At 39.9% G+C, this 144,179-nt stretch overlaps 2 protein-coding genes, 1 long non-coding RNA gene and 1 pseudogene across 3 annotated transcripts in view; all 4 read left to right on the top strand.

Moving 5' to 3' along the window:
* The first annotated feature begins 36,221 nt into the window (after nucleotides 1-36,221).
* Nucleotides 36,222-137,723, top strand: LOC145446660 (uncharacterized). The gene is made up of 5 exons (XM_080325012.1): nucleotides 36,222-36,239; nucleotides 48,371-48,500; nucleotides 48,629-48,835; nucleotides 59,995-60,164; nucleotides 137,436-137,723. The coding sequence occupies exons 1-5, from the start codon at nucleotides 36,222-36,224 to the stop codon at nucleotides 137,562-137,564; spliced, it is 654 nt and encodes a 217-aa protein (XP_080181138.1). The 3' UTR covers nucleotides 137,565-137,723.
* LOC145446607 (uncharacterized) lies at nucleotides 66,195-67,310 on the top strand (annotated as a pseudogene).
* LOC145447146 (uncharacterized) lies at nucleotides 124,436-125,778 on the top strand. The gene is made up of 2 exons (XR_013917469.1): nucleotides 124,436-125,048; nucleotides 125,525-125,778. It is a non-coding gene; the product is annotated as an uncharacterized LOC145447146 (long non-coding RNA).
* A 1,399-nt stretch (nucleotides 137,724-139,122) lies between the features above and the next one.
* Nucleotides 139,123-144,179, top strand: part of LOC145446659 (uncharacterized) — a 9,858-nt gene continuing 4,801 nt past the window's right edge. The window contains exon 1 of the mRNA XM_080325011.1: nucleotides 139,123-144,179. This exon is cut by the window's right edge and continues 4,801 nt beyond it. Coding sequence (XP_080181137.1) covers nucleotides 139,123-144,179 — 5,057 coding nt within the window.

Genomic DNA, 144,179 nt, shown 5'->3' with positions numbered 1-144,179 from the left:
TAATGCAAATCATTGGGTACGATAAATCGTCCTTTATTAAATGGGCAATATGTGCATTGTGACGTAACAAGCAAATGTCGCATCTGTTTTGAAGAAATATGTTATCTCATTAGGCCTTTTCAGCGCAATCCATGTATTGTCTTCCAATATAACTACTAAGATGCAAAATAAATGTAATCGTGAGTAATCGTGATTACTTTTCCAATGTAATCGTAATCGTAATCGACTACTTCCTGATTTTGCTGTAATCGTAATCGTAATCGTAATCGCGTGATTCCGAAGTAATCGTAATCGCAATCGATTACATTCATGAAGTAATCACCCCATGTCTGCTCCACAGCCCTTCTTTTTAAGTCATGCACCACCCGTCCAGGGTATCGCGTAAATGCTGGGTGCCAGGCTGGAAAGACCTGGGTCCCAATTTTCTGACGGGGTCGGGGATTGAATCCAATACCTACCGACCAAGAAGCCGGTCGCGCCACATTTTCCTCAACTTATTGGATGTTGGTACATGATATATGTATTTCTGCGTGTATGCATTACGATGTATATTCCAGAGTATGTGGCACCAGCGGTATAAAAACACGTTGCACCGCGCACAACACAGCGATCCGGGGGATATGGCTCATTTCAATTTTATTTTCTTTCGGTAAGGCTCGCATTACCAACACCACAGCTTCGTGTAGTCACAGTCCTACAGGTGCAGTGAGCAAACGACTCGGTCGAACGCTAAAAGTTAACAGATAACGTATGATCGTGATGCATAAATAAGGAGTATAGGTGGATGTTCGAATGCCATAAAATAGGCCTAATGCTACAGCAACACCACATACTGTTTATCAGGGTGGGCCACAATATATCTTAAATTATAAATATATATCAACAACCGACATCAAAATTCCTTGTATGTTTACTTTATATCATTCTCTTTATAATAGCAAGACAGGAAAATGAATACAAGACTATAGGAGAAACCCAGCATAGTTGAAAATTTAATGCACTATTCCTGTAGCAAATAATATAATGATATGCCGCCTCCTTCGCCGACTCGTGTACGGTCCGCAAACCAATTATTCTAAGCGTATATATTACCGTGCAGTGTCATTCTCTTAGTTATTCTTGATTAAACCCAGATAGGATTTTTTGTCTCACTGTTCCTGATTGTCCCCGTGCCCAGAAGCATCTCTAACCAAACTAACAATAATGGGTGGGAATGAGTAGTTTTGTGGTCCGAGAAGTAGCGGAAGATCTATTACAATTTACCAACAAGTTGTTATAACACAATCACAAGACATTCCGCTCAAGACATATTGTCTTCAGTGACATATTTCGAATCAAACGAAGCGTACTCTGAACACTACACCCGCAATATTTATGCGGACGTCAGTGCGCATAGGATGGCAAAAACGAATGTTACTTGATTCACCATTGTGACGTCACATGCTCGTGTTCACGTTCGTATGTTGACTCAGCGAGCTTTGTATAAAAGTTTGTATTCATACGAACCAGAAGATTTTTGTGGCTCGACATTGATGGCCTTTCTTTCTGCTTCGTCGTCTCTTGCCTTTATCTCTGCGTAGACTCATACTACTTGGGTCATCCTAATATATAGTGTCGATATTCTCTACAGCAGTGCTTCCCAACCTTTTTCAGGTCGCGACCTACTTTCCATCCAAATTTTATCGTGCGACCCACCATTAGATATGACAACTAATGAAAACGTAATTCAACTCACAATGCGTCGCCGTTGTTGTTGTTTTGTGGTATTTTTCGACTCCGATGGTCATTTACACCAGACCGATATATTTTGAATTGCTTCTGCCCAATTCTAGACTTTTTTAAAGATATCATTTACATGGATCAGATGGCGAGGAGTAGCCTAGATAAACCTCCTATACTTTAGCCGACCTCGGTCGAACTCGAACCCACAACCTATTGCTGTTGCATTTGTGGAACACCACGCTTTCTCGCCACTCATAACGCAGAAAAAATCACTACACGTAGCACATGATTACAAACAAGAAAGCGCGTATATTTGACGTTGAACAAAATGAGGTTCTGAGTTGCTTGCGTCGCGGCAATAGTCTGCTCAACGTAACACCAAATCGGACTGAATTGCTGCAGTCCCGAATCCCAATCAATGGTCGCAATGCCTTTGAAGTAAGGAATGAAATCCAATTCTCAAGCAACACTGTTTAATTTTGCGCTCGAATCAAACAGACTGTCCCGAAACCCCGTTTCATAATAATTATTGCGAGCACGGCAACTTGGCCTGCGGCGATTATCGGCTCAAAAACAATTCAATTTCGAGAATGAGAATGTCTATTTCAGTGGTTCTTAACCTTGTTTCGAGCACCCCCTCCCCCCAGGACGCGATTTTGGATTTTGAAGAGGGCCGAAACGCTCGCATTTGACAAAATCTGTAAAATCTCGAAATTTTTCGTCGCGCTACGCGTGAAATATGCACCAACGATGTTGCCACGAATGCAGCGGTGTATTTTAATTAATGTAAAATGAATTATACTTTTGGCTCGCCAATTGGCCCGCCATGCTAGCTCGGGTTATTTTCCACAAAATGTTTCGAACTAGGTATTGTATCATGCAGTGCACAGCTTGTCGAAATCGAAAAAGCACTGTACCACTTCTGAGAGTGATGCCCTATGTACAACAAAGATGCTTTGAAGCTTTTTAATCAAAATTATTAACCTAATATACCTATTCTTTAAAGCTATAAAATTAAATCGTCAGAATATTTCTTCATCGTATCATAGAGGATGGTACTGTTTTGTGTCGTGACCAATGTTCCCGCAAATATTTTACGAGTGTGCGCGCAATCACCAACTCACTGCGCGGTCCCTTGAACAACAGTGCGTAACGACTAAAAAAAGGTCATCAATTCGGATTTCTTGTGCGCCGCGTGGATTTTCTGTGCGCAGAGACCATGTCAGCACTGCGCAATTGCGCACGTGCGCAGGTTAGACGAAATATTGGTTGTGATCCACTCAACACACAGAAACTTTATAACCGTGGTTCCTAAACGTTTTTGACCGCGACTCAAATATGAGTTTTAGTGGCATCACGCGTCCCAAACCTCACATTTCTACGTCACATTTCTAATATTACTATGCTACACATTTACGGGCATAGAGAACGCGCGGACAGCAGCTCTATGAAATATGTTTGGGTTGCGACCATAATTTAAGAATCAATATGGTATATAATATGGATTGCTGTATTCGGAAAACATTCATGGTAAAGTTAAGAGCAAAGATCTCTACATTCTCAGTTGATTTGCTGTTTGCATGTGGTATTCATGGTATTTGTCGACCACAATGATCATTTACACCAGGCCGATTTTCCTTATTTTGATTCCGTAACTGCCGACCTGTAGCACGCCCCACTTCTAGGCTTTTTAGTAGTTACACAAAGCAATAAAGCAAAACCCAATACAATTAACTTCCCGGTATTGCCAATCGCAGAGGCGAAATCGGCGTACATCGAGCTCGAACCAAGAGCCCGAAGATATTTAGCACATGCATTTATAATATCGTTAATTAGTCGAGTGGTACTCGGGCGCAATTCAAGCGCGGAATATTTCTAATAGTGAAGCCCCAACCCGAAACCTGACTTCGATGACTTAGGCTACCTACTGTTTTTTACCATTCTTTGAAATAGGGGCGCCAAACCCAGGTAATTTTTGAAAGGGGGCGTTGGAGGTAAAATGGTTAAGAACCACCGGTCTATTTGCTCGTGTATTCACGAGATAAGGTGCTTAGCATATGTAATAGAAAACTGTAACATTTAGGAAATCCTCGCGACCAGCGACCAACCGGTTGGCAAACACTGCTCTACAGGGTTTTAATGATTTGACTTCTGATACCTTTATTAGTGGTCGATACCTTTATTAGTGGTCTTGCGACAACTTATACAGATTATTCACTCAGTTTATGTCATTTACTCAATTCGCGATGTCTCACGGTAAATCCATATCTTGTAGGGATGGTGTGAACCCCCGAAAGGTTCAGGTTCGTGTGAACGCGAACCTTTTTGAAAGGTTCTGTGTGAATGCGAACGTGAACCTTATGACGTCACGTGACGTCATATTGGTAATTCCAACCCTACATTTTAGTTAAGTGAAATATTAATGTACACGATACCTAGCGACGACTCAGGCCACCTTATGCCACGATGCTGAAGCACATGCTGATTTTTTAAACGTCACCATGAATGTATCAACTGAAGCAACCAAATGCTATAATAATACCATAAAATCAATGTCTCCCGTCGCTTTGCCAACAATTTCGACGAGGACGGTGGAGGCCAGTTAGGAAAATGTATTCGCCATCTGACTATTTCTACATTGATATAGAGCAGAGTGTAAAACGGGTTTCTATACTTGCTACCGATATTACCCCATAAACAAGTTATACAGTAGCCAGCATCCCAATCGCACAGATCTGAATTGTATGTTACAATCAAGATGGATTCCGTACGCCGGCTGGATTTTTTACATTAGACGACGACGTATTCTTTATATCAATTTCAATGATTGTTGAATCAAAAAGCATCATTCGCTGACTACCTAGTACCTACGTCTTACATGTTCTGTACTTCGTTCTTGATGTTGTGTGATTGCGGGTGAAGCTCACAGCAGAGACTCACTAAATATTCACAATCGGAAAGCTGACTATTTCGAGCAACCCTTTGCAAAAAAGCAAGTCAAATTTTTGAGACTGGCAAGGTGCATGCTCGTTGAGTGTTGATTAATTTAAGCTGCCAGCGCCTTCCATGGAGTGGTCCGAAGTTGAAATGCAAAGAACTGAAACCAAAGATGTTATAATTACGTGAAAAATTCTTAATACATCAAAAAGGTTCACAGTGCAGAACCTACCAAGGTTCGTTTGTGAACTTGAACCTCTAAATTTCCAAGGTTCACACACAGAACGCGAACGTGAACCTCACGTTCACACCATCCCTAATATCCTGTCCCGCAGCGGGAAACAGTTAACCTACGTAACATTTTATACGGAAGACCCATCAACAACATACCCCCAACTCAGGCATAGCTTTGTGACAGCGCAAGAATTCATTCAAATCCCAGACTCAGAGTGACACTATAACAAAATTATTTTGTTTCAGATTACCTGCCAGTAACCGGTCGGGTTCAAGTGGTCGAAGATAACATTCCGGTGGATTCAACGGATATCGAGAAAGCCTTAAATGATTCTGGGAAGGTCACGGTATTCGAAACTACTGCCGATGGGGTTGTGCATTTCAGGATCGACGTCAGAGAAATGCCTTTAAACGATAGCATTTCATCTGTCATTTTCAGTAACTGGACCTTCCGGAACGGTATGATCATTATTATCCTAAACAGCATGCCAATAATACGAATCCAGGCCTCGAAGTGATGGTGCAAAAATAGCACTCGTATAATGATCAGATGTGCTCAGTCCCCATCAAGTGCCGAAATGCATTCTGTCTATTTGCATCCCTGGTTTGACTGGCTTAACTAACTTACAAGAGTCATGCGCTCTAAACATGTGGTCTCAAATCAATGTTGAAAGTGCGAAAAAGAATTTTAGCAGAAGGTATTTACCTAAGAAAGACACCGTATCCGAACTGCAGGTTATTCATTTTCACAAACGTGCCATATTCTAATACAGATCTGTGCTATCAAGGTCACGACACACTGCTTTCTACCCTTTCACGAAAATTCCTAATTGGTCGCCTCTGGAACATGGAACAGCGACGTAATGCATGCCACCAATTTTGCAGATTACCGACAGGAATGATACGAAAACGGTTCTTGCGTTCCCCCACTATCATATGAAAGCTACAGAATTAGTATCACAGTATTGCCATGTTTAGGAAGACAATACCATTCGCCCGTCAGGCAGTAGGAATTAAGGGTCGGCTCATCGAAAAACAGTAAATATTTCAGGATTCAGAAACTTCAAGATTGCTGATGCTAATCTATCATCATCAGACCGCAGACTGCAATAACTGATTGTCATGTATATGTAACAATTCACCCGCGTCCAGGTCTACTGGCAATCTTCAGAAATATGAAAGCTTGCGACTATTACATAGCGAGTTTTGAATTCATTACTAATTTGAGAACGGGACAAGATTTCTTAAACTTTTTTCGGCGCGGGACATTAATTGTCGTTGGACTGTTGCATGAACCCCTAACCAACAAAATATGAAGCTGATGACTAAAGACAAAAGTCATAACTTACACCCAGACCTCGTCACGGCCTTATTCATTAGCACTAGGAATACAATTATCATTAGTTAGAGTTGTTCAGAATTGACCGACTTTCAAAAAGTCATGGTTTTCAGTCCGTTTCTCATGCCTTATCCCTTGAAACATATTCTAGCTACATTTTTCTGTAACTGATCCCTTGGATCTGCGTGCATGTTGAGCTGGACGAATATCGGCTGAAAATGGGGGATTCGCCTAAAACAGGGGCGGGCAACATACGGCCCGCGGACCGTCTTGCATGATAATGTGGCCCGCGGCCCCAGTCTGCCGAGATTCCCCACTACTTGCTTACTAGGTCCAATTTTGGTGACTGTATGCCAATATATAGGTGTATGCGCAGCGCAGCGTGCGAAAGTGGAGCTTATACGCGTAAGTTCGTCGGAGCGAGAAGACTTGCATTATCGGCATTTACGATGTACTCAACCCTAATGTCGTTTGTGGAAATCATGGTGTTTGTCGACTACAATGGTCATTATCACCAAGCTGATATTTCTTATTTTTGATTCCGTAACTGCCGACATGTAGCTCGGCACACTTCTAGGCTTCTGTAAGACACCGCTTATGCCAGTGGTTGCCAACTCAAAACGGGTCGCAGGCCACTATTCAAATTTCGTAGAGGCCGCAGACCGCATGAATTCAATATCGAGATTAATTAGGCCACACAGTTGAACAACGACGCTATCTCGTCACCTACTCAACCCTAATGAATTGATATCTTTGCAAATTTGGGGTACTGGACTTATCGAACGCCTTGATATCTTAATTGAGGATTGCACCCGGTGTTGATTGATCAGAGAGAACCAGACATGGTGGTGCCTGTATGACAACGCTATTCTCAAATCCTCATTGTCTTCGTCATTATGGGCGAGATATGGCTGTGAAGTGACGTTGCTGTCGTTAAATACATTCATTAAATAACATTTATTCCTTGTACATGTGGGTAAATGGGCGAATAATGTATCGATTCAGCAATCCGGCCCGCCAAGTACTTAATTTTCCTATATCCGGCCCGCCGACTGGAGAAGTTGCCCGCCCCTGCCCTAAAACTTAAGTGCCGGTATTTTACCTCACATATTAAAATGCCATATGCAGGGCTGCCATTGTCATGGATCCAAAAATAAGGAAAGTCGAAAAAATAGATTAATAATAAAGAGCGTTTTGGTACATACTTCGTATTTATACGAGCCATGGCATATGACATTCCATACTTTTCGCAAGAAACAACCTGCTCCATCAACTCCTTGTTATTAGAAGGTGCTTCATGGATCTCACGACAGCTCAGGTCTATAGGTTACCTTTACTCAGGGCCCTTCGTCAGCCCCCTCCCCCCAAAAAAAACGTTGGTGTGGGCCCCCCATAGGGTGATAAACCAAATTTCTTCTCCTCGTTCTGATTGGAGACGTCAACCAAGATGGAAAATAGACTGTACATCAAGTTTAGACAAATCATTTTCTGAGCGTATGAAGCAAGAACTCCAGTAACAATACTTGTAGTCTTAGTCCTGGCCGAAGAAAATTTCTTTGCCATGTTGGAATCGCGGAATATAGCTTTGAATGATTGAGATGTGCAATCGTTGTAGAGGAACTAATGCTGGTGTTTGACAGTATGGAATGCCCAGCAGCTGCCTTGCAGTCTGTGGTCGTTGGTGCTGATCGACTTGTGAAAAAATTATTCATCGACTCGATCGAATTAATCATTATGGCATACTTCTTGTATTTTAGTTCATTTTGTAGAGGTATGAAATGAGGTGGAATGATCTAGGGGGGCGGTCTGTATGGCCTATGGCCTTCGTGGTAATGTCACAATGGCCTAGATAATGTGCAACAATCGCAGATATTGCAATGTGCGAACACTCGCCCTTCAGCTTCCTTTGATAGCTTCCTTTGATACCTTTGAATTCTTTCTCATAATCGTCACCAAAAAAACGTTTTACCGCCTGCTTATTTTAACCAATCAGATTTAGCCTTATTAGTAGCTAAAACTATATGTGCAATATAATTTAGAATAATTTATCAATGATTTATAGCTTTGCTACCCAAGTGCACTGCGCCCTTTTCCAGTACGAAATGAATGCTGCGGGCCCCCACGGCTTATTCTGCTGTACGCTAGACAGCAGAAATCTTGTGCTGCTGTTTACTGCTAAAATGATGTCCGCTGCGATAGCTTGGTACAGTCGAAACTGCTATACCACTCACTGCCCTAGCTATGTCACCACTTATAAGTCAGATCCTGTGGTGTGTTGTACGCCACGGGAGTTCCTATCATTTATGATGTCATAAAATCTCGACGCAAAAGCATAATTTTAAAATATTATGCAACACAGATACCAGAGGAAAACGATCGAAGTTCTGTAGTTGTTGAAAATAAGACAAAATAAGGACGCAAGTCGAAAAGAAGGACATTTCTTAGAAATAAGGACAGTTGAGTTTTCTAAGACGTGCACGGCCATGGCCGTTGAAAGTAAGGACAATTCTTAGAAATAAGGACGGTATGGCAACCCTGGATATATGTCAGGGTTTAAGCGGCTGTTGTGGTTTGGGGTGAAGCGAAACCTCACTGTAGATATTTTCTGATTTCAGGACACCATTATCATATTGTACACTGCCTGGAAATCCTGAGACTTACCTAAAACTTAGCATACTTATGCATGATTCACCATGTAAAAGAATTTAACTGCAAATGCACCGTCCAATTGCACAGCGATATTATAATTATCGTATTATTCAATGAAACGTAAGAACTTAACGGGAAAATGGATAACGAAACGAAACAACAAAACAAAGATATGGATTAATTTTACAAAAATCCAACTCTAATCAGTTGGATGAATGAGTTTATTTTTCGAAATTTTGAAATCTTTGCCGGAGATCTTCCACGGCTTGTCGGTGACAGGCTTGTGTTCTCTGTCGTCTGGTATGTACATTAGGGTTGTCCATAATTTGGAAAATCTCAAAATTTATGCGTATCCATGTCTCGTTCTATAGATTATAGTTAAAAAACGTCAATGCACCTGCAATAAGCTCACGGGAAAGTCGTTTGAAAGTAGCTGTCGTAGAGTGGGCGTGTCAGCGACCATAGAACAGCAAGCAGACTAGTAATCACGAAATCACGGCGTTTCTGCTACGCTTCAATGATCACGACATTGGCGGCTTGTTGATCAGCTGGTCAAAGAGTCGGCTAACGGCGGTGATTCTGTAAGCGCATTGTAGGTTGGTCCGCCAATAATAATTTAGGATTAATTCAGAACATGTTGAGTAACGAAACACATGATGAACAAAGAACAGCTGCTTCACAATATCTTTAAATACATGACTGGATGGCTTATTGTGAAGGTAACCGTTGTAGCCTGTATGCCTTGATTTCATTTATGGAAAGCAAAAAAACAAGCGGAATAATATTGCAACGGCGCCTATGCAAGTGGCAAACGAATTTCTAGTTTCAGAGGGGATGTAGCATCATTGAATACAAATATAAAGCTTGACATTGACACTACTTTGTCTGTTCTTATTAGGCTGTTGTCGTGGTATATAATTGAAGTCTTGAATGCTGTAAGGGCTGGATGAATCTGTCATTTATGCTTGGCACTTGTCAGATTATTGCAGCATAATGAATCATACCCGCAAGTGCTGTCAAAGTCCTCAATGATGCCGCGAAAAGAGGTCTAAAGATAAGCACAGACTATGCTGATAGGACCAGCAAAAAGACAGTTTGCTTGCATTGCTTAGCATGTCTTAAATGAATCTTAGATCATTACCGGCTGCATCACAACTTATGCTTGAATCAAACCAGACATGGACATAAAAAGGATGTATTGGAGCGGTGTGGTAGTTACACTCTTCTTCAGGAATCCAATGTAAGCTACCTGGTCGGCCCACATATCTTCTGAGCATACAGGATTGTGTCCAGAATCCATATGACATGGTATGCTGCACCAGTTTGGCGATGTCTAATATGCCTCACCAGTACCCAGAAAACAGGACCACTTGGTGTAATCTCAAGCATATCAGATATGTAGGCTATTTCTGGTATCTATATTTACTTCTATAAGTTCACAATTATTCGCTGTTTCACCTCTGTCATGCCTGCAATAGGCTATTGTTGCACTAAAGCTATCGGTACCTAGTTTTAACACCAAGACATTCAATGACAAGATGTCTCATTTTATTATTAAATCACCAACGTACAATGCGCTTACAGAATCATCGCCGTTAGCGAACTTCTCGAACTAGTATAAGCCAGTGTTGGGATGACTCGAGTCACGACTTGACTCGAGTCAGACTCGAGTCACCTTTTTCGTATGACTTGACTTGACTCGAGTCACTTTGCAAAAATGACTTGACTAGACTTGACTCGGCGCATCAAAAATGTGGATTGACTCGTGACTCGGAGCAAAATTCACGAGTCAATTTCAAGTCATCAAGTAATCGGTGTCGATAAAAATCACTGTATCTTCCATAAGTTCGGATTTTTCGCCAAACGCTGGTGTAACCCGTGAAAGCGACAAATCACTCAATGATCGTGTGTTTCACTGAGCCACCATTGTCTCACATAAATAAAATGACCACACACGTAGTAATTGAAGCGTACAGCTTAAGTTGTCGTAAACTAGTAGTGAGGTATTTTAATAGCATAATATTCATTTCTGTTTTCTGTTCTTATACCTTTATAACCAAACCTCTTGTTTTATTGAAATTGAATTCGAATATAGTTTATATACTCCTCAACCATTGGTGTAGGCTCGAATGGTATCATATCAACATGTAAATGAGTAATGTATTTCTTCTTATCAATTTGTTTTTCAAGTTTGGCTGGTAACTATAAACTGAGGCTATGCATTTACTTACGTAGTTGAACAGTTCTACGTATATGCCTATGTGAGCGATACAGTGCTTTCTTACGTGTATATTTAACTTTATATTCGTTCATCGGTTCAGAATCAATGACCACATCAATCTGTTAATCAGACAGCTAGCAAAATGCAATGACGTAATCATGCCCCATACTTCGAAAAGGCAATTTGACTTGAATTGGGACTTGACTCGTGACTTGACTTGACTTGACTCGACTTGACTCGAGTCACCTCCAAAAATCGAGTGACTTGACTTGACTCGAGTCACCTTCGAAAATCGATTGACTTGACTTGACTCGAGTCAAAATGTGCAATGACTCGAAATGACTCGTGACTCGAAGGTAGTGACTTGATCCCAACACTGGTATAAGCACATAATCGGCAAGCCGCTGTGGTCGTGACCATTCAAGCATAGCTGATTAACCAATCAAGAGACATGATTTCGTTATCACTAGTCTTCTCGCCGTTCTATGGTCGCTAACACGCCCACTCAACGGCAGCTACTTTCAAACGTATTTAGACAAATGGTAACGACTTTCCCGTGAGCTTATTGCAGGTTCATTGATGTTTTTTATCAATAATCTTCAGAATGAGACATGGATACGCATCTTATTTGAGATTTTCCAAATTATGGACAACCCTAATGTACATAGAGCGTGGTCGGTATTTAATTTCATCATATGCGCTGCAGTATCGTTAAGTTCTTGACCACTATTCAGAATTCCCGAGAACTCATGAAACGCGGATCACTATGGCATTCTAACACTGAAAGACTCGACCTGACGGTGTTCCACAGCTATTGCATCAATGTAAACCACTATTCTGTCCCAATCAAATACAACAATGGTTCTTAACCTCGCCTCCAGCGCCCCCCAAGGACCGCTGGCCATTTTGAAAGGGGCGGGAACGCTCAGGGGGCGATATGGGGGGTGCTGAAGAAGATTAGCTTCGCAGTAGATGATGTAGTACTAGTAGCACATATCCTTAATGAGTATTAAGAGAAAATTAACATTCCACAAATCATGTCAAATCCCGAACTTTTTGGTCGCGCTACTCGACGATGTTTACTACATATGTTTTCATAAATGTAGTGGATTATTAAAATCCATGCAAAATGATTTGCGCGTACTTTTAGATCGCCAATTTCCCGTTAAAACACTGTCGTCACGTATTGTATCTTACAGCGCACAGCGTGTGGAAATCGAAGGAGACACTATATATCACTTTCGAGAGTGAGAGCCCTTTGTACATAAAATATGTTTTGAAGCGTTGTGCCCGAAATGAATAACTAAATATACATGTATTTGAGAGCTGCAAAATTAAGTCGTCAGAGTATTTCTTCATCGTATCATAACGGATGACAGTATATAGGGCTGTGGTCGACAACCTCACATGAACGTGGTATAATATGACTTGCTTTATTTGAAATACATTCATGTTAAAATTAATAACTGGGTACAGTATTAAATTAAATGTGAGCAGACATATGCATCCCATTCTCAGTTGATTTATTTAGTCACACAAAGCACTAAAACAAAATCCAATACCATTAATTTTCCCGTATTGCCGATCGCAGATGCGAATTCGGGATGGTTCGAACCACAGGGTATGAGACCGTACCCGATAGTTGTTATAACAACCTTCATTTGACCCTGAATATATCAAATACCACGATTATATGGCTTATTGTGGTCGAGTGGTGCTGGAGCGCGATTAGAGCGCGAAATATTTCCAATACTGGAGTCCCGAAAAGACCGACCGACTGGACTTTGATCTCTTACCAGGACCAAAACCGCTGCACCCCCGGTAAGGGCGCCCGTTGTTATTTCGGTGGACGAACATAAATTAAACATCATATTCTGTCGACTTCCCCGCCAGAAAATACGCATAATTATCGAAAATAGAAATAGCCATTTCGGCGTCGGCCATTACCACTCGACGATGCACAAAGACATATGAAATTCCGGCCAATACGGGACTCCGAGAAGTTTGCCAAAACGATCGTCAGCGAGGAAACCTTTGCCGAAAAGCATTGCCGTTTTTTTGACCGCAAACGTTGATGTATATAAGCAGGGATATATAGAGCTCTATATATATCCCTGCATAGAAGTCTAATTGTCCATATGTGCTAAAATCGCTCGGGTCGAATTATCATGTCGTCGCGATCTGCACCCCACAAGACAAATAACACCCATCAGTTAAAATTATTTGTCAGTGAAGAAATACCAATTTTAAATCGTGTGCTTACAATAGTTTAATACGTTTATGCGCAATGTTCCCTCTAAGCTTCGCACGTGCGCAAATGCGCAGTGCTGAAACGGTCTCTGCGCACAGAAAATCTAGGCCGCGCACAAAAAATCCGAAGCGAGGTTTTTTTAGTCGCTGCGCACTGTTATCCAATAGACCACGCAGGCGCGCAGACTCGTGAAAAATTAGAGGGGACATTGACAGGGGCAAATAGTGTTATCACTGAAGTCTGAAACCAAGGTACAAGTGCGGACAGCAAAGGTAAATATTGCGCTCCGTAAAGAAATGAGAATTTGTAATCACGTGCGCCTCACGAAAGAGATTTATTTAGTATGGTCTCGTACACGTGAGCGATATTGATGTCGTTTCAATAGCGGATTATTTTCTAGGAATGGCGAAATAACATGGTTTAACAAAGTTATAAATAACAATGGGCTAGCTCGAAGTTAATCTGCTAGAAACTAACGAATAGTCTTCTCAGCTTGGCATGAACATTGGGTATGATTTACTCAGGACCGTAACTGCCGCACCCAAACCCCCCAATTGGAGGGGTCGAGCTCGAAGGGGACCCAAAAATATTTCGTGAATTATCATAAATCATGGTGTATTTTTCCATGGGTGTTAATGACCTCTGACCTTTCCTCTGACACGTGAACCATGACCAAAAATATGTTAAAAACCACTGTCGGAACTTCTATGTTCGGACCATCTCTTACGGTTCTGTCAAATGCTTATTGTTAATTCTAATAAAATTATCCAACAAGGAAAGTACAAATATTCATCAACATTTCGCGGGATTTGTGTGATCAGAATCCAAAATGGGAAAGGACAATCAAAGTATTTCTGATTTTGACATAGCTCTATATTATGTAGCCTACATTTCACAGATGTTAATATGGCTATAACTACACCATTTTAGTTCTGTTCTTATAATTGTCTTTACAGATAGGCTATTTGCTTCAACACTAAGCGCTGGTGATTTTGAAGGGGGCAGAAACGCTCAGGGGGCGCTGGGCTCCGGGGGCGATAAGGGTGGATGAAGAAAAATAGCTTCGCCGTAGATGATGTGGTAGTAGGACATATCCTTAATGAGTATTCAGAACAAATTAACATTCCACAAAACATGACAAATCCCGAAATTTGTTGTCGCACTACCCGACGATGTTTCTTACATATGTTTTCGTTCATGTAGTGGATTATTACAATTCATATAAAACGAATTACGCGTACTTTTGGATCGCCAATTTCCCGTTATGTAAAACACTGCCGTCACGTTTGCTAGGGTTATTTTCAACAAAATGTTTCGCATTCGGTATTAAATCCCGCCGCGCACAGGGTGTGAAAATCGAAAAAGTAGGCACTATATATCACTTTTGATAGTGAGAGCCCCTTGTACATAAATAAGTTTTGAAGCTTTGTGCACGAAATTAATAACTAAATATACTTGTATTTGAGAGCTATAAAATTATATCGTCATAATATTTCTTCATCGTATCATAAAGAATGATACTATCTCATGTTGTGGTTCACAACCTCACATGAACTTTATATAATATGAGTTGCTTTGTTTGGAATACATTCATGGTAAAATTAATAAGTGGGTACAGTACTAAACTCAATGTGAGTAGATATATGCATCCCATTTTCAGTTGACTTAGCTGTAGTTACACAAAGCACTAAGACAAAATCCAATACCCTTAATGTCCCCATATTGCTAATTGCCGATGTGAATTCGGGAGGGTTCGAACCACAGGGTATGAGACCGTACCCGATTGTGTTATAACAACCTTGATTAGACCTTGAATATAGGCCTACCACACACAATTAATATATGGTTTATTATAGACGAATGGTCCTCGAGCGCGATTAAAGCGCGAAATATTTCCAATACCGAAGTCCCAAAAAGACCTACTGAACTTTGACCTCTTACCAAGACCGAAACTGCTGCAACCCAAACCCTAAATCGGTTAGCTCAAAGGGTGCCCAAAATTATTTCGGTGAATGAACATAAATTAAACATCATGTTTTGACGACTCCCCCACGGAAGAATACGCATAATTACAGAAAATAGAAATAGGCATTTCGGCGTCGGGCATGACCACGCTACGATCCACGAAGACTTATGAAGTTCCGGTGAATATGAGACTCAGAGAAGTGTGTCAAAAAGATCGCCAGCGAGAAAACCTTCGCCGGAGAGGATTGCCCTTATGTTGATCGTAAACTTCGATGTACATAAGTCTAATTTTCCATAGGTGCTTAAATCGCTCATGCCGAATTATTAAGTCGTCGCAAGCAGCGGACAAATACCATCCATCAAAGAAAATTATTTGCCAGTGACAAAATACCAATTTTGAATCGTGTGCTTACTTTAGTTTAATACCTTTACGCGTTTCAATATCTTTTGACTATATAGCGGACCAGAGATAACAAAATAATATGTAACGATTTAATTGTACCAACGGGCACGCCCGAATATGTTCAATACTTGATTACGTGGCCTTCATTTTCCAATACAACAGCTCACTCAGCGCTACTCATAAATCTCATTACGTGGGCTGAGAGGATAAAAAGTTTATAGCGACATATATATGCATTTACAACCTATTTCATTCATGCATTATAGCAAATTTCGGTTCCTGGAGCGACCAGGCCACATAAACTTTGCTGGCCATCGAAATCACGCGACGGGGTTCTTGGGGAGCGAATCCCACATGAGTTTGGTTTATCACGCTATGGCTGTACAAGACAATCGTTTTTTATGAGGGCTGACGAAGTGCTGTTACGGCCCGCCCTCTCACTCATTGTCTTTATTACAGTCCTTACAATATGAGGTGGGAGGGGGCGCTGGATCACGATAATTTCTGAAAGGGGGCGCTGGAGGAAAAAAGGTTAAGAACCACTGTTCTAAAGTGAAAACAATACGTTTGATGATTTCTATGCAGGTATCATGTACCCATGACCCGTAAGCAATTTGGCTTGGGCTGGTACGCTATTGCACAAACAATCGCGGCCTATTACGCCACCGTACAGCAGGGTTGTTCAGAAATAACATTTTATCAAATGTCACTGGTTATGTGACCTGGAGAATGTCACTGGTAATACCTGGAGAAATAGGACTATAAGATGGAAGCCACATCGAGACACTGCAACAGTGATAAAATAACTGCCAGGAATTTCGTAATGGGTTAAGAATCAATGACCACAGCCTCGGCACCGTATAAATTTTATTTCTTCAGCTAGAAAGAAATTGGGATAATTTTAATAATCGTTTAACTGCAGTTCCACTGCGGTGACTTTCTAGAGAAAATGGCTGCGGCCAGGAACGCATTGCCCATTTTTGCTAATTCGCAGAAGTGGCGATTCCCTATTTATTTTTTTTCAATTTGGATTCCGACCGACAGGCACTGACATGATAGGTATACCAAAATAGCTAAGGTAAAGTTGGAACGTTTTCATTGTGTACTTGACCGCGACAACAAGAGGTTGATGAAATTTGGTGAATCGAGAACCACACTACGCACAACGCACCTACACATGCATAAAGATGAACCAAATATTGTGGTTTTATATATTATTTTTGATGATACATAGGTGGTATTGGCTAAAGAAGAACAACAATGATAATAAGAAATATGTTTTGAACAAGCGCCCTGTTTTAAGCATCCCTGTTCCAAATGCATTTTAATTTCAAACAAAATCGTAGGCATAGACTTGCCACCACGTAATACCATGTTTCGCAGGTGACCACGACCTATGTTGATCTGTCCGATCCTGTATGATAGTTTGCACGCAGCCTATATACTGAAATCGCTGCGCCACAAATTCTCAATCGCTGCAAAGCTTTAAGGTGTTTAGATCCCCGCTAGTGTCCTAAATCTGCACTTACTATCGGGGCGTTGTATGGTATGGAATGAAATGAGAAATTCCCATACTCCATAAAAGCCCCAATCGTTCCATGTCATAGTAACATTCTTCCATATCATTCCATCCTCTGCAAAATTACATAAAACAAAGATATTGTCCTGTTAAAATACATCTTAGTTAGAGTATAATATTACATCACATACATTTCATTGACTGAATGATTGACACAACCAATCTCGCTGATAATTCGCGGCAAAAAGTACCAACATGATGAGGGGTCTGGGGGCACAACCTCCAAGACGTTCGGTTTATCATCCTATGGCGGACCAATACCAACGTTTTGGGGGTCTGACGAAGTGCTGTTTCGATCCGGCTGACTACTGTTTGGAATCGGTATTGTGTGATGATCCTCCGATCAAAGCGCGGGAAATTATTTCCAAGTTCAACAAATCGATAAAAATAATTATGTAACTGCTACAATACTAAGATTACACTATTTTAAAAGTCCTCTTGGTAGTTTGCGGAGTGGAAGTTACGATATACGAAATCAAAGTTGTAATGCGACATCGGTTGGATATAATTCGATTTTATTATATTCAGATTAGTAAACACAATTTTTTTTTACTTTGATGGGACTATTGATTTCGATTAACTTTTAGGCGCTGAATTCAAAAAGGACTACCGTTTTTCTCTATCAGTTTTTGGGGTAGTCCCTCACCCTATTGTCTCATGACAGTCATAACCCATATCAAAGTAGTACTTTTAATATTTTGTGTTTATTGCATAAAACGTTTCGAAAACCACAAGCAAGTAAATCAATAGACTCCAAATAGACATTTTCACTGTTTTATTTGGTTCATTTAAACCAGGGGTCACCAACACGGGGCCCGCGAGATCATATTTTGCGGCCCACGGCCCGATTTGGAGAAATTTTGGTAGAACGCTCAGCGAACCACTTCGAAATGCCGAAATTGATTTAAGTTTAAACATATTGTTGTTGTTGTTCAAAGTGCCCAATATCACTGTTCCTTCGGTTCGCCATTGTAATATCATTCTATGCTGGAGGAATAATTTGCTGATATGAATGCGCATAATACCTTGGCGTGTAATCGCCAACCACCGCCAAGACCGGGAGGCTTGATAAACGACTTCTGGCTCTACAAAAGACCATGCTTTACGAGTAGATAGTTTTCCAGCAAATAGGCTACCTTTCCTATAACTAACCCCAATATCGATTCTTTAATCCTGGGCGGCCAATGTGCGGCAGTAGAAGAAAAATTATGCGGTCGTCGACACTCAATTCAATTAGGATGTGTTGGCGGCTGTCAATATTATGCGAATTTAATTTACGAATTGACTTCCTAATTAATGAGAGATTTGAAATATTCTTGAAATTTTATTCGCGCTGGGCGCGCGTCAATGCGTGTTCATTTTTGATATTAATATAGCAGTGTCCTTTGTAATCTGAGCCCCACCGTAAAGATGCGAACAGCAGAGAAAAATTATGCGCCCCATAAAGAAATACAAATTTTTGATCGTGTTATCCTCATCCCGAATTATCATTTTTTCTGGTAGGCCCGCGTTTGGGCGAATCCAATATATTTCCACTATAACGACAATTCTAATGGGAGGTCAAGAAATACCTGCATACATCATAGGAGACTAATGAGAATTGGCCCACTCAAAGATGCACCACAGCAATAATAACTTCTCTAAGTTTTTGAAGACACCCCCTGCATAAACTCTATCGGTAAATCTGATCACATGGGCCGAGAAAGGATGAATTTTTGATAGTAATATGTGAAACAATACTAATAATATATTGACGTAATCCATTCATGAACATGAAAAAATTTTCGCGCTTCGCGCGACTACAGTATACGAATCCCTGTTGCTCATCTTCACAACATGACTGTATTCACGATCTCGGTGCCCATAGTAAGCCGATATGAGTAAATAGATTTGTCCGGAGTGTACCAGCAATGGACATGGTGAGTTTATTGTAGATATTTGGCCCCAGCTTGTTTATCACCACTATGCACCGGAATGCGGCCGCGGGCTACATGAGTAATCTAAATGCGACCGTGAATAGCAAAAAGGTTGGCCACCCCTGTTTTGGTTGCTACAAACAGAGTGTTGTCAGGTATCGTGCGCAGCTCATAGCTCAAAATATAATGAAACTGATGGGCATGATATTTTTTTTGTATTTGTGTTTGTTCAATAAAATATTATTCATTTTATAGTGACTATGCCCATCGCCCATGTAAGAGAGCACAGCATTGTACTTACGTAGAGTTATCACACGTGATTGATAAGCTGCGTTGGCTATGTTAATCTCGATATTGAAGTCATGCGGCCCGCGGCCTCTAGGAATTTTGAAAAGTGGCCTGCGACCCATTTTGAGTTGGCAACCCCTGATTTAAACTGATATTGCTTTTGCAGGACAAACAAATTGCGAGTTACAGGGTCCCAATTTACGCTCATTACTCATATTTTGGTGGGTTGTCTCGTCTGATACTCAAGCAATAGTCAGTTAACATATGTAAGCTCCATTATACGCTGGTATCTCACCTCCATCATCTTCGGATATTGAAGGTTGTTTTCTCCTTGCCCATCAACGACTATGCCAGTGTTTTCCGGATAATTATTTAGATATTTTAGTTTTTTCGAATGTCAGCTGTTCGACATAAACATATGGTAGTCGCACATGTGTTTCAGGGTTACATGTGCATTCTTATTGTCTGACCACTATGAAAACACAATATTTCAAAGCTGACACATATGATCCAATCCAAATCGTGCTTATGATATTGCAACAATTCAATGTTTCTGTCTTATTCTCGAACAAGAACTGAGTATGCAATTGTTACTGCAGCAAAGATGTTACCATTTAGGAGAATGTCACACTTTAGGATCTTTTTTGAGCCACCAATAGACATTTGCTATTCACTTGAGTTTTAAATCGGGATTCCTATCTCCGCCAGATACCCATAATAACAGTTTCATGCCAATGCCAGTATCACGGCAATACACAAATCTACCGAAAGTAGCCCCATGATGAAAACTCCGATTCCCATGATCAAAAGTGAGATATCTTCGCTCTCATGCCAAGTAATCAATTCATAAGGATGCTGAAAGTTCCGAGTATTTCTCTTCCAAGTCGTAAAGCCTATGGCAGATCATTTAACTTGAGTTGTTGGACTAGGCCTACTCCACGTTCTGAATCATCTTCGATTTCAAAATCTTCATCATTAGTCCTAATATCCCTAAGATCCTGATCTTGATCCAAATTATCGAGCTTATATGAGATTCAAATTGCACGCGATAAGCTAAATGGGGCATTGGAACTAGAGCTGATAGTGACCGTGTCTGAAATATAATCGGATGAATACATCCTCTAAGCAAAAATGGGTGAAAGCATCGACCAGATCCATACCGGTACCTTTTCCCTAATAATTCAATTGGCCCCCTGACTATATAACTTATTATGTGATAGAAGTGTGGATTTCTATATGTATGGAAAAGTAACATGCATAAATTCATTTGCATATTTTGGACATATGTAGTAAAGCAAAACCTTGATGTGATAGAAAAAACGCGGCCTTTTTGGAATCAGCATACAAAAGTTTGCCAAATTCAAGTGCAAAATCAAAATCAACAAATTTTTCGTTTCAAATTGTTGCCCAGTGTTATCATTAATATGTTTTTCCTTCATTTGCGCGATGCACAACTTTATTGTCTTCAAATAGATGTCGACCAGGGTGAGTCAGTCACGAATCGCAATTTGAGATGTGACCACAAGCAATGGACGATTTTATGTGGTGTGCAATCAATTTGATAAATCGGAAGTAGGATCATTGTCATGGTTCTGGCAAAACTGCAAAAGTATGGAAGAGCATGAAAAACTTTTTATACCATACTTGAAGATTTCTATACCATATCAAAGTTGCACTTTTCCATATTCCATACCGAAATTTCGTTCCACACCATACCATGCCCTGTTTATTATATCTAATAGAATTCAGAATTGGCTCCAGTCATTCGCAATCCCTTATTCATTTCCTTCCCACTAGTAAGTATAATGTTTGCAATAAATATAGTAACAGATAAAGTCACAGCCCAAGTTAAATTCCAGCTCTTTCAGTGCAGACACAACATTTCTGATGCATTCAAATGATAACAAGAAGAAGACACACATGAAGCAAGCACATAAAACAAGACATATAAATGAAGTCTACAGCGATACATAATTTTAATTAATTATATTTCAGAGGCTAATCGAACGGTATATCATTCAACGCATTTTTATTTTCCAGGAGGGGATCCAGCGACAACCTACATGGGAAGACTAAATTTTGTGGAAGCAAATGTTCATTTCCGGTATTACCTGAGTTATAATCGGGGACCTAAAGCATCATGTGAAGTGAGCAGGAGTGAAATTTTGAAATTGCAATTTAAAAACGAATCCTAGATTGAGGTTTCCTACAATAGTCATAATTCATCAGTACGATTATCACTTCGTATATAAATAACGAAACAGAAGATACTTGGTTTATTCAGAAAGTCATAGAGACCCGTTTCAATTGCAATTTGCCGTCTGAATGTAGTGAATTTGCCAAACTTATAGATTTTACAGGGATGACTTCAGGTGCCAGTTTAGACATGTAATTCGAATACAAATCCTTCGTGATGAATCATGCTAGTTTGTAGGTCTAACTTCAGTTTTGTCATAACATGTGATGAAAAATATAAATGAGTCACTCGCAAGAACAATGTGCTGTCTAACAAATGAAGATGAGCAGCCCGTTTCCAAGGCAAATATGTGTATGTAAAATGTCCGCTGAAACTTGCTACGGAAAATGTGACATTGTTGTGAAGGTGGAATGCGGTAATATTGGGATCAAGTCACTACCTTCGGGTCACAACTCATCTCGAGTCATTGCACATTAGGACTGCTCGAAAAAAACTTTATTTCCAAATGTTGCTTGCTAGGTTATTAAATCGTCAGGTTGCCCAAAAAATGATGCACACCAAATTTGACTCAATTCCAACCAGTAGATGCCGAGTTCTGCCAAATTGAAATTTAGGCCAATTTTGAAATAATAGTATTCACGGTGGCGAATTTCGTCACTCTGACATGACCATAAATCGTGTAACAGCCCTATTGCACATTTTGACTCAAGTCAAATCAAATCAATCGATTTTCGAAAGTGGCTGGACTCAAGTCTCTACTCGAGTTGAATTTTCAAAGTATCAGTACATTTTGCTAGCTTTTTCAAATAGAGCTTTAGTCCCTATTTATTCTTAATCGTGGAACGAATATAGTTGAGCGCTGTATCGCTAACGCATGCGTGGAACTGCTAAACTACGCAAGTAACGGTAAATTCCCAGTCTTTAATTGGCTTTTTGTAGGACTTGGATCACGTGACCCGCAACCACAAATTGGTTAGCAAGCTACGTTCTCGCGCACCTGCTTCAGTGCTAAATATCGCTTAGTGATTTCTGGTTACAAACGTTTCGGTAATTTGTCGTCAAAGTTATCAGAGATTTACCTGTGATAGATGTCACTCCTCCAGAGAGGATTAAGAATGATTTCGTCCATATAACGCAGAAACTCCTGGGTAACGTAGCCGCATTTTGGATATTGTATAGTATCGTTTTAGGGTTGTATACGTTTCGTAATAGTGACATGGAAATGCGCAAGGCTTCAAATGTGTTGGATGTCTTAGCTTCAAGAACTATGTAAACTCCTTGTGTCAAAATGATCGATTTTGTAGCCGTTATTTGGTAGTCAACTATGATTTTATGACACAAAATTCGACATTGCAGGAGATCGACTGCTTGAAATTTATTGCAGAATTAAGTTAGGTGTGGATTAGCAGTTGGTAACCATTGCAGTATTTTGAGAATTGATGTCGATTGCAATATATAGAGGTACCGCTATCTTTAAGCCTGAAAAGACAATGACTGCCAGCAGTGGCGGCTCGTGACAATATCGGGTGGTGGGGCAAGGGGTGCAAGCGATGTTAATATTCTAAATGACGTCACAATAGTGTATTCCGATGTGAAAATGTGACTTCGTGGTCGTCACACAAAGTTTGTATGGTGTATAGATATTAGGCATGGTTAACTAGGCTTACGCATTTCAAATTTTAATAATATATTCATGACAGAAATATATGAAAACCCGAAGCTTTTCGAGCTGACACTCTTTAAATTATTCGGAAGAAAATATGAAGTAGTTCATACCTACATATTTTAACGTTTGTATCAGTAGGCGTATTGCGCCCGGCGTGATTTCATAGTTGCAAGATGTTCAATGACGAATACATAGAAATCTGGAATACCCATGATGACAGCTCTGAGAATCCTGAGCACATCTACTATAACTCATCGAGCCTATATCTTTACACGTCCCGATGCTACGAGAAGTCTTGATGCGTTTTAATGTGCTGAAACCACGCTTGATGGACTCTGCGGATGAAATCAGGGTGGTCAATATAATATTAAAAAGCCAGTTTCTGCAGTAAAGTTGATAGAAAGCGATTTTTCAACTATAGGAATTTTGAAAGTTCACCACTGGTTACCACTTCGAAAAAAGATGCATTGGAATATAAGCCAGTCAACTGTAACCGAGTAATGTCGACGATCAGGTAATATCGAGACACCGCTTGCAGTAGAGACCACATGCTTCACATCACGATACCCAATTTTGTTCCAACTAGATAGACTGCCTCTGGCACCAGCAGTGTAAAAGTGTATAACAAGGCGTAGGCCTACTTATCCTCGCTTATACCTCATCTATTCATTTTTATCGAAATATGTTGGGAAAAGGGTAAGAGTGCGTTTTCCTCCCGCACACGATTAGATCAATGGACAATTTCTAGGCTGATAAGGACCGAGTCTTTTAACCTCAAATTATTGCTCTAAAGGAAACTGCATAAAAGGCGTACGGAGCAGAAATTCAACATGATTCATGTTCGCAATTGACCGCTGGCTAACAATCTGCAGACATAAGACTGTAACTCGAGATATTGTGTATATAGCCTAACCGGATAGGTCAACGAGCTCAGACACAAACGCCATTGTTATCTCATAGATTGGGCCTGTCATATTGAATCCAACACATCGTTTTAAATTAGAAGAAGTAAGACGAAAGCAGCGTCGGGATTTCGGTCTCGAAACAACAGAGGAGAGTTTGGCCTTGAAACTGGAGACTGTGACATAACACAAATGGCTCACTGTCTAGAAGTCTGCAGCTAAATCGGCATTGGTATATATATTACCGAATAAATACGTTAACGAAAGCTGTAAACTTAGTACACTGTTACATGACATCTCGAGAAGTAGCCTCGTGACCCTTTTCTGTGGTACTGTCAAAATTAATACGAACAGCCTGTTCGGAACAGACCAACACCGAATTTTGCGTAAAATTTTCTGAGGAAAAGGCTGTGATCAAGTGATCAGCTGTTAGCCGTCATCGAAAACGAAATAGCTTTCGCGCTTGACAGGGGGTTGTAAGCAAATGGCTTGAAGACCACAATTTCACGGTGAAATTGACATTGGATAATATATGCAATAAAAGTGATTATTTGAATGCAGAACGAGAATGATAGTAAACTGTTTCATGATATCATCGTCTCCTCACCTATCTCAGTATGGAACACAGTTAACGTTAGCACAGACACACCGGCTTTTGCGTGAAATCCGCAATGCGTTAGGTAGGCTATAAGTGTCAGATCGGCGCACATCTCTACCATACTCGACCTCGATAACGAAATTACTGCCCTAATCATTGAGTGTCAACCTTGAGACTTGACACAGCGTTCGATACTAAAATCAAGACGTACAGTGCTAAAGCTCATGACAGATCCAGGTAAGGAGCATCGTTAAGATCAGTAGAGACCAATACCGGCTTTGCGTAAAATCTGTTAGCGATAAATGACGAGTCAGCTCACATTCGACTTAGGAAACGAAATTACCACTAACATAGTTCAGTGACAAACATAAAACTTGGTACAGCGTTCGATACTAACATTAAGACTTACCGTGCCAAATGTCATGACCGATCTCGGTATGGAAAATCGTCAAAATCAATGGTCACCAATACCGGGTTTTGAGTAAAATCTGGGAACTAGTGATCTATACACCAACATTACCCGTTCATGGTGATCACTTTATTGACCAAGTATTTTTACACGTCGACTTTTTTTCTTTTATAATTCTCTCGAATAAATATTTCATAACTCAGCAGATTTCTAGTTACGAGGTTTCAGTTTTTTCCGTTTACGCCCATTACGTAAAATACTTCACTTGATACCTATTATAAACGTTGCACTGCCTTTCTTATTTTTCTACGTTACGTAACTAGCTTACCATGACTCAGCATAAATCTAGTTACGAGGTTTCAGTTTTTTCCGTTTACGACCATTACGTAAAATACTTCACTTGAAACCTATTACAAACAATGCGTCGCCGGGATTATTTTTCTACGTTACATAACAATCTTATCATGACACAGCATAAATCTACTTACAAGGTTTCAGTTTTTTCCATTTACGCCCATTACCTAAATTAATTCACTTGATACCTATAACAAACAATGCGTCGCCGGGATTATTTTGGTACGCCCTATACCTATCACAAATTTATTTAACTATTTACCAAATATATAACATCACACTTCACCACTTCCCTATAACAAACTACGAAAATCCCGTATTTACAACTGAATTTTAAACATCCATTCTCTTACCTTCAGACTCTGTCATTCTCCGTTGTGTTCCGTATTACACTTATCGCCATCCATTGACTTGTTCCGTTTCGTCTCCTCGTGTTCCTCATACGACTTAAGGTTCTACGTCGACGACCCCTTATACAACCTAACCCATAATACAATCACCAGAGCTATCAACCCGGTTACCACCATTATCACAGCCACTGGTTCCAGTGTAGGTGTCAGTTTCGCACCTTCCATAATCATCCTATCGATCAAGGTTAATCCACTTAAATTATATCCACCTTCCATCATCACCAGTTCGTGCAGCCATCGAGTATAGTTGTAGTCAACGAAATCTGTGGCCGTCTTCCCCACGGTGGTTCTTGATACTCGGGAATATTCAGATATGGATGTTCCCAACATTTGGTTTTTCTGCCCAGCCAGCGGCGATGCGTCAGCCATCGTTGACGTCAAGGCAATAGTCATTAGCTCGACACTCTTCGTGGATTAGTCGTCGTTGTTGTCTCCAGATAAATACAAAATTAGTGTTTCGGTACTTGCCTTACGGTTGTGATCCGGATCTTGGTAGTCCGTTCCGATGCCGATTCCGCCATCATCCTTGGAGTCCTGCAGAGCGTCCGCAGTTGTAACTGGAAGTACACGCGTTGCCCTAGGTGCTTCGCCGCTGGTTTGCATCGTTTCCTCGGGTTGGTTACGTGCGCGAGTTTGCAACTGCTGCCTCCCATGAGCAGTCACAGTTTGTCTGACAGTTTTATATCGCCCTTTTTTTACATGCATCGGTTGCGATTGTGTAACTTGCACCAGCGTCGTTTTCATCCGCCACGCCAGAGCTATGGGTAGTAGGTGTTTCAGCGTTGTAGTGCATGGATCATAGGCTTTCGCGGCTGGAGTTACCCACGTCTAACTGTAGTAAGCGATCATGTACACTTCTTGGGAAGGAGGTTTACCTCTCACACCCGTCTTGTTACTATCGAGTGCGACTCGCCTTGTCTTGTAGTCTTTCATTCATTTTCTCAGGAACAACAAAAATAGCCAATTTTCATTCGGCAAAACCTTGTTCAATAGGCCTAATACCAAAATCAGGTATTATCTATTGCTTCCTTTAGTGCCTTCGCCTGACCCTCCCGCGTCAGGTTGTAAGGGCCAGAAACGAAAGGCTTGGTTGAGGGGTCCTTACGTTCGATGTCGCATTGGTATTTCATGGATTGGGGGGCGCTGAGGTGGCCCCGCAGGTCATCAAGTTCGGAAGTAAATGGATCATAAACGGCTGTCAAGACTCCTTCAGGAATGGCGATATTTTCTAGGCTAGTCAAAAGTCAGGAGGTTTGTATGACAGTTTCGCCAGTGCTACCGATTGTGCACAGAGACTTTCAAGTTCCGTCTTCACGCTGGGACTGGTGTCTTGTTGTAAGGTTACATAGTAATTGGGCCAGTTATTGGCCCAATGCGAATCTCGTGATGAACGGGGCTTTGGTGTTGGTGGAGAGAGTGCGAGGTTCTTCATTGTCAGCGGAGATTCCCGACCTATTCAATCTGACCTCTGATCTCGGCGTGTGCCCACGCCTACCGTCACGCCGGCGGACTCGGTCGCCGCCGGGTGCCCGTTTCTGGGGAGACTTGCATCTTAAAATCCCCAGACTCCTTGCCGGTCATGACCGGACATGTGTCCGGTTAGCCGGTAACAGCTGCTATTTCCATCCTTTTTGGGGAAAGTAGTCATGACTATAGCGGTCGCCATGCAGCTATGGGCCGAATTGTTACAGCTATTCGGACAAGTGCATCCACGAGAGCTTTCAGGACCAATTTTCTCGTGTTGGTCCTCTTTTGCGCCAGCGGGCATTCCACGCTCGACGTCTTCTGTTGCTGTCGCATGCAAGCTATGGGCCGAATTGTTACAGTTATTCGGACAAGTGCATCCACCAGAGCTTTCAGGACCAATTTTCTCGTGTTGGTCCTCTTTTGCGCCAGCGGGCATTCCACGCTCGACGTCTTCTGTTGCTGTCGCATGCAAGCTATGGGCCGAATTGTTACAGTTATTCGGACAAGTGCATCCACCAGAGCTTTCAGGTCCAATTTTCTCGTGTTGGTCCTCTTTTGCGCCAGCGGGCATTCCACGCTCGACGTCTTCTGTTGCTGTCGCATGCAAGCTATGGGCCGAATTGTTACAGTTATTCGGACAAGTGCATCCACCAGAGCTTTCAGGACCAATTTTCTCGTGTTGGTCCTCTTTTGCGCCAGCGGGCATTCCCCGCTCGACGTCTTCTGTTGCTGTCGCATGCAAGCTATGGGCCGAATTGTTACAGTTATTCGGACAAGTGCATCCACGAGGGCCTTCCGGACCAATTTTCTCGTGTTGGTCCTCTTTTGCGCCGGCGGGCATTCCACGCTCGACGTCTTCTGTTGCTGTCGCATGCAAGCTATGGGCCGAATTGTTACAGTTATTCGGACAAGTGCATCCACGAGGGCCTTCCGGACCAATTTTCTCGTGTTGGTCCTCTTTTGCGCCGGCGGGCATTCCACGCTCGACGTCTTCTGAATGGTGCCGTCAGGGATTCCTGACTCGACACATCCTTGGTTAGTGCCAGCAGTGCTAACTGACCCGACACTTTCTCGACTAGTGCCAGCAGGGGCTACCTGACCCAACACTAGGGATTTCCCATATTTTTTGACCTTTTGGGAAAGAAGTTAAGACAGTTGCCGTCGTAATATCGGCGTATTTATGATTGGTGCCAGCAGGGATTCCTGACTCGACACATTTCGCGCCAGTGGTGATTACCATCTCGTGCCGGCTCGACGCTTATCTGATTTGCAGCTTCCATCAACCGATCATCGGTTACAGTGTCGCGAGGACTGCTTCCGACTTTGGTTCCATCCCGTTGATCACACGAGAACCCGTCATGAAGCGTCACTAAAGACAATTCTTCGTTTGCATTGGGCGGAGACTCAAATTCAGTCGCTATGTTTGGTAATTGTTGTACCTGATCAATCCATTTTAGACCTACAATATCGAGAGGCCTCCTTTCTCGGTCGCAAATGGAGCCGATAGTCCGTCGAAATCGATTATTACCAAGGAGTCAACGTGGGAGGAGTCACCTATGTCACGTAGTTTCATGTCAATAACTTGTCGCTCCTCCCAGCTTTGCGGGTATTTGGCTTCGACGACGTTTTTCAATTTAAGGACGCTTCCCGTGTCGGCGCAGAATTTCGTACCTGTTGTTGTATCAACTAAATACAAAAGCCGACGACCAAATAATTCCGTAAAATCAGCACCCCAGTTGTGACCCTTCGACGATCTTTTCTTTTCATAGATTGGCGTTCGCAGATAGTAAGGAGGTAATCGATGTGTTCGTCTTCAGACTCTCCCCCGTCCACCGAAATTGCCAAGAAATGACGCTGAGCCCCGGAAGACCTTCAGTTGGTGCCTCCATTTGATTATAGTGTAGCTTCATGGCGCTTGCCATGCAAGTATTCTACACTTGGTTCGATTTACTTCACGGAGCTGAACCCCATCCCCAGGCTTTTCCACATTCTCCCACACCCCTTATACAACCCGGTTTTGTCCACGTTGATTGAAGCATTGGTTGTAGATTGATCGAACGAAGCAGTGACCGTGGAAGGTCCAGCGGCTCAAACTATTGATACAATAGACAAGCACCTTAGCCTAATTCAACCACTACTCCAATCAATTATCATGCAGACAGAATTGAGGTATCTATGCAAAACTAGGTTAAATATGCACACGGAAAATACATCAATTATAACACAAGTTAAAGCTTAACCGATTCATTCATGCACGTTTAATAACAGTTCAATCAATACTCCAAGGTGTGTTTACACCATAAATGCGACGGTCTTTCGTGCCGAGAATATACATGTATATAATATACAAGAAATATGCCAATTGATGCCACAAAAAACAATACCACACAGAGTTCAAGTTGACCAATTTGTAGACCACCTTGTTTATAAGAGTTTCCCAGCCTTCCAGATACAGATATCAAACCGCAATTAGTCCAGGAACCGACCCCTTGTTTGAGTCGTTACTTCTTAGGATCATCAAGTACTTGCGTGTCGATTCCGAGATCGGGCATTCCAAGTCCAACAGAACGCAGGGTTTGTTGAGGTTTCGTCGTAGCGATATTCCGAATGCAATAGCTCTATGTTCTTGGCTCTTTCCATCTTTAGCTCATCGGCTTTATGGAGCGATTCCAGCAAATTTCATCGAGCTTCTTCATTTATGTATACATTGCAATTTCGGTTAGCAGTCGCTACCATTTCATCATACTGCTTTATTTCTGTATACTTTGCAGCTGCGGCAAGCAGCCGATCCAATCAACAGCATGTCAAGAGTTTTCATAGGGACATCGGAACATCACGCTTCAATGTCAAAAGACGTCAAACCCTTCCGCAATGCCTCCGTCAATGTCCGGTTTTCTGGATATCAGTGTTGGGATGACTCGAGTCATGACTTGACTCGAATCAGACTCGAGTCACTTTTTCGTATGACTTGACTTGACTCGAGTCACTTTGCTAAAATGACTTGACTTGACTTGACTCGGCGTATCAGAAATGTGGATTGACTCGTGACTCGGAGCAAAATTCACGAGTCAATTTCAAGTCATCAAGTAATCGGTGTCGATAAAAATCACAGTATCTTGCATATGTTCGGATTGTTTGCGCAACGCTGGTGTAACCCGTGAGAGCGACCAATCATTCAATGATCGTGCGTTTTACTGAGCCTCCATTGTTCTCTCACAAATGTATTGATCGCAAATGAAGTGATCGAAGCTTACAGCCTACGTTGTCGTCAACTATAGTATAGTACAGTAATTTAATAGCAAAATGTCTATTTCTGTTCTGTGTTCTTAACTTAACCATTGAATTCGAAAATAGTTTATATAGTCCGCAACCGTTGGCGCAGACTCGAATTGTATCATGTCAACTTGAAAAAGGGTAATATATTGCATCTTATCAATTCTTTTCTCTATATTTTGACTGGTAACTATAAACTGAGGCTGTGCAATTACTTACGTGGTTTATTATTAGTTCTACTTATATGTGAGCGATACAGCGCCTTACTTCCGTGTATATTTAACTGTATATTCGTTCATCGGTTCAAAATCAATGACCACTCAATCTGTATTTCAGACAGCTAGCAAAATACAATGACGTAATCACGGCTCATACCTCGAAAAGGCAATTTGACTTGAATTATGACTTGACTCGTGACTTGACTTGACTTGACTCGACTTGACTCGAGTCACCTCCAAAAATCGAGTGACTTGACTTGACTCGAGTCACCTTCGAAAATCGATTGACTTGACTTGACTCGAGTCAAAATGTGCAATGACTCGAAATGACTCGTGACTCGAAGGTAGTGACTTGATCCCAACACTGCTGGATATAGACTGCTACTGGATGCTTCGTTTGGGGCTCTGTTTCCAGACTGGCGGATTTACATTGGCATAGACATAGTCACAAGTTCGCCGAAACTAGCGGACGCACCGATGCCGTCTTTATTTGCAATAATTCGATACTACAACTGAGTGTACAATTTATGTGGGCATCATACATGGCATAGATATGCATACATATATCAGTCATACTTCGGCTCACTGTAAAAGTTCGCATACATGAAAACTGGTGGCGCCATTTTCGGTGAAGCAAACTGATGGTATAGCTAACACTTAACATGCATACGACACAGTCCCAGATAAGCACAAAATGATATCAACTCACTTGAAATAGTCATACGTGAACTAATATCCCAATTGCAATCATGCTATATTCTTTAATTTCCAGTTTTGGTGTGCTTACGCTTTTTTATTCATTCGTATATACCGCGGTTAACAGGCAATAGACTAGGCTTATCACGAATTTCAAACTCACATATGCTCGACTGCGTTACCCCAAAAGGTATTTAAATACCCATGTTTCGATCAAGTAAACTTTAATAAAATTTATGCTTCGTCATATTACACTTCTTTGACTACCATTCTCTCGAATTTCATTTAGTGTTCCTCGTGTAGAGAAGGGTACTAGGTATATTTGAACCAAAATCTGTATGCGATACATGACGGATCAGCACGCACTCAACTTCAGAAACGGAATTACTACCCTAATCTTTAAGTACCAACCCTGAAACTTGGGGCAGTGTTAAATACCACCATCACGACATAACACACCAAGTTTCAAGAAATATCATGGGGTGAAACACCGTCAAAATGGACCTATACCAGCAAATATCGACTCAACGCATATAACGGTAACCGCGTTCAGATATAGATACGATTGTTACATCACACCTTAAGGGCAGCAAGGCTATGTTGCCCCACCTGCTCGGTAATTCTATGAATAGGAGGGAGTAAATCACCGTTTCTTTATTGCGCGCGGCTTAGAGAGAATATACTATGAAAGCTTGTTTTGAGCGCTACCGGGCATGCCCTGGTTAGGCATCCGCAAAGCGAAAACGCTAAGAGAATTCGATTTTCGCAGAGACTTTGCTATATATATGCATTTACAAGCGAAGGCACAGGAAGAATTGAATCTACATTGATTGCTGTGCGTCTATAAATGATAAATAATTGTTATTGAACCGAATTCTATGTGGGGCAATGCGCCAGTTGCCCTACAGGACGAGCCGCCTCTGACTGCCAGTACGTTGACGTGTTGGGAATTCAGGCAATGTGCTATATACAGTATATATATTAAACAACTTGTGCTATTGTATGGCTTCTCAGTTGACCCATTCAAAATATTAAGATATATACCTATATTACAAGTTCTTGATCATTCTGTCACGCTGCCAAGCGCCACTACCGAAAGAAAAATGAGCATCAACTCTTAGTGATGATGTAACAAACTATCTCAAGGCCTGGATTACTACTTGATTGATTGCCTGGATTGTATTATTTTACTGTTTGGCACATTGCAAATATCTTGGGTTTCAAGACATGGCTTTACCACATGTATACGAATTAATGATCTGATGGAATATCCCAAAAGAGCCGAACATAGGCAACTAAGAAATTGATGGGGCCCTCGTCAAGAATTCAGCCTGGACCCAATTATCATCACCACATAAAATTTGGTCATACGGCAAAAGGCAGTGTGGTTTCATGCCAACAGGAAATGTCAGCTGATGATCTGACCACTGACTAACTGTCCTGAACTTCATTCCCGATGCTGATGTCCGCTTCGAAAATGATATGTCATTTTGCCTACAGCAAGATAACCGCACTTCCGTAGATTTTATGAATCTGTCTAAACAGGTGGCTATGGAGGTAGAGGAAAAGACATGGGCAATGGGCATAAAGTCGTATAGAAGCTATTGAACCTGATAAGGTTGACACGCATTTTTCTTCCACAATATCTTATGATCTGGGTATCGAATGCAAAACAAATATTAATAAATTGCACTTCTTTCCGTGTTAATTTGTAAATTCAATGAATTAAAGAATGTAATTAGTTCAGAACATTACGATTTCAATGAAAAAAGGAACAATTCTTGTTGTAAGTTGGTTGAACCAATATACAGAGGGAGTCAGTAACGACGTGCTATTTTACATGAGTACTCGCGTCATTATGCGTTGAGGCTACTCCCACTTCTACTTGACACTTTTTAGGCAGTACTTTTTTGTCAGTTGTAAAGTAGAAAGTAGCTTTGGCGCATGATTGCATCATAACAACTGGGCAATATAGCCTCAGTACCACGGTAACTAAATCAATTTGTGAAAATTGCACACATTCGTAGTGATATTACTCTTTTGCGTTGATCAAGATGTACCGTGCAAATTAACAGTTGTCACCTTCATGTAACGAATTTCTTGACTACTTTTCAGAAATTCATTTCTACTTTCAATTGAAGTACTTTTGACATCTCCTAGAACTGATTATTTCTACTTGTACTGGAGTAGAAATGACGGCTTTGCTTATACTTCTTCTCGGTTACCAACAATGACTACGTTGACCACCTCTGGGTATAGGATGACCGATCTTATTGTCACTGCGTTGACTTGCCATGAGATCTATTTGATAGTTACTTCCAGGCGCGTATCCAGAGCGCGAATAAGGGGGGGGGGTTTGCGTTACGAAATTGGCTATTATGACGTCATCATTACGATCACTCGTCGACACGCCATTGCGAATATTTACGATATATTATAGTTCAAAAATTAAAAGAGATTTGCGGTGAGTGGGAGATGTACGAATACGATACAGACAATGCCTGAAATTGCGTTTTTTTACGGTATGATTGAAAGAAATTCGTAAATGCTCACATTTAGTCATGAGCCGGCTAACGCCGCCGGTCTCCAAGCACCTAGTTCCGGCCAGAGATGCGCGATTTTGTTAGGTTTTGACTACATTATGCGCACGGCTGGTAGTATCACAGAGGACGAACAAGCGCGGAATAGGGCGATAGCATAAACGAGGGCGATCGCGATCGCCACAGAGAGGTGTGGAGTGTAGACGAATGTGCGCTTTTCGATGGCTTTACTAGCCGTAGGGCTGAGCGTGTAGTACGCGCGAAGATAATTAGACCTTAATTGCAAGCACGCAAGTCAGTCAATTAATACAGAGTACACACTGGGATAATAACTTGAGCGACAGAGAAACTTGTCAGCCGATATCATTAGGTTAAATTTACTAATAGGCCTACTCAATTCCCCCATTCAGCGGCAACATAGGCCTGTATTTCAACGACAGCCAGCCACCTAACAATCGGGAACGTGGATCGCTATGCTTGTATTTTGAAATGTGAATGTCAATCGTAGGCCATTTCTCGCCGATAATCGCGAAGACAATGAGGATTTCAGAACAGCATTGTCGTACCGGTGCCGCCGTGTCTGCGTCTCGCTGATCAATCAACACGCCGTGCAATCCTTAATTAGGATTTCAAGGCGAGCAGGTGCAGCGAATTTGCGGGTGTTGTTGATTGCCGACTACTTTGTCTTTTGCAATTACATATCGCGTCGACCAATTAGATTAGATTTACCTAAAATGCGTCTCTCGTTTTAGCAAGGCTAGAGAGAAATCGAGGGAAGAAAGTTGAGAACGTCAGCAACTGTCACAGCTGAAATGTAGCTGAACAAGCGCAGAACTCGTACGTAAATAGCGAAATACAATGACTTTTCTATCCATTCGACTAATTCGGCGCATAATTCCAATATTTTGTAGGGGTTTTAGACCCCCTAACTAACATGAAAACGCCATATACGCCTTACCATACGAAAAAACGAATAAGTTGAACCGATAAATCAGCAAATATTAGAGGCTATATTTGACATCAATTTTTAGGATTTTGAAAAGGGGGGGTCCGACCCCCTAAAACCCCCCTGGATACGCCACTGGTTACTTCCCATATAGTTCGCTAAATAGCGCACATGCGAAATCAACTATTAATCTCGTGTGATTTTCCAAATCCACTTCAACCGCAGTTGTGAAGTAGTGCTAACAAAATCAGCATTGTATAACACAACCATGAAGAGCACTGCTTTGTTTAGTCTTGATGGCAGGTTCTCCCAAAAGATACTTCCGATGTCTTCAGCGGCATTGTTTTATGGCGGCACGCCTGCACCCGAACCAGCAAACAGTTTATCGTGATCCTTGTGGGTCCCAGCTGCTTCAGTCATATCTTCAATCCAAAATCAGGCTCCAAAACAGACAAATAGTACTACTTAACTAGCAAATACTCTTACCATAATAAAAACAATTGCTCCACTTCAAATGCATGAATTTAAGTACATATTATCTAAGTCAAGTACTGTAATACGAGTACGTTACCGAGAGATTTCTGCGTAATTCTGACGATATCATTCTAAATGCTTTGTATAGGATTGAAATCTAGCACAGTTAAATCTCTGATGACTTCTCCAACAAATATTCGAAACGTTTACAACCGGAAATCAACAGTACACTAAGCGATATTTAGCACTGAAGAAGGTGTGCGAGAAAGTAGCTTGCTAACCAATTTGTGGTTGCTATATGCGCTACGGGTCACGTGATCCAAGTCCTGCAAATAGCCTAATATCAGCCAAAATGCAAGACATAGAATACGAAATCTCAGAAAGTTGAAAAAATAAATGATATGATCCAATACACTACGGTACTCACTAATCCATGATTACAATGTAAGCCTGCTCCAATTGTTGATGAGTAATACTAACGTATAAAACAGTGGTTCTTAACCATGTCGCCAGCGCCCCGTGAGGGCGATTTGGGTTTCAAAGGGGGCGGAAACACTCGGGGGCGATATGGCGGGCGCTGGGACGGTATGGGGGGATAACCGAAAAAAAATGACGTCATAGTAGGCTACATATGTCGTTATCATAGGGATGTAAAGTTCTATAGCTCTGTATACGCTTGAGATCACGTCGCAAAATCCATTCAACCATTCCGAATAAAATTCATCATTTACATTATACAAAATTTTCGTCGCACCCTTGCGTGGAATATACAGACAATGTATTTAGTGTTCCCGCGAATGCCTTGGTTACTATGTTTCATATAGTAAATACGTGTTTTACGCTTCATGCACGTACCTTTAGATAGCAAATCGACCTTAACACAATTCGATTACACTAGATAGAGGTTTTCCCGGCACAGTGATTTGAACTAGGTATTATGGCAGCACACTGCGTCTTGAAATATGGAAGCATGGCTCTATATCACTTTTGAGATTAAAAGCCATTTGTACAATGGACATGACTTTAATTTTTCTGACCAGAATGATTAGCTAAATATTATTGCTTTCGAGAGCTACAAAATACAACGTGACCAAATCGGGGGGTGTACATTGGGCTCAAACCCAACATTTGTTATAAGAGCTTTGATAATATGATCCTGAAAATGTCCTTTACAATTATTAGATCGTTAGTTAGTCGAGTGGTCATCGGATGCGATGCAAGCTCGAATTATATCCGTTTGGAACTCTACCCCATCGTCTTTAGTAGGCTACAGTATTTGAAAAATGCGGGATGAAGGGCAAACCATGAAATATCCGAAAGGGGCGCTGGGAGAAAAAAGTTAAGAACCACTGATATATACGATATTCGTTCGATTTCCATCAGCCATGAAGGTTGGTTATATGAGCACTGGGCGCCGAGAGAAGTTTATAGAAGAGAGATGCATGGAGGACAAAGGACGGGGTGCAGAGTAGATGACCTTACGGTACTATCGCTTCTCCGTCGTCAAAAGCATCTCGATGGTGCAGGCGAAACCCAATATACCCTTATTTCTCCTTCTCTATTATTAGATCACTTTGCTACTAGTTCACGACAGCGTGAGCCGTAAGGTCAGATCACTGCGTTTGCGGTCAATCTATTTGTGATATAACAATGGAGGCTCGATAAAACTCGCACTCATCGAGTAATTGGTTGCGCACGCAGTTAACCGGAGTATTGGTAACAATCCGGACTTATACAGGATACGGCGATTCATTCGACACTGATCAGCACTTGATTACATGAAATTGACTCGTAAATTTTGCTCCGAGTCACGAATCAATCCGCATTTCTGAAACATCGAGTCTAGTCAAGTCATTTTGGCAAAGTAACTCAAATCAAGTCAAGTCCTTCGAAAAAGTTGACTCGAGTCATCCCAACATTGGAATGCGGCATATCACAAGCGGCTCCTTGGTGAGTGATAACTTAATCACGAATGAATAGGCTCATGTCGCTGAAATGAAAACTATTCTGAGAGTATTTGAAGAGACTCTTTGGGGTAAAGAACTTTAATATACATTTTAATAATATATTTATAGTAAAATATATTAAAACCCGAAGCTTTTCGAGCTGACACTTTTCAAGGGCAATCGTCAGCAAATGGAGAATTTCAAAAACATGCATCTAGCTACATTGCATACAACCAATTATGACGTCATAGAAACAAACAACATGAAATACAGGCAAACCGCGAGCGCAGCTAGTGGCCAATTTTTAGATTCACTAAAATTCCTTCTGCTGACACAAGCGCGGTCGGTGGATTTTAATATAAGTCGATTCCAGTGCAGACAGATGGAAATTAGTGCGGCCTCTGCCTAATATAGAAAATCTTTCATCGCGATAGTTTTTAGCGCAAGTTGCATTCTCAGCCAAATGCTTGCCGATGGCAGAGTTCAATAGCCATGGCCTGATTACGTTCTAGTAATCGTAGATCAGTGACGGCTGCGTCTTCGCGAGAGTCCAATGTGTGTGATCTAATAACGCTCGGAACATGTTGTTTGATGCGTTCCTGCAAGCGCTGAGTTGTTCTTCCCACGTAACGACAATCACAGTGGCACTTGAAATCATAGACTATATTGCTTTGTTGAGAAGCAGGAAGAACATCTTTGCGCGTTGCAGGAAGCAATGGTTTGGTGGTAAACACAACGTTAGTTTTTACGTTATCGTAACAGCGATTTATAGCAGAAATCAATTGCTCTTCAAACCGGGGAAGAGATGGGGCCCAGCCCAGTGTGGGGATGACTCGAATCAATTTTTTCGTATGACTTGACTTGACTCGAGTCACTTTCCAAAAATGACTTGACTTGACTTGACTCGGCGCTTCAAAAATGCGAATTGACTCGTGACTCGGAGCAAAATTTACGAGTCAATTTCGTGTCATCAAGTAAACGGTATCGATTAAATCACTGAATTTTGTGAATGTTAGTATTATGCGCGATACGCCTGCTGTGTCACTTGCGAGAGTACCCAATCATTCACAGCTTGTACGTTTCACTGATCCTTTATTGTTACATCACAAATATACTACAACAAACGTAATGATCACAGCTTACGTTGTTAGTAGTAGTAGCAATAGATTAATCTCATAACAACGTATCTCTGTTTCTTAGACGGCCCAGTGCTTAAATTCCACGGTGATCGCCTTTACCGACCCTCCTATATGACTTAGATGCAGCGAATATAGTTAGTGCGTTTATTTTTTTCACGGATGGGTATAGTGTATTGTACCATATGAATTTGTTAAACTTCTCGAGGCTTCGAGCCGATTGGCTGCTAATAACAGACTGTTGCATGTTGCAATACATAGTAACTCGAGTATTTTATTTGCAGTTCCACGTGTGCGTGAGCGATGCAGCGCCTTCTTGCAGGCATATTTAACTTTATATTAGTTATTTGATTCAAGATAAATGGCCAATTATTCTGTCTTTCACACAGCTAGCAACATGAATCAATATTTGAATCGTCACTGATACTTCGAAAATTCAATTTGACTTGAAAAATGACTTGACTCGGGACTCGACTTGACTTGACTTGACTTGACTCGAGTCACTTCCAAAAAACGAGTGACTTGACTTGACTCGAGTCACCTTCGAAAATCGATTGACTTGACTTGACTCGAGTCAAAATGTGCAATGACTCGAGATGACTCGTGACTCGAAGGTAGTGACTTGATCCCAACACTGGCCCAGCCACGGTAAATGTATATATACATTTTCCTCAGACCGTGTGTTCGTGTTTTGTGATTTGTTGGGATTGAAATTACTGAGTTTTCTGTCAACAGAACTCTTGATGATGTGTTCGGGGTACCCGTTATCGATTAGAATTTTGCGGATATATTCTAGCTCCGCGTTTAATTTTTCATCCGAACAAATCATCAAGGCTCTGTGCACCAACGTGCTAATCAAATTTAGTTTACGGCGATTCGGGCTAAAAGAATTCCAGCGTATATAATGCCCTGTAAACGTTGGCTTCCGGTAAATCGAACTGACAAAGCTAATACCCCGTTTTTCCACTAGAACGTCTAAGAATGGTAACGAGTTAGCACGCTCTTTTTCAAATGTGACTTTAAAGACGAGTGTAGAGAATTCAAGTTATCGAAGAAGTCATCGAACTCCGTCTCATTTGGCAGATAACGAAGGTGTCGTCGACATAGCGACGGTACATGAATGGAGGCTTGGTTTCATCTGCCGCGAAAAGTCTGTTTTCATGGAATCCCACAAATATATTGGCTAAAATCGGGCTAAGAGGGCTACCCAAAGCTACACCGTCGGTTTGCATGTAGATGGTATCGTTAAAACTAAACTCAACAGAGCAAGTAGCCGTATTAGGAAGTTCAACGAACACTTTACGCGAGAAGGAAGGCCGTGCTAAATCACCACCACCATATAGCGCGTCCGCACAGATATCAATGGTCTCCTTCAGCGGCACGTTCGTGAAGAGGCTAACGACATCATATGAACCGAGAAACATATTCGAGTTTGGAAGGTCGGTGGTTTTCAACTCGTGCGCGAATGTAAACGAATCAGCGACGCAATGCGAATCATACATGGAACGCACTGGTTCCAAAATACCGATAAGCCACTTCGCGAGCTTGTGCTGCGCCGATCCAATCATAGAAAGAATTGGTCGAACGGGCATTGGTTGTATGCAATGTAGCTAGATGCATGTTTTTGAAATTCTCCATTTGCTGACGATTGCGCTTGAAAAGTGTCAGCTCGAAAAGCTTCGGGTTTTGATATATTTTACTATGAATATATTGTTAAAATGTATATTAATATTCTGAGAGTGCATCCAATTCATAGCCAAAAACATTCAATTACAAAATGAGGTAGGGACTTTGGTTGCCTGGCGAGACTACTTTCAATACATGATGTGATGGTTTCAAAATTGCATGATGTGTCTTTGCGAACCGAAAACTGCATATTGGCTAATCAATTCACAGCTATAGTTGCAACTTTTGAAATAGTGTTCTATTGCGATGATGGATGCCGGAGGGGCATCAATTATCTGCGAGTAGGGGAGATGTGGTACCGATGGATCACTGGGACCGAAAATACTTTGAAAATTCTCTATGATAATTCTATGATTACACTCCGTGATCTTGTCTACAATTGCATGCTGGCAAAATCTTTCCTCACATACAAAAAAATTCGACGTGCGCGAGGTATGTGGTGTCTCACAGTTGATTTTTGTTTTGGGGGGTCTAAACTAAATTTAGATCGACATATACATTTTTTTTGTAACCTTCAACACGAACAAACCAGCAATCATTTTTATTGTGAAGTGTAGGGCTTGTATCAGGCTATATAATGGCACCTATTATTTTTTTCAGTACTTTCCTTGAGTGGACTTTTTTTCGATTCATGTATAAAATTCGTAGGGTGGGGACCGATGATACAATAGCCAAATCAAGCAAAATAATCAAGCATACTAATCATGAAACAAATGAAACATGCCTACGTACAGAAAATCTTTATGTAATAATTGCATATGCTGTTTTATCGCTATAACGAGGTATTTGGATGTCACACTGCCGATTTTCGGGCAATATGTATGTACCCACAAATTTCTAAGTTCGAGCCTAAATCGAAACGTGATTTTATGACAACATTTGAGTTCATATTTATTCTATTTTTTGACAGTTGCGACCAAACATTCTTCTTTGGCTTGCTGCAGCTTAGATTATAATACTGAGCAAGAAAAGTAGCCACATTTAAGTTTTTTAGGGTATATGTGCCATAGGTCCCCGGGTCGTGTGTCATTGGACCCACCGGGTGGGGACCGATGACACGTTCGAGCAACAAAATTTGAACGTCCATAAATATTTTTTGAAAAGACGGATATTCATGTATATGTGCGCGATAGGTAGAGCTTGTATCAAAGTGCTGAGCCAGCAAAAGATCTGCTGTTTTCGGCTGAACATTTCGGGGCCAGCGATCATTTTCCAATTTTTGATCCATCGGTACCACATCTCCCCTATATTAATATGCAGGGTTGTAACCAAGTCACAAAGCTCTGAGTCACAAGTCATTCTCACTTTTACGGTTTTGACTCGAGTCAAGTCGAGTCATTTTCAATTCACCACCGAGTCAAGTTCGACTCCAAGTCATCTAGCAGAGGTTCGAGTCCGAGTACTGGTATTATGACTCGAGTCCGAGTCCAAGTCATTGTGTTGGCTGCTCAGTTTCCAGTTACAGTCTTGTTAAAGCCACTCCTATAACTCTGTTTGGTGATATCGAATGGTTCGCATTTATAATATACTAATTTTCCTCACTTTTAACAGTTTCTGGTCGCATTTGCAAGTACCAGTACCAATAGACGTAATCCCAATTGATTTGTTACTTTACTGTTCTTCGAAATTACAATGAAATGTCGTTCTTGGTCAGCTGAATCTCGACTCATATGACTTGGTTCGAGTCATGCGCAATGACTCGAGTACAAGTCGAGTCAATACACAAATTTAGTCGAGTCGAGTCATTTCCGTATCTTGAGTAACTGACTCGAGTCAAGTCAGGTCATCAAAAAATCTTGACTCGAGTCTGACTAAAATGCTGTTTTCACCTTCACTTTATCAGGTGGTTGACTAAAAAAGGAAGTTCAATTTTCGCTCAGCTCCCGAATTACCCGCCTTAGCGTTAGTTAAGTGCTATTTTATGGTATCTCGGTCCAATATTGCCCTGTTTTCAACCAAAATTATAAAAAAGGACAAAATCTCAAAAAGTAGGACATTTAGGCGTCGTCGGAGGCTATTTTCAAAAACCAGAAAAAGGAGGACGTATGGTAACCCTACTGATTTTTTCAGCATATGAGTTAGAATTAGAATGCAACATGTTCGATAAGTAACATATACTCAAGTCATTAGATTTTGACGAGATGTCCCATATTTTCGTATGTCAATTCCCGTCACCAGTTTTGAGAATTACTATATACGTTAGGTGACTAACGTTAAATGGCTGATGGTAATTCCCAGGGTTTCATCTTTTATCGTCAGACCATACTGTTCTAAGGTGGTGTAGACACTAGCGATCGTTCCGCTTCGGCAGTTTGGGAAGGCTGTCGCTAAGATGCATTCTTTGCCGCTTGAGCATAGGGAAAAGTTGCGTTCTAATCAGATGTAGGCTGTTAATTGATTAGCGCGGTATGTTTTCTGTGCGCATTCTTGATGATGAGATATCAATTTAGAAATTAAGATGTAAAATTTTGCTGCCGGTAGCCTAAGGCTTTTCAGGCAGTGTAAGCCGCATGTTATCGTCTTACATTGCAACTGGAGTAACCTGTCGCAGCTTCCTTGTTAATATTATCGTTATCATGCAATATGTACGCCTACATGTCTTTTGTATCATATCAGGCAAGTAATATATCCGACGATTCTATAATTTTTTCAAAATGCGAGCTGTGACTGGCACCAAGAATCCTATTCGTACAGTCGGAAACCTCAGAGAATTGCAAAATTCGAAGAATATATTGAAGAACTAGAAGCTGTGGTGCAAGATGCGTATCGGTTACAAGAATTCCATGCCATTGATCGCTTATGAGAGGAAATGAATTGATTCGATCAACAGAAAGGCTCATTGCCTCTGAATTACTGATGCTTGATGAAGACATTTTGTGGATGCATTCATCGTGGAAAAATATCCATGCCGGAAGTAACTGACGACGAATTTCTTTGGAAGTCAGGATTCATCTCAACACCTTGAATGGAAATCGTTTGGAATACATAATGTCAAAAGGTGGTTTCATGACTATGGTCTGACCCAAAACTGTGGCTTTTTACTCAGCAAGAGCAAAGCAAGCTATACCTTGAAGCATTCTTAATATTTTAAAGATACTGATGAACATAATGATGATCCTCTTCATCCTTTACTTCTAATCTCTAAAGCAATTTCCAAATATCAATGCTCATTAGAATTAATGTCAGACTAACAGAAATACCGACGAATGAATGTGACAATCTTCTACTACTACACTTGAGGGATTCGCTCAGTATCCGCATCTGAAAACAGCTCGCTCATGGCTACTTTGAACTGTCAACCGAAACGAGAAAGCTCAAATCACATTTATGGAATCACCAATCAGCTTTTGAATAAACTTTATTGGATAGTGGGTAAGGATTTCAAGAAGAGAACTGCAAGATAGATATCACTATCTTCACCAGTAAGCTAAGATGCAATTTGTATCACATGTATGTTGAAAGGGTACTATCATGGCTTGAATGCAGATATAATATAGCATGTTGTTACCATGGTAATTCCTCTTTGTAAATGGATTTGCAAAAATATATTACAGCATATATGTAGTAAATGCCTTCATTCGCATCACTTGAGAGAGGATCTCTAATCGCAGGTCCAGCGGTAGATCTTCTTGACGTTTTTCATAGTCATACGAACAAGACTTCTACCATAATGCGTAATGTAAGAATGTAACTATTGAAATTCTTTATAAGGCCAGTTTTCGGTAAAATAAAGTTTTTTCATGTAAAAATTTGTCAGTTTTTGAGGCAAAAAAGTTGTGTTTCGGACCAAACTACTTCGTAAGGACAGACATTTCCGACCAGAAATGAAGAGGAGTATTACAATTCTAACATTATGTGGCAAAAAAAAACTAATTTGCATACGGTATGTCAAATGTGGTCAAAATCAAGATTTTTAGGGTCAAAAAATGTAAAACTTATGATTTTTCAGGTCGAAATATTCCGTTTTTAGGGTAAAAAAAAATCGCCGTACTCATAACATTTAGTTGGTGGTGGTCAGGAACAAAGTATTTTTACATTTTCAAAGTAGGCTACATAAGAAAACGTTATGCCTATCTACAATATTTATTCAGGTGGCTATGTCTTGGAATACTTCCAGTTCTACGTGGAACAGTTTTCAGTCAAAAGTCCTTTTAACAATATGGATTTCGAAAAGTATAAATTCGATTTATGAAAAGTTTGCATTACATTTACAAATTTTCTTAAGAATCACGTGATGTAGCCGTATCAAGGTAACTGAATAGATTTTCGAGGAACCTACCTGTTACATCATGCCGGTATTGAAATGAACTCAATTATTTTTAGCTGGCACTCTCGTCAGGGGTAATCGTCTGTAGTCGAGTAGATATTTACACCGTTATCTCTATTTTTACTTGTGTAGCAGGGCTGACTACTTTGTCCACCTCTGCATACAGTCAGGACAGTACTTCAAGTGCTGTGGTAACCGTATTTTGCAAATGCTCCATTCAATTGAATAGTATATTCATATTGAAATGAACCGGAATCGGGGCCTACGATATTATATCGTAGGCCCCGCCCGAATATTTTCGGCTGACACTCGTTAGGGGTAATCGTCAGCAACTAGTAGAGAATTGGAAAGAACATTGTATATCAACAATCGTATCACAAAATATGACGTCACCAGCATGAAATTTTTGGCTGAGAGAGCGTTCAATGTACTATTTCTAGGTGGTAAACGAACTCCTTTTGTTGACAGAGTTTGGGTTGGTGTATTTTGATAAAAGTCGACTCCAAGGCACACAAATAGAATCCCCGCAAGACATGTCCGTAATGGACGCCAAATACCCATGTTTACGGCCGCCAGCACATGGTACTAATTGAGTTACTGGTCGACGGCCCCATGAATTCCTTACTACGGCCACTGGTATTGGCCACCCCTGATTTGAAGGTATCATCTTGACTACGGGAAATATGTGACCCCTAACTTCAACGATTATAAAAAGGTTTCCAAAAAAGCTTTCCGACATGGGCTACCGTTAGAAAATGTGCATGGCGTCACAAAATCCATCTCCCGAAGAAGCCTCTCGTACAAAAAGACGAATTTTCTGCTAGGCAATATATGATTCTGTTACCAGAATTATTCCACTTCCTCCTGAATATTTCGACAACTTTTTTCAATGCCCCAATTCAATTCACCATTATAACACAAGATTCTCACAGAATCAGTCCCTATTTGTTAAATTGAATTCATCAAGACTGTCAAGAAATTCCCTGTCTTATATAGGTGTGAAATTTTGGAACAATGTACCAACTTTCTACCGTACTCTTCCTTATCATACATTTAAAGCTCGCTATTGCAAACTTATATTATCCAAGTACTAAGAAGAAAATATCTCATGACCACAGTGATGTTGTTTGTTGTTTTGATTCATTTAATATGCTACAATAATATTACCACTGTGTACATGGGTCAAATTGTTATTTTCTGATCACACTGTTAACTATGGTAACCGTCCTTCACTAGTGTTGCTGTCTTTTATTTACTTTTGTTTATTTCGTTACTCTTTGCGGTGTTACTTGACTGAGAGAAGAAATTGATCCATATTATAATTAATACTGCCAATATGCTTGGGTGACTCCGGCCTAGAAGACTTCGGTCATATCGGGTCTCCCAGTCTATACCGTGTAAATTATAGTTGGGAAATTTTTTAAAATGTATACTATTGGACGTGAATGTTTGTGGACATTGCCTTTACTATATTACATGGTTGACGAATAAAATAACTCTCTCTCTCTCTCTCTCTCTCGTGTACGTGATCATGTAAGATGACATAGAAGATATAGGGCTGATTTCTTTTACATATCTTCTTTTACTTCGTTTCCATGCTCGGCCGACGGTCGGCCGAAAGGCCATGACGCATGCGTTGTAATGTCGGCCGTGTTTCCATGAGCAGACGTAACCCAACCGTGACTTGGCCGAACTAGGTGGGCGAAGCGATCGCGATGACGTTTTTGGCCTACTTACTCAGTAACAGTTTCATAATAATCAGAAGATTGCGATAAATGACTCGGTAGGAATGAGCCGAAAAGACTTGTAGCGGTCATTCAATCAAACAACCCGCTTTGACCTTGAACACTAAATGCATCCAACATGTAAAATGGTCACGATGAACCAATTGCTTAAAACTAACAGAAGATAAAATAACATGGATAAAAGATGAAAATTGGTGGCATATCTTAGTATGTGGGGGATATAGATATGGGATATCGTGGTCCAATAATTTCGAGCACAGAATAGTAACTTCTCCAGTAGTCTACCGGTACTACTGTTTCGTCGTCATGATTCAGACATGAACGTCCAGTGTCCTGTCGATGATTTGCTTACCAGGGAATGTGAATAAGTTCACCTAGTTTGTGGTCAAGCGGTATAGTTTGTATTGTATCCATGCACCATAGAACGCAAACCTTCGAATTGTGGCAGCAGCGTATGTGATCAGATCGCGAAGATTTCGGTAGCCTACGGGTAATTCGTAGCAGTACCGGTACTACTAAATTCCGTTGCGATCATAATTCTTGGTTTCTCAATGCGTCCAAGATCCGTCCGGAGTGCAGCCATGGTTAATTTGATACGAAAAGTGTATTGTAAGTAGCGAATACCAATTAGCTAATCGAAGACACAGCGCAAGCATGGCCGAAGGGCTAAGCCGAAGGATTTACTAGATGGCCGACGAGTCGGCCGACGTGGGTGTGCATCACTGTAAATGCGCAACAAAATTCTCTCGTTCGTCGGCCGAGTCTCTCGAAAATGGGCCCATCGGCCGAGCATGGAAACGAAGTATTTGACACACATCTTTCACCGCAGTAGCTCTTCAACAAATTCCTCCAACTTTGCGATTCTTTCGTCTCTCACTGCACGGATAGGATTCTTGCTACCAGCCACAGGTCACATTTTGAAAAATTATAAAATCGTCGGATATATTACTTACCTGATATGATACACAAGACATGTTGGCGTACATATAGCATCATAACGATAACATTAACAAAGAGGCGGTGACAGGTTACTCCAGTTGCAATGTAACACGATAACATGACGCTTACACTGCCTGAAAAACCTTACCGGCAGCAAAATTTGACATCCTAATTTATAAATTGCTATCTCATCATCAAGAATGGCGCACAGAAAACATACCGCGCTAACCAATTAACTTCCTACATCTGATTAGAACGCAACTTTTCCCTGTGCTCAAGCGGCAGAGAATGCATCTTGGTGACAGCCTTCCCAAACTGACGAAGCGGAACGATCGCAAGTGTCTGCACCACCTTCTTAGAACACTATGGTCAGACGTCAGTTTAGGACCCCATCAACAATTTGCTATGTCAGTCAAAAAAGCGATGATAATCTAGCTTTGCATTGCTCTTGATCGAAAAAAAAATCAAAAAAGGGTAAACTATAAGAAGGATGTATTCAAAAATGTTGAAATGGCAGTAAAAATAGTCTACAACTGTAGCCTACCAATTGAGCGAGTAGTGCATGTATAGAAACTTTGGAAAAGTAGGAATACTTCTTTACTGACCAAATATGGCATCTTTCAAATCGTCTATTTCTACTGCCACATTGGCAATTTCGTCATGTTCGTCCTGGAAATGAATAGAAAGAATGTTTCACATCACTGGTTCACAAACGTTTCTGACACAGCTCCCCATTATCAAGCACAACATATCGTTATCGCCCCACTAAAGAGTGGGGATCATCATTAAGGTAATCCTTCTACTATTACGTAGTCCTCAATTGATAGGTTCTGTCTATTTCATGCCGTTTTGGTAGTCTACTTCAACACCTATTTTCGACCTAGTCTCTCATGATCTCCACTGGAGGGCAATATTCCCCACTGCACGAACCACTGTTTACATGATTATTCGAACTCGAGTCCAGTCCAATTCTTATGCATCATTATTTGCATTTTAGAGTCCGGATGCTGACGTGACTAGAAGTCTACTATTTACCCAGGAGTATGAAGGAACATTTAATATCACTGCAGAGGAAGATTCTGAGGGCCTTGTAGCAGACCTTGCCATCGATGGCAACTACGAATCTGGTATACAACCATGTTGTGTTTATGTTAGCGATCTCCGGGAATCATGACGTGAACGTCTTTCAAATTTTTAATATTTCGCCTTGCTATATAAGTATAATTCGCTCACTTGGTATTTTCCAATATTTTAGATGACGGAAGGATTTCATTTACCACCTCAACGTTCAGTCTAACCCCGAGTACCACCTACGGCGTTGCGCCTATGTACCTGATAAAAGATTGTCCACAAAATGGAACTGAGACCATATATACAATTCTGTATAATATGCAAGAATTCGATCTCAAAGCAAACCCCCCTGCATTAACTGGAATAGTGAAACCACAACTATACACAACAGGTATGGATAACGGAAGTTCTCATCCCACGGGTGACGTCGCAACATTTCAGTCGCATGATGATTCTGTGGACTCGCCTGTGTTTTGATACATTTACCAAACGAAAACAAAAATAAAACTATTTATAAATTAGTTTTAAAGTCCACAAGAGGTCGAAGTTAACACTAACGCACTTATCAGCACGGTTTCGACAATGATGTATGTAGGTATATTGGGTTTATGGTGCTTAGCAGCTATGGCCTTGTGCACCAGACCAAAGTGTTGTAGGCATGTGTACTATATTCTACTGCTACATTATAGTTTCCTCTCGGCGAGGGAAACATAATTAATCACAGGCAAAATTGTGTAAGGGTTGCCGAGAAGTGACACAATGACTATGAGCACATGGTTTCGTAGTGCTATGTCCTTAAATTAGTTACGCTGTGAACTATATCGAGAACATTGTAACAAGAAATGCTCAACCGTCACTATAACGCCACAATGATCACAATGATCGTTGGCAGCAAAAAGTTAGCATACACAGAAGTTTGATTTTTGGAAAAGCAATCTAATTCGTAATTAGTTAAATCTAGTCACTGAAAGCGATTACTATATACTGATTGCGCAGAGACGACTGTAAAAGAGGTAATTCTATAACAAAATTCTTTAAAATAGCCTATGAAAATTGACTATATGCCAGGGGCGGCAACTTACGGACCGGGATTTTGAGTGACCCGCAGACAGTTTCTACCTTGAAAGAGAAATTCCAATCTGAAAGCAATGACAAATTTTATACGCCAATGAATGAATCCAAATTTGCCACGTTGAGAAAGATGTCCACAAAACTGCTTGGTCCGATTGGATCTACATACATTCGCGAGCACGTATTTTTCGACCATGAACAGTGAACAATAACAAGACAAAGCTGCACCTGAGTGGCGAAATAGCGTCATTGTATAATCCACTGCTACAACACCAATGTCTTGTGGGTTCGAGTCCGACCTATGTCGACTCAAGAATTCCTATCTAAGTGTAGGAGTTTTATCTAGGCTCCTCCTCGCCATCTCATCCGCCTAATCGGTGTCTTACGAATACCCAGAAGTGGGCCGTGCGACAAGTCGGCAGTTACGAAATCAAAAATATAGAATATCGGCATGGTGTAAAGAAAATGACCATTGCAGTCGACAAACACCACGAATACCACAAGCACCATCAACAACAAAGCTGCACCCCAATCTATCTGATGTTCACGTGCAGACTTTACTTGTATTTTTTGCGGCCATCACGCAGCAAGAGTTCAAAGAACTTGACAACTGCGATCGACGATAGATGTCTCATTTACTTCAACAGCTATTGAAGTAGGCTACATTACCTTAATATGTTCATTAAATAGTATTTTTGGTATATATGTTGTAGACTTGAAGTTTACATTAAAACGAGATATTACTTGTATAGGAAAGAATCCGGCCCGCTAAGTAGGCCTACTTCGTTTTCCCGTATCCGGCTTGCCGACTTGAGAAGTTGCCCGTCCTTGCTATGCAGAGGTTGACAACTGGACATGGGCAGTTACGAACTATTTATACTTTCTTGGAGTTATCTAGTGGATTTTCCCCAGTTGCACTTTTTACTCAGGCGGCTATATTTTATACTAGTTCCATTTCTCCTTGAACAGTTTGTGGAAAATAATTTTTACTTTTCAAAGTTACGGTTTGGAAAAGTATAACCTAGTTTTATGCTAGGTTTTCGTCACTCTTATTGGCAGTCAGAGACAATATCTGCGTAACCGCGTGGAATTGTCAAGATATTATTGTAATTGAGTGTAATTTCGAGAATTGCATTGTCATTAGTCATTATGTGTGAGTCATATAGATACATTTTGCAGTTTCGAAATAGGTGATATCCGATTAACTGCTAAAAGTACGCGAATTCTTTATCAAATCTAGTGTTTGAAACTACTTACCTGAGTAGTTTTTACATCACCAATTTTTACTTCCACTGAGAACGGTGCTTCCATGTATAAATGACTACTTCCACTTGTAATTTAGTAGAGATATTTACCATTACTTTAATTTCAGTAAAAATGCTCAATAATTTGACCATTATTGTCCATCTATAGATTTGAACAGTGGAAAACTTATGTATATATATTTGCGTTTCGTTTAACGGCCCTTATGCTTTGCGATCACTTAGTTATTGGATGGCCTTGTATCACGTACAATAGCCCCCAGCACTGTGCAATTCTCATAGACATGATGTGAAGTCCAGTTATGCGGATATTATGTATGAAGTGTAGTGAAAAAGACGCCGTATGATAAAAGGTGCCTAGGGTCCAAGCTATCCATAAGCTCCGTTGACCCTAAGCGGAGGATCGGCAATAGCGGGTTTTGGCGGGCTGACAAAGTGCTATTTCGGTACTAATTACAGCATCCAACCACAAATCTACATCGACCTAAAGGCTGCTGCACACTGGCCCTCGCGACACGATAAAACGAGAGAATCGCGCCTGTCTGTGACAAAACCATGCACACCGCGTCGCCAGGCTACGCAACAAAGCGTTGGCGAGCGGGCTGCGCAACTCTCCGACAAAGTTGAAAAATTCCAACTTTGTCGCGAGTTGCGGGCTCAGTAGCAGTAGAAAATAAACACGCGCTCTTATTTCGGCGGTGCTGTTGCAATCTTTTCTAATCGTTCAACTTCCTAATTTAACGTTTTCGTGTACCAGATGCGTAATTTATCTTGGGCTACACGGTGAAGGCTGTGCGGGAGTGACTCATGGCGCTGTACGATATCCAACAAGCCCTGAAAAAGAATGATTCAACCTTAAGTTGATAACTTGAAGATGGATGAACGAAATGGAGATATATTTGATAATTAAATCACTATATGTTGACAATACAAGATGAATAACAGAGAACATCACCGCACGCCCGCCAATGCCACTGACATGCTTGACATTACGAAAGTACCGGTAGGCCAAGAAGAGTAGGCATATATACCATAAAGATGAAATCTGATTGATGGACTATGTCAGGGTGTTTCAACGATTAGACACCTTGTTTATATTCTTTGTATCTTGGGAACTGTATACTGTGCATCTGCGTCTTGAATTGGAATAATAAACTGAGTTTTTCGACTTTGAGAATATCATAGTGGCATTATGGTGTATCAAAATTCGGAGCATCAGCAAAATGGTGTCAGTACGTGTTCCCATAGAAAACACATATGTGTAGGAAGTATCTTGATGTGTTCTTCAATAGTAATAACCAAGAACCTATACTGTTACGAAATCATTAAGTTGGTACAGAACAGATAGGCCTACGTTACGACTAGGTGTCCCAGTGTGCAGCAGAACGCAACTACCGCGATCGTGAGCGCGACATGATCGGGGAATTACCTGTTTTAGTCGTGTCGCAAAGCCAGTGTACAGCAGCCTTAACAGTATTTAAAACAAATGTTGATTGCCCTACGGGTACTGATTCCATTATCACGTCATAAATGACAATACAGCACTCTATTTTTGATACTTGGATGAGTGGAGCTGGACAATAGTCGCTGAAGGCCTTGTATCTTGGTTGGTGATGCAAAATTTAAAATGTGTCCGAAACGATAAGTGCGTATAATCACCGAAGAAAATTATAAAGCAAGCAAAGCAGTCGGAAAATAGCTCAAAAAGAAGTCTGCGCACACCAAATGTGAACACAAACCTTAGCTAAGAGATGACCAAAAGTGAAATAAGAGATGACCCGATTAGCCTATAGCCATCTAGTGAATTCACCTCGCCCAGACATTGCTTCATTGATCATTTGCTACCATCGTTTAATTTTTCTTCTATTTTATTTTTTTAACTACTGTAACCTTTTTTACAGCCAAACTGTTTAGAGTCAAGTGTAGGGGAGATGTGGTACCGATGGATCAAAAATTGGAAAATGATCGCTGGCCCCGAAATGTTCAGCCGAAAACAGCAGATCTTTTGCTGGCTCAGCAATTTGATACAAGCTCTACCTATCGCGCACATATACATGAATATCCGTCTTTTCAAAAAATATTTATGGACGTTCAAATTTTGTTGCTCGAACGTGTCATCGGTCCCCACCCGGCAGGGTTGTAATGACTCGAGTCATGACTCGACTCGAGTCAGACTCGAGTCACGATTTTTTGTGACTCGACTTGACTCGAGTCATTTTCTTGAAATGGGAAAATGACTCGACTCGACTCGAGTCAATATTTGGATTGACTCGACTTGTACTCGAGTCATTACGCATGACTCGACCCAAGTCAATGACTCGGCATATTTTATATCACTTGAAGATGAATAAATTTGCGAATCGTAATGGCCATAGTTCAACACATCTGACGAATTCTGCCGACATCGCTATTTGTCACCACTGCTTTAGTTGCATTCGTGTGATATCAGATATGCCGCCGCAAAAACAACAGACAATGATACCATAGTGTCCTATATGGTGTCGACACAAGTAAATCTCACGGCTCAGTGAAATTGATTCACGTCACAATTTCCATTAGGCTACAGGCAATTTGACGGTCATTTTTGACCGGCTTGCCGAGCATTAAATTTGGTAAAACGGGTATCAATCGAATGCTGACTCTGCACCGATTACGAAAATATAAATTTTATTCCGCTCGTGGCGCTGGAACCCCCACAATCAGCCTCGAATTTTTCATTGTTGTGGAGAATGGCATTGGGACGCAACAATGCTGCCTGGCACTTTTGCTCTTGTGCTACTCTCTCGTTCCGCCAGACAGCATTGTTGCGTCCCAATGCCAATCAGGGCCGTACCAACCCTGCTATCACTCTACAACAGTGTTTCTCAACCCCGAGTCCGCGGACTCATTTGAGTCCGCGGAAGGTCATGGGTGAGTCCGCGAGCACAGAAATTTTATGTAACTTAATCGGCACACGCGTTGACAGATTGTCAACCTGATATTTCCTCGTGTTTTTCAGCGGAAAAGACGCAAGTCTCGTCGTGAATGTATTATTTTAGGTAATTTTACATCGATAAAACCTAATTTAGGGGTCTACGGACTTATAGTTTTAGATTGAGAAGTCGAAAATCCACGGAAATGTCAAAATTTTCAATTTTTTCTTCCACTTCCGATATGATTTTGGAACATGTAATTGACAGACTTACGGGGCTCGTTCACTTTCGGACCAAAGTCATTGCAGCCTTACGGAGAAAATAGCTTTTTGGTCCGAAAGTGAATGAGCCCCGTCCTGGTCCGGTTTCGTCAAATTCCGATTTTAGAATTAGGCTGCGTGATTCGCAAAATACCTATTTTGAAATGTTAGTAACCTTAATAGCTGTCATAAAAATGCGTAGATATATCAAATATGTGACTGGCGGTACTCAACTTGAATAGTGCTTTCAGAACTACATTCATTGCAGTAGAATTTATTACCTCGGTGGCTTTTCAGGTTTCCCTTGTCAAGAATTATCGGCGCCATAAGAAGGAGAAAGAGTTTGTATACAATCAATAAATATTCCAATAATATATACCGCTAATTGTATGTGTAACGTCATCTGTGTATTTTACGTCATCTGTGTATCCTACCTCTTTATTATGACTACCGAAGTACCGGTACAGCTGACTTTGGCCAGATACCGTTCCTTTTAATTATTGCATTGTTACGTCAAATTTTGCCAATTTGGATTTCGTTTGAATCTTTTTCTATATGCTTCTTATTGTGCCGTTAACTCTTGTTAATAAGGGGCATAACAAATGCCTTCAAGTTAATATATTATACTGCAGTGACTGTAGTTTTGAAAGCAATATTAGAGATACCTCAACAAGCGATGTTTCGCCACGTATATTTCAAACGCAAGAACAACGAAACAGCACTACAACAAATTGATCAGCTTGCAAGCAATATTCGTTCTGAGATTTTATGGGCAAAGCAGTTGGTTGCAAGTATGACAGGCAAAACGGGTATGGTTTGCACATCTGTAGCATCTTCCTGGTTTGATACAAAGCATGCCAGGTATAAACCCCTATTATCGCCAACTGGAATTTTACAAAATGTCCTACATTTATGTCCGAGGTGGCCTATTGTTAAAAGTGTCATAAGCATTTTTATCATGGTCATAAACTCTACAATTTTCGTCGGATTGACTTGAATTTAGTACGAATGGACTCGGAATTCAATGCTGAGTATTCACTATTCACAATTCACATATAGCATATGCCAGGTATAAATCCCCACAACAGCTCTTCATACACACGTATGCAGGACCGTAACTGCCGGTTTGGGCGGGGGGCGAGCTCGAAGGGGGGCGAAAACTAACATAAATTTCAGAGTATTTTTTGGGAAATTTATGCAACTTTTTAAAAAAATTTCACGTCACGCGCGATTTATTGGTGTCGACTTCCTTGATTATTGGGTACACTTCCCCTAAGAAAAAAGACGCATGAGTAATATCATTTTCCGAAACGCCTCACTCAGCTCTACTGGTAAATTTGATTACACGAGCAGGGACATGATAAAAAGTTTACATCAATATATATGCAATTCCCGATCATATTGACCGATTCAATCATGAAATAGAGAATATTTTCGCGCTTCGCGCGGTTCATTCGAAACAAGCCGGCTAACTCAACAGTACAAATATTTCGCTGAGAAGTAGCGGTAAAAAGGTTTCGGAAGCGAGGGGTTTGGGGGCGAAGCACCCCAGATGTTAAATTTATAACCCTGTGGGGGCCGAAGACCAACGTTTTTTTTTAGAGGGGGGCTGACGATGTGGTGTTACGGTACTGCACGTAGGCACCTTGCATACGTTTCCGGCGCGATATACGCTGAGTATTGTTGATTGATTATTGCGACTTGTTCCCTTGCAGACGTTATTTGGATATTGATAGATCGTAGGGACATGTGCTAATCACAGTAACAATCTATAGGTGTCCATTATAAGTAGAACTCGAGATATGGACTGCATTACTGAACAGTTGCTTGAATTACAAGCCGATAGATGTGGAAAGACATGCATACAAAAGCTTCCTTGACTCAATTTTGGCCAAATGTGCAGTCGATGGAGCATAGTCTTTCAGATATTTGCTAGCAAGCTGCAACAGCTCTTTTGCTATTTCCGGCCACATAGCCTACCTGTGTGAATCTGGCGTTTCAAATCTGACGGTGAACAAAGGAATTAGGCTAGAGCAGTAGATTTCAACCGTAAGGTGACATCAGATGTAGGCCTACATTGACAACAATAATTCCGGAATTCGATAAACTTGTCAAGCAAGATCAAGGACAAGGCTCTCATTAAGTGTGGGTGGAGTGAAAACAGTGCTTACCTGTTTTGTTGATACCGTATTACACTCTCTTGGATAGATATTTAAAAAAAACTTTTCGTTAATATAAAGCTTGAGTCCGCGGATATATAGGCGAGCTTGAGAATAGTCCGCGGCTCAAAAAGGTTGAGAACTACTGCTCTACAACCATGCGAATAGGCACATCCTCACTGTCAATTACTTGCGCGCATTAGTTGAAGCATTGAAAAATTCTCCTTTAAAGCGTTTTGCAGGAGTGTTTGAAAATGTGAACATGATCACAACTGATGAGTCTTTGGATAGGCCTATCGGTAATCCCGAACCGTTTGGTGAAACCATCTACCTCACATCTTGCGTGTTCGCTCCGAAATTTGCTTTCCATTGGCTTATGGATCTAAATCTAAACAATCCCGAATTGCACTGCGGCAGAAAATAATCGAGTTGATAATGACTGAGGCTGACACTCATTCATACGATATGACCAGCCAAGGTACAAAATCATCCAGTGACAAAGAGGTACTAGATCCTCCGCAATCAAAGTACTTAAGACTTTTCAATTATACAAGCAAACAATCGAAGCAGAGTTCAATTAGAGCCAATGCAATGACTCATATGGTCAAGTACTTGGAAGAGACTGATAAGCTCATGTGTAGATTTGAAAGCGATGATTCTTTGCATTTTTGGGCGACTCGAAAGAATGAGTATCCAATGCTCTTCAGTGTGGTTCAAAAATGCTTGTCAATTCCTGCATCTATAGTGCACAAGTGGAACGTGTATTCAGTAGAGGTGGATTTATTCCAAGTCCATGCCTCTCTAATATATCTGAGGAGCTCCTTTCCACTTTGGTATTTTTAAAGTGTAACATAACAACTCATCATTGATTTGATCTGCTGTCTGTGACAACACACAATACCCTCTGTCCATTTCAGGTTTTGTTAGGTATGTGCATTGTGCACGTGAGTAATAATGAATGGCTAATGCTGCGTGATGTTTGTACAATATGACTGTTCAAAAGTAACTTCTTTTTTAATTTACTGGGTGGCTACTTGATAAATTGTTACGTTGCATAAAAATAACATTGGATCTGGCTCAATTTTAAAAAGTAGAATCAATGATATGAGAGGAGAAAATTGTGGATTTGAAAATAAATGAAGTATTTTTAGTGAGAAATTCTTTCATATAATATAATTACATACTAGTAGTAAGCCGACTATTTTTTCATATCCAAAACATTCTACTCTAATAACTTCACTTTTTTTAGTTGGAATTGAGCCAAATTTGCTATGAATCATATTTTTACACAATGTAACAATATCATGAGATAGCCGGTAAAATTCGAAAATCTCTATTTGTAATAAATCTAAAATTTTCTTTCATAGCATTGCTTTCTACTGGTTGGAATTGAGCCAAATTTGAATTTTTTAGGCAATGTAACAATTTTAAGAAGTAGTCGGAAAATTTGAAAAATGTTTTTGAACAGCCCCATTATACAATTATCGCTCCAATGCTGTAACTGCGATGTAGTCTGTAATGCAATTGGGAAAACCTTAAGTAATATCAAAATGTATCTGTTTTTTTTTCACTGCACAATGCACATAGCTGCATGCACGCTTTTATAGCATGCTGGCCTGTTGTAAATACCTCTACATAAACATGCATCTGTTGATTCTCTATCAGCTGGTATCTCGACGTGAATTCGTTGGTTCTCTATCAAATAGTATGTAGACGTGAATTCGTTGGTTCTCTATCAGCTATTTATGAGCTATCGTCGATGTGCTCATCATAAAAACTGAATGCTTGAATTGCTGATGTATCAGACTGACAAGACAGATATTTGATTTTACGTTCTAACTTAGTGAAGTTATCTGTAGTATCGGTAAATGAGGCCAGGACCTGTCCGTTAACTGCCTAAATAAACACGTGCCAAAACTCTGACAGGGAGAAAATGAGCATGTTTGCCAAGCTAGGAATTCGATATCACCCAAGCAGGATTGAAAACATGAGCTGAACATGACTTCAATACTGTGACTTGGACTCGACTCGAGTCATAACACTATGACTCGGACTTGACCCTTTAAACGGTGACTTGGACTCGGACTCGAGTCATTGATGAATTGAAAATGACTCGACTCGACTCGAGTCAAAACCACAAAAGTAAGATTGACTCGTGACTCGGAACCATGTGACTTGGTTACAACCCTGCCACCCGGTGGGTCCAATGACACACGACCCGGGGACCTATGACACATATACCCTAAAAAGCTCAAATGTGACTACTTTTATTGCTCAGTATTATAATCTAAGCTGCAGCAAGCCAAAAAAGAATGTTTGGTCGCAACTGTAAAAAAAAAAGAATAAATATTAACTCAAATGTTGTCATACAATCACGTTTCGATTTAGGCTCGAACTTATAAATTTGTGGGTACATACATATTGCCCGAAAATCGACAGTGTGACTTCCAAATACCTCGTTATAGCGATAAAACATCATATGCAATTATTAGATAAAGATTTTCTGTACGTAGGCATGTTTCATTTGTTTCATGATTAGTATGCTTGATTATTTTGCTTGATTTGGCTATTGTATCATCGGTCCCCACCCTACGAATTTTATACATGAATCGAAAAAAAGGATACACAAGGAAAGTACTGAAAAAAATAAAAGGTGCCATTATATAGCCTGATACAAGCCCCACATTTCACAATAAAAATTATTGCTGGTTTGTTCGTGTTGAAGGTTACAAAGAAAAATGTATATGTCGATCTAAATTTAGTTTAGACCCCCCAAAACAAAAATCATCTGTGAGAGACCCCATAGCTCGCCCACGTCGAATTTTTTTGTATGTGAGGAAAGATTTTGACAGCATGCAATTGTAGACAAGTTCACGGAGTGTAATCATCGAATTATCATAGAGAATTTTCAAAGTATTTTCGGTCCCAGTGATCCATCGGTACCACATCTCCCCTACCTGTTTGATGCTGGTGTGATTAGACTAGATGACCTTCACGGTCTTATCGATCATTCCTATCTAATACCGAATACTGTGCAAGCATATTTTCTGTACCACCATCACTGCTGTGTGTTATGTATTTTGGTTGGATGAAAATAAAGACTCTCTCTCTCTCTCTCTCTCACGGCTCTCGTAATCTTTACAAGCCAACTCCAGTATACAATGGATAGGCAAAGCATTACTAATGTGACGTTATATTGACGGACAATGTGTTCATACGTCACTTTAATAGGTGATAGTCAGCGGTAAAGAGTATCCGGATTTAGGGATAAGTCTGGTCATTTGTTTTTTTCATATTCAGACCGGGAATACTTAACTTTTGCCCAAAACTGATGATCATTTTTAACTAGTCCGTGAAATTGTTTACAGGAAATATCACGGAAATTAACAATACCGCCAAGATGCTCTAAACCAGTGGTTCTCAAACTGAGGGCCATGAAAGCAACTGTAGGGGGCGCGAAGCCATCTGAGAGAATGATTTTCAGGAACTTAAATTGAGTTTAATATGTGCCGAAAAACGCGTTTCAACAACGGCGATTAACCTAAATATATCACGATTTTAAATGTTATAACTACATCGTACCATCCATCAACCGATGCTACAGATTTTGACTGATATCGATCATCGACCATATGAGGTCTCTAAATTAAGATTAGCAATTATTCGGAAATTTGAAAAAAATACATTTGGGCATTATTTAGCGTCCTCGAGAGGGTATTCAGTTTAATTGAGAAAATAAGACAAATCCTCGCAAATAAGACATATGGTAAGCCTATAATTTGTAGTGTTAACAATCTAGTTAATACCGTTGATCCTGGTTTCCAGTTCCATTTTCGTTTTATCTATTTCCGAAGATTTATTACCGTCGTTTGCGATATTCTTATAGGTCCTGCGAAGTGGACAGCAACGGGTTATGCCATCGAACCACAGCAGAATGGACCATGTTGGTTTCTCCGTATACCCCTGCACGATAAAGTCGTGCAAGTCGATGTTACTGTATCGTCGACGAACGAAACGCTAAGCGAAGGCGAGCTGGACGGATCAGATTTGTGGAAGGTATAGAAATGGTCGGCCTGCCACATCATTCCTAAATAAACCGTTTATTGATAGACATTCAACATTTACGAGCGCTACTCTAGAATAATGTGACATAAATATAATATTACTATACGTTCTACAAGCTGAAACTATTTAACATGTTATGCGTTGAAAACCATACGTGACTAGGGCCCACGCATAGCTTGCATATATTTCGACGCTATACACCTCAATGCTGAGATTTGTGAACTTCCCGGGCGTGGAATCCTGTCTTCTGGCCTGTTTCTGCTTATGGAGACATGGGGGCTTACAAACTTCGCGTATCGATGAGTATTATTTTAAACTCCATGCGATCAATATACCCAAATCTCAGCTTAATCCAAACCTATATATAGTTACACAGTTGCAGACAAAAACGTAGGCTAGTTGTGACTGAATCTGAATTTTTGGACCACGGACCAAAGAATACCTTGAGACTGCAGCGTTTTATGGCCAGAACATCTATTCGGTTCCAGTGATATCATAACCTGTCCATTTAACTGCTAAACCCACAGTGATGTCGAGGGTCCAAATCATTCCATATCCCATCTGTCGTCTATTTCTTTACTGCCACAATATTTAGTCAATTATGACATAGCCTACTTATACGTTTGAAATAAATTCAATGGCATTTGTTTAAACATCGTTAAAAAACATGATTAATCAAAGTGTTGTAAAACACCTCTTGTTTAAAATGCAGCCTCATTTACGCAGCTTTCCTCGAATAGTAATTTAATTCAAAACAGCCCGGGGTCTGTAGTAGAAGGTATATGTCTATCGTGATTCTTATAGTTGCAGAAGCTAGGCCGATTCCCGCAGCTCGGCGATTTTACATTGTTTTTATTCAATTAAATAGTGTTTTCATATTGAAATATCCCCGAATATTTTCAGCTGACATTCGTCAGGGGTAATCGTCAGCAACTAGTAGAGAAATGGAAGGAACATTGTATATCAACAATCGTATCACAAAATATGTCGTCACCAGCATGAATTTTTGAATGATGGTGACGTCATATTTTGTGATACGATTGTTGATATACAATGTTATTTGCAATTCTCTACTAGTTGCTAAGGATTACCCCCGACGAGTGTCAGCCGAAAATATTCGGGTTCATTTCAATATGAATATGCTATTCAATTGTATATTGAAGTTCTGTACCTCAAAGAAGCTCTTCAAATTGTTTTTATTATGACACAAAAACTACTATTTTCACTTGGTAAATAAGCTCAATGGAATATAGACCAATGCTTTTCAATATGTCAGATGGTACGCACTTCTGCGGATGAAATAAAAGCGGAGTGTGGCGTGGATGATAAACGTGGTGCGGATGAAAATCGTGAATAATTTTTAATTTTTGACGTGGAACAATACAAATACCCCGAATAGGATATTCAAGTGCATGGGCTCCCTATAACCACTGTCGTTGCGACGCATTCGTAAAAACTTGTTTGACTTACGACGCACCGCCAATCGTAGCTTTTACAATAACATCGTCTCGCACCAACCATAGAGAATTAATATTTGCTCACTATAATTACGTAATCAAGAGTCTGATTCGAAACCGGGTGTATTGGCAGGCATACAGTTCGCCAGCCCGTCTGAGCCTGCAATACGCCGGACAAAATGACGAAAAATTGACTTTCGGCTTTCTTTCTCTGAAAAATCTTCATATTTTCGTAATTATACTCTTCGATTAGCACCAGGCACAAAGATAGCTATAAATACCATCGTTAAAGACTCACATTTGCAAGTTATTGGAACGCAAATTTGCAACCTTTGACGGTTCTTAAAGTATGGGTCGCAAAGGGTCTAATTATGGGTCGCCACGGCACCGGAGAGATCAGTTAATATGTATGCTATTTTTGTAGAATTTCTTGCAAAACGAAATTCTTCGCGTGATTTCCTGTGAATTGTTTGTTCCTATCCAAAATCACTGTATTGCGTATAATAGCCAATAAGAAAGACACGCAGAAAATGTGACTTGATAATGAGTACGTGTCACCCTTTTGTATTACACAAATTGGTTTGATTTCATGATAAGATTTGTCCGACTGGTTTCTCGGAAAAACACCGTCAAAGACCGCTTTGGTGTACGGGTGTGCAACGAGCGGATGCGGGCCTATAAGATACATTCATTTCGGAACCAACCTCATCTGTGTCGGGACACTTGAAGACGTGAAGGTTTTTTCAACATACCACTGGAAGAGTGAGGTGCCGGAAAGATCGGCGGCAAGAAAACCTCGGCCAAAAATGACCGTCGCTTGTTGCCTAAAACTTTCGATATTGATATGCTCGGTCGTCGAAATGGTCGGAAGTTGGCACCAAATAGTTCCGTCCTCGCAATCCGAGTAGACAGTAGTGCGCAGGCGACGCACTGAGGAAAATGTTTCATAGAGCTGTGTTAGGTACATGTGTGGCCTGCACGTTGGCTACGTCATAAATGCCCGTATAATCCTAGCATACTATTATAATATTAAGAATGCATTCTTGTTGATGTGTGAGGCTTAGGTTGCGAGATGCCACTTACAACTCAGATTTTGTTCGCTATCCAAAAAGTTTAAGAACGACTGCTATAAGGTTATTGAACTGTTATGAACTTTCAAGTTAGATTGAGATAAAGAGCCGAACACAAGATGTCTTGACCAGGGCTTTGGAGCAGCCGTAAATTTGTATTGCTCCAGCTCCGGCTCCGGAGCTTTCTTTTATCATACACTAGCTCCGGCTCCGGTTCCAGCTCCGGAGCCGCATTATTACCCTGCTCGGGCTCCAGCTCCGGCTCTGGCTCTGAAAACTATCGATGGTGCCTGTGTATATCTGGGGTGGGCAACCCGCGGCCTGCGCGCCATATGTGGCCCGCGAGAAGGTTTTGAGTAGCCCGCGAGCTAATTTCCCATTATATTATCGAAATCCTGTTATATTATCGAAATTGAATTGCTCAGATTGTGAACTTGCAAGGCCAACCAAACAGATGATTAGTCTGGCCGCGACACTTGGGATGTTGATGACTAAAATATCAGTTCTGATGCATTGGCAGATCCAGGGTCCATGCAGTCACATTTCAAGTAAATCGTCGTATACATTACAATAACAAGAAGAGTAGTAAAATTTTTCTTCACGCTTCGCCTGTTTAATTGTCACACGATTTCTTGCTTTGTAGCATACACCTCCTGAAAATGAAAAAAACGCCTGATTTAGCCGATTGAGTCTAACTATATTCGCAATTACGATAGAAAGACTTTTCGCGTTTGCGCTCGCAGAAAGATCGTCGACGATGAAATGTAGGCACAAAATGATTGTCGTATATTATCGGGAATCTTAGATATTGATGTGTCCAGATGCCGAATAGTCCTGTCCTTGCAAACTGAGCCCAGCAGGCGGTATACGGTCGACCCGCAATATTAATATTAACTTTGAAAATTTTACGTGCCTGGCGCGACTAGTGGCCAGCGCACTCGTTCGTCAATTTCATGTGGCCCTTTAGCCGAAAAGGTTGGCCACCCCTGGTCTATATAGATTACTAATTTACTCGTAGGTTAGTTATCTATAGTAATCTAGAGTCTGCCAGCCGTCAGTAACATCGCATGCAGCAACGAACACATAGGTGTCGCCGTGTGAGCCTGTGACGTCATAATGAATACTTGTCAATTGTCGATAACAACATAGTTGCACCAGAACGCACTTTACTCCATGCCATTGCTGTGTACGGTATGAACATTCTGATGCGGCGTTTTAACACTGGCACTGTACTCGTTAACATTGAGCCAAACAGCTCAATTCAATCTTTAAATAAGCAATTATTATTTAACTGTTACTGCAGTAAGAGCAATATTGGCGGAGATCACAACCTGATCAATTAAAAATTCGATTTGTACCAAATAGCCAATGGTTTGACGTTTGATATTGGTGCACTAGTTACCAGTCCATCCGGTGTCGATCAAGTTTATCGGAATATAATATTTTCCCGTTGAAACGAATCGAATAATCGAATTTAACACTGTGCGATGCACATTGCGCCATGTCCATAACGAATTAAACTATGCAGTATGCACATTGCACATTCACAAGTCACAGTGAGCGATAATCTGGGAATATTAGAGTATCAAGCAGACATCAAGAATGAATTTACGAAACAGATTATTACAAATTGGAAATCGCGTATCAAATCAGTAATTTGTCTCCAACATAAATTCCCTGGGGTCCTGACCAATGTTCCCTCTAATTTGTGACGAGTCTGCGCACACTCACCAACTCACTGCGCAGACCCTTGGAAAACCGTGCTTAACGACTAAAAAAAAAGTCATCACTTCAGATTTTTTGTGCGCAAGTTAGATTTTCTGTGCGCAAAGACCGTGAAAGCACTGCGCATTTGCGCACGTGCGCAGCTTCGAGGGAACATTGGTCCTGACATTGCATAGAGTCGCTCACACCGCAACAATTGTTCGCTGAGTGTAACGGCGTTTTGGGTTACTCTTCTGCTATCCCCTATTCACGCTCGAAAATCCTTACTGGAGTAAATGACGATCATGAGCAGTAAGGAATTCCAATTCGCATGCATAATTGCATACTCACTCACTATCACTTTCCAATTTCGCGGCCCGATTAACGAACCATTACGAAAGAACGAGTATTTGCTCATTCGATTCATAGCAACAATGAGATGGAATTTCTCGGCTCGTGCTCGTCATATCGACATGTGCAACGAAATCACGTTTTTATCCTCTCTCCCATTTCGAGCAATACATAGTGATCATTATTTTCAAACTGTACAATAGGCCAACAAGGTTGTGCTGATGATGAAATTGCGGGTATGCCGAATACCCATAATATTCACAGGCATCTAGCATACCGAGGTTCGGCATTCATGTATGAAAATTGAATATTGAACATATGACTGCTCTGCTGTTAAATCCCCAGGAACATGATTAATCGGATAAGGTAGCGCCAAAGAGGAAAAGATTCCTAATTTCGCGAAGGCCTGCTGTTGAATTATGTGAACTCGCCAGATATGGTTGTTGCACATATAATAGCATCATATAAATTACGTCGGAGCCGGAGCTACCCTTCAAATAACTAGCTCCAGCTCCGGCTCCGGCTGAATTTTATATAGCGCTCCGGCTCCAGCTCCAGTGAAAATGCACGGCTCCGGGGCTCCGGCTCTAAAGCCCTGATTAAAACAAACATGTGGATTTTGTATCCCTTCGACAAACTGGATCCTCCGAGACTTCGTGTCATACTCTTACAAACGATTGCTGTCAGCAAGCATTTTTCAATTGCGGAAGATACGGTGTATTTTGGATAGGAGTGCTGGATGGTTCTTATTAAGCTATTGTACAAAACCTAACACCGATTTGGCCAAAAAGGGTTTTAGTGCACTATAGTAGAAATCAAAACGAGGGAAAGTGTTCTCGTTGTAATGGGGCATTTGGTGGCCTGAGCCTGTTGCCTATACTTGTTGCACATAGGAACGAAATATTGTTACGTAGCTTCATTTTCGTTATTACAATAATTTTCGGTAGGTTTGTGAGGGGGGATGAAATAGCCTATTTTGCAAAAAAAAAACAACTGCGGATGGTGCTGGAAAATGTTGAAAGCACTGTAGTACAGTAGATGTTTGTCTAAAAATGGATCAACCTATAAAAATTCTTATAAAGACGTATCATATACTGTTGGAAAGATAATTTTATCAGCTTTTCAATGATAGGTTTTGTCATTTTTTACCTTGGGGAAAAAAGTTACGACCAAAAACGTGTCAAGGGGTAAATATTGATGTTAGGGGGGGATTTGCAATAAAAATATGAGCAAAAGGCTAGAAACTAATGAATTATCAAAAGAAAAGCAGGATATAGATGCAAAAGGTATAAATAAAAATGGAATTTCACATCTGTTTCAGACAGTAAGAGTGAGCAAGACGGTGGGGGGGGGGGGGTGTACCAGTAGAGTTGTCGTTGTTCGTTATGACTTCATTGTGTTCTTGTTTACTTACTATGGTCAGTTTTATTCATCTTGCCTGTTTCTTTAGATAATGCTTAGTCAAAACGAAACAGCAATTTGTGTTAATTGTAGAAAAGGCTATCGGACTGGTGATTCACTGTGTGATGTTGGAGCTTATTTCTGCGAGAGTGATAGTACCATACACCTTTTGGACACTATAATTGGTCATGCTTTCAACCTGGATTGTGAAACGCAGGTCGTAACTTTGCAGAAAAAATGAAGAAAATGGCCATATTACATACAACCACACATCATGCCGTAACTTCTTGAGAAGCCATGCGAGATCCAAGAAACGTCCAGCCTCAAGCCCTGAACAATCCAGTAGCAAGAGGGTATCGACCCGGTCAGATAAACAGTCTGTCGAATTTAAAAAATAGTGTTTTTACTGAGAATATAGTTGTATGTTTGATGAACGGCACCCTGATCGAAATAAATTTGAACAGGTGCGGACAAAATCGTCAGGAATATATTACGTAACACTTGCTTGTAGAGACGATTAGGATTAACTTGCTAAAACTGTTCAGGCACGACTGCTTAGTGCACACAACTTGGTTGCTGCTGAAGTGAGATACCATATGTACCATGCAGAACAAGATTTGAAAATCCTTCTCTGTATTCAACACCCGGTGGTTCAACAATCACTGAAAAAATGACATTGTTTAATGCTGCGTGTGAACAAATGGAAGATGATATGGACTTGTACATCATTGCAGACTTACATTCCATGATGCAGGAACTTGGGGATGATGTATATTCATTGAAGATGACCCAAATAAAAGTGAAAGAAAAGTATGGAAATTCATTGCTAGAGTAAAGTTATTCTCCTTGACAGAGTGAGTGGAATTATAGGTGAAAAATGATATGAGGAAAGAAACAGCAATGTATCTCAGGAGACTGCATGAGCGCATTGTTAAAACAGCAGCAAAACACATAAAGGATGCCATAAAAATCATGATCACGAGAGCAGTACGCATCCTTCAGTTGAAGATATTCTTGGCACAGAAACCCCCCATGTACCTGAATTGCTAGAAGTATTCATGAACGAATTGGTTATGGTCCCATTTAAGCAGGTAACATTATCACAAGCCTTGTTTGCTGCAACCCACACACCTGTGACCGAGCTGAGGAAATAGAGGCGTCTACCCAAGCTGAACTTGATGGTAAAACCTTTGCCAGCTGTTCCTTCAAGAGGAAGGAGCAAATACACGTGCTATACAGAGCCTTTATTTCCGTGTGAAAATTGACCATGATACTATAACCATTGATCCAATAATACTATTTTTGAGATTGGTTTTTGTCATAGAGAGAAAGCCAGAAAACTAAATTACAGAATACTTCTTGTACGAGTCACTGTTCAAAGATGGAGTTCTACGAACTGCGTAAAAATAAAAACTAAAGACATGCATCTTGGACAAAGTTGAAATGACTAAAGAACCGGACTCCACAAAAATTATTGATTGCAGCGCCTTGTTGTGATGTTGTGACAGAAAGAAGAATGAGAAGTTCCTTGAGATCTTCAATGAATACTTCAGTTTTCTTCAGCATTTGCGCACCAATGTTATTTTTTTTGATGGACGTCAACCAAACATTCGACCCATCTTCGAATTTTTAAACTCGTCTACGAATACTTTACCGCAAATCAGGAAACAGAAATACGACGAAAAGGTCATGTTTAATCGTTCTCACTTTGATCCAGCTCTCTTTCCACCATCACAACGAGCTGCATATCACCACGGCCTCAGAGTATATCACCAGCTGAAAGTTTAGAGAACTAAAAGAAACTGAGATCTGAACACCTTGTCATGGGGTTGGCAAAAGCAAGATGACATGTTTTCTCCAGTGATTACGGATGCAGCTGCTGCACCAGAAAATGTCTTGAAAATCATTCGATGTAGCTGCAAGGGATCATTTAACAGACGCTGCTCTTGTTGGAAAGCGGGCTTAACATGCATCTCGTCATGTAAGGAATGATACGGAATGACATGCACAAATACTACAGTCGTGTTTGATGACGAATTGGGAGAACATTGGGAGACATTTTATGGATGCGTTTGCATGATTTTGATTGAAATGTGTTTATATTTTGTTGGAACTTAAACAACTGGAAATATTGTTTTTACATCTTTACATTTTGTTTTACCCTAGCAAGACCGGGCTTTTTGGCACTCCAGGACTAGGGTTGTATAGATTTTTGATTTATTTTTGTAACAAAATGCCCTATAAAATATCATTTTAACTAAATACATCTTCACTACGTCTTAGATAACTTTTATGTGTTGCTGACATGACCTTGCCTTGCCTTACTACCGTAATCATCGAATTTTGCGAGTTGACGAACTGTATCGCTTCGAAGTATCAAAAGTCATTCACAAATATTTTTCCAATAGTTTGCCTCCTGTGTTTGATGACTTTTTCATACCTGATAAAAATGTCCACTCCCATTACACGAGATCCTCGTCAAAAGGAAATATCTACCTACCCCCACCCAATTGCAACCTAACTTCGACTTCCCGGGACCTATCATCTGGAATGCATTACCACAACATATCCGTGAATTGCCTTATAATAGATTTAAAAAATACCTACTTAATCACTTCTTGTCGTTATACTAACACTGTTGCTCTACCTCGCCCACACATTGCTTCATTAATCACTTGCTATCATCGTTTAATTTTTCTTGTATTATCCTGTTTTAACTAACTTCTTTACAGCCAGACTGTGTAGAGTCAAGTGTACCTATTTGATGCTGGTGTGATCAGACTAGATGACTTTCACGGTCTTATCGATCATTCCTATCTAATACCGAATACTGTGCATGCATATTTTCTGTACCACCATCACTGCTGTGTATGTGTGTGTATTTTGGTTGGATGAAAATAAAGACACTCTCTCTCTCTCTCTCTCTCTCTCTCTCTTACTTATTAAAGAAAAACCTTTTATTTCGGTGAAATCTCTCCTATTACCTCCGTCTCGGTCAACTTTTACACCCTTAAACGTGTGATAAATACCTCTTAATAAAGTATTGTTCTATTTTGTTGCTGTCCGATTGTTAGTTTGCTTTGCTGATAATAATATTCCAATTTATGGTGTTGTATTCTGTTACGGAGGTATCGTATTTTAGCTTATATTTGTATTATAATGTTAGTCAATATAGCGTTTTACCCCCTGGTACTTTTTTGGTCATAAATTTTTTCCCCAAGGTAAAAAAAATGAAAAAAATATCATTGAAAAGCTGATAAAATTATCTTTCCAACAGTATATGATACGTCCTTATAAGAATATTTTCTATGTTGACAAAAAATCCAACTGGACTACTGGTATAGGCTAGTATACTAATGCACGGTATTCGGCGGACGGCGTTCAAGATCCGGTGTTCAACGGACGACGTAACAACGACAACAGAAAATGGGTTGGTACCGTTATGGGTAACAGCCATATCATATTTACATCGTATTGCCGCTTTAATCTTACTCTGTCGGAAGTACAACAATATTTTTGTTCAAAACATGTAACGCTGAATTTTCTCTGTCCACGCCATGCTCGACTACCTGTCGTATTATATTAATGTGTGCTGAATTACTAGAGGTGGTCAGCAACGATTTACTTGTACTTGTCAAGTACTTCAAGCGGATTCACCCTACTAGTACTACTTCTTCAGGTGTTTATGATTTAATACTAAATAGCTGGTTCGTGGTACAGAACTTGAATATAGCTTTCAATACAATATCCATTGTAAAATAATATTTATTGAACTCGAAGACTTTTCGGGTGCCTCTTTTCAAGAGTTACCGGCACACTAAAGGGATTTAAACAGATTTAAAAGCAAAACCAAAAAAGCAAAGTATGACGCAAGTAGTATAGTAGATCGCTCGTGAGGTGTGTGGGGCTCTTATGGGCCCTCTCGCACGGTGCCTCGAAACTCGTGTTGGCACATCGTACTTTTGGATCCCCCCCTATCGCTCGCACATCGTAATGTGTTCTTATGGGTGCGCTCGCATGTCGTACTTTCAGATATAGGTATCTCTCGCATGTCGTATTGAAAACTCGTGTTGGCACCAGACATGGGGTGATTACTTCATGAATGTAATCGATTGCGATTACGATTACTTCTGAATCACGCGATTACGATTACGATTACGATTACAGCAAAATCAGGAAGTAGTCGATTACGATTACGATTACATTGGAAAAGTATTCACGATTACTCACGATTACATTTATTTTGCTTCTTAGAACTAATCTTACAAGATATATTGAAGACAATATAAGGATTGCGTCGAAAAGGCCTAATGAGATAACAACAGCTTCCTCAATAAATGATGCGCTATTTGCTTGTTACGTCATAATGTACCCATTGCCCAACTTGATGAGGGACGATTTATCGCATCCAACGATCTGCATTCTCGCCAGGTCCATAACTGCCGCACCCAAACTCGCCAATAGGGTGGTGAGAGCGCTCGAAGGGGACTCAAAAGTATTTGGTAAAATAAAATAGATTATAGAGTATTTTCGTGAGATCTGATCAACTTGAACATTTTTTTCGGGCTTCGCGATTTAAATGTCTCTTGATAGCTTGATTTTGAAATGCATACCTCTCACCCTCATGAAAAAAGTATGCATAATTTACAGGAATACGCATTTCGGTGCCGGTCATTACCGAGTCACGACATACCAAAAGACAAATGCAGTTTCGGCCAACATGCGACTCCAAGAAGTGTAGAAAGACCTCAGCAAAAACTTTGAGCATGTGTCAGTAGTTAGTATGATCGCTCGCGAACGGCCATTGTGGCTTATGGGCGGGGTGGTGACCTGCCTGAAAACCCGGGGTGATGACCCCACCCTTTTAGACCCCCCTTGTGGTGGTGACCTGCCATTGTTTCTTATGGGTGCGGTGATGACACCACCCTTTCAGGTATAGGCTGCGGCGATGATATACCTTGAAAACTCGTGTTGGTGACCCCACCCTTTCGGTATAGGCTGCGGCGATGACCTGCCATGGAATGTTTGGTAGTGAACTAACGTTGTGGGTATAGGCTGCGGCGATGAACTGTCATGGCTTGTTTGGTAGTGAACTAACGTTGTGGGTATAGGCTGCGGCGATGACCTGCCATGGCTTGTTTGGTAGTGAACTAACGTTGTGGATATAGACCGCGGCGATGACCTGTCTGTCATGTATTCTTACGCGGTCTCTGGTGACTCGCCATGTGTTCTTATGGGTGCGGCCGTGATTCGCCCTTTCGGGTATAGTCAACTCTCGCGCTGTGTTGAAGAAGTATCAGGAATAGTAAATAGTCACGTGATTGATTCTTAGTTAATGTGTATATTACAAATTATTAAATATGACCGATTCGAGTTAATCCCAACGTTTGCGGTGAATGCGACTTCGATATATCGTTATTCTTATGGGCGCGGCGATGATTCGTACTTTCGTTGATAGAATGCTAGCGGTATGTCGTACTTTCACCAAAAAGGGTGTGAAATAGTTTGCTAAATCTAGGAATCAGTCGCTTGGTAATTAGTTTACCACGGAGCCGGCGTAGACGGCGATTCCAATACCAACAATAGCCGCGTTCACATATTAACACTCCAAATAGGTGTGAAATAGTTTGCAAACCCTGCGATCGCTGACAAGATAATGTCTCAGACATACGCGACTTGATGTTACAGGCATATCGATCACTCACGCGGTGAAATTTTCGTAAGCAGTTTGGGACAGAGCTTGATTTCATTCGTAAGATTTAATAAGTAACGAATAACAGAGCCGTCACAGACGATGATTCGAATACCGACAAATTCTCACTTATTTCTGATCCCACCCTAATCCTTTGCGAAGTTGACGCTTATTCGAAAAGGGGTGAAATAATTGTAAAATCCTACGTCGGTGACGCGATAATGCATCAGACATAGCGATCTAATTATAGTACGGTGTCGGAATCCATTCGCGAGATGTTCTATAGGTAAATTGAGATAATCCGAAACGAAATATTTTGACTTTGGTGTAGTGTGAATTGAAATAGGATTGACAAACATGACTATCAACTTTCCCACAGTCCCATATTGATATTATACGCACATTGATTTGAAACAAGTAATGGAACATTGCAACTCTATTCGCGATCCGACTTTTCGTTTGTCAAAGCGACATTTTAACATCTTACCATACTCAAAAGAATTATTTACAACATTAACAAGTGTTCAAAATCTAGTTTTCACTTACTTGATTATATCGCTGCAACCCACAAATTTGAATTAATTCATCCTGGTTGTATTCGTATGATCGGTCTTTTTTATTCAATTGTAAAGGTCGTTACTATTCTGAAGACAAAGTAAGCTATTTACTAATCGACACATAAATGACTTGACATAAACATATTATATTTTGAGTATACGAGATTTGAATGTCTGAACAATAACTGAGAAATAATTTATCACAATAAAATCCGTATATTACAGCGTAAAAGATGTTTGAATGTCAGCAACTCTGTACGGTCATAGTTACTACCACTAATTTACCCGACCAACTCGTCATGATCATTCCTGAAATCAACACAAATATGACCACTGACTTGAGTTAACCACAAAACAGCATCAAGTTTTAAATCCACTTGTAGCTTACGGATTATTTGAATGCTGGTTATGTTTTGTTGTAATTGAGTTCACGGAAATAGTATTACGTCTCGACATCTGACCATCTTACCATATTCAAAGAATCAACCACGAAAACATTGTCAAGTAAATCCGTTAACCGACCAACTCAACAGTATCAATATGAAAAACAGCCAACCATACACGAATCCATACAAGCACTAAAACCTAAAATCCATAACAAGCCTGGTTGTATTCATATCCCTACATGTCTTTTTATTCAACTTGAAAAGTCGTTACTATTCTGTAAGACAAAGTAATTACTATGCGGTATATTTTGTAAGATAAAAGTAATTACTTCTCGGTGCCCGCGACTTGAGATTAACATAATATGTTTGAGTATGCGAGATTTGAAAGTCTGCCCAACATGTTGAGAATTCATTTCTTACAATCGAACGCAGGTGTTATATTGAAAATTATCATGATGTAAACATAAGGATTGACACATTGATTTGACATATGTAATAGTTGATCATGACTTGACTATTAAATTATTTGCGTTAATTAGACCCGGCGTTGTGGTAAAGATTATTGTGACAGCAACAAACTTTTCAGTACCATTGTTATTAACATATTGAGTTGTAAACTATGTGTGTCTAAAATGTTCTCGATTGGAAAATTATTCAGCCTTGGTACAAACCACGCAGAGTATTGTGGATATCAGGAAATATTTTACAAATGTCTGCATTAAACAAGACTAAAGATGAAACAACAATTTCCTTTGTTGAACAATAACCGGGGCAATACTTTATTGTCGGTGAGAATTGAAACACTTTCGCGCATTACCTGGTGTCAAGATATCACACTAGGTGAATTGACATACCACCATTTGATTAATGCTTAATCCGTTCGCATCATTTCACACTCACTTTGATCATTACAAAAGTAAATTGGAATATGTTTGCTAGGCACCACCTATTCAACTATACTTGAGTAATACAGAAACCTCTCAGCATTAATAAAATCGAAATGTGCGCTACACTGAAATCTACAAAAATGTGTTTGTATTGCTGTTCGTAGTAGCGATATCGATTTGAACCTCCATCATCTAACCAAACTACTGAGAGTCGTTGTCAATTTACATGACGTTCACTGATTACATACTAGAACTATTTGTGCAGCGCACACGATCAGAGAAATTGGACATTTTTCCATTGCCATTCGTCAAAGTAAATGTCGTCACAATAATCAGTCACTAAAAGACCATATACTTGTATGTGATTGAATCGCCGACAATTAACTCGGTAAATCAAACCCCTGAGAAATTTCACTCAGTCATTGGATAGGAAACAGCGTCGCTTAATCGGTGTGAGTCGTTATTTCTAAATACTAATCATATCTGTCCAGCCAAGAACAATTTTCACTCACTTGGGTAACGAAACCAGTGTCCAATATCAATACAAGATATTTTCGTCACACAAAAATAATCAACTTCACTCGATATTCCCGTACTACGAAACTGTACAAAGGTTACATGCTTTTGTATGACATGGAATCAATACCGATCGAAGTAACCGTATTGGAGATAACTTTTAAACAAACACACTCTACGTGGTTAACATTCTCGTCGATTCTATTGTGATTAATGTATACTTCATGTGATCTGGATTCATTTCGATATGGCTAAACATTCAACCTCGACGGATACGAATTGTCACACACTCAAGTAATATCATACCAAATAGTTATTTACAAGACACAGAAATTTGTTTTGGTCGTTTCGACTTTATTACTGGAGATACTCATCACTTCGCTTAATACAATCTAGATTTAAACTCCATCGAACCTTTGGTGTCTATCGTTTTGCTGGATACGAATTATGTTAGTCTAAGAGTACACAATTTTCACTATCTTGGGTTATGAACTCAGTGTGTTAGCGATCCTTCAATATTTTGTAGTATCAACTAGCTACTTCGTAGGATACGAATGATCATCCTCACAACTCTTACAAAAGTACGAAGGATATTTACATCACACAAAGTAATCGACTTTACTCGATATCCTCACACTACGAAACTGAATGGTTATGGTTTGACTCTACAAACTGTTCTGATGTCACAAGAACTTTTTCATACGAATGGTTACGTATCTAAATATTCAAATAATCCAACACACGACTATAGCACTTACAGAAATATCATAGTTCTTGTAACAAAGTTGTATAAGTATAATGTTTATCGTAAGTCCTACATAGCCATGATATCCGTCCGAGTTTGACTTTTAGAAAACATTATACCGACATCGCGACATCTTTCAAAATTAAAACCACGGTGACTGCTTCAGAGACCTACCAATGAAATTGCAGTATTACAGTTACTTCCACAAAAGAGTATGTATTCGACTTACTTACCACAAATCTAACGCACAAAACAATTTACTTTACTAACGAGAAGCACCGAGCCTCACATCAAAACAACTAGAAAGTGGAACTATATTAAAAAACGTCGCTAACCTTTGTGCACCAGCTGTAAATCACACAAGCAACATGTTTCAAGATTCTGGTTATTGAAAAACGTTAAAGTGTTTCTCCTGCACCAAGTCGTTATGTTGACGAAAGCGTATATTGTAATACCATGATCGATTTGCATTCGTTGGTCACAAACTGTCACTACTCTAAATAATTATTTTTCACTCAAACACAAAAGCATACTTGTCGCCAATCGTTTTCATCAAGCACGAGTTCAAGAAACCTGCTACGACATGAATTGTTATTTTGATGTTGTGTAAATAGGTAATAATTTATTTTAGTAACACTACATCAACATCATCGAGTTGTGCGAATAGATTTACATGTGGTTTTAATCGAAGTACACAGCACGGTCTAATGTAGATTCATCTCTATTGTACAGCAACTCGGTAATCGAAATGCATTAACATTTAAACAACGATCTTGGTTCGTCACGCGAAAAATATCTTTACTGTCGCAACACTCTGATACTCTGCACAAGATGTGTAAATCCTTTTCACACTCATAATAATACACTAACGGGATACCGATGTCAAGCAACAACGTTTAACAACATCACTGACACTGAACATACGATACCTACCCAAGTAAAAATATCATTTTCACCAGGAGGTCAGTCGTTACTTGTGTACAATTACCATTTTCCCTTGGGAGTTTAGCGTTACCCGAGTAACAAAACCATTTTCACTTGGAAATATATGTTTTCCCTCAACATCAAACGTTTTTCACTTGGAAATATATTTTTTCCCTGGGTAACAAACCCCTTTTCACTTGGAAATATATTTTTGTCCTGGATAACAAACCTTTTTCACTTGGAAATCTATTTTTTCTCTGGGTAACAAACCTTTTTCACTTGGAAATATACTTTTTCTCTGGGTAACAAACCCTTTTCACTTGGGAATATATTTTTTCCCCGAGCAACAAACCATTTTCCCTGAGCAACAAACCCTTTTCTCCCCAGGCAACAAACCCTTTTCGTTTGGAAAACTATCATTTACCTGAGTACCAATACCATTTTCGTTTTGAAAACTGACAACTACACCGGTCAATTTGATATTTTTTGTATATTGTTACAGCAGACAGTGACAAAATATACACCAACAACGACTCCGATACATTTGTGTAATCAAATATTCACTTGCTCTGCCAATCAAAATCATTGGTTACTCACATACAATAACAATGTGCTGTTGTACATCGACATGTATGTTTTCGGAATTGGTGAATAAAGGGGTTTCTGATATGTCCGTGATGTCCGGGTTCGTGCTTTAGATTTTCCAGAGTCAAAATGTCTGAATAAAACACCTCCTTGACGATGGTTGGTATGTGGATAACGGTGTTCGGAAAACGGTTGGATTTATGTCACCCATCGCGATAACAACTCCAGGTCGAGTTTTCCTCCCACATGTTTACCATATTGTGTCTTTATTGGTCAATGTATGTCTCGACATTCAGTTTGAAATCGGAAACCCTGATAAAGTACGTAACCGGATCCGGATATCAACTGTGAATCGATAAACCAATGAACAATATTCAAAGTAAACATGTTACACCCTGTGTTTCCACGACAAAATACCATCCAGACATACGTCGCGCTTGTTTGCCCACACCAGTATACGCGTAAATGGAGGTGTGTGACATTGCATGCAATGTGTTGGTATACAAACATCGATCCACAGACATTATCATAGCCGGTAATTTTGATGTAGATCGAATGTCACTCGATAACAACGGTATACGAATAAGCCACATTGCAATGACTCTGAGTCCGCGCTATGACATCGATATTTCGACACCGTTCACTGATTTACTCGATGGTGTTATCGTGTTGTAACATTACAAGATAGTCATGGCCCTATCTCCGGACAGATCACCCAGACCAATTGGATACATCGGTCAATATCCGTCGTGTTGTCGACACCGAAGTTTTCTGCTGAGACTACAGCGTTTGATCTAGGTGAACTATCGAAGTACGGTGCTCGAAATGATTGCGATCAGTCTTTCAGTCACGATCAATGGATGTCGCTACTCCCACATAACGACTCCAGATAAATATCGTGCAAATGTCGGACTGATATTGTGATCCAATAAGGTATGTTTCTGTGGAATGAAGACTGCAATCGTACACCACAATAGAACACTACCTCGTGATTTCACACGCAATCATAAAACACACTTTCGTAAGGGTCTAGCTCATCCGGTGACATTTCGAAACGGCCATCGCTACAAGAGATCGGGTTGGTCTCGTCATATCGATAGCATTTTGACACTGTCATCACCACAAGGCTATTGAGGTCGATTCTGTTGGTCATATCGAAGAACATGTCAATCCGTTTTAGAATGTACCGTTTTTCAACTCCCCACACTATAGTGTTACGACACAGACAAGAAGCGTCGGTGGAAATGATAACACACGGAAGTAGTTAAGTAGATCGCTCTGGGGGTGGCAGGGGCTCTTATGGCGGGGTGGCGATTCGTATTGAAAACCGGGGGTGGCGACTCGTACTTTAAGACCCCCCTCGGGGCCGCGATTCGTAATGGGTTCTTATGGACGCGGTCGTGATTCGTACTTTTGGGTATAGGCTGCGGCGGTGACTCGTATTGAAAACTCGGGGCCGTGATTCGTACTTTTGGGTATAGGCTGCGGCGGTGACTCGTATTGAAAACTCGGGGTCGTGATTCGTACTTTTGGGTATAGGCTGCGGCGGTGACTCGTATTGAAAACTCGGGGTCGCGATTCGTACTTTTGGGTATAGGCTGTGGTGGTGACTCGTATTGAAAACTCGGGGTCGTGATTCGTACTTTTGGGTATAGGCATCTCTCGCGCTGTGTTGAATATGTATTAGGTATAGTAAATAGTCACGTGATTGACTCTTAGTTAATGTGTATACCTCAAATTATTATATATGACCAATTTGAAGTAATCCCAACGTTTACGGTGAATGCGACTTTAATATATCGTTATTCTTATGGGTGCGGCGATGATTCGTACTTTCGTTGATAAAATGCTAGCGACATGTCGTACTTTCACCAAAAATGGTGTGAAATAGTTTGCTAAATCTAGGAATCAGTCGCTTGGTAATTAGTTTACCACGGAACCGGCGTAGACGGTGATACCAACAATAGCCGCGTTCACATATTAACACTCCAAATAGGTGTGAAATAGTTTGCAAACCCTGCGTTCGCTGACAAGATAATGTCTCAGACATACGCGACTTGATGTTACAGGCATATCGATCGCTCACGCGGTGAAATTTTCGTAAGCAGTTTGGCACAGAGCTTGATTTCACTCGTACGATTTAATAAGTAACGAATAACAGACCGCCAGTGTCGGTAACTTGAATAGCGACAAATTGTCACTTATTTCCGCTCTAACCCTAATCCTTTGTGAAGTGAACGCTTATTCAAAAGGGTGTGATATCATTTTAAAATCCTACGACACTCACAGGGTAATGCTTCAGACAAAGCGATCCCTCATGCCCGCTCACAAGGTAATATTTCCGTAATTAGTTTGTCACAGAGTCGTCGCAGACGGTGATTCGTAAACCAACAATTTGACACTTTCTGGTATGGTCGCTATATGTTTTGACACTTTGTCCGTGTTTGACTTTAGTTGTATGATAAGAATCATGCGAATATTCAAACAATGTATCAATTGAATGAAATGAAACTTACTACACAGCTCAAGTTGATTCGTATTTGAATGTGTTGATCCGGTACAATTCTAATTAATTTGAGAAATCTTTTTAACGTGATCTTTTGATTCGACCGTAACCTGAATATTACTGACGCCGACTTTCAGTCACATTGAATTATTCACACATTCCACGCCGCTGTTTTAACAGTTATAGAATCAATACCAACTATCTCTAACCCGATAATATTCAATCATTTTGGTAATTTACCAACTTTAAATCCATTCGCGGATGTACTAAAGGTAAATCCAAATAATCCAAAATGAAATATTTGGACTTTGACATAGTCTGAATTGAAATAGATTGACAAACATGACTACCAACTTTCCCGCAGTCCCATTTCGATATTATATGCACATTGATTTGAAACAAGTAATGAAACATTACAACTCTATTCGCGATCCCGCTTTCCGTTTGTCAAAGAGATATTTTAACATCTTACCATACTCAAAAGAATTCTTCACAACATTAACAATTGTTAAAAATCTAGTTTTCACTTACTTGATTATATCACTACAACTCACAAACTTGAATTAATTCATCCTGGCTGTATTCGTATGATCGGTCTTTTTTATTCGATTGTAAAGGTCGTTACTATTCTGAAGACAAAGTATTTACTAATCGGTACATATACGATTTGACTTGGACATATTATATTTTGAGTATACGAGATTTGAATGTCCGAACAATAACTGAGAATTAATTTATCACAATTAAATCCGTATATTACAGCGTAAAAGATATTGGGGGATCAGCAACTCTGTACGGTCGTAGTTACAACCACATTAACTAATCTACCCAGGCAACTCGTCATGATCATTCCTGAAATCAACACAAACACGACCACTGACTTGAGTTAACCGCGAAACAGCATCAAGTTTTAAATCCGCTTGCAGCTGACGGATTATTCGAATGCATCGATGGAGAATATTATTGAACTCGTCGGTATTGTTACTTCAACAAATTACACCGACTGCGAAAGTTAATATCGAATGGTAAGACTTGATCACATATTTGTTGATCACAGACATGACAAAAAAACATTATCGAGATTTTATAAACTAGTCATATTACTCTACACATCTATCAATATCAAAATGCGAGTCATCCAATTTTTCTACTAAAGTAACATTGCACTTTCGGATTCGGTATAGTCATACAAATTGTATTAAATCCAACATCAAAACAAAAGGATTTTTTTTTTTAGTTTATTGAAATCAAATCATTCGTCTTCGACTTGTGCTTTTCTAGATTGCACGCAACCATTCGTTACGAACGAGCTGTAACCAAAGTTAAGAATTCTTTGTGTCCACAGATATAGAAGATGAATATAGCTAACACAATCGCGAATCGATGTTTCAGAGTATTTCACGGATGTAATAAACTTGTTAGTGTCGCCTATCTAAAAGTATGCATGCGTTCGATTTCCATACCGACTGTTGCGATGTTTAGGATTCGCTTACAATGACCAAGAGTGAGGATTTAACATCAATGTCGTTACTGGAGGTATTCACAACAGAGAATCGAAACATTACACAGTGTGAAAATATATCTTTGATATCAAAGCACTATCCCAAGTACACGATTAATACTCAACTCCGTTCACACTTTCTATAGAACGTGCTAAATGTAAAATATCACGAGGTTGCACTCTAAGACTTTGATCATTACAAAAGTAAATTGAATATGTTTGCTCGACGCATTCAATTCAACTAGAAATGTCTAGTGCACAACAATCGTAATATTAAGGAAGTACTTGCTACACTGTAATTCACTAAACGTGTTTTGCATTGTTGTTCATTTGTAGCATTGATTGAAATTGAACCCTCAAATAATAATTCCCGACACGAAACCAAACCGCTGAAAGTCGTTACCAACACAAAGAAACACTTTGTACGATGTTTGCCAAATGTACCCTATGGCTAGGTGTACTAGAATTATTTGTGTAACACATACACCGACAATGTAATCGAAAATTTTTCCGTTGTCATTCGCTAAAGTAAATGTCATCACAATACTCTGTCACTAAAGATCTTACTTGTATCTGATTGAATCACCGATAATTAACTCGCTAAATCAAACCATAAGGAAATTTCACTCACTCATCAGATATGAAACAGCGTGTAGATCGGTGTAGATCGTTTTTGTAAATGCAAATAATACCTGACCAACAGAAAACAATTTTCACTCACCTTGTAATGAAACCAAGTGGCGGACCTTCGTTCAATATTTTGTTTGTGTCAAATACTTTGCAATAAACACAGTGGAGTGGTCGAGCTTTACATCAGCATACTGTAATCTGTAAATCAAGCTTACATCCGACTTGTAACTGTATCGTTTACCTAACCGAGTTGTATGCACAGTTTGATATTTTTTGTTATTTGGTAATTGCTGAATATACAACTTCGAAATACTCCCTTGAACGTAATTTCCATCATCGTAATAATCGAAGTACATTTGTGTCGAATTCGTAACAGCCGACTATGACATGATAAATTTTTGACAAGTTATGCTTGGAAGATTGGTTGTATATCACGAAAAATAATTACCGCTCATATTGATACTGTTATCCATTGTTCGGTATTTTCAAACGAGTAAAATTTATTACTTGAGTTACTCCGCTTAATGCAAATGTAAACTCAACCGTCTTTCAACATCGCAAAGACATCGATACAAAGTATACAATCAAACGCAACAAGTTTTACTTTTGTAGGTTGTGTATGGTTATCCTGCATAACTCATTTCTTACCAAAGCCATATGAAATATATTCATGTTACACGAAAATATTCACTCATGCTACAAACCTGTACAATGATTGGTGGTGCTTTCAAACTGTTTCGATACCTCAAGAACTTTATTGTCTGAATGGTTGTTCATGTATCGTAATAATCAAGTAGTTCAACACAGAACTAGTATTAACAGAAACACCAGAGTTGTTTACACAAAAGTTTGTATGTGTACAGTATACGAATACCATGTGTAAGTCCAGCACAATTGTGGTATCCATACGAGTTTAGTTAACACAATTTACGACACCGAGGTCGCGTCATCTTTCGTAAGACAACAAACCAAGGCTTCAGGATATGTCCATGTCATAGCAATGAATCGGCTACTCCAACAACAGAGTGCATATGTTTTCTAGTTACGGTGCTTACATCTTACACACAAATCAATCTACTTTGCTAACGAATAGTGGTGAGTCATCATATGGTTATCCTCACTAGTAAAACATACTATCATACAAAATGGTCGTTATAGTTTGCACACCAACGGTACATCGTACAAGTAACAAGTCTCGAGAATCCAGTTATTCAAAAAACGTGAAAGTATTTCTACACCAAGTCGTTATGTTGACGAAAGCGTATATTGTAATATCATGATCGATTTGCATTCGTTGGTCGCAAACTGTCACTACTCTAAATAATTCTTTTTCACTCAAACACAAACGCATACTTGTCACCATTCGTTTTCATCAAGTACGAGTTCAAGAAACTTACTACGACATGAATTTTTATTTTTATGTTGTGTAAATAGGTAATAATTAATTCAAGTAACACTATATCAACATCATCGAGTTGTGCTAATAGATTTACATGTGGTCTTGTGGTTTTCATCGGGACATACAGCACGAACTAACTGTAGACTCCTCTCTGTTGTACAGCTACTCGGTAATCGAAATGCATTAACATGTAAACAACGATCTTGTTTCGTCACACCAAAAATATGTTCACTGTCGCGATACTCCGCACAAGACGTGCATAGCCTTTTCACACTCGTAATAGTATACCAACGTCAAGCGATAACGTTTAACAAGACCAACGACACTGAACCCACGACGTTTACCTATGTAAAATTACCACTTTCACTTGCCAGTCCATCGTTTACCTGACTAAACATATTATTTTCCTTTGGAGATCTGATGTTTACCCAGAGTAAGAAACCTTTTTCACTTGTAAATATGTTTTTTCCTTGGCTAACAAACCTTTTTTCACTTGTAAATATGTTTTTTCCTTGGCTAACAAACCTTTTTTCACTTGGAAATCTATTTTTTCTCTGGTTAACAAACCTTTTTCCCCGGGTAACAAACCTTTTTCCCTGAGCAACAAGCCATTTTCACTTGGTGGTCCGTCGTTTACCTGAGTAAAAATATCATTTTCCTTTGGGGATCTGGCGTTTACCCGGTGTAACAATACATTTTCGCTTGGAAAAATACTTTTACCTAGAGTAACTAATCATTTTCTCCTGGGTAACAATCCCTTTTCGTCTGGAAACTATCATTTAACTGAGTACCAATACCGTTTTCACTTGGAAATACATTTTTTCCCTGGGTAACAAACCTTTTTCCCTGAGCAACAAACCATTTTCACTTGCAAATATATTTTTTCCTGGGTAACAAACCTTTTTCACTTGGAAATATATTTTTTCCCTGGGTAACAAACCTTTTTCGCTTGGAAATATATTTTTTCCTTGAGCAACAAACCATTTTCACTTGGTGGGTCGTCGTTTACCTGACTAAAAATATCATTTTCCTTTGGAGATCTGGCGTTTACCCAGTGTAACAATACAATTTCTCTTGGTCATCTAGCTTTTCCTAGAGTAACAAAACCATTTTCATTTTGAAATCTGACAAACACACCTGACAATTTGATATTTTTGTATATTGTTACAACGAACAGTGACGGAAATATACACAGACTACCGGTTTCAGAGTACACCCCATCGGTCGTATCACGTCAATATCATCGGTTAACCACATACAATATACTCTTGTACACCGAAATGCACGCTTTGGAAAATTGGACAATAGGCTGCGATAGTTCTGTGATGTCCGGGTTCGTGCTTTAGATTTTCCAGAGTCAAAATGTCTGAATAAAACACCTCCTCGATGACGGTTGGTATGTGGATAACGGTGTTCGGAAAACGGTTTGATTTATGTCGCCCATCGCGATAACAATTCCTGGTCGAGTTTTCCTCCGGCATGTTTGCTATATTGTGTCTTTATTGGTCAATGTATGTCTCGACATTCAGTTTGAAATCGGAAATGATAAAGTATGTAACCGGATCCGGATATCAACTCTGAATCGATAAACCAATGAACAATATTCAAAGTAAACATGTCACACCCTGTGTTTCCACGAAAAAATACCATCCAGACATACGTCGCGCTTGTTTGCCCACATCAGTATACGCGCAAATGGAGGTGTGTGACATTGCATGCAATGTGTTGGTATACAAACATCGATCCACAGACATTATCATAGCCAGTAGTTTTGATGTAGATCGAATGTCACCCGATAACAATACCAATAAGCCACATTGCAATGACTCTGAGTCCGCGCTATTACATCGATATTTCGACACCGTTCGCTGATTTACTCGATGGTGTTATCGTGTTGTTACATTGCAAGATAGTCATGACCCTATCTCCGGACAGATCACCCAGACCAATTGGATACATCGGTCAATATCTGTCGTGTTGTCGACACCGAAGTTTTCTGCTGCAGCGTTTTACCAATGTGAACTATCGAAGTACGGTGCTCGAAATGATTGCGATCAGTCTTTCAGTCACGATGCATGGATGTCGCTACTCCCACATAACGACTCCAGATAAATATCGTGCAAATCTCGGACGGATACTGTGATCCAATAAGGTGTGTCTATGTGAAGACTGCAATCGTACACCACAATAGAACACTACCTCGTGATTTCACACGCAATCAAAAAACACATCATCGTAAGGGTCCATTTCGCCCGGTGCCATTTCGAAACGGTCATCGCCACAAGAGATCGGTAACATTTTGAAACTATCATCACCACAAGGCTATCGACGTCGTTTCAGTTGGTCATGTCAATCCGTTTTACAAAGTACCGTTTTTCGAGTCCCTGCACCATAGTGTTACGACACAGGCAAGATGCATCGGTGGAAATAATAAAACACAGAAGGCACACTTTGGTGTTATTTGACATAGGTTTTACACCTGAAGAACCTTACATTCGAGCGATGCATTGGAACGACGCTTGTATTATTGACGTCGAAGGAACAGAAATGTATCGATTTATCGGTTTCGTACATATCCAGCAAAAATCTGGTTATATGATTGTACACGGTGAATGTCTGTGAACGCTCTATTGGTATATTCTGTGCAGTTCACTTCCACCGTCGTGCGAATAACCCATGTTACGGTTCCATGTTTGTGTGTCTGTATGTCATGCTCAGACGGACTCAGAGTCATTGCAATGTGGCTTATTGGTATTGTTATCGGGTGACATTCGATCTACATCAAAACTACCGGCTATGATAATGTCTGTGGATCGATGTTTGTATACCAACACATTGCATGCAATGTCACACACCTCCATTTGCGCGTATACTGATGTGGGCAAACAAGCGCGACGTATGTCTGGATGGTATTTTTTCGTGGAAACACAGGGTGTGACATGTTTACTTTGAATATTGTTCATTGGTTTATCGATTCACAGTTGATATCCGGATCCGGTTACATACTTTATCATTTCCGATTTCAAACTGAATGTCGAGACATACATTGACCAATAAAGACACAATATAGCAAACATGCCGGAGGAAAACTCGACCAGGAATTGTTATCGCGATGGGCGACATAAATCCAACCGTTTTCCGAACACCGTTATCCACATACCAACCGTCATCGAGGAGGTGTTTTATTCAGACATTTTGACTCTGGAAAATCTAAAGCACGAACCCGGACATCACAGAACTATCGCAGCCTATTGTCCAATTTTCCAAAGCGTGCATTTCGGTGTACAAGAGTATATTGTATGTGGTTAACCGATGATATTGACGTGATACGACCGATGGGGTGTACTCTGAAACCGGTAGTCTGTGTATATTTCCGTCACTGTTCGTTGTAACAATATACAAAAATATCAAATTGTCAGGTGTGTTTGTCAGATTTCAAAATGAAAATGGTTTTGTTACTCTAGGAAAAGCTAGATGACCAAGAGAAATTGTATTGTTACACTGGGTAAACGCCAGATCTCAAAAGGAAAATGATATTTTTAGTCAGGTAAACGACGACCCACCAAGTGAAAATGGTTTGTTGCTCAAGGAAAAAATATATTTCCAAGCGAAAAAGGTTTGTTACCCAGGGAAAAAATATATTTCCAAGTGAAAAAGGTTTGTTACCCAGGAAAAAATATATTTGCAAGTGAAAATGGTTTGTTGCTCAGGGAAAAAGGTTTGTTACCCAGGGAAAAAATGTATTTCCAAGTGAAAACGGTATTGGTACTCAGTTAAATGATAGTTTCCAGACGAAAAGGGATTGTTACCCAGGAGAAAATGATTAGTTACTCTAGGTAAAAGTATTTTTCCAAGCGAAAATGTATTGTTACACCGGGTAAACGCCAGATCCCCAAAGGAAAATGATATTTTTACTCAGGTAAACGACGGACCACCAAGTGAAAATGGCTTGTTGCTCAGGGAAAAAGGTTTGTTACCCGGGGAAAAAGGTTTGTTAACCAGAGAAAAAATAGATTTCCAAGTGAAAAAAGGTTTGTTAGCCAAGGAAAAAACATATTTACAAGTGAAAAAAGGTTTGTTAGCCAAGGAAAAAACATATTTACAAGTGAAAAAGGTTTCTTACTCTGGGTAAACATCAGATCTCCAAAGGAAAATAATATGTTTAGTCAGGTAAACGATGGACTGGCAAGTGAAAGTGGTAATTTTACATAGGTAAACGTCGTGGGTTCAGTGTCGTTGGTCTTGTTAAACGTTATCGCTTGACGTTGGTATACTATTACGAGTGTGAAAAGGCTATGCACGTCTTGTGCGGAGTATCGCGACAGTGAACATATTTTTGGTGTGACGAAACAAGATCGTTGTTTACATGTTAATGCATTTCGATTACCGAGTAGCTGTACAACAGAGAGGAGTCTACAGTTAGTTCGTGCTGTATGTCCCGATGAAAACCACAAGACCACATGTAAATCTATTAGCACAACTCGATGATGTTGATATAGTGTTACTTGAATTAATTATTACCTATTTACACAACATAAAAATAAAAATTCATGTCGTAGTAAGTTTCTTGAACTCGTACTTGATGAAAACGAATGGTGACAAGTATGCGTTTGTGTTTGAGTGAAAAAGAATTATTTAGAGTAGTGACAGTTTGCGACCAACGAATGCAAATCGATCATGATATTACAATATACGCTTTCGTCAACATAACGACTTGGTGTAGAAATACTTTCACGTTTTTTGAATAACTGGATTCTCGAGACTTGTTACTTGTACGATGTACCGTTGGTGTGCAAACTATAACGACCATTTTGTATGATAGTATGTTTTACTAGTGAGGATAACCATATGATGACTCACCACTATTCGTTAGCAAAGTAGATTGATTTGTGTGTAAGATGTAAGCACCGTAACTAGAAAACATATGCACTCTGTTGTTGGAGTAGCCGATTCATTGCTATGACATGGACATATCCTGAAGCCTTGGTTTGTTGTCTTACGAAAGATGACGCGACCTCGGTGTCGTAAATTGTGTTAACTAAACTCGTATGGATACCACAATTGTGCTGGACTTACACATGGTATTCGTATACTGTACACATACAAACTTTTGTGTAAACAACTCTGGTGTTTCTGTTAATACTAGTTCTGTGTTGAACTACTTGATTATTACGATACATGAACAACCATTCAGACAATAAAGTTCTTGAGGTATCGAAACAGTTTGAAAGCACCACCAATCATTGTACAGGTTTGTAGCATGAGTGAATATTTTCGTGTAACATGAATATATTTCATATGGCTTTGGTAAGAAATGAGTTATGCAGGATAACCATACACAACCTACAAAAGTAAAACTTGTTGCGTTTGATTGTATACTTTGTATCGATGTCTTTGCGATGTTGAAAGACGGTTGAGTTTACATTTGCATTAAGCGGAGTAACTCAAGTAATAAATTTTACTCGTTTGAAAATACCGAACAATGGATAACAGTATCAATATGAGCGGTAATTATTTTTCGTGATATACAACCAATCTTCCAAGCATAACTTGTCAAAAATTTATCATGTCATAGTCGGCTGTTACGAATTCGACACAAATGTACTTCGATTATTACGATGATGGAAATTACGTTCAAGGGAGTATTTCGAAGTTGTATATTCAGCAATTACCAAATAACAAAAAATATCAAACTGTGCATACAACTCGGTTAGGTAAACGATACAGTTACAAGTCGGATGTAAGCTTGATTTACAGATTACAGTATGCTGATGTAAAGCTCGACCACTCCACTGTGTTTATTGCAAAGTATTTGACACAAACAAAATATTGAACGAAGGTCCGCCACTTGGTTTCATTACAAGGTGAGTGAAAATTGTTTTCTGTTGGTCAGGTATTATTTGCATTTACAAAAACGATCTACACCGATCTACACGCTGTTTCATATCTGATGAGTGAGTGAAATTTCCTTATGGTTTGATTTAGCGAGTTAATTATCGGTGATTCAATCAGATACAAGTAAGATCTTTAGTGACAGAGTATTGTGATGACATTTACTTTAGCGAATGACAACGGAAAAATTTTCGATTACATTGTCGGTGTATGTGTTACACAAATAATTCTAGTACACCTAGCCATAGGGTACATTTGGCAAACATCGTACAAAGTGTTTCTTTGTGTTGGTAACGACTTTCAGCGGTTTGGTTTCGTGTCGGGAATTATTATTTGAGGGTTCAATTTCAATCAATGCTACAAATGAACAACAATGCAAAACACGTTTAGTGAATTACAGTGTAGCAAGTACTTCCTTAATATTACGATTGTTGTGCACTAGACATTTCTAGTTGAATTGAATGCGTCGAGCAAACATATTCAATTTACTTTTGTAATGATCAAAGTCTTAGAGTGCAACCTCGTGATATTTTACATTTAGCACGTTCTATAGAAAGTGTGAACGGAGTTGAGTATTAATCGTGTACTTGGGATAGTGCTTTGATATCAAAGATATATTTTCACACTGTGTAATGTTTCGATTCTCTGTTGTGAATACCTCCAGTAACGACATTGATGTTAAATCCTCACTCTTGGTCATTGTAAGCGAATCCTAAACATCGCAACAGTCGGTATGGAAATCGAACGCATGCATACTTTTAGATAGGCGACACTAACAAGTTTATTACATCCGTGAAATACTCTGAAACATCGATTCGCGATTGTGTTAGCTATATTCATCTTCTATATCTGTGGACACAAAGAATTCTTAACTTTGGTTACAGCTCGTTCGTAACGAATTGTTGCGTGCAATCTAGAAAAGCACAAGTCGAAGACGAATGATTTGATTTCAATAAACTAAAAAAAAAAAATCCTTTTGTTTTGATGTTGGATTTAATACAATTTGTATGACTATACCGAATCCGAAAGTGCAATGTTACTTTAGTAGAAAAATTGGATGACTCGCATTTTGATATTGATAGATGTGTAGAGTAATATGACTAGTTTATAAAATCTCGATAATGTTTTTTTGTCATGTCTGTGATCAACAAATATGTGATCAAGTCTTACCATTCGATATTAACTTTCGCAGTCGGTGTAATTTGTTGAAGTAACAATACCGACGAGTTCAATAATATTCTCCATCGATGCATTCGAATAATCCGTCAGCTGCAAGCGGATTTAAAACTTGATGCTGTTTCGCGGTTAACTCAAGTCAGTGGTCGTGTTTGTGTTGATTTCAGGAATGATCATGACGAGTTGCCTGGGTAGATTAGTTAATGTGGTTGTAACTACGACCGTACAGAGTTGCTGATCCCCCAATATCTTTTACGCTGTAATATACGGATTTAATTGTGATAAATTAATTCTCAGTTATTGTTCGGACATTCAAATCTCGTATACTCAAAATATAATATGTCCAAGTCAAATCGTATATGTACCGATTAGTAAATACTTTGTCTTCAGAATAGTAACGACCTTTACAATCGAATAAAAAAGACCGATCATACGAATACAGCCAGGATGAATTAATTCAAGTTTGTGAGTTGTAGTGATATAATCAAGTAAGTGAAAACTAGATTTTTAACAATTGTTAATGTTGTGAAGAATTCTTTTGAGTATGGTAAGATGTTAAAATATCTCTTTGACAAACGGAAAGCGGGATCGCGAATAGAGTTGTAATGTTTCATTACTTGTTTCAAATCAATGTGCATATAATATCGAAATGGGACTGCGGGAAAGTTGGTAGTCATGTTTGTCAATCTATTTCAATTCAGACTATGTCAAAGTCCAAATATTTCATTTTGGATTATTTGGATTTACCTTTAGTACATCCGCGAATGGATTTAAAGTTGGTAAATTACCAAAATGATTGAATATTATCGGGTTAGAGATAGTTGGTATTGATTCTATAACTGTTAAAACAGCGGCGTGGAATGTGTGAATAATTCAATGTGACTGAAAGTCGGCGTCAGTAATATTCAGGTTACGGTCGAATCAAAAGATCACGTTAAAAAGATTTCTCAAATTAATTAGAATTGTACCGGATCAACACATTCAAATACGAATCAACTTGAGCTGTGTAGTAAGTTTCATTTCATTCAATTGATACATTGTTTGAATATTCGCATGATTCTTATCATACAACTAAAGTCAAACACGGACAAAGTGTCAAAACATATAGCGACCATACCAGAAAGTGTCAAATTGTTGGTTTACGAATCACCGTCTGCGACGACTCTGTGACAAACTAATTACGGAAATATTACCTTGTGAGCGGGCATGAGGGATCGCTTTGTCTGAAGCATTACCCTGTGAGTGTCGTAGGATTTTAAAATGATATCACACCCTTTTGAATAAGCGTTCACTTCACAAAGGATTAGGGTTAGAGCGGAAATAAGTGACAATTTGTCGCTATTCAAGTTACCGACACTGGCGGTCTGTTATTCGTTACTTATTAAATCGTACGAGTGAAATCAAGCTCTGTGCCAAACTGCTTACGAAAATTTCACCGCGTGAGCGATCGATATGCCTGTAACATCAAGTCGCGTATGTCTGAGACATTATCTTGTCAGCGAACGCAGGGTTTGCAAACTATTTCACACCTATTTGGAGTGTTAATATGTGAACGCGGCTATTGTTGGTATCACCGTCTACGCCGGTTCCGTGGTAAACTAATTACCAAGCGACTGATTCCTAGATTTAGCAAACTATTTCACACCATTTTTGGTGAAAGTACGACATGTCGCTAGCATTTTATCAACGAAAGTACGAATCATCGCCGCACCCATAAGAATAACGATATATTAAAGTCGCATTCACCGTAAACGTTGGGATTACTTCAAATTGGTCATATATAATAATTTGAGGTATACACATTAACTAAGAGTCAATCACGTGACTATTTACTATACCTAATACATATTCAACACAGCGCGAGAGATGCCTATACCCAAAAGTACGAATCACGACCCCGAGTTTTCAATACGAGTCACCACCACAGCCCATACCCAAAAGTACGAATCGCGACCCCGAGTTTTCAATACGAGTCACCGCCGCAGCCTATACCCAAAAGTACGAATCACGACCCCGAGTTTTCAATACGAGTCACCGCCGCAGCCTATACCCAAAAGTACGAATCACGGCCCCGAGTTTTCAATACGAGTCACCGCCGCAGCCTATACCCAAAAGTACGAATCACGACCGCGTCCATAAGAACCCATTACGAATCGCGGCCCCGAGGGGGGTCTTAAAGTACGAGTCGCCACCCCCGGTTTTCAATACGAATCGCCACCCCGCCATAAGAGCCCCTGCCACCCCCAGAGCGATCTACTTAACTACTTCCGTGTGTTATCATTTCCACCGACGCTTCTTGTCTGTGTCGTAACACTATAGTGTGGGGAGTTGAAAAACGGTACATTCTAAAACGGATTGACATGTTCTTCGATATGACCAACAGAATCGACCTCAATAGCCTTGTGGTGATGACAGGGTCAAAATGCTATCGATATGACGAGACCAACCCGATCTCTTGTAGCGATGGCCGTTTCGAAATGTCACCGGATGAGCTAGACCCTTACGAAAGTGTGTTTTATGATTGCGTGTGAAATCACGAGGTAGTGTTCTATTGTGGTGTACGATTGCAGTCTTCATTCCACAGAAACATACCTTATTGGATCACAATATCAGTCCGACATTTGCACGATATTTATCTGGAGTCGTTATGTGGGAGTAGCGACATCCATTGATCGTGACTGAAAGACTGATCGCAATCATTTCGAGCACCGTACTTCGATAGTTCACCTAGATCAAACGCTGTAGTCTCAGCAGAAAACTTCGGTGTCGACAACACGACGGATATTGACCGATGTATCCAACACCGTTATCCACATACCAACCATCGTCAAGGAGGTGTTTTATTCAGACATTTTGACTCTGGAAAATCTAAAGCACGAACCCGGACATCACGGACATATCAGAAACCCCTTTATTCACCAATTCCGAAAACATACATGTCGATGTACAACAGCACATTGTTATTGTATGTGAGTAACCAATGATTTTGATGGGCAGAGCAAGTGAATATTTGATTACACAAATGTATCGGAGTCGTTGTTGGTGTATATTTTGTCACTGTCTGCTGTAACAATATACAAAAAATATCAAATTGACCGGTGTAGTTGTCAGTTTTCAAAACGAAAATGGTATTGGTACTCAGGTAAATGATAGTTTTCCAAACGAAAAGGGTTTGTTGCCTGGGGAGAAAAGGGTTTGTTGCTCAGGGAAAATGGTTTGTTGCTCGGGGAAAAAATATATTCCCAAGTGAAAAGGGTTTGTTACCCAGAGAAAAAGTATATTTCCAAGTGAAAAAGGTTTGTTACCCAGAGAAAAAATAGATTTCCAAGTGAAAAAGGTTTGTTATCCAGGACAAAAATATATTTCCAAGTGAAAAGGGGTTTGTTACCCAGGGAAAAAATATATTTCCAAGTGAAAAACGTTTGATGTTGAGGGAAAACATATATTTCCAAGTGAAAATGGTTTTGTTACTCGGGTAACGCTAAACTCCCAAGGGAAAATGGTAATTGTACACAAGTAACGACTGACCTCCTGGTGAAAATGATATTTTTACTTGGGTAGGTATCGTATGTTCAGTGTCAGTGATGTTGTTAAACGTTGTTGCTTGACATCGGTATCCCGTTAGTGTATTATTATGAGTGTGAAAAGGATTTACACATCTTGTGCAGAGTATCAGAGTGTTGCGACAGTAAAGATATTTTTCGCGTGACGAACCAAGATCGTTGTTTAAATGTTAATGCATTTCGATTACCGAGTTGCTGTACAATAGAGATGAATCTACATTAGACCGTGCTGTGTACTTCGATTAAAACCACATGTAAATCTATTCGCACAACTCGATGATGTTGATGTAGTGTTACTAAAATAAATTATTACCTATTTACACAACATCAAAATAACAATTCATGTCGTAGCAGGTTTCTTGAACTCGTGCTTGATGAAAACGATTGGCGACAAGTATGCTTTTGTGTTTGAGTGAAAAATAATTATTTAGAGTAGTGACAGTTTGTGACCAACGAATGCAAATCGATCATGGTATTACAATATACGCTTTCGTCAACATAACGACTTGGTGCAGGAGAAACACTTTAACGTTTTTCAATAACCAGAATCTTGAAACATGTTGCTTGTGTGATTTACAGCTGGTGCACAAAGGTTAGCGACGTTTTTTAATATAGTTCCACTTTCTAGTTGTTTTGATGTGAGGCTCGGTGCTTCTCGTTAGTAAAGTAAATTGTTTTGTGCGTTAGATTTGTGGTAAGTAAGTCGAATACATACTCTTTTGTGGAAGTAACTGTAATACTGCAATTTCATTGGTAGGTCTCTGAAGCAGTCACCGTGGTTTTAATTTTGAAAGATGTCGCGATGTCGGTATAATGTTTTCTAAAAGTCAAACTCAGACGGATATCATGGCTATGTAGGACTTACGATAAACATTATACTTATACAACTTTGTTACAAGAACTATGATATTTCTGTAAGTGCTATAGTCGTGTGTTGGATTATTTGAATATTTAGATACGTAACCATTCGTATGAAAAAGTTCTTGTGACATCAGAACAGTTTGTAGAGTCAAACCATAACCATTCAGTTTCGTAGTGTGAGGATATCGAGTAAAGTCGATTACTTTGTGTGATGTAAATATCCTTCGTACTTTTGTAAGAGTTGTGAGGATGATCATTCGTATCCTACGAAGTAGCTAGTTGATACTACAAAATATTGAATGATCGCTAACACACTGAGTTCATAACCCAAGATAGTGAAAATTGTGTACTCTTAGACTAACATAATTCGTATCCAGCAAAACGATAGACACCAAAGGTTCGATGGAGTTTAAATCTAGATTGTATTAAGCGAAGTGATGAGTATCTCCAGTAATAAAGTCGAAACGACCAAAACAAATTTCTGTGTCTTGTAAATAACTATTTGGTATGATATTACTTGAGTGTGTGACAATTCGTATCCGTCGAGGTTGAATGTTTAGCCATATCGAAATGAATCCAGATCACATGAAGTATACATTAATCACAATAGAATCGACGAGAATGTTAACCACGTAGAGTGTGTTTGTTTAAAAGTTATCTCCAATACGGTTACTTCGATCGGTATTGATTCCATGTCATACAAAAGCATGTAACCTTTGTACAGTTTCGTAGTACGGGAATATCGAGTGAAGTTGATTATTTTTGTGTGACGAAAATATCTTGTATTGATATTGGACACTGGTTTCGTTACCCAAGTGAGTGAAAATTGTTCTTGGCTGGACAGATATGATTAGTATTTAGAAATAACGACTCACACCGATTAAGCGACGCTGTTTCCTATCCAATGACTGAGTGAAATTTCTCAGGGGTTTGATTTACCGAGTTAATTGTCGGCGATTCAATCACATACAAGTATATGGTCTTTTAGTGACTGATTATTGTGACGACATTTACTTTGACGAATGGCAATGGAAAAATGTCCAATTTCTCTGATCGTGTGCGCTGCACAAATAGTTCTAGTATGTAATCAGTGAACGTCATGTAAATTGACAACGACTCTCAGTAGTTTGGTTAGATGATGGAGGTTCAAATCGATATCGCTACTACGAACAGCAATACAAACACATTTTTGTAGATTTCAGTGTAGCGCACATTTCGATTTTATTAATGCTGAGAGGTTTCTGTATTACTCAAGTATAGTTGAATAGGTGGTGCCTAGCAAACATATTCCAATTTACTTTTGTAATGATCAAAGTGAGTGTGAAATGATGCGAACGGATTAAGCATTAATCAAATGGTGGTATGTCAATTCACCTAGTGTGATATCTTGACACCAGGTAATGCGCGAAAGTGTTTCAATTCTCACCGACAATAAAGTATTGCCCCGGTTATTGTTCAACAAAGGAAATTGTTGTTTCATCTTTAGTCTTGTTTAATGCAGACATTTGTAAAATATTTCCTGATATCCACAATACTCTGCGTGGTTTGTACCAAGGCTGAATAATTTTCCAATCGAGAACATTTTAGACACACATAGTTTACAACTCAATATGTTAATAACAATGGTACTGAAAAGTTTGTTGCTGTCACAATAATCTTTACCACAACGCCGGGTCTAATTAACGCAAATAATTTAATAGTCAAGTCATGATCAACTATTACATATGTCAAATCAATGTGTCAATCCTTATGTTTACATCATGATAATTTTCAATATAACACCTGCGTTCGATTGTAAGAAATGAATTCTCAACATGTTGGGCAGACTTTCAAATCTCGCATACTCAAACATATTATGTTAATCTCAAGTCGCGGGCACCGAGAAGTAATTACTTTTATCTTACAAAATATACCGCATAGTAATTACTTTGTCTTACAGAATAGTAACGACTTTTCAAGTTGAATAAAAAGACATGTAGGGATATGAATACAACCAGGCTTGTTATGGATTTTAGGTTTTAGTGCTTGTATGGATTCGTGTATGGTTGGCTGTTTTTCATATTGATACTGTTGAGTTGGTCGGTTAACGGATTTACTTGACAATGTTTTCGTGGTTGATTCTTTGAATATGGTAAGATGGTCAGATGTCGAGACGTAATACTATTTCCGTGAACTCAATTACAACAAAACATAACCAGCATTCAAATAATCCGTAAGCTACAAGTGGATTTAAAACTTGATGCTGTTTTGTGGTTAACTCAAGTCAGTGGTCATATTTGTGTTGATTTCAGGAATGATCATGACGAGTTGGTCGGGTAAATTAGTGGTAGTAACTATGACCGTACAGAGTTGCTGACATTCAAACATCTTTTACGCTGTAATATACGGATTTTATTGTGATAAATTATTTCTCAGTTATTGTTCAGACATTCAAATCTCGTATACTCAAAATATAATATGTTTATGTCAAGTCATTTATGTGTCGATTAGTAAATAGCTTACTTTGTCTTCAGAATAGTAACGACCTTTACAATTGAATAAAAAAGACCGATCATACGAATACAACCAGGATGAATTAATTCAAATTTGTGGGTTGCAGCGATATAATCAAGTAAGTGAAAACTAGATTTTGAACACTTGTTAATGTTGTAAATAATTCTTTTGAGTATGGTAAGATGTTAAAATGTCGCTTTGACAAACGAAAAGTCGGATCGCGAATAGAGTTGCAATGTTCCATTACTTGTTTCAAATCAATGTGCGTATAATATCAATATGGGACTGTGGGAAAGTTGATAGTCATGTTTGTCAATCCTATTTCAATTCACACTACACCAAAGTCAAAATATTTCGTTTCGGATTATCTCAATTTACCTATAGAACATCTCGCGAATGGATTCCGACACCGTACTATAATTAGATCGCTATGTCTGATGCATTATCGCGTCACCGACGTAGGATTTTACAATTATTTCACCCCTTTTCGAATAAGCGTCAACTTCGCAAAGGATTAGGGTGGGATCAGAAATAAGTGAGAATTTGTCGGTATTCGAATCATCGTCTGTGACGGCTCTGTTATTCGTTACTTATTAAATCTTACGAATGAAATCAAGCTCTGTCCCAAACTGCTTACGAAAATTTCACCGCGTGAGTGATCGATATGCCTGTAACATCAAGTCGCGTATGTCTGAGACATTATCTTGTCAGCGATCGCAGGGTTTGCAAACTATTTCACACCTATTTGGAGTGTTAATATGTGAACGCGGCTATTGTTGGTATTGGAATCGCCGTCTACGCCGGCTCCGTGGTAAACTAATTACCAAGCGACTGATTCCTAGATTTAGCAAACTATTTCACACCCTTTTTGGTGAAAGTACGACATACCGCTAGCATTCTATCAACGAAAGTACGAATCATCGCCGCGCCCATAAGAATAACGATATATCGAAGTCGCATTCACCGCAAACGTTGGGATTAACTCGAATCGGTCATATTTAATAATTTGTAATATACACATTAACTAAGAATCAATCACGCGACCATTTACTATTCCTGATACTTCTTCAACACAGCGCGAGAGTTGACTATACCCGAAAGGGCGAATCACGGCCGCACCCATAAGAACACATGGCGAGTCACCAGAGACCGCGTAAGAATACATGACAGACAGGTCATCGCCGCGGTCTATATCCACAACGTTAGTTCACTACCAAACAAGCCATGGCAGGTCATCGCCGCAGCCTATACCCACAACGTTAGTTCACTACCAAACAAGCCATGACAGGTCATCGCCGCAGCCTATACCCACAACGTTAGTTCACTACCAAACATTCCATGGCAGGTCATCGCCGCAGCCTATACCGAAAGGGTGGGGTCACCAACACGAGTTTTCAAGGTATATCATCGCCGCAGCCTATACCTGAAAGGGTGGTGTCATCACCGCACCCATAAGAAACAATGGCAGGTCACCACCACAAGGGGGGTCTAAAAGGGTGGGGTCATCACCCCGGGTTTTCAGGCAGGTCACCACCCCGCCCATAAGCCACAATGGCCGTTCGCGAGCGATCATACTAACTACTTGTGTCCACTGCCAATAGCCCCGCTTGGTGTGCGTGACTAATAATCCTATCCTTAAAATCTGAGCCCACAATACGACTGCCATCCGGGCCACCCACAGTGGAATAAATACAAGGCAAATATTTGTGCGTGCGTCTCACGAAGGTTTTTCTATCGTCATCTACGTTTGAGTGACTGCAATACCTTTTGATGCTATATATAGCAGACCGGAGGTCACGAATTAATAACATACAATAAAGTAATTACAACAACATATCAGATGATATAATTATGAATTACGTGCCCTCAGCTCCACTGGTAAATTTGACTATCGGGGGCTTAGAGAGGCTTAAAAAGGAATAGTAATATAATGCAATTACTAATATTATTGACAATAATTCAGTCTTCAAATTGAAAATTGACCACCTTATTTGGGCCCAAGACCAACGTTCGGAGTGCGGGACGAATTGCTGTTTTGGTCCTTATTCTATAGCTACAACCCACGCTATCATGGCATATAAGCTAGGGTTACCATATTTCAGCAACCCAAATTCCGGATACTCTTTAGCGCCCACTAGTGGATTTACAAATGAGTTATGACGTCACACTAGCAAAGCTTTGCTCATAGACCAGAGTTGGTCATGGTCCGGTTCAGGAGTATGTGGCTGTGTGTTGTGTAACCGGGACCGAAAGCACATGTTTCAGCCCCCTTCCGCCCAAATAAACAATGATTTTGAGCCCACACTATGGGGTAATCGATGCAACTTCTGGGCGGGGGGGTGGGTGCTTGCTATATGAATCTGATTTCTATATGCACCTGGTCGTTAAATTATTTGAATAAATATTGGTCGTTCCATATATTACTATATAGATAAGCCTACTGCTCTCCGCCCTCACGATCAGATTTAGCGGTAGTGCTGGTGGAGGATGATGAGTTCGAAAATACAGGAGCGTAATTGCACATCGTTAAGTCATGTTCATGTTCTACCTATAAGATTGTTTATCAGCCTTATGCCGGTGCGCACCACGGAGCTTTATAAACACCCCACTTCAAGTGGTTTTCAACCTTTTATGTTGCGACTCCGCCTCCAATTTGAAAATGTTCCGTGGCCCAGATCAAAATTTTACGAGCTGATTACTACAAGAAGTCAGCACCTTGCCCAGACTTACTTACGGGCTATTTTGGAAGCTGATTACGTTCAACATATTCGCAAACCCCATCATAAAGGCAAAAGACTCCCCTCCGTTCCGAACCACTATCTTTGAATAACGCATTTGAATGGCATTAACAATCTCTAGGAATATACCGTTCTCCTATAATTGTGATTACAATTAGGCTTATTCCAGTAAATGAAGGTCGTTTTTATTTATATTTTATGGCAGTTTTTGCGAGGGTGGTAGTCTCCATATTAAAATCCATAAACGTGATAGTAAATCGCGCGCAGCGCGGAAAAAAATATCATACATCAGCATACATATTCCCAAAAAATATTGTTTTAATGCTGATTTACGAAAAAAATTATGAGCCCACGTCAAAATTCCAGACATTTGGCATATTTTAGAAATTCCTCCCGGACGCTAGATTGAACAGTGAAATTCCGGACATGTCCGGGAAATTCCGGACGTATGGCAACCCTAATATAAGCGGATGGCTGTGGCAGCAGGTAAAGAATTGCGAAATAACGATTGGCGCCCGTTTAAGGTATAGAGTCATATGAGAATAAGATAAAGTGACCATTAGTTCTGCCTTCTACTTAATACAGATACCGCACGCTGCCGTTACGAGAAACGGCAAAGAACGGTTCGGTTATGATATATATCAGCAGCTGTTGATTTTTAATGCTTCGTTGTGGAAATTGTAATGTTTTATTTGGCGAGTACAAAATTTCAAATCTCTGCTCGGTTTACATACGTACTAGGGATGGTGTGAACCTCTGAAAGATTCAGGTTCGTGTGAACGTGAACCTTTTTGAAAGGTTCTGTGTGAACACGAACGTGAACCTCATGACGTCACGTAACGTCGTATTTATAATTCCAACCCTACATTTTAGTGAAGCTATAGCCCATATTAATGTACACGATACCTATAGCGATGACTCTGGCGACATAATGCCACTATGCTAGGGTTGCCATACGTCCGGAATTTCCCGGATATGTCCGGAATTTCACTGTTAAAACTGCGTCCGGGAGGAATTTCTAAAATATGCCTAAATGTCCGGAATTTTGAAGGTTTGAAGTAAGCTCATATTTTTTTGTTGTAAATCAACCTAAACAAGACTATTTTTGGGCAGATTTTTGCTACTTGAAATTGTTCTTCGCGCTGCGCGCGATTTAGTATCATATATATTGGTTTTAATATGGGGACTACCGCCCTCGCAAAAACTGCAATCAAAAAATAAAAAATAAAAAACATTCATTTACAAAAAGAAGTCTAATTGTAATAGCAATTACAATTTAACGGTATTCATAGAGTCGCAGTTTTAGGTCGTTTGGATGCTTTATTCAAAGATGGTGGTTCTAAACCTGGGGGTAATTCGCCTTTATTCTGGGGTTCGCGAAGATGTTGAACGTAATTAGCTTCCAAAATAGGCTGTGAGTAAATCTGGGCAAATGTGCCGACCTTTAATTAGTAATCAGCTCATCAAATTTTGAGCTGGGCCACGGCACATTTTGAAATTGGAAATGGATTCGCGACCATAAAAGGTTGGAAACCACCGGATGTGTGGTGTTTATATAGCTCAGTGGTGAAGTGCACACCCGCATTAGGCTGATAAATGATCTTATCGGCGTAACATTGAACATGACTTAACGATGTACAATTGCGCCCCTTGCATTTTTGAAGCCGTCATCCTCCACCAGCTCTATTCTACCGCTGACTCTGATTATGTGGGCGGAGAGAGGATTAAAATTATACAGTAATATATGGAAGAACCAATATTATTGACAAAATTCATTCAAATCTTTTAACGACCAGATGTATATATAGTAAACCCCCAGAAGTTGCATCGAATACCCTACGATGGGCCCAAGATCAGTGTTTATTTGGGCGGGATGGGGCTGAAAATATGTGGTTTTGGCCCAGGTTACAGCATACAATACACAACCATATACTCTTGAACCGGATCACGACCACCTCCAGTCGATAGACAAAGCGTTGCTGGTGTGACGTCATATTGATCGACAAAGCGCTCACACCTCATTTTGAAATCCGCTAGTGGGCGCTGAAGAGCGTCCGGAATTTGTGAAACAAAAATATGGTAACCCTACACTATGCTTAAGTACAAATTGACGTTTTAAACGTCGCCAAATGTAGGCTATAAATTGGGGCAATCAACTGATATGATAATCCCATAAAATCAATATCTTCCGTCGCTTTGCCAGCAATTTTGACGAGGACTTGCAAAAGAATATAAGCTTACGCCCTAACGGTCCAGGCCAGCCCGACAATGTATTCGGCATCTGAGTATTGTGACGTTAATATTGAGCAGAGTGTAAAACGGGATTACATACTTGCTACCGATAGTACCCCATTAAGAAATTATACAGCAGTAGTCAACACCCCAATCCCAAGGATTTTGTTTTTATGATACAATAAACATATGAAGTCAAGATTGACCACGTACACCTGCATGCTAGATTTTTTACATTAGACAACGATATCAATTCCTTTGTTTGGTCGCATAAGCATAATTCTCTGACTACATGTAGTGCATCTCGCTATTGATGTTGTGTCAATGCTGGGCAAGCTCACAGCAGAGAGTCACTAAATATTCACAACCGGAATGCTGGTTATTTCGAGCAAAATTTTTGAAATTCTCAAGGTGCATGCTCGTTTAGTGTTGATTTTTTAATGCTGCCAGCGCCATGCATTGAGTGGCCAGCAGTTAAAATGCAATAAATTTCAACCAAAGATGTTATAATGAAGTGAAAACTGTAATATGTGAAAAAAGGTTTACAGCTCAGAACCTACAAAGGTTCGTTTGTGAACGTGAACCTCTAAATTTCTGAGGTTCAACACACACAGAACGCTAACGTGAACCTCACGTTCACACCATCATTGGTACGTACTGCATAAGCCTGCTGCTCGCCAAACACCAACAGACAAATTGCGTTTCACTATAAGCATATAAACTTTAACCAAACATCAATATATAAGTTACCATGTGCAACTAGGCGGAATGGTGATTATCATCCTGCTGCGAGGTAGTGGCGTCTGGAGAGTTGCGATAACCTGATATATCGCACGGCAGGTGTTCTTACAATCACACTACAATGTACATCGAATATCTACTAACATACAATGTGTGGATACTTCTTACGCAATCATGAGCGAAGCTAATACTTCTGACGTAATAATGAGCAGTGGTGTTTCTTAATCAGACGTTTGATCTATCATTAACCTGTTATAAGGTATTTTCCTTCTTCGCGAATGTTGCGTTTATGTCATAGTTCTTGTACGAATAAAAAGTAATCGCTCTTTCACAAAGAAATCGATTAGATATGGGAAGTAGTCGATTACGATTACGATTACTTCGTAATTTTTTCGAATGTAATCGATTGCGATTACGATTACTTGAAAATGCTGTATTCGTCGTAATCGATTACGATTACTAATCGCGATTACCCCATGTCTGGTTGGCACATCGTACTTTTAGGTATAGGCATCTCTCGCATATCGTATTTTCAGTTATAGGTATCTCTCGCATATCGTATTGTAAACTCATGTTGGCACATCGTACTTTTGGGTATGGGCATCAGACATGGGGTGATTACTTCTTGAATGTAATCGATTGCGATTACGATTACTTCTGAATCACGCGATTACGATTACGATTACGATTACAGCAAAATCAGGAAGTAGTCGATTACGATTACGATTACATTGGAAAAGTAATCACGATTACTCACGATTACATTTATTTTGCTTCTTAGAACTCATCTTACAAGATATATTGAAGACAATATAAGGATTGCGTCCGAAAGGCCTAATCAGATAACAACAAATTTCTCAATAAATGATGCGCTATTTGCTTGTTACGTCATAATGTACCCATTGCCCAACTTAATAAGGAACAACTTATCGTCTTATCGCATCCAACGATTTGCATTCTTGCCAGGTCCTTAACTGCCGCGCCCCAAACTCCCCAATAGGGTGGTGAGAGCGCTCGAAGGGGACTCAAAAGTATTTGGTAAAACCAACATAAATTACAGAGTATTTTCGTGAGATTTGATTAACTTGAACATTTTTTTCGGGCTTCGCGATTTAAATGTCTCTTGATAGCTTGATTTTGAAACGCACACCTCTCACCCTCATGAAAAAAGTATGCATAATTTACATGAATAAGCATTTCGGTGCCGGTCATTACCGAGCCACGACATACCAAAGACAAATGCAGTTTCGGCCAACATGCGACTCCAAGAAGTGTATTACTAAAGAAAGACCTTGGCCAAAACTTTGAGCATTTGTCCATTGTCAATAGCCACGCTAGATGGGTGTGACTAATAATCCTATCCTTAAAATCTGAGCCCACAATACAAGTACCACCCGGGCCACCCACAGAGGAATAAAGACAGGGTTATTATTTGTGCGTGCGTCTTACGAAAGTTTTTCTTTTCGTCATCTACGTTTGGGTGACTGCAATATCTTTTGATGTTATATATAACAGACCGGAGGTCACGAATTAACAACATACCAGATGTTATAATTATGAATGACGTGCCCTCAGCTCCACAGGTAAATCTGACTATCGGGGGGGGGGGGGGCAGAGAGAGGCTTCAAAATTAATAGTAATATAATGCAAATACTAATATTATTGACGATAATTCAGTCTTCAACTTGAAAATTGACCACCTTATTGGGGCCCAAGACCAACGTTCGGAGTGCGGGACGAATTGCTGCTTTGGTCCTTATTCTAGCTACAACCCATGCTACCATGGCATAAAAGCGGATGGCTATGACAGCAGGTAAAGAATTGCGAAATAACGATTGGCGCCCGTTTAAAGTACAGAGTCATATGAAAATAAGATAAAGTGACCATAAAATTCTGCCTTCTAGTTAATACAAATACCGCACGCTGCCGTTACGAGAAACGGCAAAGAACGGTTCTGTTATGATATGCATCAGCAGCTGTTGATTTTTTAATGCTTCGTTGTGGAAATTGTAATGTTTTATTTGGTGAGTACAAAATTTCAAATGGTGTACGTACGTACTACGGATGGTATGAACCTCTGCAAGGTTCAGGTTCGCGTGAACGTGAACCTTTTTGAAAGGTTATGTGTGAACACGAACGTGAACCTCATGACGTCACGTGACGTCGTATTTCTAATTCCAACCCTACATTTTAATGAAGTTATAGCCTATATTAATGTACACGATACCTATAGCGATGACTCAGGCAACACAATGCCACTATGCTAAAGTATAAATTGACGTAGCCAACACCCCAATCCCACGCATTTTGTTTTTATGATACAATAAACAGATGAAGTCAAGATTGACCACGTACACCTGCTAGATTTTTTACATTAGACAACGATATCAATTCCTTTAATTGGTCGAACAAGCATAATTCACTGGCTACATGTAGTGCATCTCGCTCTTGATGTCGTGTCAATGCTGGTCAAGCTCACAGCAGAGAGTCGCTATTCAGAATATTCACAAACAGAATGCTGGTTATTTCGAGCATAATATTTGAGATTCTCAAGGAGCATGTTCGCTTGGTGTTGATTTTTTTTATGCTGCCAGCGCCATGCATTGAGTGGCCAGCAGTTGAAATGCAATAAATTTCAACCAAAGCTGTTATAATGAAGTGAAAACTGTAATATACGAAAAAAGGTTTACAGTTCAAGACCTACCAAGGTTCGTTTGTGAACGTGAACCTCTAAATTTCTAAGGTTCAACACACACAGAACGTGAACGTGAACCTCACGTTCACACCATCCCTGGTATGCACTGCATAGGCCTGCTGCTCGCAAAACACCAACAGGCAAATTGCGTTTAACTATAAGCATAACCTTTACCCAAACATCAATACATAAGTTACCATTTGCAACTAGGCAGAATGGTGATTATTATCCTGCTGCGAGGTAGTGGCGTCTGGAGTGTTGTTATAACCTGATATATCGCACGGCAGGTGTTCTTACAATCACACTACAATGGACGTCGAATATCTATTTACATACAATGTGTGGATACTTCGTACGCAATCACGAGCGAAGCTAATACTTCTGACGTAATAATGATCAGTGGTGTTTGTAAATCAGACGTTTGTGCTATCATTAACCTGGTATAATATATTTTCCTTGTTCGCGAATGTTGAGTTTATGTCATAGTCCTTGTACAAATAAAAAGTAATCGCTCTTTCACAAAGAAATCGATTAGATATGGGAAGTAGTCGATTACGATTACGATTACTGCGGAATTTTTTCGAATGTATTCGATTGCGATTACGATTACTTGAAAATGCTGTAATGGTCGTAATCGATTACGATTACTAATCGCGATTACCCCATGTCTGATTGGCATCTCTCGCATGTCGTACTTTCGGGTATAGGCCTAGGCATCTCTAGTGCGGCGTCCTATGGCTGCGGTGACAAGTCGTACTTTCAGGTATAGATTGCGTTGGCATGTCGTACTTCGTATGGTGTTGAATATGTATCAAGTATATTGATCACGTGATTGATCCTTACTCAATGTGTATATACAATATTATTATATATGACCAATTCGAGGTAATCCCAACGTTTACGGTGATTGCGACTTCAATATATCGTTATTCTTATGGGCTCGGCGGTGATTCGCACTTTCGGGTATAGGTTGCGGCGGCATGTCGTACTTTCAACAAAAAAGGTGTGAAATAGTTTGCTAAATCTAGGAATCACTCGCGTGGTAATATTTTGGTAATTAATCGATCACAGAGCCGGCGTAGACGGCGATTCGAATATCAACAATAACCACACTCACAAACTAACACTTCAAATAGGTGTGAAATATATTACAAACCCCGCGATCGCTCACAAGATAACACCTAAGACATAGCCATCTCTCGCGACTTGCCATTACCTACATTCCAATCGCCACAGTGTAATATGTTGATATTTTTTTTACTATTAAGTAATAAGTAACGAATAACAGAACCGTCGCAGGCGGTGATTCGAAAACCAACAACCTGACACTTGCCCGCGATCGCTATATGTTTTCACGCCTCCGGAATAGTGGTTGACTTTAGTTGCGTGATAAGATCCATGAGAATATTCAATCAATGTGTTAATTTGTCAACTTGAAATTAAACTCACTACACAACTCAAGTGGATACGTATCTGAATGATTTAATTCGGTACGACTCTAATCCTTTGAGGAATCCTTTTAACGCGATCTGTTGAATCGAACGTAACCTGAATATTACTGACGCCAACATTCAGCCGCATCGGATTATTCACACATTCCGCGCCGCTGTTTTCACACTATCACTACCAACTATCCCTTTACCGAAAATATTCAATCATTTTGTTAATTTGTCAACTTGAAATCAAACTCTTAACAAATACACACATCATATCATTTACCAACTCCAGCATCACCAAATAATGCAGGTGTCGGAATCCGTTCGTCAGATGTACTACAGGTAAACTGAGATAATCAAAAATGAAATATTTTGACTTTGGCATAGTGTGAATTGAAATAGGTTTGACAAACACGACTACCATATTCCAACGCAGTCATATTTCGAGATTATACGCATATTTATTTGAAACAAGTAATGAAACCTTACAACTCTATTCACGACTGAGTTTTCCGTTTGTCAAATAGAGTTTCAGTAACTAATATCACTATGACATCGCTATATTTTAATGTGTTACTACACACAATTGAGTCAATCAATGAAATAGCACCTGCTGTTGTAAACATTTCTAACTTGACAACCACTTGTGCATACCGCGATCGAGTTGCGACGCGATGAGTTAAATCGGAATATTTCAATTTACTTTGTCGAAACCTTGAACAAGCTATCTGATTATGTTTTGTTGCTATTGAGTTGACGGAAATAGTATTACGTCTCGACATTTTAACATCTTACCATACTCCAAAGAGTCAACAAGGAAAAAACTTGTCAAGTAAATCCGTTTGTAACTTACCCAACCAACTCAACAGTATCCGCGTGGAAAGTAGACAAGATTACGCGAGTACATACAATCGCTACAATCTAAAATCTATAGCAAGTTTGGTTGTATTCATATACCGCCAACTCGTCTTTTTTGTTCAACTGTAAAAGTCGTTACTATTCTGCAAGACGAAGTACTTACTACTCGATATAATTTGTAAGACAAAAGTAATTACCACTCGGTGCAGGCGACTCGAGATTAGCATAATATGCTTGAGTATACGAGATTTGAAAGTCTGATCAACGTAGTTGGGAATTCATTTCTTACAATCGAACGCTGGCGTTATATTCAAAGTTATCATGCTGTAAACATAAGGATTGACACATTGATTTGACATATGAGATTTGTAATAGTTGATAATTACTTGATTATTAAATTATTCGCGTTAATTAGACCTGGTGTTGCGGTGAAGGTTATTATGACAGCAACAAACTTTTCACTACCGTTGTTATTAACATATTGAGTTGTAAAACTATGCGTGTCTGAAATGTTCTTGATTGGAAAATTATTCCACGTTGGTAAAAATCACTCTGCGTATCGCGGATATCAGAAAATATTTTACAAATGTAATTGTTTCCAGTAACCAAGACTAAAGATGAAACAACAATATCGGTATTATTACATTCAACAACGAGTACAATTGTTAAAATCTATCGTTCGCGATAACCGATGCTGAAGATGCAATACTTCCATTATTCATACATTGAACATCAGATACAAAATACTTTATTATCCCGATTCGTAACGGGTAATTGAAACGACTACGTGTAGAGTCAGTATATCACAATGTCACGTCGTTACTATTGAATCCAGCAATTGATACGATTTATTGTCGGAATTTGTGACAGCGAATTGAAACATACGTACCTTACAGAGTGTGAAAATATCACTTTGGGTATCGAGTACCGGTCGAAGCGAGTGATCAATACTTAATCCTTTCAGTAATTCGCCGCTGTACGTGCTAAATGTAAGAACATTACGAGGTCGCAATTTCAGGCTTTGATCAGCGCAGAAGCAATTGGAATATCTTTATTGGATGCAACCTATTTAACCGGTCTTGGGTAATACAAAACTCAAAACAATAATAAAAGTGAAGTATGTGCTACACTGAAATCTACAAAAATCTTTTTGTATTGTCGTTCATAGTAAGTGATACCGATTTGAACCTTCTAAAATAATTGTTATCATCTAACCAGACTACTGAAAGTCGTTGCCATCGCAAAAACAATTTGCACGATGTTTGCTAAATGTGTGCTAGGCCTATAGTTAGGTGTACTAGAATTATTTGTAAAACACACACACTGACAAAGAAATCGGAAATTTTTCCGTTGTCATTCGCTAATGTAAGTGTCATCACAATACTCAGTCGCTAAAGTACCTTACTTGTATGTGATTGAATCCCTAGCAAATCACTGAATCAAGACCTACGAATTTTTACTCAGTCGACGTATATTAAGCAGTGTCACTTAATTGACGTGGATTGTTTTTCTAAATGCAAATCATGTCTGGCCAGCAGAAAACAATTTTCATTCGCCTGGTAATGAAACCAAGGTGTGGGTCTTCATTCAATATTTTGTTTGTGTCAAATACTTTGCAATAAACACGCTGGAGTAGTTGAGCTTTACATCATCAAGCTGTCATCTGTAAATCAAGATTACATCCGACATGTAACTGTATCGTTTAACTAACCGAGTTGTATGCACAGTTTGATATTTTTGTCATTTAGTGATTGCTGAACATACCAAACGATACACATCCACTTCCGAAATACTGCCTTGATATTAATTCCCCTTTTCGTGATAATCGAAGTACATTTGTTTCGAATTCGTCACAACCGACTTCTCTATGACATGACGAATTTTTGAAAAGTTATGTTTAGAAGATTGGTTGCATATCACGAACAATAATATACCACTCAATACTCATATTGATACTGTTACTCCATTGATCGGTATTTTTCCCGTTGTCGAATTTTCGCTCGATATTTCCATGCTACGGACCTGTGCAATGATTGGTGGCGCTTTCAAACTGTTCCGATATCTCAAGAACTTTATTGTATGAATGGATGTTCGTGAATCTTACTATTCAAATAGTTCAACACAAAACTAGTACTTGCAGAAACATCAGAGTTGTTTACACAAAAGTTTGTATGTGTACAGTATGTGAATACCATGAGTAAGTCCAGCACAATTGCGGTATCTATTCGAGTTTAGTTAACACAAATCTATTACAACGAACCACGTAAACTTTTGTGAAAGAAAAGCATAGTCACTACCCGAGGGTTCTGTTAATGTCATAGCAATAAATCAGCTACTCCAACAACAGAGTACATATGTTTTCTAGTCACGGTCCTTACATCTTACACGCAAATCAATCTACTTTGCTAACGAAAAGTGCTGAGTCACCACATGATTGACGTCACAACAAAGCAAGCAGTAGATGGAACTATATTAAAAATGTTGCTAACCCGTAACACAACAGTGACAAATTTTTTTATGGGTATGTTTTGTGAATCGAATTGTTGTTCAGCGTCAAGTCTCCGTGTCTCCAATCTATTTTCATTTTATCCAAAACTGTCACACACAGAAAAATAAATTTTCTGTCTCCAACACATATTTGTAACCACTCACTTTCGCCAAACACATAACTCAATAAAATTATTTACTTTCTACAACATCGTAATCCAGATTTAGTTGAACATGTAGCTGGGAAATATGTTTATTAATCTGTATCAAAATCATCATTTTCTGTTTACGGTGTTAGTGTGTGTTTTGTACCTGTGGACCCGTATTAAAACAGACTCGACATGACTGGATGCACGGAGGTAGAAATCGCATCGACTTACACGTGGTATTGGTTACGGTTTCAAAACGAGCCATCTATTTTGCATTGTCGAGACCGAGCGAGCCAGTTACATGTATTCGCGGTAATGATTTTGTTTCGTCATATGTGAATGATAGGGTTACTTTCACGACAAATCAAATCAACATGGAACAACCTTCTTGCAGTCATAATAACATTTTCATTCTCTCCCTTCGTAATAGTATACTCACGACAAGAATATTGTGCAACTCGACAACTACGTTTACAAGACCAATGTCTCTGTTAACACTGAACACACGATACCTACCCAAGTAAAAATATCATTTTCGTTTGGACAACGAACAATTACCTGTATAAAATTACCATTCTCACTAGGAGGTCCACCGTTACCTGAGTAAAAATACCATTATCCTTTGGAGATCTATCGTTTACCCAGAGTAACAATACTTTCTCACTCGGAGGTCTATCGTTTCCTAGAGTAACAAAACCATTTTCGTTTGGAAATATATTTTTCCCCGGTTAACAAACCCTTTTCGTTTAGAAATAGATTTTTTCCCTCAGTAACAAACCATTTTCACTTGGAAATATATTTTTTCCTTGAGTAACAATACCGTTTTCACTTGGAAATATACTTTTACCTAGAGTAACAAACCATTTTCTTTTGTAAAATATTTTTTTTGCCTAGAGTAACAAACCATTTTCACTTGAAAATATATTTTTACCTAGAGTAACCAACCATTGTCACTTGGAAATATATTTTTACCTAGAGTAACATTACCATTTCGGTTTTGAAAACTGACAACCACACCCGACAATTTGTTACAACGGACAGCGACAAAATATACACCAACACCGACTCCGATACATTTGTGTAATCACATATTCACTTGTTCCGGTGCATCCCATCAAAATCATCGGTTAGCCGCATGCAATGTGCTGTTGTACATCGACATGTGCGTTTTCGGAATTGGACAATAGGTTGCGATATGTCTGTGATATCCGGGTTCGTGCTTTGGATTTTCCAGAGTCAAAATGTCTGAATTAAACACCTCCTCGACTTCGGTAACTGGTTGGTACACGGGTAATGGTGTTCGGAAAACGGTTGAATTTATGTTCCCCATCGTGCTAACAACCCCGGGTTACTTGTGAGTTTTTTTCGCACATGTTTGCTATATTGTGTCGCTATTGGTCAATGTATGTCTCAACATTCAGTTTGAAATCGGAAGCCCTGATAAAGTATGTAACCGGATCCGGATATCAAGTCTGAATCGATAAACCAATGAACGATATTCAAGTAAACATGTTTCACCCCGTGTTTCCACGAAAAACCACCAATGCACCATCCGCACATACTTTTCGCTTGTTTGCCCACACAAGTAATCACGTAAACGAGGTGTACATGCAATTGGTCGGTATACAAACATCGGGGAATAAGCCGGGGCTCGATCCCCAGACATTATCATAGTCGGTAATTTTGATGCAGATCGAATGTCATCAAGCAAATTCACACCCGATAACAATGTCATACCAATAAGACACATTGCATCTCTTGATTGTGTAAATTCATTCTTAAGCTTGTAACGGTATACTTGGTGATCCAATGCACATCACAGAAACACAAACATACCTATTTGACTATAACATCGTTATTCACACGACTACCATTGACGCTGCGGTGAAAGTGAGTAGTATGCATACCCATGTTCACAATCACATACCGGTGCCATGCACAATCATATACCCGATTTTTGTTGGATATGCAGTGCACGAAACCGACAAATCGATACATTTGTAGAGGCCTTTGTTCACGGTACAGGCAAGTGTTTATTCCGGAAACATTACCCAACCGGGCGCACACCGCAGCAGATCGGACGAGCGGCAGACAGTCCGCTCGCCGAGACAGTCCAGCACGAAAGAGAGCGAGTCCGGTACAGCATGCGTGACAACGATAATATTGGTCACCTGCGGCAGTAGCAAGCAGGGCTGCTACATCACCTCTCACTAAACTTGAGAAGTGCCCGAACAGGCACTCTCACACAATCCAATACATTCGAGAAACACGTTCAAAAAGCAGTAACATTACAATCGGCAAGACATTGAACAAGTTCACTTATACCCACAGGACTGCAACACAGAACCCTAATACAGATGCCAATACCATATCACGATATCTCGTTCAGCAACTGCAACATCCATCGATCCCATCCTTACAGGGACACCCACAAAACACCGACCCGTCCATCCCATCCTTACAGGGAGGACCTGTCAATCCCATCCTTATAGGGAAAGAACTGCAACACACGCACACACATGAAGCGTCAACGAAGGACAAAGCCATCCCAAACGTCAAGAGTCCAACGCTATGATTCTGATCAGCCTCGATCGTCCTCACCCGGGAGCGCCCTTTTAATGTCTTCCTTTAACGTAAGTCACACATACAAAAGTTCCGCCGATAATACAGTCCATGCAAAACAAAGTGGCTTGAGTAGTCTTCAACCAGCATAGCAAAGCACTCCTCCAAAGATGTATCTCTCTTCATGTCATGACCGAAATCCAATCCATCTTTAATTCTTCAGTAACACACTGCCCGTACCGTGGTCCTGGCGTGCTCGCCACTGTAGAGGCCTTTGTTCACGGTACAGGCAAGTGTTTATTCCGGAAACATTACCCAACCGGGCGCACACCGCAGCAGATCGGACGAGCGGCAGACAGTCCGCTCGCCGAGACAGTCCACAGTCCAGCACGAAAGAGAGCGAGTCCGGTACAGCATGCGTGACAACGATAATATTGGTCACCTGCGGCAGTAGCAAGCACGGCTGCTACACATTTCTTTCCCTTGGATGTCAATAATACAATCGTCAATCCAATTCATCGCTCGAATGTGAGGTTCGTCGGGTGTAAAATCCATATCAAATAACACCAAATTATGCCTTTCGTATTTCATTATTTCCAACGACGCATCTTGTCTGTGTCGTAACACTATGGTGCGGGGACTTGAAAAACGATACATTGTAAAACGGATAGACATTCGCTTCGATATGGCCAACTGAAACCAACGTTGATCAATAGCCTTGTGGCGATGCCGTTTCAAAATGTTACCGATATGACAAACTGAAACCAACCCCGATCAAATACCCTTTTGGTGACGACCGTTTTTGCAATGTTACCGGACGAAATGGGCAAAACCATACGATGGTGTGTTTTATGATTGCGTTGAAATCACGAGGTAGTGTTCTATTGTGGTGTACCATTGCAGTCTTCATTCCACAGAAACACACCTTATTGGATCACAGTATCAGTCCGAGATTTGCAGAATCACTGTTCACGATATTTATCCGGAGTCTTTATGTGGGAGTAGCGACATCCATTCATCGTGACTTAGTGACAGCCTGATAGTTTTCGCAATCATTTCGAGCACCCGTACTTCGATAGTTCACCTAGACCAAACGCTGTAGTCTCAGCAACGAACTTCACAGGGTGTCGACAACACGATGGATATTGACCGATGTATCCAATCACCAGTGATCCGGATGAAAGATCGTCTATCCGGAGATAGGGTCATGACTATCTCGTAATGTTACAACGCGATAAAATCATCGAGTCAATCAGTGAACGGAGCCGAAATTTCGATGTAATAGCGCAAGAGTCATTTGACCCTGCAATGTGTCTTATTGGTATGACATTGTTATCGGGTGTGAATTTGCTTGATGACATTCGATCTGCATCAAAATTACCGGCTATGATAATGTCTGTGGATCGAACCCCGGCTTATTCCCCGATGTTTGTATACCGACACATTGCGTGTACACCTCGTTTACGTGATTACTTGTGTGGGCAAACATGCGCAAAGTATGTGTGGATGGTGCATTGGTGTTTTTTCGTAGAAACACGGGGTGAAACATGTTTACTTGAATATTGTTCATTGGTTTATCGATTCAGACTTGATATCCGGATCCGGTTACATACTTTATCAGGGTTCCCGATTTCAAACTGAATGTTGAGACATACATTGACCAATAACGACACAATATAGTAAACATGTGCGAGGAAACTCACAAGTAACCCGGGTTGTTAGCACGACGGGGAACATAAATTCAACCGTTTTCCGAACACCATTACCCGTGTACCAACCAGTTACCAAAGTCGAGGAGGTGTTTTATTCAGACATTTTGACTCTGGAAAGTCCAAAGCACGAACCCGGACATCACGGACATATCGGAAACCCCTTTTTTCGCCAATTCCGAAAACATACATGTCGATGTACAACAGTACATTGTTATTGCATGCGAGTAACCAATGATTTTGATGGGATGCATCAGAGCAAGTGAATATTTGATTAGACAAATGTATCGGAGTCGCTGTTGGTGTATATTTTGTCGCCGTCCGTCGTACCAATATACAAAAATATCAAATTGTCGCGTGTGGTTGTCAGTTTTCAAAACGAAAATGGTATTGTTACTCAGGGAAAAAATAAATTTCCAAGTGAAAATGTATTGTTACTCTGGGTAAACGCCAGATCCCCAAAGGAATATGATATTTTTACTTAGGTAAACGACGGACCGCCAAGTGGAAAGGGTTTGTTACTCATGGAAAAAATATATTTCCAAATGAAAATGGTTTTGTTACTCTAGGAAAACATAGATCGCCAAGTGAAAATGTATTGTTACTCTGGCTAAACGATAGATTTCCAAATGAAAATGATATTTTTTACTCGGGTAAGCGTCATGTAGCCAAAGGAACATGTATTGTTACTCGGGTAAGTGTCGTAGGTTCAGTGTTTCCAGCGTCGTTGGTATTGTTAAACGTTGTCGCAGGTAGCCGTTGGTATACTATTATGAGTGTGAAAAGGATTTGCACGACCTGTGCAGAGTATCGCGATAGTGAACATATTTTTCACGTGACGAAACAAGATCGTTGTTCGAATGTGAATGTATGTGTTTCGATTACCGGGTTGTTGTACAAGAGAGGAGAATATATATGTTACTGTGGGCATTTCATGTTAATCTTAGGGGGCTCAATAATTTAGGAGCCATACTTGTATTCGCTAGATGGCGTATGCTTGACGACACTTCCTGGTCTGGTCTAAGGGAATATTCTGGATATAGCTGTTATAGGGTACAGTTTGTCAATAGTAATTGGCCCACCGGACGTTCCCCCACTGTATCTACCGATCTTGTTGGGACAATATCTTATTCGTGCTACTACTGTGTCGTATTATAATTCGGATATAAGGAAATTCGATCAATTGGAACTTCAAGCAATATACTTTTCTACCGTACTTCAAGATCGCGTATATTTACATCGGGAAACTTATAGGACTTTGCGGCGCTGTAAGTTCAAGGGAAGACAGCTTACACAGAATCACATAGGCAGTTCAGCGACCGCAACAATACGGTTATACCATTCTGTATGCTTCGATTAAAACCACAATACCACATGTAAATCTATTCGCACAACTCGATGACATTGATATAGTGTTACTAAAAATGATTACTTAGAGTAGTGACAGTTTGTGACCAACGAATGCAAATTGATCATGATATTACAATATACGCTTTCGTCAACATAACGACTTGGCACAGGGAAAACTCTTTCACGTTATTCAATAACTCGATTCTCGAAACTTGTTGCTTGTGTGATTTACAGCTGGCGCACAAAGGTTAGCAACGTTTTTAATCTAGTACCACCTTCTAGTTGTTTTGCTGTATGGAAAATCATTCGATAACTTGTCACTTCTCGTTAGTAAAGTAAATTGTTTTGCGCGTTAGATTTGTGGAACGTAAGTCGAATACATACTCTTTTATGGAAGTAACTATATTACTGTGATGACATTGATAGGTCTATCAAACAGTGACCACGGTTTTGTTTTTGAAAGACGTCAATATGTCCATATAATATTTTCTAAAAGTCAAACTCGGGCGGATATCATGAATGCGTAGAACTCACGATATACATTGTACACATATAACTTTGAAGAGCTTCTTGGGGGTACAAAACTTCAATATGCAATTGAATAGTAAATTCATACAACTATGTTCCAAGAACTATATGATATTTCTGTAAGTACTATATTTGTGTGTTGGATTATTTGAATATTTAGATGCGTGACCATTCGTGTAAAAAACGATATCAAAACATTTTGTAGAGTCTGACCAACCATTTCGCAGTTTAGTATAGTATGGGAATATCAAGTGGAGTATTTTGTGTGATGTAAATATCTTTCATATTGTGATCTGAAAAAGTCGCGGGGGTATCAGTCGTATCATACAAAGTAACTAGTTGACACAAACAAAATATTGAATGAAGACTCGTCTGTTGTTTTCATAAGTCAAGAGAGTGAAAATTGTTTTTTGTTACACTAAATTATTTTCCGCTACACTAGCATAGTTTGTATCTAGAAAACAACGATACACACCGACGACGTGATGTTGGTCAATATCGTTATGTAAAGAGTGAGTAAATCCTCTTCAATGTTGGTGTGATTCAAGTCGATAGCATGTTACACATAACCATCATTTGTATTGTGTGTGATATTGTGAAGATGATACCGCAACAACACAACAAGTTATATTTTGTATCGGGTGTTTGTGCTTTAGGAATAGCGGAGTGTGTGATATTTTGGATATGTGTGCTCGATTGAAAACTAGGGTTGTTCTTAGGTCTTGCGTCGAGTAAATCAGAACTGTGTCTAGAATTCAAACACATCCGAGTAAGTTCTTTAGCGACTATGATTACATTTACTTTGATGAAAGGAAATGGAAAAATTCAAATGGATACTATACTAAGGAACAAAAAGTGCAAAATGGTTTTACCAGATTTAGGTGTAGGATATTTTTTCGTCGATTTCTTTACCGGAGTGTGTTTTACAACTATTTCTAGTTCACCTAACTATAGGATACATTTAGCAAACGTCGTACAAATTGTTTATGTGACGGCAACGACTTTGAGTGACTTGGTTTCGATCCTTTTTGTAAAAGATTGTCGGACAATGGTGTTATATTCTTCTGTAATGATTGAGGTACGTGATCAAGTTTCCAATCAACTATTAATCGGACGTACGACTTTGGTTTACCAAATCGTAATATTTCTAAAATGCTTGCTGGTATCATAAGACACAAATCGAAATTCACATCAATCAAGACCTTTGCATGCTCTGAGTTTTCTGATGGCATTTATTTCGCCCGATAGAAATGAACTTGTATCAATAGTAACGCGAAACGCATTTATCATTTTCGGTGTTGGTTGTGTTCCTGATTTCTTTGCCGGTATGCACTCTACAAATAATTTCTGCATACTGAGTTAGGATGTGTTTGGCGAATATCATACAAATTGTTTTTGTGGTGGTAATGACTTTCAGTAGTTTGGTTTTATGATTACAGTTACTTTAGAAGATTCAAATGATAATGTATGATTACTACTAACAACAATACAAACACATTTTTTGTAGATTTCAGTGTAGCACATATTTTTATTTTATTAATGCTGTGAGTTTTGTCTAGTAGAATAGGTTGCAGCCAGTAGAGATATTCCAAATTGCTCTTGTGCTGATCAAGGTCTTAGAGTGTAACCTCGTAATGTTTTACATTTAGCACGTACAACGGCGAGTCACGGATTAAGTATTGTTCACCAGCTTCTACTGGTTCTCGATACCAAAAGTGATATTTTCACACTCTGTAAGGTACGGATGTTTCAATTCGCTGTCACAAATTCCGACAATAAATCGTATCAATTGTTGGTAGTAACGATATGACATTGTGATATACTAACTCCACACGGCACACGTAGTCGTTTCAATTACTCGTTACGAATTGCGATAATAAAGCATTTTGTATCGGGTGTTCAATATATGAATAATGGAATTATTACATCTTTAGCACCGGTTATCGCAAACGATGGATTTTAATAATTGTACTGGTTGTTGAATGTAATAATACCGATATTGTTGTTTCATCTTTAGTCCTAATTATTGTAAACGATTGCATTTGTAAAGTATTTTCTGTTGTCTGCAATACAAGGATTGTGTTGTATCAACCCGGAATAATTTCCCAATCAAGAACATTTCGCACATGCAAGTCTGGTTTTACAAATTGATGTGTTAATAACCATGGTAGTGAAAAGTTTGTTGCTGTCATATTAACCTTTACCACAACACCGGGTCTAATTACCGTGAATAATTTAATAATCAAGTCATGGTCGAACATTACAAAATCTCATATGTCAAATCAATGTGTCAATCCTTATGTTTACAGTATGATACATTTCAATGTAACACCGGCGTTTGATCGTAAGAAATGAATTCTTAACTACGTTGGTCAGACTTTCAAATGTCGTATATTCAAAACATATGTTAATCTAAAGTCGCGCACCAAGTAGTAATTACTTCATCTTACAGTTGAATAAAAAAGACGGGATATGGATACAACTGAGTTTGATATGTTTGTGGGTTGTAGTGATTACTCGCGTAGTCTTGTCTACTTTTCGTACGGACACTTTTGTTTTGGTTGGGTGAGTTACTACAAACGGATTGACTTGACAAGGTTTTTGTATTTTACTCTTTTGTGTATGGAAAGATGTTAAAATGTTGAGATGTCATAGTGATAGTATTTCTGAAACTCTATTTTACAAACGGAAACGGAATCGTGAATAGAGTTGTAATGTTTCATTACTTGTTTCAAATCAATGTGCGTATAATTTCGAAATGTGACTGGGTGAAAGTTGGTAGTTATGTTTGTCAATCTATTTCAATTCAGACTATGTCAAAGTCGAAATATTTCATTTAGGATTATCTGAATTTACCTTTAGTACAGTGGTTCTTAACCTTTTTTCCTCCAACGCCCCCCTTTCAAAAATTATAGTGCTCCAGCGCCCCCCACCTCATATTGTAAGGACTGTAATAAAGACAATGGGTAAGAGGGAGGGCCGTAACAGCACTTCGTCAGCCCGCCTAACAAAACGATTGTCTTGTGCACCCATAGCGTGATAAAGCAAACTTTTGAGCGCTTCGCCCCAAGAACCCCGTCGCGTGATTTCGATGGTCAGCAAAGTTTGTGTGGCCTGGTCGCCCTAGGCGCCAAAATTTTCTATAATGAATGAATGAATAGGTGGTAATTGCATATCTATCTATATAAACTTTTAACCTCTCAGCCCACGTAATCAGATTCGCCAGTAGCGCTGAGTGATCTGTTGTATTGGAAAATCAATGATTGAACATATTCGAGTGTCCCCGTTGGTACAATTAATTCGTTACGTGTTGTTATTTTGTTACCTCTTGTCCGCTATATAGTCAACGATATTGAAACGCATAAACAGATTAAAAATTCGTATTTCTTCACTGGCAAATAATTTTCTCTGATGGATGTTATTTGTCCTGTGGGGTGCAGATTGAGACGACATGTCGATTTAAGCACCTATAGACAATTAGGCTTATATAGATCGAAGTTTACGGTCAACATAAGGACAATCCTTCTCGGCTAAGGTTTTCTCGCTGACGATCTTTTTGACACACTTCTCAGAGTCCCATATTGACTGGAACTTCATATGTCTTCGTGCATAGTGGCGTCTTAATGGCCGACGCCGACATGCCTATTTCTATTTTCCATAATTATGCGTATTCTTCCATGTGGGAGTCGTCAAAACATGATGTGTAATTTATGTTCATCCACCGAAATAATTTAGGGCACCCTTCGAGCTCATCAATTTGGGGTTTAGGTTGCGGCAGTTTCGGTCCTGGTAAGAGGTCAAAGTCCAGTCGGTCTTTTCGGACTTTGGTATTGGAAATATCTCGCTCTTTAATCGCACTCGAGGACCATTCGGCTATATAAGAAACCATATAATAATTAGGTGTGATGTATTCAGGGTCAAATCAAGGTGGTTATAACAATAATCGGGTACGGTCTCATACCCTGTGGCTCGAACCATCCCGAATTCACATCTGCGATTAGCAATATACGGGGAAATAAAAGGTATTGGATTTCGTCTTCGTGCTTTGTGTAACTACAAGAAAGTCAATAAAGAATGGGAATCATATATCTGCTCACATTGAATTTAGTAGTGTACCCAGTTATTAATTTTAACATGAATGCCTTCCAAACAAAGCAACTCATATTATATAACGTTCATGTGAGGTTGTGGACCACAACACTAGATAGTATCATCCTTTATGATACGATGAAGAAATAGTTTAACGTTTTAATTTTGTAGCTCTCAACTACAAGTATATTTAGTTACTCCTTTCGTGCACAAAGCTTCAAAACTTATTTTATGTACAAGGGGCTCTCACTCTCAAAAGTGATATACAGTGCCTCATTCTTCGATTTTCACACGCTGTGCGCTGCGGGATACAATACCCATAATTCCAAACATTTTGTTGAAAATAACGCTAGCAAGCGTGACGGCAGTGTTTTAACAGGAAATTGGTGATCTAAAAGTACGCGCAATTCGTTTTACATGAATAATAATAACCCACTACATTTATGTAAACATATCTAGCAAACATTGGCGCGTGACGCGACGAAAAATTTTGCGATTTGATATGTTTTTTGGAATGTTAATTTGCTCTGAATGCTCATTAAGGATATGCCCTACTATCACATCATCTACTGCGAAGCCATTTTTCTTCAGCGCCCCCCAAATCGCCCCCCTGAGCCCAGTGCCCCCCATATCGCCCCAACAGCGTTTTCGTCCCCCTTCAAAATCGCCAGCGCCCCTTGGGAGCGCTAGAGGCACGGTTAAGAACCACTGCTTTAGTACATCCCGCGAATGGATTCCGACACCGCACTATAACATATTTGATAATAAGGACTCAAGGATTTTCAATCAACAATACCTGAATGTTTTGGTAATGCTAGAGTTGGCAAATGATAAGTTGCGAGTTTTTGTTAAGCGTTTGATTTCTCAGTAATAAATACAATGATTGTATGTGTATGCTTGTGATTCTTGATTCTCATTGAGCTAGTTGGTATTGATTCTATAGGTGTGAAAACAGCGGCACGGAATGTGCGAATAATTCGATATGGCTGAAAGTCGGCGTGAGTAATATTCGGGTTACGGTCGAATCAAAAGATCACGTTAGAAAGATTTCTCAAAAGAATTAGATTTGTATCGAATTAACACATTCAGATACGAATCAACTTGAGCTGTGTAGTAAGTTTCATTTCAAGTTGACAAATTGACACATTGCTTGAATATTCTCATGATTCTTATCATGCAACTAAAGTCAACCACTGTTCCGAAGTGTCAAAACATATAGCGACCACTAGAAAGTGTCAAATTGTTGGTTTTTGAATCACCGTCTGCGACGGCTTTGTGACAAACTAATTACCGATATATTACCTTGTGAGCGATCGGTATGTCTGTAACACCAAATCATGAGGGATCGCTATGTCTGAAGCATTACCTTGTGAACGGTCGTAGGATTTTAAAATTATTTCACACCTTTTTGAATAAGAGTTAACTTCGCAAAGGATTAGGGTTAGAGCAGAAATAAGTGAGAATTTGTCGGTATTCGAATCACCGTCTGCGACGGTTCCGTTATTCGTTACTTATTAAATCTTACCAGCGAAATCAAGTTCTGTGACAAACTGATTACTAAAATTTCACCGCGTGAGCGATCGACATGCCTGTAACACCAAGTCACAAAAGATGGCTACGTCCGAGACATTATCATGTCAGCGATCGCGGGGTTTGTAATATATTTCACACATATTTGAAGTGTTAGTTTGTGAGTGTGGTTATTGTTGATATTCGAATCGCCGTCTACGCCGGCTCTGTGGCAAACTAATTACCAAAATATTACCAAGCGACTGATTCCTAGATTTAGCAAACTATTTCACACCCTTTTTGCTAAAAGTATGACATACCGCCCGCAGCCTATACCCGAAAGTACGAATCACCACCGCGTCCATAAGAATAACGATATATTGAAGTCGCACTCACCGTAAACGTTGGAATTAACTCGAATCGGTCGTACATAATAACTTGGGATAAGCACATTAACTAAGTACCAATCACGTGACTATTTACCATACCTGATACATATTCAACACCGTGCGAGAGATGCCTATACTCGAAAGGGCGATTCACGACCACGACCATAAGAGCACATGGCGAAACGACATGCCAACAACGAAGCCGCGTGTGAGCGGGTGTTATACCTGAAAGGGTTATCATGTGACCACAAGACACAACAGTCGCGTGCGAGCGACAGGGGGTCAAAAAGGGTGGTCGTGCGAACACGAGATTTCGAAGCCGCGTGCGAGCGATCCCTATACTGAAAAGGGTCACCGTGCGAGAGGGGCCTATCTCCGTAACGCTATCATGCCACCGAGAGGGGGTCTAAAAGGGTGGGGTCATCACCCCGGGTTTTCAGGCAGGTCACCACCGCACCCATAAGAGCCCCACCCACCTCACGACCGATCATATATACTACTCTCGTTTACTCGCGAAACATAAATTGGTAAATTGAAGAAAAAACAGAACACAAATGGAGGCAGCTTATCATAAGGCGGCGAACTCTAATGTCCCATTGTGCCTACTTTCCTAGATAGTTTTAGGTCTTTTTTCAAAACCATCAGGAAGAAGCGTTAAAACAAATATTATGTGTTTTGCACCCCTTCGCCGAACTGGAACATCCGATACCTTTGTGTCATAATTTTACAACGATTGCTGTCAGCAAGCCTTTTTCACTCGTGGAAAATACGCTCTATTTTGGATGCTGGATAGTTCTTATAAAGACATGACCATCGAAGTACTAGAAGTTCCTGTACAAAACCCAATCATTTACTTGTCCGAAAAGGGTTTTACTGCACAATAGTTGAAATCTAAACTGGGGGAAAGAGTTGCCTTGTTAATGGGGCATTTGATGGCCTAAACCCGTTGCCTTCTTGTTGCACATCGGAACGAAACATTGATTCGAATCTTCATTTTCATTTCTAATAACAATTTTCGGTTGGTTTGTGGGGTGGGGATGAATTTTTTCAAGAACATGCGAGTTGTGCTCCAAATGGTTGAAAAGCACTAGTATACTTATAACTTATGTATGGTATTCAACTGACGGCGTAACAAGGACAACAGAAAAGGGTTTGGTTCCGTTATCAGTAACAACCCTATCATATTAGCATCGTAGTCTACAAACAGCATGAATACAACTAAAAATGTTAATCTGTGTTGAATTACCAGAGGATGGTCGTGGTCAGTAACAAATTACTTGTACTTTTTGAAGTAAGCCACTTCGAGTGGATTTTGCCTATCAGCAACATACTTCTTCATGTGGTTATGATTTGGACTACTTTTACTTCTATTTGATAGGCCTATGAAACTTACTTTTAGCCAGTGTTGGGATCAAGCCTTCGAGTCATGAGTCATCTCGAGTCGTTGCAGATTTTTACTCGAGTCAAGTCTGTCAAGTCACTCGTTTTTGGAGGTGACTCGAGTCAAGTCGAGTCAAATCAAGTCAAGTCAAGTCAAGTCAAGTCAAGTCAAGTCAAGTCAAGTCAAGTCAAGTCAAGTCACGCGTCAATTCACAATTCAAGTCAAATAGAATTTTCGTAGTATAAGTGATGATTCGAAGTCATTACATTTTGCTAGCTGTGTGTAAGACAGATTAATTGATCATTTATCTTGAATCAAATAACGAATATATAGTTAAATATATATGCAAAAAGACGTTGTATCTCTCACGCACTCGTAGAACTACTAATAAAGTACGTGAGTAACTGTACAGCTACATGCTACAGTCAGGTATTATCAGCCATAATGTCGGACCTAATACGAAGATTCGAGAAGTCGAAACGAATTATTATGGTACAATAGCCTACACTATCCATCTATACCAGTGGTTCCCAACGTGGGCGATATCGCCCCCCAGGGGGCGATTTGGCGGTCTAGGGGGGCGAAAATAACGAAGGGGGCGATAGGGGGGCGAAAACGGACAAAGGGGGCGATAGGGGGCGAAAACAACGAAGGGGGAGATAGGGGGCGATAGCGCGTTTAAACGGCTATATTGGAATCGGGACCGTAACTACACTGTAAAAAATCTGGTAGATTTACTGGGAAATCTCTGTAAATTTTATCACGAATTACCGGTCGCAGCCAATTACTGTGCGTAGCTTGTCATTTTACATTTTGATATGTAATATTACCTCAATATAGCTGTAAAGTAAGTTACCAGAATTTCTTCGCAAAATTACTGACAGTTACTCGTTACTGCACTTTACCGGGCTATTGGCAAAATTGATTAGCTTCAAAATCGCTGCAGCCAATGTATACGTAGAACTGAATGTTACTGATATATCATTCTAGAGGTGATTTGACCTGATTGACCCTCGTTTGCGACACTGGGGTCTGTCATACCGAAATTGTTGGCCCTAGTATCAATTTAAGTTTAGTAGGGTACAAGAAATAACTGACAATCGTAGCTATAATGTGGTACACCGTAGCCATATTATATTATAAGGCAATGGCTGTACGGCCAGTCTCGCTGGCTACATTCGTTGTCACGGATAAGGCTGATAAGTTAGAAAATTAGTTCAGGATGTATAATATTGCTCGGGGAAACTAGAAATATCAGCACCGCATGCTCAGCTGACCATTTGTTAATGGCGGACAAGACGACCTGTAATAGGTTACATTAGGTGACTGCTTTTTCTGAGATTTGTAGTAAACAACCAACGCACAACTGTGACATCACAAGCAGCGTCTGGTTAGGAAAGTACAGTAAGTAGTGAACAACACATGGAATATATATCAATTTATACGAAATTAGATGAAAAAAGGGACTATATGCAATGATAAATGTTTCTGTATGGAAAAAACGACCCGGATCAAATATTATAACGTGGCCAGTAAATATTATTGGTGTCATGTGTCAGCGGATGAATACCATTTATTTCGAAATCGTCCGAGTGTCGTCTGGCCAGTGGCCATTCCATTAGTGAGATTTGAGCAAAGGGTGGAGCGAAGCTTGTTGTGCTTGAAGAAAGTGGACACGATCGTTGAAGATTCCTAGGAATGCCGAATGGAATACGCATCTTAAAAGGTAATACAGTACTACATAGTATTTGTTACCGTGAATATCTGACTCTGCACACCAGCCCTCGATGACTTGGATTTCATGATTGATATATTTCGTTCGCCGCATTCTCTGTTCTATTTTGGGATATTTGTCGACTTATACAGTGACCACATACTCCGCTGCGGAGGAGTTGAAACTGTTGTCTTGGTAATGTCATTTTCGAGCCATAGCATAGATATGTTTTCATCCACTGCTGGATTTGTTTGCCACACATGCCACCTTAAATTAGGAGCCTTTTGCTTCAATACAGAGATAAAGTCATGAATCTCTGCTATATCATGTAAAAGGCGGAGCCGTCATCACACAATGTGCCAGTACCGGTACTTCAAAACATGTTATATTTTTGTTAGCCTATTTGTGTTAGTCTTTATAATGTCATGTCCACTATCCAGGTTAGGAACTTTGCTTTATATAGCGACTTACGCATGAATTCTTTTTAGTGGAACTGCAAGATACTACTTACACAGAAGGAATGAGAACGAGAAAAAGAAACAATTGGAAGTTTGGCCGGTGGTGGAATTAATTCACGTTTTCTTGAGACCACTCGTGTTACTGCATGTCTCCTAAAGAAGAATTAGACCTCCAGCAGCAATATTATTCCATCGATAACCACTTCATCGTGATATCATGAATGAATATACAGTTTGTTCCAATGTCGTTTTGGGGATGTGAAGAAAATGTTGCGATATTTTTGCATCGGGTTGCTTTGCGATAGGTATGGATGTACGTGAATTTACAAGCTGGTATGTAATCCTGATTTACAGGGACAGCATGTAGGTACTAGGTAGGTAGGCGGTAAAATGACAGTCTCGATCGCAAATCTACAGGAGAACATGTAGATTAGATATACCGGAGGTGACTGTAACATTACAGTCTGGCGTGTAAAGTGAGATTACCGGACGAGTGTAAGTTAAATTTACATTGACTAACGGTAATGTTAGATTACCGCGAAATGTCTGGCTACCGTGCTTCCAAACATTTCGCGGTAAATCGAGGTTTTTATTTTTTACAGTGTACCGCACCCCAAATCCCCCAATTGGAGTAATTTTTATAAATTCATGCGACTTTTTCAAAAAGTTTTCGCGCAGGGCGCGATTTAAAATTTTCATGTATCTTGATGTTGGGGGCCCCGTCACCCAACACAAATACGCATGATTTATGGAAATGTTAGACTTCAACGTCGGCCATTACTGCGCCACGACGAACCAAGACATATGAAGTTAGAGGCCATGAAACATGCGACTCCGAGAAGTGTGCCAGAACGAACAGCAGCGAGAAGACCTTGGCCGAAAAGGAATGCCCTTGTGCTGACCGAAAACTTCGATATATATGCATATATGTTTAATTGTCCATAGGCGTCTCAATAGCTGGCGTCGAATGTTCCTGTCCTGGCGACCTTAACCCTACAGGACAAATGCCATCCCACAAATGCCATCCCGCAAGGAACAAATCATTTACCAGTAAAGAAATACCAATATGAAATCATGTGCGTCTTTTAGTTTGGTACGTTTTGATGATCTTCTTACATAGCAGATATAGGAGGTCACGAAATAGCATCATGTAAAGAAGTCAATGTAACAACGATTCCGCCCGAAGATGTTTAATTATTATTTAGGGGTCCTACCTTTTCCAACATACCACATCGACCATATTGACCGATTCAAACATGAATTATATAAATTTGTCGCGCTTCGCGCGTTTAGGCCAAATACGGTGACACACCAAACAGTACATGAAATAGGGTATAGCTGATATGTAGCGACAAAAAGCCCACTGGCTGAGGGGGGTCTGGGGTTCGGTTTATCACCCTATGTGGCTAAAGACCAACGTTTTTTTCGGGGGGGCTGACGAAGTGCTGTTTTTCGGTTTCCAATATTTGGGGAGCGATGATCGGTGTGGAGCTTCAAAAGGGGGCGATAAGTCGAAAAAGGTTGGGAACCACTGATCTATACACATCCGTGAGAATATAAACGCACAAACTATATTCGGTCCATTTTAATGTCAATGCACATTTTTGAAGCTCCGAGTCAAGTCAAGTCATTTTTCCAAAGTTACCCGAGTCAATTCATACGAAAAAGTTGACTCGAGTCTGACTCAAGTCAAGTCATGACTTGAATCATCTCAACACTGAACTCAATACATTGCTGTGAGATTAAGCTACGTCAAGTTTTCAACAACATGAGATCTAGTCTCTGATCAATGCTTTTACGGTGGATTTATTTGTGATATAGCAATGGGGCAAAGTAAAACGCTAAATCACAGGTCACACTGGCGTATCACGAATAATCCGAACATGTACACGATTCAGCGATTTGGTCGACTCCGATTACTGGATGACTCGAAATTGACTCGAAAATTTTCCTCTGAGTCACGTGTCAATTCACATTTCTCAAACGTCGAGTCAAGTCAAGTCATTTTAGCAAAGTGGCTCGAGACAGGACATTTAAAAAAAATAATCGAGTTGTCCCAATACTGTTTTAGACTTACTTGTAAATCACTTCCTCTACTTGTACTCGAGTATAAATTGACGTCGTTACTTTATATTCTACTTGAGTACCGATGATGACTACTTTGACCACATCTGTTAATTACAGGCATCAAGGACCGGTCATTTAGTATAACACTGTTTCATATCACCATATACGTACCATATCATCATATCACCATACCATGCATCATACCTATAACCGAATATATTCGGGTTAGAAGATACGATTGTTGATATACAATGTTCTTTCCAATTCTCTACTAGTTGCTGACGATTACCCCTGACGAGTGTCAGCCGGAAATATTCGGGTTCATTTCAATATGAATATACTATTTAAAGATTCACAAGTATATACAAGTATAATAGAATGTATATACACACAAAAAAAAATTTACCTCGATTTACCGCGAAATGTCTGGAAGCAGGGTGGCCAGCCACTTGGCAGTAATATAACATTACCGTCACTCAATGTAAATTCAACTTACACCCGTCCGGTAATCTAGCTCTACACGCCAGACTGTAATGTTACAGTCACCTCTGGTATATTCAATCTACATTCTCTCCTGTACATTTACGAGGAGACTGTAATTTTACCTCCTACCTACAACCCTACATGCTGTCCTTTGTAAATCAGATTACATGCCAGCTTCTAAATTCACGTACATCCATACCTATCCCAAAGCAACGCGATGCCAAAATACAGCAAGTTTCTTCACGCTCTAAAAACGACATTGGGACAACTGTATATTCATTCATGATTCACGATGAAAAAGTATTGCTGCTGGAGGTCTAATTCTTCTGTAGGAGGAATGCAAATATAGCACAAGTGGTCCCAAGAAAAGGTGAATTAATTCCACCGCCGGATAAACTTCCAATTGTTTCTTTTTCTCGTCTTCATTCCTTCTGTGTGACTAGTATCTTGCAGTTCCACTAAAAAGAACTCATGCGTAAGTCGCTATATTAAGCAAAGTTCCTAATCTAGACATGACATTACAATAACTACTAAGACAAATAGGCTAACAAAAATATAACAATTTTTGAAGTACCGTTACTGGTACATTTTGTGACGACGGCTCCGCCTTTTACATGATATAGCAGAGATTCATGACTTACTTTATCTAATGCAGCGGTTCTCAACCTTTTTGGACATGCGCCACCCTCGGCGATGGCCAAAAAGTTTACGCCCCCCTGCACTTATCGTCACGTCAAAAAGAGCACATCATCTAATACAGAGATAGGCAACCTTTTTGCTAATCACGGTCACATTTCAATTACTTAGGTAGCCTAAGGCCGCATTCCAGGGCATAGCCGCCGCATAGCAACCTATATTGCATCTAAGTCTGTCTTAAGTAGTGCAGTTCGCCAGCTATTACCAACAGCTACCCAGTGCACTGAGCTTTAGGCTACTGCCCAATCTATGAAGTAATGAATGACTTACACGTGGGAATTGCTCTAAATCTTCAAAGAATATCAAAAATCTGCTCAAATGAAGTTGAATGCGACTGCTGGAGTTTGAATTTGGCGAGCTTTCTTGAATACGAAATAAGTTTCTTCTTCAACAATCGTCTTCTGAAAATGGTTGTGAAACACATGTTTAGTCAGAATTCAGACAGACTTAGTCAATTTCTCGCGCCCCGCAGGTTGAGAACCACTGATCTAATGTATTGAAGCAAAAGGTTCCTCATTTGAGGTGGCATGTGTGCCAAACAAATCCAGCAGTGGATGGAAACATCTCTATGGCCCGAAAATTACATGGACAAACCAACAGTTTCAACTCCTCTGTGGCGGAGTATGTGGTGTCACAGGTCACTATGTAAGTCGACTAATATCCCAAAATAGAACAGAGAATGCGGCGAATGAAATATTTCAATAATGAAATCAAAGTCATCCCGATGGTGTGCACAGTCGTAGATATTCACGGTAACAAATACTATGTAGTACTGTACCTTTTACGATGCGTATCCCATTCAGCATTCCTAGGAATCTTCAAGGATCCACTTTCTTCACGCACAACAAGCTTCGCTCCACCCGGGTTGGAATCCCGGTGCGTTTAGCGAGACACCGATGACCGATTCCATAATGGCGCTCCACCCTTTGCTCAAATCTCAATAATGGCCAGACGACGATACGACACTCGAACGATTTCAAATCGAGTGGTATTCATCCGCTGACATGCCACCAATAATATTTACCGGCCACGTTATAATGTTTGATTTAGGTCGTATTTTTTCATACAGAAACAATTATCATTACATATAGTCCCTTTCTTTTCCATCTAATCTCGTATAAATTGATATATATTCCACGTGATGTTCACTACTTACTATACATATACTTACCCAGACGCTGCTTGTGATGTCACAGTTGTGCGTTGGTTGTTTACTACGAAACTCAGAAAAAGCAGTAACGCGTAACCCTAACCTACTGTAACCTATGACAGATCGCGATGTCCGCCATTAACAAATGGTCAACTAAGCATGCGGTGCTGATATTTCCAGTTTCCCGAACAATATTATACATCCTAAACTGATATTTTAACTTATCGGTCCTATCCCTGGTAACCAACGAAACCGGCCGTATAGCCATAGCCTTATAATATAATATAGTGGCTATGGTGTACCACATTAGCTACGATTGTCAGTTGTTTTTTTTACCCCAGTATGTACTTTAATGAAATTGGTACTAGGGCCAACAATTTCCGTATGATAGACCCCAGTCTCGCGAACGTGGTTGAATCAGGTCGAATCACCACAAAAAATGATATCAGTAACATTCAGTTCCACGTATAACATTGGCCGCAGCGATTTTCAAGCTAATCAATTTTGCCAATAGCCTGATATACTGCAGGAACGATTAACTGCCAGTAATTTTGCGAATAAATTCTGGTAACTTGACTTCACAGCTAAATTAAGGTAATATTACACATCAAAATGTAAAATTACAAGCTACTCACAGCTATGGGCTGCGACTAGTAATTCGTTGCAAAATTTACAGAGATTTCCCAGTAAATCTACCAGATTTTTTTGTGTGTAGGTTGTTACTGAATAATAGGCGTACGTAAATATGGACACTAGACAGTGTTAAATGATTTTTGCCCCTATAGTTGAGGACTGTTGTTATTTTCCTTAATCTCAGTAAAACTGGTAACTACACACATAATCCGGGGAGCAACCTGTCCCCAAACGAAAATGGAGAGAACAGAGAAAATTTTTAAAAATTCAGTAATACAGTCAAATTGCTATTCCTATGCAATACATGAACAAGTCAGATTACAGAATTGCGGTAGATGAAAAATGGGAATTGCAAGAGGTTGCAGAGCAGAGGTAGAGATGATTGAAAATGAAGAATCGAAATCGCGGAAATTATGCTGTGATTCACGAGTACAAGTGCAATTTTTGTCCACTGGTGAATTCAAGGCAGGGTTGTAATGACTCGAGTCAGACTCGAGTCACGATTTTTTTATGACTCGACTTGACTCGAGTCATTTTCTTGAAATGGGAAAATGACTCGACTCGACTCGAGTCAATATTTGGATTGACTCGACTTGTACTCGAGTCATTACGCATGACTCGACCCAAGTCATTGACTCGGCTTATTTTATATGACTTGAAGATGAAGAAATTTGCGAATCAAAATGGCTAGATCAACGCATCCGACGAATTCTGCCGACATCGCTATTTGTCACCACTGTTTTCGTTGCACTTGTCTGATATCAGATATGCCGCCGTAAAAACAACAAAAAATGATACATAGTAGCAATGCATTGTACAAAATCGTCCAGTGATGAAGAGGTAATAGATCCTCCGCAATTAAAGTACTCAAGACTTTTCAATTATGCAAGCAAACAATTGAATCAAAGTTCAATTAGATTCAATGAAATGACTCAGATGGTGAAGAGACTGATAAGCTCATGTGTAGATTTGAAGGCGATGATTGTTTGCATTTTTGGGCGACTAGAAAGAATGAATATTCAATGCTCTTCAGTGTGGTTCAAAAATGCATGTCAATTACTGCATCTAGTGCACTAGTGGAACGTGTATTCAGTAGATGTGGATTCATTCTACGGCCATGCCGCTTTAGCATATTTGAGGATCTCCTTTCCACATTAGTATTTTTGAGGTGTAACTCATTGATTTGATCTGCTGTCTGTGAAAACACACAATGCCCCTCGTCCATTTGACGTTTTGTTAGGTATGTGCATTGTACACGTCAGTAATAATGAATGGCTAATGTTGTGTGATGTTTGTACAATATGGCTGTTCTAAAATAACTTCTTTTTTATTTTACTGGGTGGTTACATGATAAATTTTATTTTACTGGGTGGTTGCATGATAAAATTGTTATGTTGCATAAAAGGAACACTGAATCTGGCTTAATTTGAAAAAAGTGGAATCAATGATGTGAGAGGAGAATATTTTGGATTTGAAAATAAATGGAGTATTTTAGTGAGAAATTCTTTCATATAATATAATTACATAGTAGTAAGCCGACAATTTTTTCATATCCAAAACATTCTACTCTAATAACTTCACTTTTTTAGTGGGAATTGAGTCAAATTTGCTGTGAATCATATTTTTACACAATGTAACAATATCATGAGATAGCCGGTAAAATTCGAAAATCTCTATTTGTAATTAGTCTAAAATTTTCTTTCATAGCATTGCTTTCTACTGGTTGGAATAGAGCCAAATTTGATTTTTTAGGCAATCTAGCAATTTTAAGAAGTAGCCGGAAAATTTGAAAAAATGTTTTTGAACAGCTCCATTGTACAATTATTTCTCCAATGCTGTAACTGCGATGTAGTCTGTAATGCAATTGGGAAAACCTTTAGTATAATCAAAAGGTATCTGTTCTGTTGTCACTGCACAATGCACATAGTTGCATGCACGCTTTTACAGCATGCTGGCCTGTTGTAAATACCTCTACATAAACATGCATCTATTGATTCTCTATCAACTAGTATCTTGACGTGAATTTGTTGGTTCTCTATCAGATAGTATGTAGACGTGAATTCGTTGGTTCTCTATCAGCTATACGTGAGCTATCGTCGATGTGTTCATAATAAAAACTGAATGCTTGAATTGGTGATGTATCAGACTGACAAGAAATATTTTTGATTTTAAGTTCTAAGATTAGTAAAGTTATCTTTAGCATCGGTAAATGAGGCCAGGACCTGTCCGTTATCTGCCTAAATAAACACGTGCCAAGACTCTGATAGGGACAAAATGAGCATGTTTCGCAAACAGGGAATTCGATATCACCCAGACCCAGGCAGGATTGAAAACACGAGTTGAACATGACTTCAATACTGTGACTTGGACTCGACTCGAGTCATAACACCATGACTCGGACTTGACCCTTTAAACCAGTGGTTCTCAACCTTTTTTGACACGTGCCCCCCTTGGAGATGGTCAAAAAAATCGCGCCCCCCCTGCCCCCTCTTGCATTTATCGTCATGTCAAAAAGAGCACATCATCTAATAAAGAGGTGGGCAACGTTTTTGATAAGCATGGCCACATTTCGATTGCTTTTGTAGCGAAAGGCCGCGTTCCAGGGCATAGCCGCAATGAACGATCTATACGCAAAATTCCTATGGTAAACTGTCCATGTCCATTCCCGGTGAACTCCGGACTATTCTACTTTTCACAATGGCCTATTGTGCGCACCGAAATAGCGAGTGGCAATGTTATGAATAGTTGCCGGGAGGTGCATATTGTCGCGCGGAGCGCGAAAATTTTTCAGGGCCGCGAACGAATTGTTATTTCTTGCCAATTCCCATTCCGCTGCATTAAAATCGAAAATTGAATTCTTGTTGAATTGCGCGAAGGGCGAAGAAAATTTCAAGATTAATTAAAATCTCTCGAAAATGCGGGAGTGAATTCGTAATTGCAATTTGCATATAAACACATACTAATTGAATTAGGCGTCGACGGCCGCTCAAATTCCCTTCTACGGCCGCAGGCTGCCCACCGCTGATCTAATAGTATACATAAGGTATATCTTACGCCAATTTTGAATCTGCATTCCAGTTGTTGAGTCTTTTACATTGCTGACAAATTTCTCCAAACTTGTTTGAAAATAACAAAAAAACATTGAAAAAGACATCCAATAATTAATTTTAAGGTAGGTCACCCTGAGACTAATCCTGATGCTGGTAGTGAGTACAGAGAGCAAGGCGTCGTTCTGTCCTGCCAGGCTAAATTTGATCAGTTTTGGAAATTAATTAAATTGTGTTGATTTATAGCCTAATTGAGGGCGAATCCGGGCAACCTATGTTGCATCTAAGTCTGTCTTAGGCAGCGCAGTTCGCAAGATACTAACAACAGCTGCCCAACGCGACAAGCTTTAGGCTGCTGTCAAAGCTATGAAGCAATGAATGACTTACACGTGGGAATTGCTCTCTATATCTCAAAAGAATTTCAAAAATTTGCTCAAATGAAGTTGAAATCAGACTATACTCCGTTGAGCGCGGTTGCTAGAGTTGCAAGCTTTCTTGAATATAGAATAAATTTCATCTTCATTAATCGTCTTCTCATAATGGATGTGAAACACATGTTTAGACACGTACAATTTATACTGACTTTGTCAATTTCTCGCGCCCCCCCTACATTGACTTCGTCAATTTCTCGCGCCCCCCCCCCCTGAGAGCCTCCCGCGCCCCCCAAGGGGGGCGTGCCCCCAGGTTGAGAACCCCTGCTTTAAACGGTGACTTGGACTCGGACTCGAGTCTGTGATGAATTGAAAATGACTCGACTCGACTCGAGTCAAAACCACAAAAGTATGATTGACTCGTGACTCGGAACCATGTGACTTGGTTACAACCCTGATTCAAGGCCCTCCGAAGAATATACACAGTGCCCAATCACACGATCTTTTGGATCATGTCGAATCGTAAGTTTCCCGGAATCTGTGTTTTGCTTACGACCCCTGCATCGCCACTGATTATCGGTACAATGTTCATTTTGCATCACCACATTCCGTCTTGAGGTCTTCGTATTTCTATTGTTTTTCTGATTCCTTTTGTAGTATCAGCTAGGACGGCTAGTTCAATGAATAAGCATCCTCTTTTCGTTTTTATTTTGACTATCATATCCGAGCGGCTGCTCCTAATTTCGCGGTCAGTTGTAACTGGTACATCTCACAGAATTTTTACTTGGTCATTTCCTGTCACTAGTGCTGGCCTGTGATCTACCAATTTTTGTCGAAGTGGTTATGTTAAAATATTTGTATAATTGAAGATGAATGTGGTGACCAATCCTATTGTGTCTCCATGTGTATTCGGTGCAAGTGAACCACAGACGGACATAACATGTGCTACAGTTTCATACTGGTTGTGGCACATTCTGCACTTGCCGTCCGTGTTTTGCCTCGGGATTCTTTTGCGATAGTATTTTGTAGGAAGCGATTGTTCTTCTGCTGCGAAAATGAATCCTTCGCTTGCCGGTTTCAGGCCGGAGCTAGATAGCCAGGTCCATGAAAGTTTGCACTTGTCGCCTTTTAAGGTCTTGTGTGCCACGTAGCCTATGCAAATAAATTAAGGAAACTTCATGAAAACGGCACATATAGTTGAGCACTGTTCATAAGTTGCATATTATAGGCTGCCATAGCGATCAGGACTTTGGAGCAGCCGTAAATTTGCATGGCTCCTGCTCCGGCTCCGGAGCTTTCTTCCATCATATGTTAGTTCCAGCTCCAGCTCCGGAGCCGCATTATTACCACTGCTTGCAAGGCCAACTTGCAAGGCCAACCAAAAATATGATTAGTCTGGCCGCGACACTTGGGATGTTGATGACTAACATATCAGTTCCGACGCATTGGCAGATCCAGGGTCCAGTCACATTTTTAGTAACTCGTCGTACATTACTATAAACTAAAAAAGTAGCAAAATTTTTCTTCACGCTTCGCGTGTTTAATTGTTACACGATTTCTTGCTTTGTCGCCTAACCTTACCTGAAAATGAAAAACGCCTGATTTAGCCGATTGAGTCCAACTATATTCGCAATTAAGAGAGAAAGTCTTTTCGCGTTTGCGCTCGCAGAAAGATCGTCGACGATGAACTGTAGGCACAAAATGATTGCCGTATATTAGCGGAATTCTTCGATATCGATATGTCCAGATGCCGAATAGTCCTGTCCTTGTAAACTGAGCCCAGCGGGTGGTATACAGTCGACCCGCAATATACCCAAGTAATAATAATATCACCTTTGAAAATTTTACGCGCATGGCGCGGCTAGTTGGCAGCGCACTCGTTCGTCAATCTCATGTGGCCCTTTAACCGAAAAGGTTGGCCACCCCTGGTCTATATAGATTACTAATTTACCCGTAGTTTAGTTATCTATAGTAATCTAGAGTCTGACAGCCGTGAGTAACATCGGATGCAGCCACGAAGACATAGGTGCCGCCGTGCCGGCTTGTGATGTCATATTGAATACTTGTCAATTGTCGATAACATCATAGTTGCAGTAGAACGAATTTTACTCGGTGGCATTGCTGTCTACAGCATTAAAATTCTGATGCGGCGTTTTAACACTGGCACTGTACTCGTTAACATTAAGCCATGCAGATCAATTCAATCTTTAAATGTGCGATTATTATTCCACTGTAACTGAAGTAAGAGCAATATGGGCGGATATCACGACGTGATCAATAGAAATTCGATTTGTACCAAATGGCCAATGGTTTGACGTTCGATATTGGTGCATTAGTTATCAGTCCATCCGGTGTCGATCAAGTTTATCGGAATATAATATTTTCCCGTTGAAACGAATCGAATAATCTAATTAAACACTGTGCCATGCACATTGCGCCATGCCCATAACGAATTAAACTATGCAGTATGCACATTGCACATTTCCAAGTCACAGTGCGCGATAATCCGGGAATACTAGAGTATCAAGCAGACTTCGAGAATGAATTTACGAAACAGATCATTACAAATTGGAAATCGCGTATCAAATCAATATTTTGTCTCCAACATAAAATACCATGGGGTCCTGACTCCTGACATCGCATTGAGTAGCTCACACCGCGACAATTGTTTGCTGAGTGTAACGGCGTTTTTGAGCTACTCTTCTGCCATCCCCTATTTACGCTCGAAAATCCTTACACTGGAGTGAATGACGATCATGCGCAGTAATGAATTCAAATTTGCATGCATAATTGCATACTCAATAACAGTGTCCAATTTCGCGGCTCGATTAAAGAACTAACACGAAAGAACGAGTATTTTCTCATCCAATTCATAGCAACGATGAGATGGAATTTCTACGCTCGTGCTCGTCAGATCGACATGTGCAACGAAATCACGTTTATATCCTCTCTCCCATTTCACGTAATACATAGTGATCATTATTTTCGAACCGTACAATTGGCCAACAAGGTAGTGCTGATGATGAAAATACTGGTATGCCGAATACCCACAATATTCACAGGCATATTTCGCATACCGCGAGGTTCGGCACTCATGTATGGAAATTGAACATTGAACATATGTCTGCTCTGCTGTTAAATCCCCAGGAACATGGTTAGTCGGGAAAGGTAGCGCCAAAGAGGAAAAGATTCTTAATTTCGCGAAGGCCTGCTGTTGAATTATGTGAAATCAGTAGATATGGTTGTTGCATATATAATAGCATCTTATGAAATACGTCGGAGCCGGAGCTTTCCCTCAAATAACTGGCTCCAGCTCCGGCTCCGGCTCCTGCTGAATTTTATGTAGAGCTCCGGTAAAAATGCACGGCTCCGGGGCTCCGGCTCCAAAGCCCTGATAGCGATTATTCCTAACAGCTTCGTACTATGTAGCCCGTCTTTGTGCCCCATCTTAAATCCGATATTTCATATGTTTATATACTTATATAACATTTCAGATGCCCTCGTGCAACATAACTGAAGAGGAATCTGTGGTCATCACTCTTACTTACAGGAACAACGACATGTCGAGAGAAGTGGCGGTAGGAAACTTGAATATCACCTCATGTAAGTTTAATCACAGTTGAGACATTTCAATTTCATTGCTTTTATCAGCGAGTTCAAGTCGAATGGAATTTTCGTAATACACGCCATCATGACACTTGACTACAGCAAATGATTGATATCGATCAAAATTCCATGGGCACTTGATTTTGAAAGTTAATAGACTCTTGGACGCTGTAACCTCGTGACCACTTGTATCATAGCTCCTAATATTGTCTTTTCTATTACGAAACCCGCGTCGGCCAGGCCGAAGGTAGGATCGATGTCTTATTCTCAGCACAGGGGTCGGCAACCCCCGGCATGCGTGCCACATGTGATTTTTCATGGCACGCCAAATGATTTGACAATCACGACATATTATAACCATGGTTTTGCAAAAAGTGAGACAGTCGTTTTTTTTTAAATTTATACATGTACTTGTACATGTATTCGAAAATTGCGCTTTTCCCGCATGTCCACATTCGTCGTCAATATTTCCAACATTTCCACGCACGAATTTCACTTCCGCAACAAACACCAACCCTCACAAGCTATGCTAAAAGTGACGGACAGACGAGCCAAGCCTGGCCTTTAAGAGCGCAATTCAATCATAGATAGCTCCCAATTTATAATAACTGTTATTAACCGATTGCGTCTGTCGTACTGGTTCTTAAAGTACAAATATTATTGAAGTCACGACATAAATCATTCTGATGTAGGCTAATAATTATTGTCCTAACAATCCGAAAATCACAGCGTAGCGAAACAATACGCTATGGGCAATACGCTATCGACTCCGCGTACCAACGATGTAGTGTGAATTGTGAGGCTGCGGTGGCCAACATGCGCACAGTGAATATTCTATACTTTCTCTTACTGATGTATCCTAGCTGTTGTGTATTTTAATACCTACCTTCAACTGTGGATTTGTATAGTGCCTTCGTGTGTATCCTGCTTTTGAACAGTGTTAACTTGACAGAAAAAGTCTAAAATTGATTATGCCACCGTTTTGTGTTAACTCTTAACATATTTGTGCATATGACTATAAGGAGTCAGTAAGCCGCCAACTTATGAACCTCAACGCAGGTAGGACTTACTTTCACAACCCAGTAACTCCCAGAGCATTCATTTCTAAGCACAGCTCAATGTCCATGAGAAGCACAAAACCCTTCATTTGGACGACGGTACAATCGTACTACTAATGTCAATGAATGTAAGACTGTACGACTGCACGGACGTTGTCCAATGCCTCGTCACTTGCAGTAAATGGCAATGACTTAGCAAAGTGTTTATGGTTTTATTAAACTTTAGAGCGAGTAAATGTTTATTTATCCTAAAATTGAGATTGAATAGCCTACCTTGAGAGATGGAGACGGGTCTACTAGAAAAGAGCGAACATGAACTTCGATTGTTCAAAGTTCGTAATTAGGAACATATATACTATATAGACTCAGAATATGGATTGATACATGCTAAATTAATCTGGCAACCAATATAAACTAAGTATCGGATGGTGTTGGACCCTCAATTCGAACTTCTTGATATTATTAAAATCGAAAACATCTATATTTTACGTTTCCAGTGCTCCTCGACTATTGTGCCATGAATGTTTGCCACGCCAATGCCTCGTGTGAAAGAGTGACTACAGCGAGCAACAACGACGACTTCAGTTATACTTGTAAATGCCATGATGAATTTATTGGTAACGGCACGCATTGCGATATAGATGAATGTGATCCTTCGTATCAGAATGACTGTGATGAAAACGCATATTGCAATAATACTTATGGACGTTATATATGCACATGCGAAATAGGATACGACGGAAACGGCACGTATTGCGATCTGAATGAATGTCTTAATCCGATTGACAATGATTGTGACAGCAATGCCAATTGCACAGACATTGATGGAAGTTATTATTGCACTTGCAAAACAGGATATACTGGAAACGGCTCGTATTGCGATCTGAATGAATGTCTTAATCCGATTGACAATGATTGTGACAGCAATGCCAATTGCACAGACATTGATGGAAGTTATTATTGCACTTGCAAAACAGGATATACTGGAAACGGCTCGTATTGCGATCTGAATGAATGTCTTAATCCGATTGACAATGATTGTAACAGCAATGCCAATTGCACAGACATTGATGGAAGTTATTATTGCACTTGCAAAACAGGATATACTGGAAACGGCTCGTATTGCGATCTGAATGAATGTCTTAATCCAACTGACAATGACTGTGACAGCAATGCGAACTGTACAGACATCGATGGAAGCTATCTTTGCGCTTGCAATACAGGATATACCGGAAACGGCACGCATTGCGATCTGAATGAATGTCTTAATCCGATTGACAATAATTGTGACATCAATGCAAATTGCACGGACATCGATGGCGGCTATTATTGCACTTGCAAAACAGGATATACCGGAAACGGCACGTATTGCGATCTGAATGAATGTCTTAATCCGATTGACAATGACTGTGACAGCAATGCAAACTGTACAGACATCGATGGAAGCTATCTTTGCGCTTGCAATACAGGATATACCGGAAACGGCACGTATTGCGATCTGAATGAATGTCTTAATCCGATTGACAATAATTGTGACAGCAATGCCAATTGCACAGACATTGATGGAAGTTATTATTGCACTTGCAAAACAGGATATACCGGAAACGGCTCATATTGCGATCTGAATGAATGTCTTAATCCAACTGACAATGACTGTGACAGCAATGCAAACTGTACAGATATTGATGGAAGCTATCTTTGCGCTTGCAATACAGGATTTACCGGAAACGGCACGTATTGCGATCTGAATGAGTGTCTTAATCCAACTGACAATGACTGTGACAGCAATGCAAACTGTACAGACATCGATGGAAGCTATCTTTGCCGTTGCAATACAGGATATACCGGAAACGGCACGTATTGCGATCTGAATGAATGTCTTAATCCGATTGACAATGATTGTGACAGTAATGCCAATTGCACGGACATTGATGGAAGTTATTATTGCACTTGCAAAACAGGATATACCGGAAACGGCTCATATTGCGATCTGAATGAATGTCTTAATCCAACTGACAATGACTGTGACAGCAATGCAAACTGTACAGACATTGATGGAAGCTATCTTTGCGCTTGCAATACAGGATTTACCGGAAACGGCACGTATTGCGATCTCAATGAATGTCTTAATCCAACTGACAATGATTGTGACAGCAATGCCAATTGCACGGACATTGATGGAAGTTATTATTGCACTTGCAAAACAGGATATACCGGAAACGGCTCATATTGCGATCTGAATGAATGTCTTAATCCAACTGACAATGACTGTGACAGCAATGCAAACTGTACAGACATCGATGGAAGCTATCTTTGCGCTTGCAATACAGGATATACCGGAAACGGCACGTCTTGCGATCTGAATGAATGTCTTAATCCGATTGACAATGACTGTGACAGCAATGCAAACTGTACAGACATCGATGGAAGCTATCTTTGCGCTTGCAATACAGGATATACCGGAAACGGCACGTATTGCGATCTGAATGAATGTCTTAATCCGATTGACAATGATTGTGACAGCAATGCCAATTGCACAGACATTAATGGAAGTTATTATTGCACTTGCAAAACAGGATATACTGGAAACGGCTCATATTGCAATCTGAATGAATGTCTTAATCCGATTGAAAATGATTGTGACAGCAATGCAAATTGCACGGACATTGAGGGAAGTTATTATTGCACTTGCAAAACAGGATATACTGGAAACGGCTCATATTGCGATCTGAATGAATGTCTTAATCCAACTGACAATGATTGTGACAGCAATGCAAACTGTACAGACATCGATGGAAGCTATCTTTGCGCTTGCAATACAGGATATACCGGAAACGGCACGTATTGCGATCTGAATGAATGTCTTAATCCGATTGACAATGATTGTGACAGCAAGGCCAATTGCACAGACATTGATGGAAGTTATTATTGCACTTGCAAAACAGGATATATCGGAAACGGCTCATATTGCGATCTGAATGAATGTCTTAATCCAACTGACAATGACTGTGACAGCAATGCAAACTGTACAGACATCGATGGAAGCTATCTTTGCGCTTGCAATACAGGATATACCGGAAACGGCACGTATTGCGATCTGAATGAATGTCTTAATCCGATTGACAATGACTGTGACAGCAATGCAAACTGTACAGACATCGATGGAAGCTATCTTTGCGCTTGCAATACAGGATATACCGGAAACGGCACGTATTGCGATCTGAATGAATGTCTTAATCCGATTGACAATGATTGTGACAGCAATGCAAATTGCACGGACATTGATGGAAGTTATTATTGCACTTGCAAAACAGGATATACTGGAAACGGCTCATATTGTGATCTGAATGAATGTCTTAATCCAACTGACAATAATTGTGACATGAATGCAAATTGCACGGACATAGATGGAAGGTATTATTGCACATGCAAGACAGGATATACTGGAAATGGCACGTATTGCGATCTGAATGAATGTTTTAATCCAACTGACAATGACTGTGACAGCAATGCAATTTGCACGGACATAGATGGAGGTTATTTCTGCGCATGCAAAACAGGATATACTGGAAATGGCACGTATTGCGATCTGAATGAATGTTTTAATCCAACTGACAATGACTGTGACAGCAATGCAAATTGCACGGACATCGATGGAAGTTATTTCTGCGCATGCAAAACAGGATATACTGGAAACGGCACGTATTGCGATCTGAATGAATGTTTTAATCCAACTGACAATGACTGTGACAGCAATGCAAATTGCACGGACATCGATGGAAGTTATTTCTGCGCATGCAAAACAGGATATACTGGAAATGGCACGTATTGCGATCTGAATGAATGTCTTAATCCGATTGACAATGATTGTGACAGCAATGCAATTTGCACGGACATAGATGGAGGTTATTTCTGCGCATGCAAAACAGGATATACTGGAAACGGCACGTACTGCGATCTGAATGAATGTTTTAATCCAACTGACAATGACTGTGACAGCAATGCAATTTGCACAGACATCGATGGAGGTTATTTCTGTGCATGCAAAACAGGATATACTGGAAATGGCACGTATTGCGATCTGAATGAATGTTTTAATCCAACTGACAATGACTGTGACAGCAATGCAAATTGCACGGACATCGATGGAGGTTATTTCTGCGCATGCAAAACAGGATATACTGGAAACGGCACGTATTGCGATCTGAATAAATGTTTTAATCCAACTGACAATGACTGTGACAGCAATGCAATTTGCACGGACATAGATGGAGGTTATTTCTGCGCATGCAAAACAGGATATACTGGAAATGGCACGTATTGCGATCTGAATGAATGTTTTAATCCAACTAACAATGACTGTGACAGCAATGCAAATTGCACGGACATCGATGGAAGTTATTTCTGCGCATGCAAAACAGGATATACTGGAAATGGCACGTATTGCGATCTGAATGAATGTTTTAATCCAACTGACAATGACTGTGACAGCAATGCAAATTGCACGGACATCGATGGAGGTTATTTCTGCGCATGCAAAACAGGATATACTGGAAACGGCACGTATTGCGATCTGAATGAATGTTTTAATCCAACTGACAATGACTGTGACAGCAATGCCAATTGCACGGACATAGATGGAAGGTATTATTGCACTTGCAAGACAGGATATACTGGAAATGGCACGTATTGCGATCTGAATGAATGTTTTAATCCAACTGACAATGACTGTGACAGCAATGCAAATTGCACGGACATCGATGGAGGTTATTTCTGCGCATGCAAAACAGGATATTCTGGAAACGGCACGTATTGCGATCTGAATGAATGTTTTAATCCAACTGACAATGACTGTGACAGCAATGCAAATTGCACGGACATCGATGGAAGTTATTTCTGCGCATGCAAAACAGGATATACTGGAAACGGCACGTATTGCGATCTGAATGAATGTTTTAATCCAACTGACAATGACTGTGACAGCAATGCAAATTGCACGGACATCGATGGAGGTTATTTCTGCGCATGCAAAACAGGATATACTGGAAACGGCACGTATTGCGATCTGAATGAATGTCTTAATCCAACTGACAATGACTGTGACAGCAATGCAAATTGCACGGACATAGATGGAAGGTATTATTGCACTTGCAAGACAGGATATACTGGAAATGGCACGTATTGCGATCTGAATGAATGTTTTAATCCAACTGACAATGACTGTGACAGCAATGCAATTTGCACGGACATAGATGGAAGGTATTATTGCACTTGCAAGACAGGATATACTGGAAATGGCACGTATTGCGATCTGAATGAATGTTTTAATCCAACTGACAATGACTGTGACAGCAATGCAAATTGCACGGACATCGATGGAGGTTATTTCTGCGCATGCAAAACAGGATATACTGGAAACGGCACGTATTGCGATCTGAATGAATGTTTTAATCCAACTGACAATGACTGTGACAGCAATGCAATTTGCACGGACATAGATGGAGGTTATTTCTGCGCATGCAAAACAGGATATACTGGAAATGGCACGTATTGCGATCTGAATGAATGTTTTAA

This window comes from Botryllus schlosseri, chromosome 9 (genome assembly GCF_051294905.1).
Source record: "Botryllus schlosseri isolate E-star chromosome 9, Bs_hap1, whole genome shotgun sequence".
NCBI lineage: Eukaryota > Metazoa > Chordata > Ascidiacea > Stolidobranchia > Styelidae > Botryllus > Botryllus schlosseri.
This window is presented reverse-complemented; position numbering and strand designations above follow the sequence as displayed.

Coding starts and splice junctions, on each gene's coding strand:
- LOC145446660 (XM_080325012.1), top strand. Junction 48,501..48,628: donor CGATGGCAACTACGAATCTG/GTATACAACCAT, acceptor CCAATATTTTAG/ATGACGGAAGGATTTCATTT. Junction 60,165..137,435: donor ACGGATCAGATTTGTGGAAG/GTATAGAAATGG, acceptor ATAACATTTCAG/ATGCCCTCGTGCAACATAAC.